This window comes from Schistosoma haematobium, chromosome 4 (genome assembly GCF_000699445.3).
Source record: "Schistosoma haematobium chromosome 4, whole genome shotgun sequence".
In the NCBI taxonomy this organism is placed as follows: Eukaryota; Metazoa; Platyhelminthes; class Trematoda; order Strigeidida; family Schistosomatidae; genus Schistosoma; species Schistosoma haematobium.
Genome location: NC_067199.1, coordinates 5,776,971 through 5,921,149, shown reverse-complemented (window position 1 = coordinate 5,921,149; position 144,179 = coordinate 5,776,971). Strand labels below are relative to the sequence as shown.

The window sequence follows — 144,179 nt, the reverse complement described above, 5'->3', positions numbered from 1 at the left end:
TCTAACTGATTCCGAGCTGTCCATTTTATTCCAGGCTTTCCCTCAAATGTCGAGGTTTTCATAATCCTGTCGGTCACCAGAAGAAACAGAGAGTAGCCAGTCTTTTCTCACTCCAGTCCTCAATGGGAATGAATATGTCGGCTGTCCTACATACATGACTTTTAACTGTAGTCCATCGTATGAATTCGTATGTTGTTGGCGATTTTCTCAGCTACTCACTTTAAAGTGTCGAGAAAGGTTTCATATGGTTCTTCAATACACACTGTCAAACGCCTTCTCATAGTCAATACAGGAGCATTTAATCAACTATGGAGACATCTTTCCAAAGGATTTTTCTTTTTAAAAAAATAATCTACACATTCAAACAAGTTGTAATGAAGGGAAATCGAATCAAAACCTTATGCACTCATTGCTGATGCACTGGCAATCCACTAACTCAATCCCGAATTTCGCGTACTAAAACAATACTTCCAACCACTCATCCTTCCTTGGCTCTAATTACCTTTTGTAGTATATTCCGATGTTGGTGTTTTGTAATTTTAAACTGTGATCAATGATTATTATTGCCCTTAAACAAGTTTAATTGATTATTATTCAGTTTTTATTATCATAACATTTATGTTTGTCGTTTTTCTTCACATTCGCTGAGGAGTCACATACTAGGACGAAACGACCGTCTAGTGCTTCCAGGTTTTTCATAGTGGTCTAGCTTCAATTGACTGATGATCTCAACTATTTAAAATTACTATAATATTCACAAAGACCCCTTCTGATATTATCTATATCTATTGAATAATTTTAATTTAAAATGGTACTTGTGGGAAGATTGAGACATTTATTCATTTGAATCATAAATAAGAACATATGTATCATAAAAAAAATCATCGATGATTACAAAACAGTAAAAGTTGGAGTTAGTTGTATGGATTCGAACAGTAAACTGGGAAGATTGAATAATTTTTCAACTACTTAATACTTCAAGATTATTTTAAGATTTTGATGACGAATATTAAAAGTTAACTTGGTAAGATCCTTTGATCAACAGAACATTCTATTAGAGAAGAAAATAGGTATTATTAGCTTATAGTGGCCGATTCTATATCGAGCCCACATAGCTTATTCTAGCTTCTTAACAAGCCAGTTTATCCATTGTTCTCAAGCTACATTTTGACCTTGTTAATTATTTACATATCGAACCTGACTGTTTTTATATGAGCGTGTGTGCATTTCTTATCTCATTGATCACTTATTTTCGTGTGACTAAAAGTATAGACTAACGCCTGATTGAATCGAGTTGGCTCACATGCCACCGTGCCTCCTTTCGTTTCATTTCGTTCTCTATCTTCTTCCCTTCATTTGCTACGATTCTCGATCAACGAGTGTACAGAATATACATATTCGAACATCCATTCTAGTGTTTGACTTATTTAATTCCATTATTCACTAATGTGAGTTAAGTCGATACTTATATACAAGGATTGATAATCTGTATATTTCATTGTACAAAACAGATATCGAGTCATAAAATGTTGAAGTTATAATTATTCTAATAGGTTTCTCATAAATGTCTATACATAATTATTAACCAGAAAACTTTTCACTTGCATTTTTTGCATGAAAAAAGTAATAAGACAAAAAACTATTATGCAATACATTCTAACTCGTTATGCCCATCATTATGTAACAATCTATTGTGTTCCTTCTATAAAAAAACAGGTATTATCCAGTGTATAACTTGATTAATGTGAAGTTTACTTTTCAAAAATATGAATCTCTTCTTTTTTTCTTAACCATAAAAACTGATTTTATTTAACCGTGAGATATGTACAAGAAACGAATTTAGTAAACGACTAATTTGGCTCTATCTCTGTCTCTCTCTCTCTCTTTCCCTCTCTTTCGCTCTTGCACACTGAACAAACACAATTCCGTACACAATTATCATATAATATGTATTGAATACAAACTATACACATAAATCATGATACCAGACACTACATAGAAACAGTTATGATAGGTCAAATAGACTAAAATAAATGAAATGTCAAATGTATTATATTTCAAGTGTACATTTATTATACAAAATTGAGAACTTTTTATAAAATAGGTTGATTTAAACTGTATATTCACTTCTGAAATAACTAATGTTTTTATACTGTTTTTCTATATTGGTGTTATTTTAGATAATGACAATCGATAACAAAAGTCAGATTATATTATGTTCTAGCATATTTCATTTGATATATAAAAGGATGTAGTCTTGGGTTGGGTAAACTAATTTATTGTTTTAGACAGAATCATACAATGCATTTGTAAAATATGTAAATTTGGGGGACGTTAGATCCCCAGAACTCACTTGGGAAAGGACCTAATTTTGTAATTTCATTTAGAAAATTTGAATTTCTTTGTTTTCGCGCCTAAGGCGCTCTTGTCACCTTCTTGTGGTATTTCCCACCGGGAAATATCTTAAACGCTATTGGTTCGTTTCGTCTTTCAGTATGCTATTTGGTAACTCTACCCAACGACGGTTTTGTACTGTATATATATATGCGTTTTGAGTTGTGTTTGCTGTTATCGCTCGTTTCTGGCTGTTTTGCAGAATATACTTCCCATTCCAAGCTTGGACTTCTCCCTCTAGTTAGCGGGTCTGGGACGCATCAGTAGCTAGCTTACTGGTCTTTGGTCACCGAGTCTTGTTTTTGTTCGCAGATTAAGTGAACTCGTGATAGCTTCAAACCTAGCAGTAAAACAATACATCGAATATATTCCTTGAATTGTTACTTACAAACTCCATGGTTCTTGTATTTCTGTTGCTACCTTGACCGGTTTAATATTTTCTCTTCATTTTCCTAATCTTTCAGTTATAATCTTACTTCTAATTCATGATACATACTACTTATATCTGTCCGTATAAGTAACACATACCATTGGTATACCATTCAGTTTTCGTTAAAGTTTCGTTAATGTATTCATCAGAAATACATCCTTAAAAAACAATTTTTTATGTTCTTAAGTTCTTGTCTATAACGCTTCCTCAACAATCAGTTTGGTTTAATTTTTTTCCAAAAATTTTCAGTAGACTCAGACTTTTCAGATTTAATTTTTTTAATTTGTACTTCTGTTCTGGATAGGAGACATATTGAGGAAAGCACCCAACTGCATCACAAGGCAACCACTCACCTGGAACGCTCAATGCCAAACCAGAAGAGGAAAACCAGTGAACACATTACACTGAGAAATGGATACAGAGATGAGAAGAATAAACAACAATTGGATAAAATTAGAAAGGAAGACCCAGGACAGAGTGGGTTGGAGAATACTGGTCGACAGCCTATGCTCCACTGGGAGTAACAGTCGTAAGTAATAATTCTGTTCTATAGAGAACGGTTTACACTATAATTTCATTAGTTGAAATCACGAGTCAATTGAAGCTAGACCACCATGGAAAACCTGGAAGCACTGGATGGCCGATTCGTCCTATTATGGGACTCCTCAGCAGTGCGCATCCTCGACCCCGCACCTCGCAAAATTCGAACCCAGGACCTACTGGTTTCGCGCGCGAGCACTTAACCATTAGATCACTGAGCCGGAATTTAATGGTGTTAATGGACGAAATGGCCGTCCGATGATTCCAGGTTTCCCATAGTGGTCTAGCTTCAAATGACTCATGATTTCAACAAGTGAAATTTCTAAAATCTCCACAAAACCCCTTCTGACTACACTATAATTGCCAAACTAAATATGAACAATATAATCAAATGACATGAATTAGTTATCATTCTTAAAACATTTTATTATGTCATGTATTAAAATTTTTGTAATATTAAGTGACCGATTCAATTGTAAGCAGTTCTCAAATGCAACTTGATAACAAAGCTATCATAACCAATTCTCAAGTATTGAAGGTAAAATAAAAATGTTTTATGCTTCTAATGGACTTGATAAAGTACTTTCACCGTAGTTTTTTTGGAAGCATAAAATTCATAAATTAGTGAATACTTCATATTGAATGTTGTGTAGTGAACGAGAACACTAAATTACAAAACTTACAATACTTAATTTGCAAATTTTAATCAGACTTCACTTTTCCTACATTTCCACAGTAATCACTCTCTGTTTTCATTCTGTTTTCTTCGATCTTCCCAACCTTCTGCCTCCGGGCACTTCACTTCCGATTGATAATAGATACTACTTATGTCTGTCAACATCACTAGCACACACCACAATTTAATCAGTTAATTGTATTAACTATCCACACAAGAGTTAGTTGCACTTAAACTGTAAACACATATGAACTAACATGAAGGACATGAAATGCTTTTTTTTCTAGAGCTGAATTTTAGACGAGACCGATTAGAAAACAAATAAGTCCAGTTACCCGCAAACGTTCAGCATGTGATTGTAGTTTGTTGTTTGGCGACAGATAGTAACTATCAGTGAACTGTAAATATGGATCTGTGTTAGTTGGGATTCATCAACTTAGGTTATCAGTAGTTATAAAGAAGTGATTATATGTTGACCTATATTGTAATGAAAGATTTTATCAATAAGTTAGTAATGACTTCAACAACGTCCTGTTGCCTTGCTTCTGCGTTTCCCTATGATTATTGATTGACAATGATACTTGCAAGTGTGCAGTTGTTGTGAATGTATATGGCTTATTGTATTAAGAAAGTCAGTTATATCCTAAAAAACTTCGTATTTAAAGAAAAAGTTCATTTTACTGACAAGTCTGAAAAATAAAGATAAGAACAAATGTTGAGCTAGTTCATACCAATGTGTATCTGTTTCCTGATCATCTAATTAAAATAATGGGAGAAATTTATCTCTTCAATAGGTTTATCGATTGCTTAGAGAACTGAATTGTTTGTAGTACTCAAATCCATTCTATTGACTGATAGTGCCTACTGCTGATGAATTATTCCTGGAAATAATTTATTTTTGAATGTTTCTCCTTATGATAATCTATTTCTAACTAAAAGTTATGTTATCAGAATAAAAATTTGTGGAGATTGTTGGGGTTTTAATAGTTGAATTCACGAGTCAATCTGACCAAAGATCCTGGGTTCAAGTCCCGTGTGTGGGAACGCGAATACTCAGTGCTGAAGAGTCCCATACTATAACGAAACAAACCTTCAATACTTCTAGGCTTTCAATGCTGGTCTATCTTAAATCGACTTATGAATTAGATTATTAAAAGTTATACTTTTAATAGCGAGCTACAAACAACAACATTTCATCATGTAATATTTCGATACAAAAATAAGTGTTCTTCAATCTATATTATTTTCTTTTCTGAAAAATGTATCATAAATAGTTGTATTTGTTATTTAATAAATGAATGTCAAATAACATTAAAACTCATAAGTCTGTCAGGGGTTTAGATGTTAACCGTTCTAGCCCAAGGCCGAAGGTACTAGGTTCGAATCCTCCAGGGTAGGATCATGGATACGCACTAATAAAGAGTCACGTACTATAACGAAACGGTTATCCAGTGCTTTTAGGTATTACATAATGGTCTAGCTTCAGTTGGCTCATGATCTCAACCACTGAAATTACTACAATATCCACAAATTTCCTTCTGATATTATTCAACATATGCTCATTAGTGACTGACTTTAAGAGGTAGTGAACAGTCGAGTTCAACATGGTTTGTTGTGAGATAGTTATTAACTGAAGACAATGGTGGATGCGTCGCTTAATTTGGTTTATTAGTTGAAGTTAGACATTAACACCGTTGAATTCCGGCCGGCTCAGTGATTTATTGGTCAAACGTTCTTCAACGAGACTGATAGGTTTCGGGTTTGAATCTCGCAAGACGGGATCCTAACTGCGCATTACTGAAGAGTTCTACAATAGAACGAAATGGCCATCCATTGCATCCAGCTTTTCCATTGTAATCTAACTTCAATTGACTCATGAATTCAACGATCAAATTATCAATGAAAATCTAATTGGAATGTCTTTTTCTTTTAAAAAAGAGGAAACACTATAAAAGTGAATCCTTTATTTAATTCAATGAGTCCATTGTTTTTTTTCTTTTTTCTCTTTTTTTTTTAATATTTCCAACATACAAAACACAACAATATTGTTCACGTTCAATTTTGTTTTCGGTTTTCTTTTTTTTGGTTTTCTTTCTATTAACTGGTCACATCATTTATAATATAAACTAACAAGGTATTGTTAACCTCTTTTTGTTTCCGAATTTGTTTCTAGTGCAATCATCTTGATAAAACAAAACAAAATAGGGGGATGAATGAATTACTTCATTATTTTATTTATTGTCATCTATTTATGTTTATTCAATAGGAAAATTATTAAATAATAATTATTGAATATTGAATAAAATCATTGTTGCGTTACAAAATAATATTTCATTTATATTTACTTCTAATTGTTTGTTTGTTTGTTTGTCTCTTTGTTTGTTTGTTTTGTTCGAATAATATTCATTGTTCATTTTATTGTCATTTTAGTTATATCGAGTTGTTGCTTCTCCTTTTTTTATTCTTTTTTCTTTGAAGGATGTTCTCTGAAGTTATTTTGTTATTTTAATAACACTGTGATGGTGATGATGATAGTGGTGATGTTAAAACCAATGATTTTCCGCTTGACTTCAAAGTCATTGATTATGTCGTAAACACATGCATACATTTATATTGTTTTATTCCATAAAAATTACAATCAACTTGACTAGGTACGTATAGTTGTGCTTGTATTCTATTTGAATAAATCTATTTCCTTTGTTGGTGTAAACACAAATTGGGTGGTTGAATTCTCTAAATGTATAGATAAAAAAAAGTATAAAATAATATTATAAAGTTACAAATTGTTTTTTTTCTGTGCATGTATGTGTATGTGTGAACGAAACCACTGATAGGCATCCTTCATTGATATATATATATATATAATCAGAGAGGGGAATTATGGAGATTGTAGTAATTTAATAATTGAATTCATGAGTCAACTGAAGCTAGATCACTATGGAAAACCTAGAAGCACTGAATGGCCGTTTCGTCCTATTGTGGGACACCCCAACAATGCGCATCCATGAGCCCGCCCCCTCCCGCGACATTACAACCTAGGACCTAACAGGCTCGCGCGCAAATGTTTCACCTCTAAACCACTGAGACGGCCGGCATCGAATGGTGTTAATGTTTAACTTCAACCAATCCACCAATTCGAGCCACATGTCTACCATTGTCTTCAGTGAATTAGTATCTCACAACAAAACATGTTGGACTCTACTGATCACTGCTTCTCACTAGATCTCCAAATAATACCTCTTGAAGTCAGTCACTAGTGAGCATATGATATTTATTAATATCAGAAAGGGGTTTTGTGGATTTTATAATAATTTAATAGTTGATTTCATGAGTCAGTATATATTTGTTTAACACACACACACACACACCTCACATGTATCTCCCACACACAACCAAACCCTATTATTTTCACACTAAGCAAACAAACAAAGTCAAACTCATAAAACATGAATTTCAACAGATAATATGCTAGCTGTGATTATACATTTAACTTGATTTTATTCATTTAAATAAAGACACATTAAAATAAGACACCAAAGAAGAGAATGTAACTGAATGTGAATGTGTAGCTGAGCAATTGAACGAGAAACTGATAAACAAAAATGAAAGTTTTTAACCAACCGATTATAGAGAAAACAGATTTTTGCCTTTGAAGAAAAATGACTATTTATAATACATAAAGTAGATGCTTAATAATGTGAGAAAACAAAATCATTTTATAGGGGTTCACCAAATACGATCAAATTGAGTTATGCATTAAAACTTACTTATACAATCAATAAAAAAAGTTAATTTCACTAGTTTAAACTCTAAAGTAAGCTCTAAACTATTAAAAATGGAACAATCTCATTTAGTACTCCTTTTCTATCGTAGACGCCCAACTTCGAGACCAACAGGCAGGATCCCGTAAGAATCGCAACACTACGGATCATTGTGGAACAATCAATTGAATGGAATCCATCGCTCTACATCAACTTCATTGATTGCGAGAAAGCATTTGATAGCGTGGACAGAACAACACTATGGAAGCTTCTTCGATACTACGGTGTGCCTCAGAGGATAGTCAATGTCATACGGAATTCATATGATGGATTCATTTGCAAAATCGTGCATAGAGGACAGCTGGCATACTTGTTCGAAGTTAAGACCGGTGTCAGGCAAGGTTGTTTACTCTCACCCTTTCTCTTTCTCTTGATGATCGACTGGACAATGAAGACGTCAACATCTGAGGGAAAGCATGGGATACAGAGGACAGCTAAGATGCAGCTAGACGACCTAGACATTACAGATGATCTGGCTCTTCTATCACACACGCAACAACAAATGTAGGAGTAGACGACCAGTGTAGCAGCAGCCTCAGCACCAGTAAATCTCAATATACACAAAGGGAAAATCAAGATTCTCCGATACAACGCAGCATGCAACAATCGAATCATAGTTGACAGAGAAGCTTTGGATGATGTAAAAACCTTTACATATCTGGTCAGCATCACTGATGATGTAGATGTGAAGCGCGAATCGATATAGCAAGAGCAGTATAGCCACAATTGAAACAAATCAGCAACTCAAAATAACTGTCAACCAACAACAAACTCAGAATATTCAAAACAAATGTCAAGACGCTTCTACTGTGTGGAGCGGAAACTTGGAGAATTACGAAAGCCATCATCCACAAGATACAAGTGTTCGTTGGCCAGATACTATCAGCAACAACCTAGTGTGGAAGAGAACTATCCAGATTCCAGTGGAGGAAGAAATCAGGAAGAAACGCTGGAAGTGGATAGGACACACATTGAGGAAAACACTCAACTGTGTCACAAGGCAAGCCCTCACCTGGAATCCTCAATATCAAAGGAGGAGAAGAGGAAGACCAAAGAACACATTACAGTGAGAATTGAAGACAGACATGAAAAGAATGAACAATAAGTGGATAGAGCTAAAAAAGGAAGGTCGAGGACAGAGTGTATTAGACAATGCTGATCGGTGGCCCATGCTCCCCAGCAGTGTGCATCCGCGATCCCGCACCCCGAGGGATTCGAACACAGGACCTATCAGTCTCGCGCTCAAGCGCTTAACCAACTAGACCACTGAGCTGGCCAGCATCCAATGGTGTTAATGTCTAACTTCAACCAATCCACGAAGTTGCGCCACCGTATATCATTATCTTCAGTGAGCTGATATCTCACAACAGACCTGGTTGAACTCCACTGGTAACGACTTCTCACTAGAACTCCAGAAGTATCTCTTGAAGTCAGTCACTAGTGAGCAGATAAATAGTATCATTTAACAAAATATCTATGTTCAATGTTCAAGTTCTTCGAGAATATTTTTTTAAAAAAAAAACAACCAAACAAACATTAATTATGTAAAATTATGTTGAAATATTTAACAAAAACTAAGTAATTTAGTTAGAAACAAATTTTTTAAAAAAATTATTTTATTATTATTGAATTTTTGTTTTAATTTTATTACCGGAAGTTTAATTATTTTCAATCATTCATTTTTATTTTATTTAATTTTTGTTTTAGAGGATGAAAATGTAAAACAAAAAAATTTCCATTTAATCCTCATTTATATTTTACTTGATTGTCGAATATAAGTACAATGTGTATATGATAAATGCTAATCTCCTATCTCCCCCTTTCTTTCTCGGTCTCTCCGCCCCTCTCTCTCTCTCTCTCTTCATGAATATAAATCTTTTTTTTGAAATGTTCATAGTTTAGTGATGAGATTGTTTTTTTTTTGTTGGTTTTTTTTTTCAAATCCCCCACTTTTTTTGTTGTCGTTGAACAAATCAATAAAATACTTACAATTCTATCATATTCATAATGAAATTACCATATAATGTAGGATTTTAATAAAGTACAATTATTCATTTTCATAATAAAGTAGAAAAAAAAATTTGACAACTTACCTCTATTGTCTCTATTCTCTAAAAAAAAAATTGTACATTTTCTACATTTGTAAATGTCATCCTATTCCGATGTTGTTTTGTTTGTTTGTTTCTTTAAAAAAAAAACAACCAACATTCATAGTAAACAGTCTAAAATGACTACTCACTATAGTAGCAGGTGTATTCTTTCAAATTCACATTCGATAGAAACCAATTTGAGGATTCTCTATGTCATTATCATTATTTGTTGTTGACTTTATTATTATTTTTTAATAAAAATCATTAAAATGCATCGTTTTTTTTTCTGTATTAAAAAGAATGTTCACCATTTTTTTTTCTAAAAACAAGAATCAATTTCAATTTGTTGTTGTGCATGAATGTGATAATCAAAATGGTAGAGAAGATTTATAGTTCAAGTGAATGATTGTGATGGAGTTTTGTTGTTTGAGTTTGGATGTTTTAATCGACCAATTCATTTAGCTCAAAGAACAAAACTCCATCAAAATTAATGTGATGATATATATATATATAAATGTAAATAGATAAATTCACATTCCTATACAGACTAACAATCGTTTACTATCGTACCGAACTCAGTATTCATATGCGTAATGTGGTATGTTATTATTTAATGTATTTCTGTATATATGTCTGTGCGTTTATATATATACATATGTGTGTATGTACATAGGTATGTATGTGTGTGTGGGTGTGTGTGACCAAATGTATAAATTCGAATGTGTTCCCTCAACTACAAATTAAAAAATTCTGAATAAAATTAAATTTCAGACGGAAAATCTGTGAAAACGGAAAAAAGATGAAAAACATTTTTTTATTCTGTCAGATTTAACTAAGAGATTCAAATGAATAATGAACAAATAAACAGAATGTGGACTCATTTTTTTTATTATTTCTAAGCAGGGAAAATATGAATGAACAAGGTGAATAAAAAAATAGATTGAAGGGTGGTTTGAGTCTTTACAATATTAACAAATTAAATAAGTTTTTCATAATATAAAATAATACGATAAACAAATTATGGGTATTTCCTGAGGGTAATTGTAAAAGATGATTCAGATTAGAGTAGTTTTTTTTGCGAATAAGACAATTTAATATTAAAATAGTTTTAAACATTTATTTTTTTTAATATTAGAAGGGTTTTGTGGATATTATAGTAATTTTAATAGTTGAATTCATGAGTCGATTGAAGCGAGACAACTACGGAAAACATAGAAGCATTGGACAGCCGTTCCATCCTATTTTGGGACTCCTCAGTAGTGCATATCCATGACCCCACCTTAAGAGATTCAGACCAGTCTCGCGCGCGAGTACTTAACCACTAAACCACTGAGTCAGCTGGTATCCAACGGTTTTAATGTCTAACTTCAACTAATCCACCAAATTGAGCGATACATCCACCATTTTCTTCAGAGAGTTACTATTTCACAACAGACCCTGTTGGACTCTACTGGTCATTGTTTCTCACTAGAATTTCAGGAAATACCTCTTGAAGCCAGTCCCTAGTGAGCATATGTTGATTAATATCACAAAGATTTTTTCGGATATTATAGCAATTTCAATGGTTAAGATCATGAGTTAATTGAAACTAGACAACCGTGGAAAACCTGTTGTGTGAGTCCTCAGCATTGCTAGTTTATAACATATGGATCCTTTTTGATTATATTATGAAAATTAATGGTTTATTACGGGCATACAATAATTCAACTCAACTAAATCCTTAAAAAGCTATTAATTAAGACCTAAGGGACAGATGAAACTTACTGTTCAATATTCTTCTTTTATTATTAACCAACAAATAATCTAAATAATTACTGGTTCACTAGAAGTTATCACATTATTTTAATAAATTTTACAAATACTCACAATTAATAAGATGATATTGACAATTTTAACAGTTGAATTCATGAGTCAATTAAAGCTAGACCACTATGGAATACCTGGAGGTACTGGACGTCCGTTTCGTCTTAGTGTGAGACTCCTCACTAATTTCGTAGGATGGCTGGAGTTAGACACGGTTAGATGTCAGCTCAATGATTTAGAGGTTAGTCGTTTGAGCGTGAAACCGTTAGATCCTGGATTCAAGTCTCACAAGGCGGGATCGTAAATGCGTATTATTGAGGAGTCCCATACTAGAATGAAACGGTTGCCAAGTTCCTCCAGGTTTTCCATAGTGGTCTATCTTCAATTGATTAACGAATCCAACTATTAAAATTACTATAATATCCACAAAATCCCTCTCCGATTATGATATTAATAATTGATCAAAACGCATTCGTTTTGTTTAAATCAATTCAAATGTGAACAACAAATTTTTTTGAAAGTATATTCTGTAATATCTGTTATTCTTCACATTTTTACTTAGTTACTCCTGTTACTCCTCGCGAAGGAGCATAGGCCGCTCACCAGCATTCTCCATGCAACCCTGTTTCAAGCAATCCTTTCCAGATCATTCCAGTTGTTATTCATCCTTTTCATATCTGCTTCTTTTTCCCGACGTAATGTGTTCTTTGGCCTTCCTCTTCTTCGTTTCCCTTCGTGATTCCAAGTTAGCACTTGTCTCGTGATGCAGTTTGATGATTTGCGTAATGTATGTCCTATCCATTTCCATCGTCTTTTCTTAATTTCCTTTTTAGCTGGAAGCTGGTTTATTCTCTCCCATAGCAAGCTGTTGCTGATGATATCCGGCCAATGGATAATGATAACCACAAAAAAAATTAATTCACATTTCTGTTTACAGTTTAAACTATATCCATTTCCAGAGATGATAATAATAATTTCGAATGATTTATAATAAGAATACTAGTTATGAATAATAAAAGTAATTCAACATAAATGCAAATTGTAAAGCAAAATAAAAAAGAGAAACTTTCATCAACAATAAATTTTTGCATGATGCAAATAATTAATTAAACAACTTCATTTTGCTCTCTCCCTCTCTCTCGCTCTCTCTCGCTTGCCCTTACTCGCTCTCTTGCTGCTCCTCAATATTTAACAAAGATAATAATGATTGTGTATATTATTGAATCAAAAAGTGAAGAAGAGTAAGTATAAGTATACAAGAGTAAGGAGAAAGTAAAATGTAAAGATAATCGATTAAATTTTGTTTTCATTGAATAGAACTTAATTTATGCATTGATTTTTATTGATTCTTCTCCTTCGATTTCCCTTAAGGATAAAACGTTATGACTTTTAGTTTCAAGTATTAAACATTTCCGTTAGTATGATTATATTCGATTATATTAGTCTTTAGTGTAATTCATGAAAGAAAAAAACGAAAAAAGAGAACACAAATAGGAAACTAGAAGAATATGGAGGTAATAACAATAACAACAAACAAATGGACAAACGAACGAGTGAGTCAACAAAAACAAGGAGTGATTATTAATAAGAGTTCAAGTGAAATTCTGTTATTTGATTTAGTTATTGTTTTAAGATGATGAATGTCTCATCATCATCATCATCATCATCATCATCATCATCATCATCATCATCATCATCATCATCATCATCATCATCATCATCATCATCATCATCATCATCATCATCATCATCATCATCATCATCATCATCATCATCATCATCATCATCATCATCATCATCATCATCATCATCATCATCATCATCATCATCATCATCATCATCATCATCATCATCATCATCATCATCATCATCATCATCATCATTGTCAATTCTAATTCTCAAGATTGTTTACTCGTGAATAATAGTAAAAATTAAATACATTAGTAATAATGACACTGGAGTACTTAACCTGTTGTATGCCCTGATAGTGTTCTCATAACTTTCGTATTTCGACGGTGGATAACAAAGATAAATTAAGCAATCACAATGGTAGTACGTGATAAACTAAAAAAGGTGTAAAACATCAACTCCATTAATGAATCGCTCCATAGGTCCAAGCAGTTTATCAAATAAGTAATCAAATCAATAATCAGATCAGACCTGTCAGTCACCATAGGTATATAATATCTGAATCTTAAAGTCATTTATGTTTTGAATGAATCTCAGTCACTTACAGTTCTATTTATCAACATTAGGAAAGTACAAGTTTTAAAAAAGAAAATTCATAGTCTCATGCACATCTTGACTCAGAAGCTCAGAGGATAACGCGTTGACGTTTAAAGCGTGTAAATATTAACACTGAGATATAGTCATATTCAGTTGGCCAGTCGCATCTAGGACGAAATCCATGTCCTGAACTCAGACTTAAGTCACTATCCTACTTTACTAAAAATAATCTATAGTTGCTATCATGAAATAGATTTTTTGAGTGTGATATACTGAATTATTTACTACGGTCAAACTCACGATATCCCTTTAATACTAATAATCTTTAAATCCATAAAGGACTGGTTTCAGACTTCATAAAGACTGAAAATTAACCTAACTTATGAATACCAATTTAGTTTCATCACGAAAAGATCATATGACAAAAGTTTTCTTTTTCCTGTTTTTTTCTCTTTTCTTTTTTTTAAAAAAAAGAAAAAAGAGAATTGAGTAAATGATTATTTTCCCTTTCACACAATATTGATTTCTCAATAAATAAATTTAATCTTAAGATTGATAGATAATAACTCATTGTTTTTTTGATTTATAATTGAAATTTAATATAAATATTGGCTAGTAGTGGAATTAAGGATGCACGTTTCGTCCTATTTTGAATTCGTCAGATAGATGTACATGTATTTTAGACTTGGTTTTTCCTATGGAACTCGAAATCACTACCGTTTGCTTCAAAAGCCACCACGATATCCATTTAGATACTAAGTTCTGATAGTCACTTGCTTGTGCAATGGTGTGAAGTATATGGGTGTTTGAAGCGAACGGTACTGGTTTTAAGTTCCAGAGTAAACATCAACTCTGAGATGCAAGTACATCCAGCTGATGAGTCCCAAAGAGGACGAAACGTGCATCCTGGATTCCACTCCTACCCACTATCCATCCTTGTTTTAAAGCTTGTGACATAAGGTAATATCGTGGCAGTCCACACTGGATGCACATATGCCAACAAGAGACTGATCAATTGCAGTTCTAAATAACAGTGGGAAGATACAAATAAAACAACACCAAGTGAATTTAATATTTGATATCTATAACATTTGGACTACTTTACAGAGAGCTTTAGTAACTTGCAAACTTTTTTAATTATATTCATTGAAAATCATATTGAATAATTTTACTAAAATCGATTATACAACTATTAGATGTCGCATATAGTAAACTTTCTTAGGGAGTCACTTCCTGAGCTTCTGAACTGAAGGTCTAATCCACAAGGCAGAGGAGCAACATCAGCAGATGCAGTCCCATGGTAGCCGAAGACCAACAATTGCTTTATACGCCATTTGTTCCCCCAGGATCTTGGAGCCTATGTGCATCATTAGATTGGAATCAGAGTCTTCCAACTCACCTACCTGGACCCACCGTGTTCACCAACCCGGTTAAAGCGCCGGACATTCGCTTTTCGTCCTCGCAATTTCGTAAACAACAACCCCACCGCGAGAATGAAGTGAGTAGGACTTCAGTGGGAGTGGTTCTATATGCGTGGCCATGTGAAAGCATCTCGAGAGGGATCGTGGACTCTCCATACCCTCGGCTGTACCAGGGAATTTGGGGGAAGAGTAGCGGATGTGTCACGTCTTTATGAGAGTGGGCATCAGATGCCCTATCCCACCTTGCGCAAGGGACCGTCATTCACCTCTCCTTTTCTGATGCACTCATTATTAAATTTGAATTGGACATTGAGTGTGTATCGAAGAGGTAATTCCTTCACATAGTGAGTCAGAATACCAATAATGAGTTTATTGTTTTAAATATAATCACACAGTAAGCAGATAATTTAGTGAGAGGTATTATCTAGTTATCTTTCCGGTTAGGTTGACACCTGAGACTGAATCAATAAATTTGAAAAAAATTAGCAGTGGTGTATCTAATGAGTTGATTCACGACTGGTTATAGAATCTAAGTTAACCATTTAGCGATAACATGATATAGTAAGTTATTCAGATCTAGTTTAGGACGTAGAGGAGTATCTTTTCAAAGTACTTTATAGAGTTCGTATATTCGTGGAATAATGGGTCCAGTTAGGCTGAAATTAAATTATCTTCACTAACCAAAATTGAACAAATTAATTTCTAAATTTTCAAAAGTTGAAAAATAAAGCTTTTTGATTAACAGTTATCGAATGATAAGCTTAGGAACATTGAACCATATTAGCTTGATGGATTATTCTCCAAAGTTTAAAGTGTCAGTGCGAACAACAACACAGGAAAGTAGATTCTTTCTCCTAACAAGTTCCAAATTGGAGAAAGTCTCTTTCTAGATTCTATAATTTGGCACCATTCTCAGATTTGCTCCCATTTATAAACGAACGAGGATTAAAAAAACTTATAAGATCAACAAGCTATTTTGCAAAGAAAGGTTTGGTTCATTAGTTAATACAACGACTGAATATGGATTATGAAGCGTTCATAAGGGAAAATATATTGACATTTAATATCTTTTTGACTTTATATTTGTTTTTTATTAAACTAATATAAATATAATTCAAAAGCAGAGAAATACAAAGCAGGACTAAATTCACTTAGTGTTATGGATAACGCCATGGTTTCGAGTCCCCAGAGTGAACATCAACTCTCAGATGTAAGTACATCCAGCTGACGAGTTCCAAATAGGACGAAACATGCGTCTTGGATTCCACTACTAGCCACTATCCATTTTTGCTTAAAAAGCTCACGACTATTAATAATCTTTTGTATTTCTCCATTTTATTCCTCAAATATTTATTTATCTTTCAAAACAAACATTCTTTGCATTGAATGTTGAATATCAGTAAACAAGAAGATAAATAAATGATTAGGAGGGAGTGGAAATAACATAAATCTGTGTTCAGTTTCAAGATGAGAACAAGACCTAAACTTACAGCAAGATTTTTTCAGAAAAAATTTAAGCAAATATTGAATTCTTGTGTAAAATTAATGCAAAAAGTTTTATCCTAAATCGGTTTCACCTATAAACTTTGAGGGGAAAATAGCCTAAATATGAAACTATATTTAGTCAATATTTAGAAGAAATGTCAGCGACTAGCCAATCAGAATCGAGAATGATACTTTTAAGTTTTTGAGTAAAATTCAAGCACTTCATATAACAAGTAGAAGTACATGTATGTACTGTTCAAAGTGTTTCATATGATTGTGAGAAACTACCTTCCGATGGCATAGAGTAGAAATGATAGTGCTTAATGTTCCAAAGCCTCTCTTGTATTTCCGTAAACTGTACATAAGAAGCAAATCGACATTACCTTTACCTTCTAACCATAAACCATTAATCCCGAAACTAATCTTAACGTAGTGAGACTACATTTTAAACATGAACTAATCAGATAGCTTCTTTTTGATTTTGGGGTGAATTTCATTCAGCCATTCGTTTGCGGAGCTTTAATGAATTATATCCGATGTCAGTTTGTGATGAAAACTCTAATATCTAACCCCGACGAACACTCTTCCAGATCTATTTGGACCCTGATGGCGATTCGAAATGAGACGTCTATATCGATAAGGATAGTCTTTAATACCGTCGCTTATTTCGATCTACAAGTAAAATAACCTGAAAAAGATATTGACAGACTCCGTAAATATATAAAATCTCTTCACATCCTGTAATATTGTTTACTTTTCTACTAACGATCCGTTGACAAAGGCTGTTTTTTGACTGCATGACAATTGGCTAAAAATTCATTGGGATTGTTTTAAGTTCGTTCCTGTACTATACCTTATTCCATATATCTGGATAATAATCATATTTTTTGAAGAACAGAGTTTCAGCATGAAATTATAACTGACGGAAATTGCCTTAAGTTTTGAGCGACTGTATGGTTATACTTCGATCATAATTGACAAAGAAAAATTCATACATTTGAAACTACTGATAAACTATACAGAATCTTCATTGACAGCGATACTGACGAATTATTAAAGTGATCTTTATGGAAATAATTATTGTCTCTCGTTATGTTCAGTTAAACACAGACTACAGTATCTAGTTCTAAAATGAATTCGATTTCAAGATAACATTCGGAATGTACAACTGTTTGTTTCTCGTAAAATAAAACCAAAATGGTAAATGAAATATTTACGAATGCGAAGGTTAGAAAAAAATCAACGTTTATATGTTTCATTGCCTCCCAAATGATCTTTGTTTTTACCTTCTCATACTTTATGTACTCATATATAGTATTGATTTGACGGAATTTTCGATGAGAAAAAGCATTTACAGGTAGAATAAAGTGGTCATCATGTACATCTGTCATTTAGTTTCACTAATGACATAGACGGGAATGTTCTTGAAGTGCCCTTGAAGTGACACAACGTTTAGTAAACTTGAACTTTGAGTAAATGATACTTTTTATAGCCAGTATACAGTCAATATGGATAGTGTTTAACTTGTAATCTATATTATGGATTTACTTTATCGATTCAACAGTGGAAAGTCAAGGAATACTGAACAATTGTTCATCCCTAGTATGGGAGTTCTCAGCCCTATGAATTCACTATTTTACAAGCTGTCTGACTGAAAATTCTCTGACCTCAAGGCAAGCACTCTAACAAAAGATCATTCATCTGACATCTAATCATTAGCACTGTTAACCTTAGTTAATTATTTATACTATATAACCATCATTCATTACTACCATTAAAATCAGTCTCACCCTCAAAATTGTTGAAAATTACTCATGACGTCCCCGGGTCTTATTAAATTAATCTTGCTACAGGAGAAATCTAAGAATGTTCAGAAATGCTCGAACTTTCCTGTTACCAAATTAGTTCACACTCTTAAGTTTACTTTAAATTTTCCTTTGCTCTCAAGTTGTACACCTTCACCAAAGTAATAAAATTCCGGTCAGTATTCATAATCTATCTGGTAAATATTGACATTTCTTTTAATATTTCACCTTGTAGTTTTAAATAAAAGGATTTTATAAATGGGTTATTGGATTATGAGGCAAACGAATCCAATCCTAATCAATAAGTGATGTGTAATTATACGAAGTGAGCAAACGATAGATGATAATGAAGCAGAATATTTGACTTGAGTTCTCAGTTTGATAGATATCGAAAGGAAAGACGGCTGCCTAACAAAGCAGCACTTATGTGCAAACTACTGAACATAAGGGTAAACATTAGGAATTGTCATCAGACCTCAAAGGAAATGAATTTTTTTGGTCATTCACTGTCCAACAAACAAAAACTTACCCGATTACATCAGTAGAATAGTTCGATTTACATTTTAAGAGTTGAAATAAGTGTATAAATTTATGTGGACGAGTAATTTTTCAAAATTTTTCAATGATTCCGAGATGTCCCGATGATCTGATTTGATTTTTATCAGATGGGTTTTGTGGATATTATAGTAATTTCAATGGTTAAGATCATGAGGGAATTGAAGCTAGACCACCATGGAAAACTTGAAAGAACTGGATGGCCGTTTCGTCCTCTTGTGGGACTCCTCAGCAGTGCGCATCCACGAACTCAATCTCGTGGATTAGTTGGGGTTAGACATTAACACTGTTGGATACTGTTCGACCCAGTGGTTCAATGGTTAAGTGCTGGCGCGCGAAACCAGTAGGTCCTTGGTTCTAATCTCTTAACGAGAGGTCGTGGATGCACACTGTTGAGGAATCCCACAATAGAACGAAACGGCCGTCCAGTGCTTTCAGGTATTCGATGGTGGTCTAGCTTCAATTGACTCATGATCTTAACCATTGTAATTTGATTTTGTTGATTTTATCATTCGATTATCCATAAAAACAATCTCGTTAAAATTAATATTGGCACTTTAATTCAACAGAAAGTTTAAAATAGATTTCATTCTTACACAAGTGATAAACTAATTTAAAATCAGTTTCTTCATCACGGAGATTGAGTTATATCGATTTCATCTCATTATGGATCATTAGTACTTATTAATTAGAAAAATAAAACACATAATTAATTGACATTTATTGAGATTTTTTAAAAGTCTATCAGACGAAACATAATCAAATAAGTCTATAAACAAACAATCCCAATGAGTTTACTTTATAACCGGAAAAAAACCCAGTTCATTTGTAATTATAAATGGGAGTTCTAGTGAGAAGTGAACAGTGAAGTTCAACATGGTCTGTTGTGAGATGGTAACTCACTGAAGACAATAGAAATTAACATCGTTGGATAGCGGCCGACTCAGTGGTTTAGTGGTTAAGCACTCGTGCACGAGACTGATAGTTCCTGGTTTGGAATCTCTTAAGGCGAGGTCGTGGATGCGCACTACTGAGGAGTCCCACGATAGAAGGAAACAGCCGTCCAGTGCTTTCAGGTATTCGATGGTGGTCTAGCTTCAATTGACTCATGATCTTAACCATAAAAATATTTAATTATTTCACAAGAAAAAAATTCATTGGACGATTTAACATTATGAAACAAAACTCATTTGCACTAATAATTCACGTATCGACAAAAATCTGGTTGTTACCATTAAAAGTTTGAATTTTTATGGATTATAGTATACTAGAAAAAAGCTTGACTTGTGACTGAGATGAAATTATATTAAGGAAACCTACTTTTGTACGTATTTTATACAAAGTACAACTGTGATCATTAAGTGACTAAGTGGCTGGTTGTGAATAGTCCAACAACATAATCATTCATACAATTTAGTTATTCTGACCAATAAACACCGTTAAACAAATTGTGAAGTAGGAATATTTCTATCACACTAAGTAATGACATAAAATGTTGATTACTAATACTACTGCGGATTGCCACGATATTACCTCAAGTCACAAGCACTTTAAGCAAAGATGGATAATGGTTAGCAGTTGAATACAGGACACGCACTTCGTTGTATTTGAGACTCGTCAGCTGGATGTACTTACATCTCAAAGTTGATGTTCACTCCGGGACTCGAAATCAGTACTGTTCGTTTCAAACGTCATCACGTTATCCCACATCAGTGAGGAGATCAAAACAAACAATACAGAAATGAATTAAAACATCACTCATTGCACAAACAAGTGGCTATCAGAACTTAGTAGCTAAGTCGATAACATGATAGCGTTTTATGCAAACGGTGCTGGGTTCGAGTCCCGGGGTGAACATCAACTCTGGAATGCAGGTACATTTATCTGATAAGTCTCAAATAGGACGAAACACGTGTTCTGAATTCCGTTGCTAACCATTATCCATTATCAAACATTCGTGTTACTTAAACTTACTCGATAGAATTCAATCAATCCTAAAAAGTGGGCAAACATTTTAGTTAGTATCGTACAGGAAAATAATTAGAAATTCATTATAGTCAGTTCAATGATTTTATTAATTTTCCAATGAGTAGATCAACTGCAAATCATAAGTTAGAACTGGAAGTTTTTCATCACAATATTTGGTTGAAATTATTATCTATTAATGATTTTAACATTTCAACTATATAAAACCATAATTGAACTTATTGACTGTTATACCTTGTGACTGCCGATTAAGGAGCAGTGAATTATCGATCGGACCAATGACGCGTAAAACCCGTACGAGCAGTCTAGAGTCCTGATTGGTCCTAGCCCAGCCAATTAAGTCCAGAACACAAATCTCAACCTCTTTGATATGAATCATTTGTCTCAAACATACGGAATTTATATACCAATCAAACAGACCACAACGTACCAATAAAATATGAAACAACATTTGTACAAGATTTAGCCAAATGTAGCTGTGAATGTGGGAAGGTAGTGACTAATAGACAGGGAATAATTCAAGAATGGAAAATCGTGTAATAACAGTCCATAGGTTAAAATAAAGCTTATGATAAGAGAGACATGAATATGAATAGTTTAGTTAATTACCAACTATACAATAGAAATATACTCATAGTATTGGTCCACAAATGGATCCCAAAAATTATCATTCATTATGCTTATCGACAGAGTGGGTTGGAGAATTCTGGTTGGCGACCTATTCTCCATTAGGAGTAACAGGAGTAAGTAAGTAAGTATACTTATCGTGACCTAACAATGACTAACTTGAATCTATTTAAAATCCTATAATGAAACTGATCAAGTTTGCTTATTCTTCATTATTATACAAAATAATTAGTAAAAAAATTTTTTTTCCAGAAAATAAAACAATCCAACATAGAAACAATCCAATAAATGAAATTTTGGCGAGACTCTAATTTAGCGACGAGCCAATCAGAAGCATTTGAGCAATTTCAAGGTCACGGAGCCAAGTTCAACACTCGATGTTAACATACGGTCGGTTCACAGCGGATTTTAGAGAGGAGGTGATTAATGGGAGGTTAAAACAGATGGGACGGCGGAACTCTAATTTAGGGACGAGCCAATGAGAAGCGTTTGAGCAATTTCAATTATTAGCCAGTCAGAAGACAGTATAAAGTAAAAATATATTGCAAGAAAGTAATGAATTACAGTGGATATTCTTCTTTTACATGATTTAAAAACTTGTTGAGGTTTGATAAATGCTCAGAAGTTCTGAATTCATAATGCATATTGTATAGAAACTCGTCCATAGGGTTAGGGTTTGGGGTTAAGGTTAGGGTTAAGGGTTCGATTAAGGTTAGGGTTAAGGGTTAGGTTAAGGGTTAGATTAGGGTTTACTGTTAGGTCAAGGTTAGGGTTAAGGTTAGGGTTAGATTAGGGTTTAGGGTTAGGTTAAGGTTAGAGTTTAGGGTTAAGGTTAGGGTTAGATTAGGGTTTAAGGTTAGGGTTTAGAGTTAGGGTTAGGGTTAGGGTTAGTGTGCTAACATGCTATCGGTTTACATCGGATTTTAGAGAAGTGGTGTTTTTTGACAGGCCTCAACCCCACCCTGACCCTAACCATAACCCCAAACCCTCACCCCTAACCCTAACCTCTAAAATCCGTTGTAAACTGATCGCATGTTAGCACCCTAACCCTAGGCTACAACCCTAACTAGTAAACCTATGAACGAGTTTCTATACCATATGCATTAAGAATTAAGAGACTCTGAACCTTTATCAAAGATTAACAAGTTTTTAAATCATGTAAAAGAAGAATATCCACTGTAATTCATTACTTACAATATATTCTCACTTTATATTAACTGTCTTCTGATTGGCTAATAATTGTCAAGGTCATTTAAGATTCGTTCAAAGGTCGTCGCTAAATTAGAGTCTCGCCGAAATTTTACACACCTTTCATTGAAAGAAAAACATTATGTAAGCACTGATTTTCTTTTCATTTACATACTCATAAATTTTATTTTAAAAAAAATCAATATCCTGGTAATGTTTTCTGCTTCCTATATGGTTATGGTATTCATAATCCCATGTTCGAAGTTATATATGTATTGGCTGTACTTCGTAAACCAATCCTCCTCGTAACCGTTATCATATAATCCTCAACGCTGTTCGAAATTAGAAGGCAAAGAGAAGCAGCGACTACAGATTTATTAGCAGGTAAATCAGACCACAAAGCAGTGAGGAAAATGAGTGAGCCAGAGTATCGATAGACTAGAGAGTGTAGGTTTAAATATACATGTATATATATATAGGGAAATGAATGGATCATCGAATCAATTAAGCAGCTAATAGTAAAGCTAATAGAATGAATATATGCGTAGGCGGCAAGCAATGTTCAAGCATACATATTTCATACAAGCACAACGGTCCGCTAACTAAGTTAACAAAAGGGTTTAATTGAGTTAAATGAGAACAAACTCAATTGTTATATATACATGTCTTGGATTATTATTAAATATCATCTGATATTATTCATACAGATAATGTGACGTGTGCTACTGATGTCTGTAGATACAACTAGTATGTATCATCAATCGAAAATGAAATATCTAGAGGTGGAAGGTTAAAATGATCAAAGAAAAGAGAACGAAAACAGAGAATGATTGGTGTGGAAATGAAAGAACAATAAAGTCTGAGACGACTGAATGACATAGCGCAAATTAATTATTAATGGTGTGGTCTTCAGACTTTAATTGATTCTGTAATCTTATGTTCGAATACATTCTGTTGTCTCCATTTGTGTTCTCGTTCACTATAATAGAGCTTAGAATTACTGTAGAAAGAAATGATGAGAGGACTTGAATATTAGCTAGTTATCTACATTTAAATGATTTAAAAAAACATTTTGCAATAGCCAAGCCTTATTTGAAGTGTCCAGTATGATCTGAATGATAGACGTTATAGTGCAGACAACGTTGGTAGTATATGAAATGATTCCATAAATACATACATAATGTCATACATAAAGATTTTCGATTTCCACTTTATTTATATTTGTTATATTTAGAACTTAGATTCTTGATGTGCCGCGTATAACTCGAGCCCTCGAACTCTAGAACCCTCTCAAGTCACAAATGAGAAGATAGAAGACAAATGAAAGGAATGTTATTCCAAACAGTGTCAAATTATAGAACAAAACTATCAGGTATTTATAGTTTTTATTAAAAACGAAATTATCATTATAGTTATTCAAACCGCACATAGGGGGTTAATAGCATTCGTCCAATAGGGAAGCTACATGTAGGAATTCTGGAATATTCTTCCAAAAGATGATTGGAGGAAATATTTTTGGCTCTTTTTAAGTTTTTTTAGAGCTTTCTACAGTTCACCCGTGGACCGTACTCACAATATTGAAAGATAAATATCACTAATATCAGAGAATATTCGAACGATGAACTGTAAGTATATTCAAATGATGAAAAACACATAGAAACGACAAACTATCTTTCATTTAGGTTGACATTAATTGCACTGCCATTGTGATTCTCTACCACCTATTGATTAGAAATTATAGGGTTTGATTAAAAAAATATAGGAATTGATGATTGGTGAACTTGTTTTTAGAATATTAAAGATTCCCATTGTGAAAATTGGAACAACACATGTAAGCGAACAATTGTTTTCAATTAGATCGTCATCAGGCTTTACTCTAACATACATGAATATTTATACGAAAATGTTAAGCCAATCAAGGTAATTAGCAGGATATTCTACACAGCCAATCTTGCGTCGACCTTTTCAAGTCAACCAGCGATGTCTACTCCAACGAAGAATAAATTACCTGGGTTGACCTCCTCAATATGCATTTACAAAATCACCTGCTTCTGTGGAGATAGCTATATGGGGCGTACTACCGGGCAACTTAACCAACGAATGAGTGAACATCTACCAGCTTATTTTATAATGGAACAGATAAAAACAATACGCAGGTCTATCTTGACACATCTTATTGATAGCGGTCATACTGTAGATAAATCGGAAGCATTTCGAGTGGTCTATCCTATACCTCCAACATTTCCCAACAGAGTTCGTTCCCGTCTCCTACATATAGCTGAAGTCATAGGAATTCGTACATTTAACTCCAATTTATGTGTACAGAAGAAATTCGTAACCCCCCTATCCCTTCCACGGTCAGTTATAACTTAACAAACGACTTTTATTTTATTTTGTCATCATTAACCTTATCTTCACATCCCGTATTTGTTTGTAATTTTCCGCCTCTTTCCGTTTGTATTCTTCACTACTGACCGAAATCGCCTTGATTGGTTTAACATTTTCGTATAAATATTTATGTATATAAGAGTAAAGCCTGATGACGATCTAATTGAAAACAATATTGTTCGGTTACATATATTGTTCGAACTTGATTTTGCAAGTGTATGCTCAAGTGATAATGAACAAACACCTCATCAATAGTTGAAATCATGAGTTAATTGAAACTAGACCACCATGGGAAACCTGGAAGCACTGGACGGCAGTTTCGTCCCAGTATGAGACTTCTCAGCAGTGCACATCCACGATCTAAAAAAACTTTACAAAACCCCTTCTTCTAATAATCATCTGCTCACTAGTAACTGACTTCAAGAGGTAGTTCCTGGAGTTCTAGTGAGAAGCCGTGACGAGTGGAGTACAAACAGGTCTGTTGTTAGATACCAGCTCACTGAAGACAATCGTGTACGGTGGCACAACGTCGTGGATTGGTTGGAGTTAGATATTAACTTCTTAAGAAAAATACACAAACTCCATTTTATTACCCTGATATACTTCTGTTGTAGTTAACAAGAACACCAGTGCGGACAATCGAATGTATTTAATACAAAATTACAGAACTTGTTGATAAAATCTAACAATCATAAAATAAATGCTTAATTTGCAAAATATTCATCAATTGTCTCATAATGACTCAGACTTCATTGTTCTTGCATTTTCATACAAATTGTATTCTGTTTCCATTCTCAAATGTTCGATCCTCCTGTCTCTCTGCTGCCAAACCTTCTGTCCAAGACTAACATCATCTACTACTTATGTCAATATAAGTAACACACACCACACTATTAGTGAATGTATATCGAGATGATATCTACTCTTGACACTTTATTTGTTTGTTTTAGTAAAGAAGGAAATAACAAATCTATATACACATCTATACATGCTTTAACATGTTACATTAATGAATATACCGTATTTACAATTCATTCTATAACTTATACTGTTAAAATTAATGATTAAGTATAACAGTATATAAATATCAAATCAGTCTAGACATTAAAATAATGACTCTACTGAACTCTAATAGTTGTTACTAAAGGATCATCATTCATCAACATACATATATATATACAACAATACAGAATATCAATAATCTGTATTCCATTTCATTTATTGATTTTTTTTCTTTTCAGTTGACTAAAAAGTAATTGAAAGACATCATTTGAAATTACATTTTTTTCTTCTTGAAAATGTCATGGTGATTATGAAATAGGTACATTTTATAATCTTTACTTACATTTAGTATTACTACTACTACTAACTAAGTAAGTAAGCCTTTAGACAATTTGTAGTTGTTTTTTTCTTCAGAAAAAAAGAAAAAAATGGAAAAAAAGAAGAGAAGAGAAAGAAAAGGGGAATTTTCTTTTAAAGAAAAAAAGTGATTATGAAGCATTTGATTTTCTTTATCATGAAACTCATTTCTTTTTTACAAATGACAATACAATCGTTTTGTATATGATTTTTAAATGTTTATCATTTTGTGCAAAATATGCATACATACATATATACATGTTGGTATTTGTGAAATACAATTTTAAGAGAAGAATAAAGAAAAAGAAAAAAACAAAAGAAGAAAGAAAAAAGGAAAAAAAGATTCATTTTTAAAAAAATTTAAAAAAATTTTTGTTGTTGTTGTTGAGATTTTCAGAAATTATTATTAATTATATATAAATATAGTTTGTCTTTTAATATCTTCATTTTTGACAAAATTCATTCATGTATACAATATAGAATAGTAGTAGTAACATTTAGTTGATAATGTTCAATGTATGTTACATTGTTTTACAATTTTTTGTTTCTTTATTTTTTAAAAATGAAAATAGCACAATATTGGATATGAAGGGAAAAAAGATTGTAGGATGCTTAAATTATACCTCATTGTGTGTGTGTGTGTGTGGTTCTTTTTTGAAATGTCACACGATATTATCAATAGTAGTGTGAATACATTTTTAATGCTGAAATGAGAGATAATTTTAAATTCACTTGGTATTGTTTATTTGAATCTTCCCATTGACGTTTAGAACTGTGATTGATCATCAGTCTCTTATTACTTACTTACTTACTTACTTACGCCTGTTACTCCTAATGGAGCATAGGCCGCAGACCAGCGTTCTCCGACCCACTCTGTCCTCCGCCTTCTTTTCTAATTCCATCCAATTCTTGTTCATTTTTCTCATGTGTATCTCCATTTCTCGGCGTAATGTGTTCTTTGGTCTTCCTCTTTTCCTTTGACATTGAGGATTCCATGTGAGGTCTTGTCTTGTGACGCAGTCGGGTGCTTTCCTCAATATGTATCCTATCCACTTCCAGCGCTTCTTCCTCCGTTGGGATCTAGTTTGTTCTCTCCCACAGTTGGTTGTTGCTAATAGTGTCCGGCCAACGGATCCGAAGTATTTTGCGTAGACAACTGTTAATAAACACCTGTATCTATCAGTCTCTTATTGGCATATGTGAATTCTGTGCGGATTGCCTTGATATTAACTTAATTCACATGAATTATAATCAAAGATGGATGGTGGCTAGTAGTGCAATCCAGGACGCGCGTTTCATTTTATTTGGGACTCATCAGCTGGATGTACCTTTACCTCAGAGTTGTTGTTCATTCTGGAACTCAAAGCTAACACCGTTTGCTTCAAACGACGTCACATTATCCACATAGCTACTGAGTTCTGATAGCCACATGCTTGAGCAATGGAGTAAAAGATATTGAGCGTTTGAAGCGAACGGTACTGGGTCAACGTTCAACAGTGAAAATCAACTCTGAAATGCAGGTACACCCTGATGACTAGTCTCAAATAGGACGAAACGTGCATCCTGGATTCCACTGCTAGTCACTATCCATCTTTGTTTATAGGGGCATAATTGTTTTAAAACTTTGTTTGGAAAGTTAAAAAAAGGAGTTCTGAAAATACATAATATTTGTTTATGTTTATTCTGCAAGAAAAAACCCAAAGAAACTGACGAAGATATTTTGAGTTCTTATTTTTAATTATATTAGGATCTTAGAAACTAATCAGATGTAACTATGACGCTAGTCTGCATAATAAAAGTGAATTATTCAGATAAAAATCCCATGGTGATTTACTCATTAAGATGTTTTGGAGTACAAAATGAACCATGTTAGTTAGCTATACACCATAGTTTTGCAAAGAATTTATCAATAAAGTTTGTAATCATCTATGAAATTTATAGTTAATAATGATACACTTCGATCATTTTAGGCAGATAGAGTAGTTTTGGTATTTAACAGATTACAATTTAGTTTTCAGCATGTTACATATAAGTCATTGTAATATTTGAAGACTCATAAAATAAAAGAGAATAGTTTGAATAATTGGAGACCTGCTTGAATATCTAAGCTAGCTGTTCCTATCATCTAGACATTTCAACATGTTATATGTTGTTATTTGTGTTGACACACCATTATGTCTATTAGTTGCAGAATCTATTTAGGAGCGTTTATGAAATGTTTACGACCATTCGCTGTACAACTTACAAAAACGTACAATTAGTGACACTATGGTTACTGGCAATATGCAACGAAAAGAATGTACAGTATTTCGACGTCAATTTACTGGACGCTAGAATAAGGAACAGAAATTCCTCATAAAGACGAAATGAAAGGAGTTAAGGATTAATGCTGTTCTATTCTGATTTACAGTATGAAAGTATTCTGTTTGCTTGTTTTTTCACTCCGTCCATTGATCATTTGAATTTTAACAATGCGTTCAACTACTTTACCGTTCCATGAATTGCGTAAATGCGTTTAGTAAACTATTATTTACTTACTTACTTACGCCTGTTACTCCCAATGGAGCATAGGCTGTCGACCAGAATTCTCCAACACATTTTCACCTAGGCCTTCCTTTCTACTTCTATCCAATTGTTGTTTATTTTTCTTATGTCTGCCTTCATTTCTCGGTTTAATGTGTTCCTTGGTCTTCCTCTTCTCCTTTGATCTTCAGGATTTCAAGTGAAAGCTTGCCTTGTGATGCAGTTGAGTGCTTTCCTCAATGTGTATCCTATCCACTTCCACCGCTTCTTCCTGATTTCTTCCTCTACTGGAATCTGGTTTAACCCCTCCCATACTAAGTTGTGAACTATTATTTAATAATGGACAATTTGAGTTTAGTTGTTTTACTTATTACTGAAAGCAATCATTTTGCGTATATTATGATGTTTACAATAGATAAAGAGATTTCCATCAATGTGTTTTCTAGAAACATTCTGACACAATCATATAACATTTAAACATGTTGAGTGACTATTTTGATTAGCATTAATTCGGAAAATAACTAGATTTTATTTTACCAGAATGATTCGAAGTATTCCAATACCTAGAATGCCTATATGAATCTTACCATTCATAATCATTTATTCCACCTTCAGTGTCAGTTAATTGGAATTAGAGTTCTCAACAGATATTAATAATACCATATGACATATATAATGAAATAACAGACACTCTAAGTAAGTTTCTTGATTTTGTCAACAGTTAACCAATTCTATTGATTCTAACAAGGTACTGACTATAAGATTATCTCTTATTTTTAACTGAGGAATATAATACCTGTTTCAGGATGAATATAAATGATTTGGAAATTTCCAATATTCCCATATATAAAATTAGGTAGACATTATGATAGTTTCGTTCGTTATGATATATTTCGTTCTCAAACTTGCGCTTTTTAAAAAACGTATTGTATATTTAGTTCAAATATCTTTATGATGTCATTTTGTCTTATATTACGAAATCTTATTCGTTCATTCATTGTGAAGCTAGATGATAAGGTTCCGAATACCACATGAAGCAAGCGTTCTCTCAAAGTTACAGGTATGCCTTATTGACAGGTGTCAACCAGCTCAAAATCTAGTTTTATGACATCCTGATAACTAATTTCAACGGCCTAACAAAATACGTGGGTTTTTTTATCGATTAGTATTCACAAACTCATTATATATCTTTCAGTAGAAAAAATATGAACAAAAAAAATATTCCATCATATTTTTACAGAGTGCATAATTAGATTGAACAACTTCTAGGTCATCAGAAACTTTTCCAAAAACAATGATTTCAGTTAAAAGTATTGATTTTTGTTTGTAGTGACTGTGCTCCGTTGACTAATCACCCTCATAACCGTTATCATATAATCGTCAACGCTGTTCGAAATTAGAAGGCAAAGAGAAACATCGACTACAGTTTTATTAGCAGATAAATCAGACGATAAAGCAGAGAGGCAAATGAGTGAGCCAGAGTATCGATAGACTAGAGAGTGTAGGTTTAAATATACATGTATATATATATATATAGGGAAATGAATGGATCATCGAATCAATTAAGCAGCTAATAGTAAAGCTAATAGAATGAATATATCCGTAGGCGGTAAACAATGTCCAAGCATACATATTTCATACAAGTACAACAATAATAAAAGTATAATAAGTTGTTATAGTACGGATGACTTTGTCCGCTAAATAAGTTAACAAAAGAGCTTAACCGAATTAAATGAGAACAAACTCAATTACACATGAGGTGCTATATGTTTCTGTGCTTCTCATGTAACCAAATTATGTAACTATGTAAGTGCAGACAAGTAATTGTTAGGTAAAAATGTCAACGAACAAATTTTTAGCTAAATATAAGATAAAAACATTGAAACTTTGATCAGAACTAATTTTAGTAACTGAGTTTTCCGGTTATCCAAACTGTTAACTATAAGGATTTTCAGTGGAAACAAACGTGAACTTATTGAATAAAGTAAGTTTATTTGGGTTTTTTATATAGATAGGGCATAACCATGAGGATTGAACAGTAAACTGATGACAAAATGAAATCATTTCTACTTAGCATTGGTTAGATTCAGTAGACTCAGCTGAAACAATATCAGGATACAATACATATTACTGAAACATCAAGATGTAAATCACCATGATGGCTACAGGTGCTGTTAGAGGTATGAGGGCAGCTATCACTTACCGGTTGCCCACACCGTGAAAGGGTTCTTCTGGAGGTACCTGAAAAGAAAATTGGATTAGAGGTTGTCTTACTGACCTGAAAGCGTGACCGCAGTGCTCAACGGACAACTGCTTGTGGTCGGTCACACACGACCTTTTTATTAGTAATTTTTGTGTTAGCTCCGTACTCGTTGAGACGGATATCCGTGGGATAAGGCGAAGTGTGCATTTTTATGGTCAACCTTTTCTAACCCCACCCCTCCTTGTGGGAAGACAGCATCGCTGTTATGCTGGTTGTCTGAAGGAAACACTTTACGGCTGTCACACCTCTGTACAGTCAACAGTACGACTTCGCCTTTGGACCTTGGGTTTGTTGCTTTTAGTCTTACTGTTCTTCAACCGACCTATATGGCATGGTAGGACCTTGAGGAACGATTGTTCCAGCCGGTATAGCTCGGTTGCTTCATCACGATAGGCAAGCCTGACCACCAAATTAAGGTAGCAACAACGGTCGGCGAAAAAATTGTACTCAAGAGTTTAGCAATTGTTCGTAAAATATATGATTCAAAATTATTAATTCATTTGACTATTTCTTCAAAACTAAAAGCGTAACAATGAACTCATTTAGTATGCGTTAATATCATATTAAATAATGGTTATGGTTTTGTAGCCCAGTATCTGACTCCGGTTTGATAGTATGAAAATGCTATGAACACGAATCTTCCATTTATCTCTGTATATTACCTAGGCTAACCTCGTTTGTGTGACGGCAGTAATAATAAGTCGAATATGGGTTGCGTTGAATGCTTTCAAGCATACGTATATCCAGAGTAAAAAGTGGAAAAGCAAAACGGTGCATGAATCGATATTTATAGCTAGACAAAAATAAGTTACAGACATGTGATGAGTAGGATAAATAATGCACATACATGCTCATATAAAGACAGGGTTAATAAGCGAATAATTAACAGGATCAAAATGTGAACCGAAAACAATAAACAAATCGGAAGCTAGAATAACCCATGTGAACTTGACATAGTACCAGAAAGTACAATGATATTGTAGTAGAAAACTGACTGAAACTGGAAATATACACAATTGGATTCGACTTGAATAGCTTAAAAATTACTGGATATATTGAAAGATATTTGAATTCTTAATTTGATAAATCTTCAATGCAGTCGTTAGTGTATACTATGAAGAAGTCCTAAACACGAATAAAATGACTTTCTAATACTTTCTTGTTATAATTGCTAATAATCACTAATTGAAAATAAGATACTTTTAATTTAACGCTAATAGTAACTCACTGAAGACAATAGTGGATGTATTGCTCAATTTTGTGGATTCGTTAAACTTAGGCATTAACACTTCTGGATACCAGCCAGATCAATGATCTAGAAGTTAAGCTTTTGCGCGCGAGATCGATTGGTCCCAGGTTTGAATCTCGCGAGATAGGATCAAGGATGCGCAATGCTAAGAAGACCCATATTAGGACGAAACGGCCTTCCAGCGCTTCCAGATTTTCGATGATGATCTATCTTTCATTGACTTATGATCTCAACTATAATATTCACAAAACCCCTTTTGATAATACCAGCAATCATAATCGTTAAAATATTCAACATATTGTTGATGACACTAAGTAACATTCAATTGTTTTCATTTCCTTTATTATTATAAAACATTAACCTAATTTATAAATAGTTGATTCTTGTCATTGAATTATTAATTATTCAATTAATTATTCATTTACTATAATTATCTCAATAATCAATCAGTTCATTTTCTTAAGTAGTAAATCATTGTAATGCATTAATTATATCAACATTACAAACTTTCTATTCTCTTATGAATTCAAGATGTGATAGATGATATCATTGGAAATATATAAAAAAAAAGGGATTTAAATAATGATTACACCATTAAGCTAATTGATAGGGAGGATGATAGGTGACATCATTTTTAGATTAGACTTCTCGATTAGATATCTGCATATAAAGGTATTTTCAAAGGTCATTTTCAAGTTTATATATGTATATGATTTGTTTTAATGAAATGGATGATAACATGTTTGATGGTCTTAGAAACTTGATGCAGAATTATGAGCTTAAATGTGTAGTATAAAGAAATTACCCCAGAATATGAATTATTAACCTCTTGGAAAGAATAGATATTTAGAAGATAATACAAGAAGACAAGTAAAGTTATTTGATTGGAATAAAAATGTATCCATTAAGCACTTGGATAAATACATAATATTCAAAAATGAAGAATATTTGAGCGAACATTTGTTTTCCATAACTTCATCATCAGGCTCTACAGTTATAAGTCAACACAGTCAGTAAAAAGACCTTATATCTAAGACTTTAAAGGGGACATAGCGAGTGATATTTTAACACGTCGGCTTAAAAAATCTGTTGCAAGGACGTTTCACGCCGCTAAGCTACGCATAATTTTCTCAACTAAAGCGGTACTCACACAAGTAATCAGGGATAGGTTACCGAAGATGAGCTCCTCCATGTGTGTATACCGATTCAAATGCTCCTGTGGAGCTAGTCGTATAGGCCGTATTCAGAGAGCTTTATCCTAGCATTTCGTGAACATGTACCAGCATGGTTGGGAAAAGCGGTTACCAAATCGATTAACAGCACCATTCTTTCTCACTTGGTAGATAGTGAACATCATATCAAAATAGAAGAAGCTTTCTCTATTTTATATCAAGTTCCAAAATATCTACCTCAAGGAGCTAGATTACGACTGCTTTACATAGCCGAAGCCATCTGGATCAACTCCAGAAGACCAAATTTATGTGTCCAGAAAAAATATATCCAGCCTCTTTGTTGACCTTGGCCTACGACTGGATCACCAAATACCTAGACTGAATATTATAAACCTCTTACCCCCTTTCTTTATTTTTATTTATTTAATTTTTTTCCTGATTATCATTATGTTTGATTGCCTATATCTTAATCTTCACATCCATCACTCCCAACACGTTTATAGTAATTACCTTGATAACACCCTCCTTATTACATATTATATTCACACAATCTTATTATTATCATTATCTCAATTGACAAGATTAAATTCTCCTACTATACACTTTATTCACACAATTTTTTTGCATTTTCAGTTTTGCTATAATACTATTATACTTATTGTGACTGAACACTTTACTCAAAATCATCTTGACCTTTATTGAATGAACTTTCTAATTTGCAAATAATACAGTCACAATTGATTGATCACTGGGTGGTGATTAATCTCATGCTTGTCTAGTCCTTATTAGTGCAGATCGAATGCTATCGACCAAGTTGCAATGTGGCCACCAGTCTTGGTGACTCGACACTGTGGGCACTATATATTGAGATTAGATGGTGGTTAGAGGTAGTCGACAAGAAATCCTGGACCCGTGTTTCGTGCTCGGTTAGCTCAGTGGTAACGTCTCTGACTGTGAAGCTGGGTGACACGGGATCGAATCCGTCAGGGAGCACCAGTTCCCCCAACATTACAAGTACACCTTGCTGACGAGTGCCAAGTAGTACGAAACCCGGGTCCAGGGTTTCCTGTCGACTACCTCCAACCACCATCTAATTGCAAATAATACAGTTTCGGAGTATTTATTTCGTAACAGATGCAAACGTTCACCATTCATAACACATAACATTGTCAAATTCATTATTACTTGCCTTATTTTTGGCCTTTGTAAAATATCATAATGATGGACTTATCACTGTAAAGGCTGATGATGAAGTTACTGAAAACAGTTGTTCGCTCAAATATTCTTCGTTTTTGAATATTCTATGGGGATTCTTCAAACTGCTCAAATACATAATACATCATTATATGAAATTCTGAATTTCAAAATGACAAAAATGAACAATTCGCTACAACGTTTTTATTTAGACTAATTCATGCATCTATAATGTGAATATACGGAAAAAGAAGTTGTTTACTAAGTAAATGTTCATAATAACTATGAAATGACATTTATCTTGAATAGATCAATATTAGACCACCATTGAAAACTTAGAAGTACTGAACAGACGTTCCGTTTTAGTATGGAACTCCTCAACAGTATGCATCCATGATCCTACATGTCGGACTCGAACCCAGAACTATTCATGATATTAATCTAAACTTAACAATCTCTACAACCTTATACCGATATTTTTCTTTTAATTTTTATGAAGAAATATAGATAAATATAATGTCATTCATGAATATAAATTGATAATTGTGAGACGATATAATGCTTAATCCTACTGAATCTTCCTATTGGTGTATAGGACTGTAACTGATCAGTCTCTTATTGGCATATGAACATCTTGCCTTCAGTCACAATCATTATAAGCAGAAATTAATTGAATTTTACATCAGATTTTGAATTTTTAACAAAATATGAATGACTTTTATTTTCCTTTGTTTTGACGAATAATACGCTACTAAATAATAGATACTAGTAGCATCGATGTACCATAATAGTAATAATAACATTAATATATATTGTTAAATCTCTGGAGAGTAGAGTGGTGTACACATTCACTATAGGTACTAAAATGTTAACATTTTCCAACATTTCTGTGCCTTTACATCGGTTGAAGAGTTTTATTGCTCATTCATACTATATTAGCGTTTCATTAAACAAAGTGACTCCATATTTAACTATGTATTTTGTGTAAATATGTTTAATCTAAACAGTATGTAGAATAGTTAATCACATTCCCATTGTATCTTCTATTTCACATGTGTGTGTGTGCACATACTACATAGAGACCGAGTAATCCCAAAATATTTAATAATCATCGATCAGCAAGTTGTACGTAACGTAGAAATTGGTACATTTAAACATCGGCTCATGTTTACGCATGATGTAAGTACATTGAGTTGTAATTTTCAAGATAAATCTCAGAGTAGTACTAATGGTAACTGTATCATGGCAGTAGCAAACTTTGAGCATGAATATCATCATTCTAAAAGAAATAATGAACTTGTGGAATAGAATATGTATAAGATTATCTCGAAATGTAAGATATAAGGTAAGATGAAGCGTAAACCCATCTATACGATTGTGATCGATTCTGATAAATTTCATTTAATGTCTGTAATCATTGCATACGATATTAACTAAACATGCATCTAAATGATTGTAACACTAATAATTCAATTATATGCATGATAAATATTATTCTTTGTCTGTTAATTAGATAAAATAGGTTATGATGATGTTGTTTTTGTATTTTTCCATTGAAATCTAGTGTGAGTAATGTCATTATGATTATTACTACTACTGTGGTGTGTGCTACTTATATTGACATAAGTAGTAGATGATGTTAGTTGTGAACACAATGTCTGGCAGCAGAGAGACAAGTGGATCGAACAGTAAAGAATGGAAGTAGAATGCAATTTGTATAAAAATGCAAGAACAATGAAGTCTGAGTCATTATGAGACAATTGATGGACATTTTACAAATTATGTATTTACTATTCGATTGTCCTGTAATTTAGTGTTAAATACATTCGATTGTCCTCACTCGTGTTCTGTTCACTACACTACTACCCATTTTTCATGATTCTATTAAAATTTGTTTAGTTCAACACCTTTCTGTTTTTTTCATAGGAATCATCTTAACAAGTTAATGTGTGGTCAGGTAATTATTTAAAATTTATAGGATAATCTATAGAACAAATACACAATATAATATCTGGGAAATTTCATTTTCTAAACTATTTGTGGGATCATTATCATATAACTCTTTAACACTTTAGTTTTTTGTGTTGTTGTTGTTGTATAGATGGCCTGTATAGGATTTTCACATTATTGTTTAAAATAAGATTCCTTTTAAAATAATTTCATGCTTTCAAAACTAATATATGTGCATACGTTCTCACTAAGTTATATTATTATCTTAATTAATGAAAGAGGATACACATTGAGGAAAGTATCCAACTGCATCACAAGACAAGCATTCACTTGGAATCCTCAAGGTTAAAGGAGAAGAACAAGATCAAAAAACACATTACGTGGCGAAATGGAGACAGTCATGAGAAGAATGAACAACAATTGGATAAAAGTAAAAAGTAAGGGCCAGGACATAGTGAGTTAGAGAATGCTGGTCGGCGGTAAATGCTCCATTGGGATTAACAGGCGTAAGTAATGAATCATTTCATTTTGTACAAGTTAACGATATAACCAATATGAAATCCATCATTTTGCATATTTCTAACTTAAAATTCACTCATCTTTATGGAATTATCTTCGATATAAGATAGCTGGACAGAATGATAAGTTACATAGTTAGAAAAATTATCGAATAATTACTGAACTGTCTATTTTGCTTCAAAACCAGGTTAGATAAACCATAATAGTCAATTAATCATTCGTTAGTAATAAACTTTATTTAAAATTGATAATATATCGAGGTTTTTAGATAGTTAATAAGATAGATTATTATGGTGTTGTGTCTTTTCAGCTGGATTGTTTGAACATATAGCTTCCACTTTTTCTAGAATATACCGTAAGCACAGATACTATAAATTTAGAAAAGCAATTATTATTTCCCTACAAATGAATAAAAAGTTTTTCTGCCCATATAGAAGTTAACTGATTATTAACAGTGCCAAAATTTTCACACATTTCTGAGTACTACTTCTTATGTGAGCTTAACGCTAATCTCATACTTGATTATCACTTTCACGGATCCACAAGATGCATGTCAATATCTTTGAAGGTCGGTAAGTGACCCCAGTTCTTACGTGCTAAAAAGTTTTGGCTTTCTTTTTGTCAACGTATTTAATATTTCAACTCCTTTCAAAATGAATTCGTGTCTAGAATTGTCTACTTTCATTCATGTGTTACAAGCTTCAAATGTTCAAGAATAGATGAACCATTCAGTCTACAGAATTAATCTTCGCTATCTTAACAGCTAAATACATAGACAATATTGTGGAGTTTCAAACTTTAGAATAAACATTGGCAGCTATGAAAAGCAATAAATTATCGCCAAACTTATTGTATGTACCAATTAGTAATCAGTCAAAATATTGATATTTTGAAAGCTCGAGTATGAATATGAAGTTTAATATTATTACTGGTTGGAATCATGAGTCAATTAAAGCGAGACCACCATGGAAAACATGGAAGCACTGGACGGCCGTTTCGTCCTAGTATGGGGCTCCTCAGCAGTGCGCATCCACGATCCCGCCCTCCTCCGTGAGATTTGAACCCAGGAACTATCAGTCTCGCGTCAGGCGCTTAACCAACTAGACCACTGAGCCGGCTTCCAGGTTTTCCATGGTGGTCTAGCATCAATCGACTCATGATTCCAACCAGTGAAATTTCTAAAATCTCCACAAAACCCATTCATATGTAAATATTTTTAGTCTGTAACCCTTTTATATTAATAATAAATACAATTATTATGTGCACATATTCATAGTCATTAATTTCTGGATTCATCAATTAAAATATCATTGGGAATGTGGGAATCCAAATTTTTATGAACATTTGTAGTTTATAAATGTACTACTCAAAAGTAGTTTATGTTTAAACTAAAAATAAATTAGGAACTGAAATAAACGAGCTTTGATCAGTGGAGTTAAACAGTGTTGGGTGTGAGGCAGTTACCTACTGAAGACATAAGTAGATGGTCGCGAAATATCGTGGATTGGCTGAAGTTACACACTGACACTGTTAGATATCGGCTCAGTGGTCTAGATGTTAGGCGTCTACGCGCGGAACCGAAGGTCCTGGGTTCGAGTTCCACGTTCAGGATCGTGGATGAACACTGCTGAGGAGCCCCATATTAAGACGAACCGAATGTCCAATGCTTCAAGGTTTTCAATGTTGATGTGACATTGATCAGATTATGATCTTAATCAAATCCGGAAAAATTTGCGTAAAAGTACAGTCGATGATCGGTGGATAAATGTGAGTCAGTCATTCACATTTGTATCTTCTACTCTAGTTGATTCTGCAATGATTTCCAGCTAAGAAGAGTTACAGTTATAAATAACTAGTTGGATACAATAGTTATATTTACTTTAGTGTTCGGATGATTTTTATGTATACATACTTATCTAAATTATGCTTCAACTTCAAAAAAGTATTCTCAAAAAAATCTAGGTTAATTGTCTCTTAACGATAATTTGAAAGAAAAAAAAAGAAGAAATAAGACCTCAATTTAACCACAAATTTTTTAATTAAAGATTTTGATAATATCAAGTTTAACATGCACTGATGATCATATTTCTAATATAAATTGTTTAACAATATAGAGTTCATACAAATATTATGTATCTATTAGATAATCAATGTACCTTTTCATCAACTTCAAAATGAACTATTGTTATGATGTAAAATGAACGTGTTCATTTTTTATTAAATAAATATGACCTTAATATTACTGATATTAAACAATAAGGAATGATTAAAACACATAGGATTCATTTTTTCAATAAAATATATAGTACTGAATATGTGTTTTAAGTAGTGTATATTATTCTAACACATTATATGGTAGGACTATATATAGAGTTTCAACTTAGTTTTAAAGTGGTGAGATTATAATTTATGGACGATCTATGAGTGACGCTAAAGTGACCATGAGATCATTCACCTAACAACTAGGACCAAATGAGAGTTATAAACCAGTGTAGGGAATAAGAATTATGAGGTTTTCATCACTAACTGAAATCAGCTATAATGCTAAAACTCTATTTAGCCAAATGGATGAGTGAATTTCGCGCAGAAACCCGAGACCTGTTATCTTATACCTGATTGGTTCATGCAGAAATTGTAGTCTCTGAGAAAAAGTTTGTTATGTCATACTGAACAGGAATTTTTCACAAAGATTATTGTATAAACAGGCTTAATGTTTTTGTCATTACTCTGTATTCACTTATATAAATCATAAATTCTTTAAATTTTCCACCATATTCTTTCTCGAACATTTCACTATGCTGTAGAGAGTGTTAAAGATGATTAAGAAAGTATTCGGTACATCTTTAAATGTTATTATGAATGGTGTTGTGGATAGATGATCAAAATCTTCCAAACTACTAATCATTCATTTCATTTACATCTTTTACGTTATATCTTTTCTGGAAGCAGGTGATGTTGATATATTAGAGTTTATTCACGTAAGCAAAAGTAAAAAATCACTACAATACCGTATCTAGAACATTTACTAATTGTAAGAACATGTCGCTAATTCACAGTCATAGAGATTATTATTTCAGCAGTTGAGATCATCATTCAATTGAAGCTAGACAACCATGGAGAACCTGAAAGCACTGAACAGCCGTTTCGTCCTATTGTGGGTCTCCCTAGCAGTGCGCATCCACGACGCCGCCCCGCGGGATTTGAACCCCGGACCATTCAGATAGACATTAACAGCGTTGGATGTCGGTCGAGTGGTTAAGCGCTCACGTGCGAAATTGATAAGTCATGTGTTCGAGTATCGCGAGGCGGGATGGTGCGTGCACACTGCTGAGGAGTCCCACAATAGGATGAAACGACCGCCCATGCTTACAGGTTTTCCATAGTGGTCTAACTTCAATTAACTCATGATCTCAACTATTGAAATTACTAAAATCTTCACAAAACCCCTTCAGATTATTATTTCTTTTACCGATATTTCATTCCATTCTGAATGAACTATGTACTTGTTTCCAATTTCCACATTATATTTGACTTACTGATTGATGATTATTAAAGTTTTAGAATTACTCGGTCGCAGATATAATTTGTGATTAAAGAAAAATAAGAGTAACTTATTGATATATATTATGCTGAGAATTTCATAATGGTATAAATATATAATAATGAATGAAGCCATTATTATCATTATTACTAATATTCATATATATAATGCTAGAATATCCCCGCAAAATACATTGCTAGGTGTGCTTATAATCTTGCGTTTCTATCAATATCCACAATATACATGACAAAATATTTACATGATATAATCCTATCATAATTAACCTTTCTTATAAACTGATATGAATTCTATAATCATTTTAACAATAAATGAATACCGTTATCCATTTTGTCTTGTTATACATTAGAATGAATTGATTGAAATATTCAGGCATCTACTGTCAATCATATGTGACTTATTTTCTGTTGGCTATACTCAATCAAATGTTCACCTTCGCGAAATTGATGAAAACAATAATGGATTTTATTTCATAGTGGATCTATAATATTTTCCAAGTCATAACAAGACTTTAGCATGGAAAATGGAGAATATTATAAAATCTTGATAGTAGGATCAAACATTAATCTTGATGCAATCATAAGCAAGAGATCATGTGAGAAACGTTTCTTAGTTCAATGAAAGATTTTGCTATAAGATAAATAACAAAAAATACAAATTCATGTGGGTTTATATTAAAACTGTCACGAATGATTCTCACACCTTCCTGTTTCGATCCAAGTATATAAACACTTACATCATTTGAAATGATATCTCTATAAATAAGAATGATAACGTTATTTTGGTACTCAGAATATTCAGCGTGTACTGTGACAGTATGGTACGTGCTACTTATATTGATATAAGTAGTATATGACGCGAGTCAGGAATGTAATGTCTGGCAGCAGAAGATGGCAGAAGATCAAGAAAGCAAGAGTGGGAATAGAATGCAATTTGTATGAAAAGGCAAGGACAATGAAGTCTGAGGCATTTTGGAACAATTGATAGACATTTTGCAAATTAAAGATTTGGCATATGGTTCTCAGGTTTTATTGGGATGCTCTGTAATTTCATACTAGACAATTTTTTTTGCGAGGACATAATTTCACTCTCAGATGGATGCAATGCCATAAATGATGATGTAAGTATGCAGTGGATACATCATATCAGTTACCCAAAATCATCTAAGAAAACAACTTGATTAACTCAACACTTTATAGCTAACTGTTAAAATCTTAAGAGGCTCAACTAGAAATCAGTTACCAGTGTGTTCTCATGAAGATTCTTTTTATTTAAAGAACCAGTAGGATTCAAAATGTCGGTTATCTGTTTCATATGCATAACTGAGTTGCCCATTCAGTAAACACACAATATTCCATATGAAATCGAAACAACTATTCAATGTTTCATAATATATATATTCTATTGAATAAAAGGCAATGCTCTTTGGTTTTCATTGGTTGTTCAGCTATTCTTAATCGTTGATAAACCCAGTCACCAATGTCTTACATACTTAAAAAGTAAAGAAGCCTGAATTAAACATACACACACACACACAAAATAAAATAAACTTTTATTACCTTTTTTTCGAGTAATTAATTAAAACAAAAGATGTTAAACATGTTAATTTACTTTCTTTTTGGTTATGAGAGAAGAAAAGAAAAACATTTTTCATCAAAATCAAAATCTCTACTGGTTTTCTTGGATTGAGTTTTCAATAGGAAGGATATGTCTTGAAAAATCGTCCAATATCCAACCAAATCAAATCTTGTGTTATATATATGTATATAAAGAGGTTGATTAATTAAAGTAATTAGTGGGAAAGAAATTCGATTAGATAATAGAAAGTGTTCGAGGTTATTAACTACCATTCATTAAATGATTAGATCTTTCTTTGCACCAGTAGCTAGAAATAAACGACCTCCTCCATGTGGCCGATTTTTTGTAGTGGTAGTGGTAGTGACTGATGTTGTTTTAATTGTATTGTTTAAACTATTGGTGTATCTAGATGGTTTTAAATCTATAAAATGTTCTTTTGGATACACTAGTGTATATAATGTACTATGAGTTGTTTTCTCTTCAATATATTCTTTCTCTGTAGTGAATGGTGAATCACGGTTGTCTGTAGTATTTTGTTTATTTTCGTGTGGACTTTGTGTTGCTGAACGTGAATGTTGTTTATTATTGGTTAGCACTGGGGAAAAACTTTTCTGAGGATGATTGAGACCAACTTGATTAACTGAAGGTGTTGATTTGGAAAGTTGATTCACATATTTTGTGTATGTTTTATTAGAAGTGTTGATTGGTAAGTCAACAGGAGACCATGATCGTGAAGATGACTTCGTATAATGATAGTTCATACCATGATGATGATGCTTAATTGGAGATCGAGAACGATTTGGTGTAGGTATCGTTCGCATGTTAGTTACTTTAACCAAATTAGCTGTAACTAAACCATCTAAACTATCAACTTCAGTACGATCTCCTAATAGTGAATATGATTGTCTAGCATCATCTAAACTAGTGATTGGTGATTTCCGGCAACTTGATAAATTTACTCTGAATGATTTCACAAACATTTTTTCTGGAGGTGGTCTAGGTGTATCTTTAAGAAGGACAGGCTTTGAGCAAGGTTTTCCGACGTCATTATCTTCTACCACGTCATTAGCATCATTATTACCGTCATTAACTTCCAAGTTATCTTTACAATTCGTATCAACGTATAAATAACTTTTAGTCTCCAATGATTCTCTACTTGAATGAGTAGAACTGTGAAATGATCTATTCTCCACAATCTCAATTTTCTCTACTTGTTTCCAAGAATTAACAGTTTTACGATTTTGTTTTAAATCAACAGCCATTAAACAAGCAAATATTGTCATTATCATTTTATGTTTTAATTCAATTAAATCTTCTGGCATCGCATAAACTGTGGCACCTATTCGTCTAGCTAATGTTATAGCATATTGAGCATTGGTGAGTTGTTCCTGAAATATATATATATGTATATTATTTAAGATATAAGTATCTTATTTAATATCAAATGAATAAACTCTAAAATTGCTAAATAATTCAAAAAGGTTTATATTATTTAACACAAAATAACAGGGGAAAATGTAATAATAGATAAGGTCAGAGTATTGAGTCTATCTCTTCTTGAGGCAACAAACTCACGATATAATATTGTTTTATTTGATTGATACTTATCCCATTTTTATTTTCTATTATCTAACAAGTATTTCACCTTACAGTTACTCCTTTGAAATGAATATCGGATAGCTCAGTGGTAACGTCTCTGACTGTGAAGCGGGGTGACACAGGAACGAATCCACCAGGGAGCACCAGTTCCCTCAACATTACAGGTACAGCTTGCTGATGAGTGCCAAGTAGCACGAAAAACGGGTACAGGATTTCCTGTTGACTACCTCCAGCCACCATCTTATCTCAACATAGTGCACTTAGACTAATGACCATAATACATCTTGGTCGATAGCATTCGATCTGCACTAAGAAGTACTGGACACACACGACATTGATCACCACCCAGTGATCAATTAATTGTGAGTGAATATCTTTTTTCAATTTTTTATTCTTTAAGATATCTGACTGAAAGCTTAAATTGATAAACAACATGACTTACAGTTTTGGAATTTCCTGGAAGTACTAAATTATAATCAACAGTATTTGGTCTTATAGCTTCGATTAAATCAATAACAGCATGTGATGTTTTTAAATTTGGATCAGTAAATCCTGATGAAGTTGAAATTTTTGTAAATTTTCCAGCATTTATTAATTTTTGATTAGCCCATTCAATAATTTTCATTTCTTCTATTGGATAAGATGTACCATGATTAGAATTAGTTAATTTTCCTGAAATAGCAATTTCAGCTTCAGTTAATTGAGTTAATAAAGATAATGTATAAGCACGCATAAGTTGCCATAATAATGCTAATGTCATTATACGTTTACCATCATGTAAATCAGCTCCACCAACTCCAACCAAACTAAATCCAAATTGTCGTCCCAATTTAATAACATAATTACAGTTTTCTGTACATAATGAAATTATATGAAAATAAATAATGGTAGACAATCATTAGTGTAAAACAAAATTTATGTGACATAAAGTTCATTTTTATTGCTTAAAATTAAATCTGAGCACATTCAATGAGCCAATCAAAGTTTATTAATTAATGTGACCGCTAAACTTTATCAATCCTATAATTATTAATAATGTTCAGTCACATTACGAAACGGTTTAATTGAAACAACTCTCTAAGTCTTGACATTTTAAATCCTAAGTACGTTTAAATAATAAGCAAATCATCGCCAGGAGGTTCACTTATCGACTTAGAATACGCAGATGATATAGTCCTGTTTGGTGAAGAAGCTGATCAAATGCAAAGTCTTGTGATAGCACTGAGCAACAATGCCAGAATGTTCGGGATGCGTTTCTCTCCCTCTAAATGCAAGTTGTTGCTCCAGGACTGACCTGAGTCAACACCTGAACTAAGGAGAAGAAGTGAAGTAACTGAACGCATCGCCAACTTCACTTATCTTGGATATCTGATCAGCGCTAATGGGTTGGTGACTGACGAAATCTCAGCACGGATTCGAAAAGCTCGTTTGGCTTTTGCCAACCTACGTTACTTATAGCGAAGGCGAGATATCTGTCTATCAATTAACGGACGAGCACACTGCGCTGCAGTTCGTTCTGTTCTACTTTACGGCTGTGAAGCTTGGCCAGTAAGAGTTGAAGATACTCGTAAGCTACCAGTATTTGACCACAGATGTCTTAGAAATACTGCTCACATCTGTTGGAATCACCGGATAAGTAATAGTGGGGTTAGACGTAGGGTATTAGGGAATGATGGTATGCCTGAACACCGTTTACCATGACGCACACACACACACAATAGGATGAAACGGCCGTCCAGTGCTTCCAGGTTTTCAATGGTGGTCTAACATCAATCGGTTCATGATCTCAATTATAAACTTAATAATCTCCACAACCCCTATACTGATAATATTACAAGCAGTTAGTTGTGAATTTATTTCATCTTAATTAACAATAGTTAATTGTAGACCATTCATGGAAATTTATGCTATAATAATGCTAAGCTCATATGATAACAACAATAAAATTACAATCTGGGAATACAGAATCCCTTCCAGTTTATTGATAACATAAAAACAACAATATGGATAAATCGTATTATTATTTTTATTACCCTATCAGTTGTCAACAAGAAAACTAGAATAATGTGGATAGCTTGGAGACAGTAAATTTTTTTTTGTCAGGACTTGACTAATAAGTAATGTCATTTTTCCGTTAGTTAAGGATAGAATTTATTATTTTGTTAATGATGTCATCATAAAAAATTAGTTCAGCAAGATAAGTTAGTCAGTCAGCTACAATGTAGAGCCAGGCACTTATGTGTATCGGTTCAAGTTGCCATACCTCATCAGCACGACAAGATGAACACCGGATTCATAGAAGTAGTTAGTTCGATGGTGGGAATATATACAAGAAAGATTGTGTATAAGGATATAGTACAGGAGGAAAGAATTAGTTTGTAGAAAGAAAGATATGAAGCAATTTTAATCTCATAGTTTAAGGGAGGAGAGAGTGTGTATACAGCTACGCATTGTGATTGATTCTGAGCCATGTCACCCAGAGTTAACCTTCTTAGCTAGTTCATTTGTGACTACAAGATATAGTTTTATATAGTTTTACTGTCTAGTTCATGTTGACTTACTGTATAGACCTCATAATTTAGCATTTCACCAGTCAAATATTGTAGTGAACAAGAACACCAGTGGGGACAACCGAATATAATTGAACACGAAATTACAGAATATCTCACTAAAATCTTAGGACCATACAGTAAATAGTTATTTTGTAAAATATCAATCCATGGTCTCAAACTTGACTGTTCTTTTTGTAAATATTAGTTCATCGTCTCAGATTTCATTGTTCACGCACTTTCATACCAATTGCTTTCCATTACCGTTCTTTCCCTCTCGATCTTCCATTGAAATACAATCTATGTCTGACCGTCGTTATATACTACTTATGTGGATATAAGTAGCTCACAACACCATTACCATTTCGTTCCTTATCTCAAATAAATATTCATATCAGAAGGGGTTTTGTGGAGATTTTAGTAATTTCAACAGTTGAAGTCATGAGTCAATTGAAGCAAGACCACTATATAGAAAACTTGAAAGTATTGCACAGCCGTTTCGTCCTAGTATGGGACTCCTTAGCAGTGCGCATCCATGACTGATAAGTCCTGGGTTCGAATCTCGCGGGGGGGGGCGGTATAGTGAATTGAAATATCCATATTTGAAATGAATTTGCATTTCATCTTATGTATGTAATGAAACAATTTGGAAAAAAACATATAATATTAGAATTTTTAATTTAACTTACCAAGACATTGAAAATTAGCTTTTGCTGGTGTATCGCATATTGGTTCATGAACTTCTGTCCAATTAACACTATGTGGTTGAATTGAATCAAATAATCTTAATAATATTAAACCATCAACAAGATCATAGAATAAATAATTGACATTATTTGGAAAACCCAATGAATTAATCCAATTTCGATATGCTTTATTTGGAATAGAATATAAAAAAACAAATATGAAATATTATATAAACTGTGTAATCATGTAATTGTTATGTAATCAGTTTGATAGAATTCTGTCAATTTTAATCAAATAAATCAATATAATGAATCTTGAAGTTTCTATCTCAGCAACCATGTTCTACAAAAGGAATGATAAGTATCTTAACATAAGATTATCATGAGTCAGTTGAAGCTAGACCACCATGGAAAACCTGATCTTAACCATTGAAATTATTATAATATCCACAAAACCCATCTGATAAGATTATCAGTTAGATATTGATTTCCATCCAAATACATCATAAAATGAATTCATATTTCAGATGTTTTAATTCTATAGATTTAATGTGCGTACCGTCGTAATATATATTATATATGTGTAAAAATAGATTCTCAAACTAGAGTTCCTCATAACTATTCACGTTAGGGACTTGTTGAGGTGTAGTTAAATAAATAATTAAGAAAAAAACTTGGAAATCAATCTAATGTATGAGTTGGTTTGATATAATCCACATCCAAGTAATTGACTGTAAGATTTAGTTTTATATAAAATACCATCGAAAATCCGGTAGCACTGAATTACTAATTTGCCCTAGTATAGAACTACTCAACAATACATTCCTACAATCAATCACAGACTAAACTTAATCCCTCTAGGTACTGAGACGAATACGATTTTTTTAGACCACTCATTGATGTTCAAGTGATACACTCTATATTCACGTATAATAGGTCTTACTATATTTTGACTGGTCATAGGAAACATAATAAAAATATTTGCAGTTTGTCATGGTCGTGAAAAGTCTAGCGACTCTGTTCTTTAGATAATTCATAATGAATAGTATGTACAGCTCAAAAGACTAGGAATATTATGTAGCATTTTTTGCGATTATTATAGTATTTATTTATTTCAGATTTGAAATTGCTCTGTATTAAACCCATAACTTAATTGAAAACCCTTTTGAATTGTTTCTGCTAATGACTATTGTTCATGGTTCAGCCTAATTATTCATTATCTTCAGTAAAATCTTAGCAAGCTTGACCGTCAAGTCATCAAGATAATAGTGCTCAATAAATCTATAGTTTGAGATCATGAGGCGATTGAAGCTAGACCACCATAGAAAACCTGGAAGCACTGGACGGCCGTTTCGTTCTGTTGTGGGACTCCTCAGCAGTGCGCATCCACGAGAGAAGCAGTGAGCAGTGGAGTTCAACCGGGTCAATTGTGAGACAGTAACTCACTGATGACAATGGTGGGTGTGTCGCTTAATTTCACCGTTGGATGCCGCTCAGTGGTCTAGTTGTTTAAGCGCCTGACGCGAGACTGATAGGTCCTGGGTTCGAATCCCGCGAGGCGGGGTTGTGGATGCGCATTGCTGGGGAGTCACATATTAGGACAAATCGGCCGTCCAGCGTTTCCAGGTTTCCATGGTGGTCTAGCTTCAATTGACTCATGATCTCAAGCTATTTAAATCTATAGTTACTTAATAGATTTCAAATTCCCAACAACTGATTACTTAACCTTTACTACAGTAGCTACAATGAATGTAAATGTAATTTTGTGGAACAAATATAACCACCAAGAATAAATCAGTTAATCTATTTCTAACTAAAGATTTACTAAAACTAGAGGATTTAATGTAGTTTTTCATCCTTTTTTTTCGACTCCTATCTTAGTGTTTAAGAAGAAATTCATGAACTCAGATTCCCATAGAGGACTTCATATTTATAGTTCATTGAATAGGAATCCATAAGCTTACAAACTAAACAATTTTTTCTTCGAGATAACTCATGAATAATCTATTTTATTTGGTGAATAATAGAAAACAACTCAGCAACAAATGCTTTTCTCCACCCCTCTTATTAGTTGACAAGAAAATAATCCAATCATACTAATATCACAAACTTTCCGTGTCTAATATCAAAAATAAAACAAAAGTATACTACTAATATAATTCCTTTTATTAAATATAAATTAATCATATAACAACAATAGAAAATATATTGAAACATTTATGATTTCAATGAAGAAAAATACACTTTGATATGCCTACTTATAAATAGAAATCTAAAAATAACTGTAATAGTTCATTAATCCGATCTTATATACCATTGATATTATTATTATAATATGTACAATGTTGATTATTAGAATGATAATGTTGTTGAGAATGATGACGATATTGTATTCTTGGTTTATTTCGTTTCCATATAATTGATCTTATACAACAGAAATTAAAACACTCACTTTTTTCTTCACGTGTTTCTTCAATTTCAGCAACTTTCACTTCAACTTCTGGTTGTTTCTCTAATGCTGGATAACCATGAAATAAATTAGCTAAAAAAGCCAAATTTAATTTTTGTGATCCACTAACAATATCTTCTGGACGAACAAAAACACGACAATTCAGTTGTTCAGCATTTTGTAATACCATTTCTGCTCGTTGAACTAAATCTACAGCATCTAAAATTGCCTGTCAAAAATAAATAATTTCAATACATGTTTGGATATTGATTTATTGAGCACAAGTTTGTATGCTCAAATTTTAATTACACGTGTGATATGAAAACTTATAGCATTGTCCTTTTGTTTAAACAAAAGTAGTAATGTTTTTCAAGATTGAAATTTAGCCCTAATTGAGCACTTAACTTCCAATCGCTGGATTTTTGAGACCTCAATCTACCTGATTTAGATGTCACTAATATTCATGCATAAGATAGAGCTAAAAATCCAATGCATAAACTTATACCCATTAGTTGAATGATAATAGCTTTCTTTAAGTAATTACTCATGAAACATAGTCTACAACAATTTGACAGTAAGCCAAAGTTGGTTTTCAGTCATCTCTGTGAACGTTTTCTTTCATCGAAGTAATGTTTAGAGGTTGTCAACTGACACTAAAGAATTTAATTCAGCGTTGCCTACGATAAATCTATCCTAACATTTAAATATCTACTATCGGATAGCATACGAATACAAGAGCTCTGACATACTTTCCTATTGTTAAAAACAGCAATGTACAATGTTTAATTGGTATAGGTGTTGTGTATATTACCTATATGTACAGCTATAAATCGTATGTACCGGGGATTGAAAGTAAAATTATTACTGGTTGAAAAGGAAAATGAAAAGAAGGGAGGAGAATGCAGAAAGCAATCAAAATACTATTTGGAATAAAAGAACGATGGAGTTCATAAGAGAATTTAAGAAAGATGAACAAATAATGTATTCACTGTATTGTTTTCATATTTTACAAATACAGCGTATGATTTTTCATAAGACAATAATTCGATTTATACTGCTTAAGTCTTCGTTCATTACATAAGTGCTCTTTAAATTGTGTGATATATTTGCGCTACGTCATCAATCTATCGAAAATGCTCACTCTTAAAAGGGAGTTTCACATTGTCAGTAAACAATAGTAATAATAAATCTTCAAGAGATTTTACAGAAAATGGTAATGGAAGGTTATTTAATGAGATCTAGTCGTGAACATTATCAATCGATTCATAAGAGGTACATTTGTAAACAGAGTGTTTACATCAAAGGAGTACAATGCCTTAGTTTTTATATTAGTATCAATTAGGTATTTAATTAATTCAAATGAGCCTGATAACCTTCATCTTCTCACTGCATTATCGAAATTTATCAAGGCGACTAATTGGTCAACTTCTTTTTAGTATTTTATCTGGACCAGATGGACTAAGATTTATCAATTGACAGTCTTGATTACACCTGATTACACCTGTTGAAATTGTGCAATCTCAGAATTGTCTAGTGGAACAACTGAAGTTAAATTTCTTCCAATAGTATACTTTACGATTCTTCTTACAAAGGTGTTAGAAACCGACATTTCTATTTGCTCCTTCCAAGGCCTCAGAAAGGCAGTCATTTTTTGTAATCTGAAAATAATTGGTCGTCGCTCATAAGTCTTGTGAAAACGAAAATTGTTAATCTTCATTAACTCTGCAGATACGGAACAAATAACTAGAAAAGGATAAGACGTTCTATAAAGATATTTCAGTTGGATCTCCCAAGCTCTTATTAATTTCGCCCATGAAATATGATTAATAAAGAAGAATTATAGTTATATCCAAAACTTTTAAACTATGGTTTATGAGCATTTTCATTTACATATTCAAGCAATATTTTAAATTCATGAACAGATTTTGCCTACTAAAACAATTGTGAGTAGTAAAGAACACAAGGTAGATATTTTAGATTTCGACATTTCTTAACTTACTCGAGCCGAATGCATGTATTGCTTCTTTTCTTGAGGAGCGATTTTTTCCACTAAATAAGCATAAACCTCTGAGTTCTGAAATTAAAAATATCCAGTTTCAATGTCAATAGGCTTGTCAAACATTCCGAAAAATACGTGAAAGAAACGGTACAAGTTGTAAATTACTTTAAATTACATAATTGGAAACAACTTTTTTTGAAGAAAATGTGGACAAAAATCACTGCCTTTCCAAAATTCTTCACATGAAGTTTAGATCTAGTGGCCAGACTTATTCCTGTATTAAAACTTTATCGAAACAAAAGTACATTTTTACTTCTAGAGTGTTCAGCTCATAATTTTCTTAACATTCTATATCAAGTACGGGCCTTAATTATCTAAGTTAATAGGATTTTGAAGTTTAAAATTGGACTGAGAGAGCTACACGAATTGACTAGCAAAGTTCCAGTACAGATGTTTCTTACTTCAGTGAAGTGTCTATTCGATCTTTTGTGTGTTTTAAAAAACCGAAGCTCTAACCTGAGTTAAATTTATTACTCGAACCTTAAGAAAAACCCCAAAATAAAAAAGAATTAATGAATTCTAGACGATTTTATGACTAATATAAGTCATTAGATATCTCTAAAGTGTGATTAAATTAATTCTGATGGAACTTATGTCACTAATCGATGTCACTTCTTTCCAATGGATATTTTTGAACCAAAAACAATACACCTCACATGAAGTTCTTTCTTAACAAATCAGCATAACAGTTAAACAAAATAGTCATTCATTAAAGAAAACTAGAATTGGTATCTTTTCATGAGTGTCTTTTACGGAAGCCAAATAATAAAAGGATGTTATACAATAATCTGCTAGTGAACAATGTTAAGGCTAGGATAATTGCCCATTTGATAGCTGTTAAGAACAGAATAATTAATGATTAATGATCACTATTATCAAAATGGAGGTTTGTAGAGGTTATAGTAACTCCAATAGTTGAATTTATGAGTCGATTTATGCTAGACCATCATTGACCAAAGGTCCATGATTGGAGTCCTGCGTACGCGATCGTGTATGTGTACTACTCAGGAGTCCCACACTAGGACGAAACAACCTTCCATTACATTCAAGTTTTCAATGGTAGTCTAGCTTAAATCGACTCATGAGTTCAATTATTAAAATTATTGATCACTATTAAGTGACTACTTTTTGAAATACTCATGAAAATTTTTACTAAATAATCTTTGAAGTAAGGAATAATTAAAAGTGATTGTTATCAAAGCACAGTCAGATAATAGGAACTAAATGGACAATATCGAACAACTGAAAATGTAATTTTAGTGTAACTCGTGTATAATAATATATTAATAAGTCATCTTAAAATACAAATTTTGTATTATACTTTTTTATCGATTAACTTAATGCGCATCGCTGAGGAGTCTCACAATAGGACGAAACAGCCGTCCAGTGCTTCCAGGTTTCCCATGGTGGTCTAGCTTCAACTGACTCATGATCTTAACCATTGGAATAACAATTTATTAAACTAATTCTTAAGTCTATTTAGTTCATTTTTGTTGAAGGGTTAGTTGTCTTAATTTTACAATATATATATATATATATATATATATATATATATATATAGATAGATAGATAGATAGATTGCTTCAAATCATTGTTACTTTTATTGTGTACTGAATTTGCAATGGATTGATCACTGGGTGTTGATCAATAATATCATGTGTGTCAAGTCCTTCTTAGTACAGATTGAATACTATCGACCAAGTTGCAATCTGGCCACTAGATTAGGTGACTCGACATTACTGAATTAGGTAATTTAGTTCTAAATATTTAGGAAAATTCTAACAATTTTCTTAGTTGCTCTGATATTTAAAAAAAGAGGAAAGAGTAAACACCATGATATTTAAATAAGTACTCATAATAAAACTACAAATTATGTTGATATATAATTGGCTCTTTAATTCTAAATGATAAAACTTCCCTTTTACTAAATAAAGTCTTTTGAATAGTTTATTCAAGGATCAGTTGCATTACATTAATTTTAAAATTATGTTATAGAATATATTTTGTGTAAATGAGAGAAAAGCAATCATCCAACACCTTCTTCTTAGACAATTATTGAAAGATCTTAAGTACTATATTTATTCAACCTTAGTGTTAACCAATTATCTATGCCATCTGAAAAGTGGAAATAGTACACCTTCAAAATTTGTTAAACAAAGAGGAATCTCGATTAAATTTTGTTATCTTCCTTTACAATACACTACGTTTTATATGAATACTGGACAGATGACATTAATTTAGGCTTTTTTTAAAAAAAAATCTAAACCGGAAAAAGATTAATTCACTTTGATATAAAGTTACTATGTGAAGTGTAAAAAAAATACAAAAAAAAAACTCCAAAATCAACACAAAATCACACAATAAAACAATAACTAGATTTCTAGATTTCAAAACCATATAACTGTAGATAGTTTTTCGTTTTGAATATTTTAGTCACCACCGGTAAATCAATATTGTGTCTATTCACATACATCAACTATTAGATAATCCACTATACGAATATAGTGTGAGACTAGTATCAGGGACAGTTAATGTAGACTGGTAGTGTAAAGATATACACTCATATATATATATATATATATATATATATATATATATATATATATATATAGCTTAGTGTTAAAGATATGAATTGTACGATTGATTCATCGTTGACATTGTAATTTCACGATATAATTTGATACAAAATATATAAAAAAAGAACATAATGGAACGAAATTATGCAAATTAGACTATTATATTACGAAGAATTGTTAAGTGAATATGGACAATTTAAGTAAAACACAGCTGGTCATCACCTGATATTTACTATATTGTAGCATACTAAAGGTTATGAAATATATGAATATGTATATATATATTGTGAATAAACATGTTATATAATGAGTACTATTTAGTAGTATATACTTAGAATATAATGATGAAGAGGTTGATAAAGGATATCAGAAAATCTAGATTAATTAATGAGTATAATTGACTAAATGTTTCATACAATCTATAGTTATAATGAACATGTGTATTTCATTTATTCGAAGGCATTAGCATATTGAATTATTATTGAATGCTGTTTGATAATTAAGCATATACAGACTCAGAAAAGTTCGTTTTAACATATTCGATAAATATGTACATACTTGTAAAGTTCAGTTGAAAGCATACATATATAACATAAATTATTTCATTTGATACCCTAAGATCATTTGAATAAATCTTTCAGAATAATTGGATTTGTAATATTGCATATATATTCAGCAAATATAAGTAATAAATAAACACATTTTACAGTTTAACTCCTGATAAAACGTGATAGAATTTAGAATCATTTGAGTTTCCAGTAATTCATTAACTTTGTTTATATGAAATGATATAAAACTGACTTTAAAATATGGAGTGATAGCAGATAAATAAGAATAATTATCAGTATAGGGTTGTGGAGATTTTTAAGTTTTAGTTGAGATCATGAACCGATCAGTGTTAAAGCAATATTGAGAACCTGAGAGCACCCTGCGGCTGATTCATCCTAGTGTGGAACTCCTCAGCAGTGAGCATCCATAATCTCGCACATGGAACTCGAACTTAGGACCTTGGGTGTCGCGTGTAAACGCCAAGCCTCTGAACCACTGAGCCGGTATTCGACAGTAGTAATGTATAACATCAGTCAATCCGCGACGTTACTCCATCATCTTCCGTTGTCTTCAATGGATAACTGCCTCACAAATAACACGGAACTCAGTCTCACGTAGGGGGTCGTGGAAACGTACCGCTGAGGAATCCCACACTAGGATAAAACGACAGTCTAATGCTTCTAGGTTCTCGATGGTTGTTTAACATTGATCGCTTCATGATCTCAATAAAAAAACAAGAATGAGCTTATCCTAGGAGTTTAGATTTAATATATAATCACTCAATAATAAATATAATTTTCTAGTCAAAAATTGCACCATAAGATAGATATTAGAAGAAAGACATTAAAAGAAAAAGCAATGATTAACTAGATACTAAATCATCGTTTCCACTTATTAAGCAAAAATCAAATTAGTATAGAACTAATACGTATTCAGCTTAGATAGTTGATAATTTTTAGATCCTCAAAAATTTGGTTAGTCGATTTCGTGCAGAACTTTATCTAGCTGTTTAAGCGCCTGGCGCGAGACTGAAAGGTCTTGGGTTCGAATCCCGCGAGGCGGGGTCGTGGATGGGCATTGCTGAGGGGTCTCACAATAGGACGAAACGAATGTCCAGTGCTTCCAGGTTTTCCATGGTGGTCTAGCTTCAATTGACTCATGATCTCAACTGTTGAAATTATCTGAATTTGTTTAAATCAGTGTATAATACATTAGAATTTATTTTGAAATATATAATGTTGGTTAATTTTTCATCTACAGGATAAAATTTCTAACAACTGATTGCATTCAATTTAAATTCATTCTAAACTAGTGTTATATTGAGATATAAACATTTTAAAAGCTTTCACTGTAATGATTGACCTTGTGTTGGATTCATAGATTTTTTAAAATTATAAAACAAAACATCAACAAAATGTTATGAAGCGTTTGCATTTTCATAATGAATTAGTTTAAGCTTTCAGGTTAAAATAGCCATTTCTCAACCTGCAGGTTTCCAATTTCTGTCTCACTTCAATGAATTGAGCACTTTCAAGAAATTTTAACTAATAAATGAATTATACTAAACCAATATCATCAGTTCAATAGTTATAAATTGATACGGTTTTCTAGACTATTCATTGCTTACAAATAGCTTGTGAATTAAGGTAATATCGAGGCATACGCACAGTATGCACATATGCCAATAACAGACTGATCGATTGCAGTCTGAAACATCAATGGGAAGATACAAACCAAACAATACCAAGTGTATTCTTTAGTCAATTCTATAATGTAATGTTTATTAAACCTTGAAAAACAAAGTGTTTTATTCAAAAGAGAATTATTTTCATTATTACTGATGATATTACTTAAATAACTATACTGTTAATAATAATTAATATATATAAATACTGTTTGATTAATAATAACTTACTCGAACATCAAAAGAGAAGTTTTCCATACGTGTTCCACTATCAGTTCCTTTTAAATGATAATTTACCCATCGAATTAAAATTTCTTCTGGAGAAAGCTTAGCAAAATCATTAATTGTTTCTTCTCCTTCAAGAAGAGTAGCTAGTTCAGCGTGAGCAACTACATTTATTTGTTTCAAAAGTCCAATCTGTTATTATAATAGTTTTTTTAAATATGAAAGCAACGTTATATCATTGAACTAGATCAAATTTTATTTTTTAAATATAAAAAAACAGAGTATTTATTTAAATAGCTGAAGCTGTAACTCAGTAACTTTTACTTCTAGTAACAAATACGTTATCCACTGATTTGCTGAGTCCAGATAGCGAATAGAGTGTGCGACTCGTATTAATTTAACGTAATTTGTAAGATTTTGAACTCTGTAGTGTAAACACACCTAGCTGATGAGTTTCAAATTAGATGAGGTGCACTTCTAGGATTTTTATGCTAGCCACAATCCACTTATTCAAACTAATGGATGTGAAACCTGAACATCATGAATAGGGGATATTCGTTGATTACTAGTATTGAATCATAGGTTCCTTCAAAGCATCCCCATATTTCAAACCCTCCGACCAAGCAATGGCTGAGTCATGGGTAGGGTATTCGGTAGGGATGAAAAGTCGATTGGTGTAGCAGTAAATTCTCATCGATTGGGATAACTAAGCAGCACATCTCGATGGGGGATGTTGCCTGGTAAAGGAAGAGGCTGGGAGGAAGCTAGCGGCGGCCAAACCGAAATATGACATCAGTTCATAAAGTCATTGATGATTGGACTGCGTCATGTTAATAGGTGTAGACTACCTGGTTGGGATCCTCGTGATTGTCGGAACCGACAGTTAGAGACTCTGAAGGAAACGACTCAAAATCGTCTATATTGACTTAAAAGCATCTACTTTTCGTCTGCCCTTTGGCCTTAATTTTCTGAATTCCTTATAACCTTTATATTTCATTAATTTATATTTTATTGGATAATATCTTCTTTCTGCCGTCACCCATAATGCTACTACCTTTACTACTGTGGGATTCGCTCTAACAATTTCACCTCAACGTGCTAATGGGATATGGGAATTTGAACTGATGTACAGGTGTCAGATCCTACATTGAGTTCAAGTGATCAACTGACTCTTCTGTAACAATATAAATACGTAATTGTGTTGTTGAAAGATTGGAACTATTATCAAACTAATGACAACTCAATTAACTTTATAAGTAAATTTTACTTTACTTAATATCTAAATGAAAGCTTCGAAATCATCTTTTTAAAATAATCATGATAGCAAATCCTAATTCTTCTTAGTGTATTAATTTTCACTTATCTATATGTGACATTACCAAGCTTTGTGAGTCATTTCTATTTATAAATTATATCCACAGGCTACATCATGTATTTCTCTTCAGCAAGACTTGAGATGAAGAACAAGTACCAACAGACTGGAAAGAAGGACACCTGATCATGATACCAAAGAAAGGTGATCTGGTTAGAATCATTGATTAACACGGTAGATCTGATGCAGCTGTAAAGGCGCGAATCAACAAAGCGAGAGCAGCATATTTACAATTGAAGAACATCTGCAACTCAAAACAACCGTCAACCAACATCAAGGTCGGGGATTTCAATACAAATGTCAAAACAGTTCTACTGTATGGGGCGAAAACTTGGAGAACCACTAAAGCCATCATCCACAAGATACAAGTGTTTATTAATAGTTGTCTACACAAAATACTTCAGATCCGTTGGCCAGACGCTATTAGCAACAACCTACCATAAGAGAGAATAAACCAGATCCCAGAGGAAGAAGAAATCAGGAAGAAGCGCTGGAAGTGAACAGGACACATATTGAGGAAAGCACCGAACTGCGTCGCAAGACAAGCCCTCTCATGTAATCCTCAAGGTCAAAGGAAAAGAGGATGACTAAATAACATGAGAAAATTGAACAAAAATTGAACAGAACTGGAAAGGAAGACCCAAGACAGAGTATGTTGGAGAATGCTGGTCGGCGGCCTATGCTCCACTGGGAGTAACAGGTGTAAGTAAGTAAGTAACCAACATCATGTCTTTACATATCTAAATAATGTATAGTTGAATTACTGTAATGACATAAATATTAAAATTAGAATGAAAAGGAATTGTAACGGATTATAATAAAATATATTTATTTACTTTAAATGATTGCTGACATAATTTAATTAAATCGTAATTTACTATTGGTTCTGTACATTAAAAGCACATAGAAAATGATTATGATCAGTTATTGTAGACATTGAATGATATTTCAATGATAGCAATACATTCATTAATAATCACACCCCTAACTATCGAGTTTCCTTATCGTTGAATATTTTAATTCTATGAATTAATTTTATTCTTTTTGAATCATATTCTCTATGAATTCAGTAGTATGTTTACTTAAAGGAAATACTATTTACAAATGCACCTTCTTTGCTGTTTATTTTATCACTTCTAATTCTCAGTGTTGAAATTTATTCTTTAATGAAGGGTTAATGGATGTTGTAATACTTTCTGTTGAGATTAGTTTAAACTTTTTTTATAAATATTTCTCATAATCTAACATGATACACTCAAGGACTAACATGTCCAATTTAATTTTATCTATCGCACTAGTTAAACACTGATAAACATGGAATATGAACTCAATGTGTTTCACAAAAGAACTTTTGAAAGTAAAAAACCTAATTTACTTAGAATTATAGGTTTAATATTTCCTGACGATTATTCATTACTCTTCATATGTGTTGAGTCGGCTTTCTGAGAACTGCAACGGAGCTTCTAGAGGCCCTAAATGAGCCGAAGAGTCCTAGCCAATCAGAGCATGATTGAGCTTTCTAGAATATCAACGTGCCGTGCTACTATTGGTCAGCAGCATAATATGTCTTTTAGAGGATTGATCAAAATATGATGTTGATTTAACAAATGTTAACATTTATAAATACCCGTGTTTTTCTGTACAGAAATGAACCTTGGAGTGAAGTACTTCTCGCATACTTTGCGTCTTGTCTCTCGTTGTTCAGGTCTCTGTATAACTTTAGCTTGGGGGTTACAGAATAGCTTAGGAAACGAATATAGCGTTCAAATTAACAAGACTTATCAGTGGCGATGGGGATGGGATTTGAACCCACGCGGGGAAACCCCAACGGGGTTAAGAAATCATCACTTATATCAGTCTTTGTGTTCTTACTTTCGCGTCGTGGGGATTGCACAGGTCCCTCATTCCGAGTATAAGTGATAAGTGTTTCCGACATAACAGTCAGCGACGACCAGATACAAAAAAGTAGCATTAAAAGAGCCAAGACGATAAGCATTCGAACGACAAGTTATAACAATATGTTATAAAACTTTGTCTCTAACAGCATTAAGTTCATAAAATTTTCATTTAAATTAACTATAACAAGCATAAACATCATTTATTATTCTTGTTTAAAAAAACATTTGCCTACTTTAATAATTTGCCAAAGTAGTCCAAGTAATAAATGTTTAGTACCATTCCATATATCACCTGCTCCAATATTTACAACATTACAACCAATAGCTCTAGCACTATTTAATGCTAATGTAATATTTTCATGCATTTGATATGTAGTTAATGGTAAATGTCTGTTGATTGCACGATGATCAATTGTTTTTGGTATAGAACAATTGATGATTTTACTAAATAAATGAAACAATATATAGAATAGAAAAAAACAAACTAGAATGGATAATAATAAATGTAATTATTTAGATGGGAATAAATTACAATAATATTTTACTGGTAATCTTAAATGCAAAAAAATGAACTAAGTACCCATCAATGAGAATAGAGTAGCTATGTTTCTATGCAAAAAAGAAATACCTTTTATCAGCTTAATAAATTATGCAATTTCAATGGATGTAACATTAGTCTAAATAGATTTTTATAGTCATTTGCTAGTAAAAAACCAAACTAAATTAAGCTTAAGATGATTGATAAACTATAGGAAAAATGACATTACAATTACATATACTTGTTTAACGGTCATTTGTTACAATTAAAATCCTGTATTTAATTCATTTAAAGTACATCACTGATGCAGACATGATGAAAATGTTCGACAGCATTTCCACTGAGAGATTTCAATAACTCACTTATTAACCACAAATGTATACTGGTAATGCCATAAAGTTTACAAAAACTGTAATTAGGATATAAGAAGGAAACCTTTTCACATTTAGAAATTTGAATAGTGGTTAATCAGAGTTCATGGATTCCTAGAGATAATCAATTAATTTTTTTATTATTTTTCTCAAATAATTTATTAAGTGTTATTAAATTTCGATAATGATATTAGAAGACGAAGATTATCAGAACTATGTGATATATTAGCGCAATACATTTCGAAAAATCTGGTCACACATATACTTGTTAAGAGCATTTATATATAAAAATAAAAGGTCAACTAGACAGGAAACGAGGTAAGAGGAGATAAGGATAATGATAAGAGTAATAATAATAATGTGAACACAAAGCGAAACCTAATCACTCTGGCTAATAAGTCAATATTACCAGGGTAGGTTTAAGGTAAGAACAAACTGTTTTTGAACACATAAAGGGGGTTTGAATTTTCGTATGGCTAAGGCTTCAATGCACCTTAGTATACGCCCTTTTGCACTTTTATACAGCACTACAAAAGCTGTGACCAGATTGTTCGAAATGTATTGCGTTAATATATCACATAGTTCTGATAATCTTCGTCTTCTAATATCATTATCGAAATTTATCAAAGGGACTAATTGTTATTAAATTGTTTCCAAGAATTTGAATCATTTAAATTCTGTTATATTATAAAGATTCCATATTTTAGATCATGACACTCAAACTAAAATAGGTGAAACAAGGACCAATTTCGTAATCAACTAGTTGGAAATCGAATGTTTAATCAGTTAAACCACTGTTTAAAAAAAGTGTATCATCATATTCTTGTTCCACTCATACCTGTGGATAACATTGAACGCAGTCACAGTAAAAAAACTTTCGAAAGGCTACATAAGCTATGTTCTAAGCACAAAGTACTTGTAGTGGTAAATAGATCCTTGAAATAAATAATTCTGTAAGTATTGTGAAATAATGCTAGCCATCTTAATTTTACAGGACGCTAACTAGTTGAAAACATTCAGTTAAGTATAATCACCGCATCATACTAGAATCTAACGTCAAATGTTCTACCTACTCTCTTCATCTAGTTTAAAGGTTTCTTGTTAAACTACCTCTCCATTTAATTATACACTTAATTCCTTCTAGCCATCATCACTTTATCTCTTGTTTGTCTTCTAATTATTTCGTCAAAGGATAATTAGGTACCAGTTTCATACGATTCTTTTACATTAAATCAATCTGCAAAATGAAGATACCTTGCATTACCAGGTGAACAATATGCTTGCAAACGGTCACTTAGATTTTTTTTTCAGGATAATATTTTTATTTCTAAGAATAAACTGTAACATGGCAACAGTTTAAGGAATTATTAAAGTATTTTGAGCAAAATAAAATTAATTATGTTTTCCCTGTAGATAACCATTACAGAATTAATCAGTACAGAAAACATATTTTCGAGAGGCTAACTATTTCAAAGTTTTATAATTTGTAACCATTATAATTATGTATAAACGGTTAATTTATGAGTGACATTCAACACTATTTGACGAATCAAACATCCAGCTTCTCGTCAACTGAAGTCTGTAAATCGTACTAGAATTTAAAGTTTAAATAACACAAAAAATTATACACACAACTATATACAATAGTATATATAATGACAATTACCCCGTAACTTTAAGCATGCTTAATTTGAATTACAGAGTATGATACTTTCAAGTAAGCTGAATGCATTCTCTCTGATTTCATTGTAAGCTCATTTGGGACTAATAAAGTACGCGCTAAACTATCCTGACAATAACTAGCTAGTATTCTAAGTTCTGATACTTTTACTTATTACAGAAATACATTACTAAATGTTTGTTTAAACTGTCGCCCTTGACTTTCAATAACGAACTAATAACTAATATTTAGTTAAATTTAATCTAACACATATCAACTTTAAGAAAAAGGGTTGAAGTTGTAAAACGCCATTAAGTTATTTGTTAGAAAGCTCGCCCACGTTCCATCGGTGAAATATTGGACAAGTGTCTTCTTGCTCGTACCCTCTAACTACCATATTGCTTATTTGATACGACTAAAGCTTTAACTAATATCATTGTAAAATTAAAATATATTTCACATATTTGAACCATTTTATGGGTCACGCTTCATGCTGCTTCTGATATTTTACTGAACGTTCACTAATTCAAATAAAAGTATATGAATGCGTGAGATGATATTTTCAGGCACTAACGTCTTCGTGCTGGTGGAATTGTGTATCAAGTCAACAATCAGTATAAAGTACCTTGGAGATTGTAAAGTTTTCATGGTTCGAATTACAGACTTATCCAAGCGTGGCCACCCTTGAAAACCATAAAACATTGGACAGCTGTTTTTTCCTGGTATAGGATCCCTCAGAAAAACATATCCACGTCCATATCATCAAACTGTATGAGAAAATATTATGTTCCGTCATATAACTTACAAACGGAAGTGTTTTTTCGAAGAGTAGTTACTAAGCTAGTGACAGAGCTTTATAAACTTTCCAAAGACAAACGATTAAAAATCTCAAACATTTCTCGTTTATCCTGTGGCAGAACGCGACTAGACATTATATTGGCACTATGCATCTTATATACTGACTTCGGTGTCAACATATACTGTTTTTGCTCCCTCTGAAACTAACGATCTCTGGAGCTATAGCGAACAGGTTTGAAAACAAAAATTTACAAAATTCAAGACAAGACTTTTATTTTTACTAAGTGACAAACTACTGGAACACCCTACCTTAAAAATTTGATTCGACCTCAATGATGAGTGCCATAAATTGGATCCTAATTAAGAAATACACTGAGAAGATCGACGGGTATTTCCCTTGCTGTGCCAATTTTAGTATTTTGATCGTTCATTAGGTGTCAAAATAACTTTTTTTCACTCTAATTGAGTTTATTTCAGTTAAAGCATTTGCTAAGAGTACCGTTTATGTTTCCAAAGTAGTTTATTGTCGAAACTCATGTTTACATGGTTTCTATTGCATTTATTATCTCTTTTGGTACTAACAGTTTACAGTTTTCCACCATTTTTTCTGGCCATCAGTTTATATTACCTCTGGGCATTCTTGTATCTAGTTTTTTTGAAGACCTCTGTTTGATGGCTGAGCAGTGCAAAACAAGTAATTGGCAACGTCCAGACGGCGAGTTGGAAAGATGGTACAACGACGTCTGCACGAATCTAACGCCTTTGGCTTTCAAATGGTTTGGTAAAAATGGTTGCGTGTGGTTTCATCAGCAGTGCTGCTTAAACACAAACAGCTTGCTATCCGTAGCCATTTAAGTAGTAAATGCTGCTAAAAGGAGTGTTAGCACACACACACACACACCAGACAATACTCGCTCAATAGATGCACAAATTGATGTGAAATCACCTCAAATGAGCTCAGTATTGATTGACCTACATGAATCAATGGAGGAAAAACCAACTCTATAGAGTTCTGTCCGAAATAAAAGCTCAAGAAAGGAAGTTCATCCTGTCGCCCGCCAGCAGAAAGCCCCTAAAAACATAATCACAATGCTAGATCTGTTTCTAGCAGGAAAATCAACCTGACCATCAAAGTCCTCGAAAAGTATCCGGAATCCCACAGTGTGTTTGACGCGACTATGGTTGCTACTCCAACTAAAGTTGATGAATGGGTGCAAGTCAAGAATAAGAAACGATATGATATCATTAAAGAAAAGCCAACCTCCCCACAAAAATACGTAGCTGAGAAATTGACGACCGACCGCAGTGGCAGGTCAGTTGTCTTTCATAGGGTCAAGAAGCATGAAAGCTTGGAACTCAGAACTCGTTTTGAGCATGACACTGAGTTGATTAAAAAGCTACTGAATTAACTAATGCTTCAGCATATCTCTGGAGTCACGTTGCTAAGGGTTTATAAACTAGGTAGCCAAATAGACTTGAAGCAGAATCAAACCAGGCTGCTAAACGTAGTATTGTAATCTCCCAACGAAAAGAACTTAACACTGCAGAATGGGCTTAAAATGTACAAGTCAGGAGTTTTTTGTCCGTAAGGTCTTGCCGCCCGCAGACTGTATAAAGTGACAAGGAGCTGAAAGAAAACTAAAACTAAGGTTGGATGCTGGGGACAAGGACCTTAAGATTGTAAATCTTTGGGTGGTAAGACTTCGACGGAGAATGATGCCGAAGCCACTGTGTGTGCAACACAAAATTATTCAAATATTCTTCGGATCCGTTACACAAATACCCGGAGCTTGTTCAACAAGCGGTTGGAGCCAGGTATGCAGATAGACTCCACTAAGCCGGATGTAATCTCTGTCACAGAAACTTGGTTGATGCTGTCTGTAGAAATTAGGAAGCTTGGTGTTGAAAGTTCCACATTAGTAAGAGTCGACAGAACCTCCTCCTTAAGGAGGAGGAGTAGCTCTATTAATTGAAATCCAATCCAATTCACCTCTATTGGTAACACATCTCATGAAAGTGAGACATGTAAAGTTGTTGGTTGTCGCCTGAAATGCAAAGGACAATATCTAATGATTAATTTTGTCTAACATAGTCCAAACTGTTGGATGGATAAGGTCTTCCTAGACGGTTTCAACACCTAGTCATCAATTGTTGGATGTCCAGTCTTAGGAGTCTTGAATGCACCCACGGTAAGCTGGAAAAATCTGAAGACTGAGTTGCTGAAAACTTCCTTCGAAAAGAAACTAATTAATGCAGTTATCACATGTGCCTTAGTGTAACATGTGAAAGAAGCAACTAGGTACGAATCGGACAGCGAATCATCCCTACTAGATCTCATATTGAGCCATGATGAGGGTGATGTCACAAACCCTAAAAGTTTGATCAACTGAGAGAGCGCCATTGTCAGGACTCATGCAGGTCACCTAGCCTCCTGTCATTTCCAAACTGAAACTGATTAAAAATGGTCAGTTTGCCTATTATCCTTGTCACTGAATGCTAAAGATTTTAAATATGAACTTCTGTAAACCGACAGTTTACTTCGAGTTTTTAGTCTGAAACCCACCGACAAAATACCTTTTCCAGAGTGATCAGACGCATCAGGGACAGTTCTCGTCCCAAATTTTAAATGGTTTCTGTGTTTTGAGACTTTGTAGATTGTCAGGAAGATCTAGAGTAGATACATTAGATGTTCATGAAACAGACGATCGGGACGTAAAACGTGCCAAAATAATAAGGTTTTATTGCAAACCAAAGTTTATTGTGGGTGTTCATGAATCAGAAAAAAAAATTGTGGTCAGAAAACAAAAGAAAACAGGCAGATTATACAGAGAAACGAAGGGAAACATATAGTCATAGTATGCTAACAATACAAACCAGAACATACCATAATAAGATGCCATCTGTACATTTATCATATAAGTCACTTCCATCGGATTTGAATGGCAGGTATCGCTTACATTCTGGGTCGTCGAGCAAATTTCTTTTGAGAAATATACAAGTGTTCAAGTTTACCTTTCAATCCAACTCGAAAATCCGACCTGCTCCTCTTCACTAACGCTGTGTAAAGTATCATCATCCACCCTATCTCCATACGTTCCGTAATGATAGAGGTTAGACTTCGAACCGGCATTCCCGATAGCAGAAACCATGGGATCTCCTTTGCAGGCCTCCTGATATATCTGAGAAAATTCGAAATTATTATGGTTAGCATACCCTTTTAAAGTCGTAAAACGAAATTTTTTCAGCGTTTTGATTAACTTCAGCAGCTTTTACTGCTTCTAGTATTTCCGAATCAGTTGATTTACATCCAAGCTTCCGCAGAGCAGGAATAATGTACCTTACAGATAACGAGCCAGCGTTATTGGCATCAAACTAAATTTTCGTTTAAAAAATTTATTTTTTTACCGATGCGAATGCTTCAAGTAGTTCGCTATACCTCGTAATTCTTGCTTCACGATCATTTACAGTTTCAACCATTTTCAAAAATGAGAGTATCTGTAATCGTTTAAGGTCGTTTGATTGATCTGTCCAAACAACTAAGAGTTATGGCAAGGTTGTTCATTAATATAGATCAACTACAGATGATTATGTGTCAAGTCACCCTAAATTGAATGGCTCACTTCATATTTAATAAATCGATGTTTTGAGGTCAGGATTAACTTCGATTTCTCTCAGGCCCTGGAATGTCCTAGTGAGGTACCCCAGGGTTCAGTACTAGGACCTCTTCTTTTCTCGACTTCTGCAAACGATCTTCCATAACTGGTGTTGTCTGACTTATTACTTTTTGCTGGTGATGCGATAAATGTTCGGTTCCATAAAAATATTTGGTATGGTGGAATGCACTGGTAATCTGGAAGGAACTATAAATGCTGTAGACATTCGGGGAACAAGTATACTTTGGAACGGGACGTTAGTTAAAAACATAATATCAACGCGAACCTGGCAGAACTTGCATTCACCACCTAAATCGATTCGTAATACATGTCCTTGAGTCTGCGACAACAACCTTTTACAACCTGGTTTGTAACTGAAGGTACGGAAAGTGTTCTCTGATCAAAGATAATCAAGGCGAAAAATAAAGAAGAAATAATAGACATACTCAATCTGGAGTCCTAGAATCGAATAAGTTTCATAAAGTCAGTGGCACAATAGACTCTTACAGACAAACCATCTTATTAGCTTGACGTTCACATGTATATTATAGTAAGCAGGCTATATTTCCCAAAGTCGTATAGGAACCTAGTTATTCCATATCTTACAGATAGTCATGTCCGACCAGTGGTAAGTACAGCTACCAGTTAACTAATGTAATCGAATATTACTGTAAGGGTGTATATGGTCAGTTGATTATGTACGTATTCAATCTTCATTCTCCAATCTTTAATATTAAAGATAAAAGACCTTTTGACCCGTTTTAATCTTTACGATTTATAAAACTGTGGAGGTCGAATTTCACTTCAAATTTACCCACAAACGATACTGATATTATGTATTGTTGTAAAGGATTCTAGCAAATTACTCGGTGTAATAAATGAAACTCCAGGCATACATGATTGAATCTCGGTTTTTGAACACTCTGAGTGTCTTCTTAGATGACCGGTCCTACATGGGAGGAAAAGACAAAACATTAATACCAGGATCATAGTTCAGTGTAAGGCAAGTCACTCTCGCAGCCTGCACTAAGCTGACGTAAACTGGCTGAGGTGTCTCAATCTGTCTTTATATGATAGGCCAGTGTGACCTTTAACCATCTTAGTCCCTCTTCGCTGGACTCGTTCGAGCACGTCTGCCTCATACCTGGAATAAAAACTCGCTGCTTGAATCCTGTATTCCAAATTTGGTTTCACGAAAGTCGGGTATAATAATCTATACATTCCGTCCAAGTACTGAAAAGATATAAGAATAGCCTATAATGCTCTAAACCCTTTGGCAGCAACAGCCTTACAGTTGCTCGTAGTTTTGAGATCACTGCTTATTATGACTCCTAAATCTATATAGTCCATTAATTTGGGTGACATAAATCCACGTATCTTGTAGTGATACGAATCATCATGGTCATTTAATTGCATCACAACACTTATTGGAATTCATTTCTAGTGACCATCCGTCCACCCACGCCACCGATGAGTTGAGATCATCCTGTAATACTGTTCTGTCTGGCATACTATGTATAGATCACAACTGATTGATCACTTGTAGGTGATCAATATCATGTGTGTCAAGTCCTTCTTAGTACAGATCAAATGCTATCGACCAAGTTGCTTTGTGGTCACCAGTGTAGGTGACTCAACGTTGCGTGTACTATGTTGAGATAAGATGGTGGTTGGAGGTAGTCAACGGGATACCCTGAGCCCGGGTTTCGTGCTACTTGGCACTCATCCGCAAGCTGTACCTGTAATGTTGAGGGAACCAGCGCTCCCTGACGGATTCGATCACGTGTCACCCTTCTTAGTGTGAAGCGAATGCTATCGACCGAGTTGCAGTGGCCACGACCCACCTTCTGTCGCGGCCCGGATAGCTCAGTGGCAACACCTTTGACTGGGGAGCTGAATGACACGGGATCGAATCCATCAGGGAGCACCATTTTCCGCAAGATTACAGGTACACCTTGCTGACGAGTGCCGAGGTTAAGGGTTTCCTGTTGACCACCTCTAACAACCATCTTATACTATGTATAGGTCTCCAAATTTTGTGGACTTTGGCGGTGTATTACGCGACGCGGAATGTGAGTCTACCAAAGACTTAACAACCAAGCACGTGCTAATATCTAGTTGCATTTCACCTTTTGTTCGTTCCGAAGAAGATTTTCCTTTCCCATGATTTGCGATCGGGTATTTCGCTCGTCCCGTAACGGCACATACTAAACTGACAGGGCCTTCGCTGTCAGTACTCGTGTAACCAGCACAGTCACCATCAACGTTTTTTCAAGCCATAGCTAGAAGGTCCATAGTTTCCTGGAGCGGTAATGTTTCGCTTAAACAGCAAAACATACGAAGCTAATGGAAGTCATGATTCTAATACCATTTGCATGTGGTGAGACCCAAACGCGTATACATCTTGTGCAACTGCTTTTTGCACTCATCATATTGCATTCTATCCTCCACAGGGAAAAACAACGTGGCTGTCCACATTTATAAGTATAGCCAACCACTGTGAAAGGATTAGAAGAGCATGGCAACATCAACAAAAATATACAATATAATCTTTAATGTGAGTGTGGCGGTAAAAAGGTCTCCAAAATAAATAGCTCTGTAAGTTTTCGACATTGGATGCTGATCACATTAGTTTCAGTGAACTAACCTAGCTGAAAGCGCTCGGTCATGCATCCACTCCAGATCACGAGGGTACGGGCACCGGGGTAAACCAGAGGTTTTTGCGCACATGTTAAATATTGTCGTGGATTTTTTGTGTCGTTATTTATCAGCTGTCAACAGCTTTTTTTCCATCACACGTCAATTTTCGTGATGTTTGTGCTTGTTACATAGTTTTCATTCCAGTTTATCAGCAGTTTGACGTATTTGTTGCTCACCGCCTAAGTGAATCTTTGGTAAGCCTAATATAGTTATTTGTAACAATACAAACTCAAGCAAGTAAAATTCACCATTTTTCAAGTCAAAAAATAGATCAAAAATTGAGTTTTCAGGAAAATAAGCTTTAAAACCTATTACATCTTGTTCACCTCCTTGATTATGTTGATGATGAACATGAATGTTGGTAGTTGTTTATAAAATGTAGGTTGAAGACAATCAGCGTTAGACTACTTATGAATATTATATAACTTGCTAATATATAGCCATAAACAGTTATATCCATTACAAGTATCATCGTTTTATACTGAAGTGACATATTATTATATAACGTATCTGAGAAGAATTATGTGAGTAACAATTGACGTTGATAGTCTTTTCCATCGGCTTTCTGAACGTATACAGGAACAGTGTATAACACCACTAGAAGTGCCACATCAAGTATTCACAAATTCTTCATAAGAAAAACGATGCGTGTTTCTTTTGAGCATGGTGATAAAGCCATATCGTAGTTAATACTGATTTATAATGTGTCTGTTATAGGGTTCACGAATAAGTTTCTGTAAACAGAATCCGTAGTTACTGACCAAATTATGAACAAAGTTATAATGCATATTGTCGAGTAATATTTAAATGGTTTTTACCTTTTTTTGTTAATGCCAAATGTCTAGGTGAAATACCAGAAGGGTTAGAAAATGAGCAATATAAGCTGTGGAGCCATTAACATTTAATTTAAATCATAAACTTGGTATAAACAAATGTCATAAGACTGTGAAGCGTTCACAGTTATATGATGAGGATTTGAAGCTCCCAGTCCTTGATACGACACAACCCTAGAATTAAGTTGTGTGATAATTCTAGAGATAATGAATGAATCATTGAATTAAAAACTAACAAGGTAATTGGATACAATTTGAAGAGTTCACGTAATTTAAGAGGATAAAGTTAGCAACCAAGTGTGAGTGAAAAGGTGCTTTAAGGATTACGTAACCTGTCTTATCAGGGAACTAACTGGATGAAATTGTCTGGTTCTGTACTAATACTAATTTGACAATAGACGTATTCCGACAACGAAAAACATGTCAGGCGGTTGCCTTATCTGTAGGGTTTTACCTGAAAGTCGCACTGCTGTTCTAAGAGACTCATCGATTCGTCACAATTAACAATGGTATAAAGCTAATTTCTAACGAGACTTCGAAACTAATGCAGAATTACGAGTTCTTAATTCTCACACACAGTTATTCATGAAACTATTGGTATATCTCCCCATGAAAGTATGAAGTAGACGAAAATCAATATTCGGAAAAAGTTTACTGATTTGTCATGACTACTAAAGTAGAAAAATAAGTTTACAAGTTGTATTTATAGCGAAGCCAAAAATAAAACCACGAAAAACCTTTTGTCGTGAACGTGCTGTCTAGTTGTTGATAATTCTTAAGTAAAAATTGTGGACTTTTCTCTCAACGTGTTTCCCAAATTGTTCACCATATTTCTCAATAACTTGTTGCTTGCACATTCTTTGGAGCCTTGTCTGTCTCTTTGGTTAAATATCCTGAAACAGTGAATTGATCTCCTGAATAAATACGTTTTAAAAAAATACCTTCCGACAGTTTCTGCGGTTACCAATCGGCTTAGGTACGTTCTCAATATTTTGTTGTGTCTAAAGGCAACTTCATGTTAATGAAGATTGATGTACGTTTTCGCGGAAAGCACGACATACGTGGAAGGCGCACAAAATAATGTTTGCATTGGCGAGTGTGATACAGACAGCTATGCTTTCAGCTCGTGCGCAATCCATAACAAAGGTCTAGGCTTTTGATGTATTTCACATAACCTCTTTGAAGTTTTCTAGAATCCACGTAACATCTGCGCGCATTTCATTTTTCGTCCAACCAAACATTACAGGCCGCCCAAGACCAAAATTATATGTTATGATCAACTGGTATAAGGAATATCTAAAAAGTGTAGTGTAACAAAGAGTGCAATCACTTTTTATTATTGGTATTATAAGTCGAATCAATACACAAGACTTCGGGATATTGAATGTAAAACCGTATCTGGTCACAACTGCTGAAGCATATTCTCATAATTGATCCTCAATAACTTCACCGTTTTGTCGCAGCATATGCATTACCTGCTTTCGGGTACAACCTGAAATATATTTCTATAAACTTACCAGTATAGAGTTTAGCTTTCATAGTTTTGACATCAGCCGCGGTAACCTGCTTACTAGTTCTCTCCTTAATACGTTCTTTAACTTCATCTGTTGACTGAGAGTGCAATATTACTGGCTTCAAGTTTTCTTCTTCTTCGGACGACAATCTTCTACTCCACGGATAACAAACCATCCATGAACTACTACACGGATGGTTTTGAGACATATTGTAAGATTTTATGACGTATTCTTGACCTTCCAATCTTATAAGAAACCTAGATTGGCAGTTTAGAAACTTAGACCTTAAATGTCACACATTAGTTAAAGTCCTCACAGTTTTTTATTCACTGACTGACCTTCGGATTTACGTTTACGACCAAACGTGCAATGAAACACCACAAATAAGTATTTAAACCTCATATCCTTCAACAATTTACTTTCTGTGTGAACATAGTGAGTATGGGTAATCTGAGAAAACAGAATTATTCTTGCATACTTTATGGAAATCCTTTATCGCACTATCAAATTCAATCCAGCTTCCGAATCGCTTGTTCAGTATAATACGTTGAAACGCCTCGCTTACGTCCACTGAAATTTCACTTGAGCATGAAGCACAACAGACAGCACGCATTAATTATTACAAAAAGCTATTCCTTTAAAAAAATACTGACTGAAAGAAGTACAACAAATATTTAGGACTTACCGTTGAGTTGACATTGTGCATTAACTTTTTTGTTTAACAGCAATTCACAAAAAACTTTGCATATCTATAACTTTTAAGGTCATCTTGCCTTTCTTACGTTGTTTTCTGGGCCTAATCAACAAATTACATAAAGGTGTTGACGTTTACTACAGCAGTTAGGATCACAGATCAAGTTACGAAGCAACAACAGAGCTAACGTTCACACTACAAAACAGAGAGTGCTAAATTAATGCTCTTGGGAGTTATTTTGTGCTATTTCATGCAGCAAAAGTTGACTTAAATATGAAAAAACTTATTACTCATACGACCCAACACACCAATGGCAACTGAAATACAGAATGTGTAAGATCCATTTTGAATGTTTTGTGTGTTGGTGAAAATCCCTCCATGTATATACTTGTACTTTGTTCCTATTGATCACCTTAGTTGTACATTGTTGTCTTCTGATTACATTTGAATTGTTAATACTTGTATTTTTTTATTATGCTTTTTGCTTATCTTACGCATTCACTAAGTTTGTGTTTCTTCCCGAACTGCATCTGTGTTGTTTTACTTGACACTTGTCCTTGGCGGCAGCCATATTGATTTGCTCCTCCTTTTGTGTGTGTGTGTTCTATCCAGTCAGGATAGGATAACGTTCATTTGTTGCGACTGATTTTATTGATTGATCAATTGTTGGTTGAATAGCCGGGTGGTAATAATTGTTTAGAACCGCTATTTACCCGATTACTTGTTTTGATTTCGACGGGCAAGGGAGCGTGTCTAGCGTACCTGGACGGCTATTCATCTATCGAAACCGTGTTTTGGATTCTACAGAATGACTGCCTCCAGTCGGGTCGTTCGAGGTCGTTGAAACGAAGCGGCGGGCAGATTTGGAGGAGTCTACCATTTTTCCCGTGCCGATCACGAGTGGAAACACCGTGCTCAACAATTCCTTCAATCGCTAGCCAGATTACATCAGACGATCCTCGATATATTGATAGCCTATCAAATATATCTTCGAATCTCCTCGCTTCTGTCTTTTGATCTCACTTGGTGAGTACACTTCATATTAGAAGGTTAAAGCGTTGTCAAACCTCGAATAACTATGGCATCTTTCATTTGTGAGCCCGACGTGATCTGGTACATCAAATTGTAAACTGTGAGTCTGTACCTTTTTGGAATTCCGTATATTAGTTTCTTGTATTAATTTATTTATACTGTGATATTTTTCCTCGTGTTTTTGATACATTTTTTTCACTCATTCTTGTGCTTGATATCGTACTGTGACGGAACAGAAACCCAAGGTGCTTAAGTTAAAGACTATGTCCCCACCTTCGTTCAAACTGATGCCTTTCTGGCAAGACAACATTGAAGCCTGGTTCTGCTACGCAGAAGTCGACTTCTACGAGCACGGCGTGAACGAAACACGTGCACAATTCCTCGCAGTAGTCAAGGCACTACCGCGCGACTTCAACAGGTACGCAACACCTAGCATGTTTACCAATGGTGTTCGGAACCCTACGAAACACTTAAACGATCTATCCTTAAACGCGGGGGCCTAACTGATCGACAAAGGTAAGACCGACTCTTCTATAACAACGACCCGCAACAAGATTTTGCGACAGACATGTTGCAAAGAATGAAAGAGGTTATCGGCCAAAGAACCTTCGATGACGGCCTATTCAAACAACTTTTCTCTTACCCAAACTTCTTCAACAAGTGCAAGCTGTGCTGGTCTTGTCTCAAAACAACGCTTTAGACGAGCTGGCTGCATCTGCCGGCCGCATTTTAGAAATCACGAAACCTTCTAATGCCGAGGTGTTTTCAGTCAACGAAAACCTCCAAACGACCCAGAATGGCATTATGGAGTTATGTCATACAATTACACGTTATCTTAAGTTTCGTAACGACCGTAAGCGATCACACACCCCGCGACGAAGCACTTCACGTATGCAATCTGTCTCTAGAACACGAGGGACTGATAACCATGATTGGTGCTGGTATCGTAATCAGTATGGAAAGTCTTCCGGAAATTGCAGAAAACCCTGCAATTTTCTCAACTCCAAACCGACCGACACACAAAACAACTCCGGAAACTTCCAAGCCGGCGCGCGTTAACGGCAACCGTAGTCGATGAACATAGCCGTCTGTTATACGTCGTAGACGTGACAACGAGAGTTCGCTACCTCGTCGATACTGGGTCAGACGTCAGCGTTTTTCCTTCGAATTCCAACGAACGGCTTCGTGAATCAGTTTTAAACTTAAAGGAAAGCTTATCGCTACGTATGGCAAAAGGTACGTTTACCTTAACGTGGGTTTACGCAAACCCATACACTGGATCTTCGTTGTTGCAGATGTTTCCATACCAATCATTGGTATAGACCTCCTACAACACCATAATCTACTCATCGGTACACGCTAATGGAAACTAGTAGACGGAAATACTATTTCATCTGTTTGCGTGACTTCTTTTTTCGGTTGCAGATTATCTCTAGTCACAATTAAACACACGATAGACCCATTCTACCAACCACCGCTTGAAAAGTATTCCGTGATATACCAAACGCAACCGAAATTGCCGTGTGTAACCAGCAACGTTACGCATCGCATCACGACTACAGGACCACCTGTATTCTCTAAAGCACGCCCACTAGCCCCCGAAAAGCTAAGGTTGGAGAAAAACGAGTTCGACCACATGGTAGACTTAAGTATCATATGACCGTCAAACAGCCCGTGGGCATCTCCGTTGCACATGGTCCCTAAAAAGGACAGCAACGATTGGCATCCAACCAGTGCCCATCGTCGATTGAATGCAAACACCATTCCCCATCGTTACCCTTTGCCTCACTTTCATGATTTGACAGCTAACTTGAAAGGTACAACTGTCTTTTCGAAAATCGACTTGGTTAAAGCTTATAACCAAATTCCCATGGCTACTGACGACATTCCAAAAACGGCCATCATAACTCCTTTCGGACTTTACGAATTTTTGCGAATGCCCTCCAGTCTAAGAAACGCTGCACAAACCATTCCAAAGGTTTATAGACGACGTTTTTCGAGGTCTCAACTTCGTACGTACGTATGTTGATAACCGTCTAATGGCAAGTCCGGACAGAGAATCGCATCTCAAACATCTGGATCTTGTTTTTGATCGACTACAAAAGCATGGCATTGCTGTAAACATTCAGAAATGCCAAGTCGGAACTGACTCATTAGACCTCCTAGGACACACTATAGGTGCACACGGCATTCGATCCCTTAGAACCAAAGTGGCGGCCATTCTGGATTACCCAGAACCGACCACGATCAAGCAATTAGGAACGTTCAACAGCTTCGTAAGTTTCAATAGACGATTCATACTTAAATGCGCGCTACTCATGAAACCTCTCACCGACCAACTTCGTGGAAATGAGAAATCCATCAATTTGGACGACACCGCGCGTAAAGCATTCTCCACAGTTAGGGAACTTATCGCTCAGGCAACAATGCTTGCTCATCAGAACACTAAAGCACCCATTAGCATAGCAGTAGACGCATCCGACTCAGCAATTGGAGGAGTCTTACAACAATGGGTTAACCACTCCTCGCAATCTTTGGCATTTTTTCTCTAGACGGTTGCTAGTGTTATGACCTTGAATCGCTTTTACCCCGTCGATACTTTGTTATGACTTGACCTTGATCTGTCTTGTCTAGATTATGACCTTGACGCGATGGGCTGAGTGGCTTAACCTTGAGTCTAGTACGCGTGAGTTCGCGATGGGGTAGAGAGAGAACTATTCTAGAACCTGATTGGTTGGCGAGCACGCAAGTGACAGAGGACAAGACAGTTGGAACACTGAATTCTGAATTCTCTGAATTCGGATTAGTGCAAAAATCTACATGAATAAATAAGTGAATATCCTGACCACAACGTACGATAACTTGGAAAAATACAATTATGCCCGAAACTAGGAATTAGGGTAGAAAATAAGGTGCAAAATATTACGTTTAAATTACAATATTTTCGGAACAAAAAAGGGTATGGCAGTGAATGTTACATAGAACGAAAGCTAATGTTATGTAGAATAAAATAGGGACAAAAATAAATATAAGTGTTTTACAAGGTTTGAATGAAATGAAATAACGTCCCAAGAAAATAGCCTTCGTAGTTGTCTGAGCTTCTTATTTTCCCGTTCACAACAGCCAGACACCGAATCGAGGTACAGCACATTCGGTAGGGAACTCCTAGCTATGTATTGTGTTGTACGGCATTTTCGACAATATATCGTAGGCCACGAATTTGTAGTGGCAAGTAAAAATGAAGTTTTCTGAAATCACAAGGTCATTTTAGATGGCTCCTTCAATGGCAACCACACAATTATCTGGATTCATTCAGTTGTTCTGATCAGAGCGAGTGGCAAAAACGTCAACAGCATCAAGCACCTTGGAATTAATTGCCATACTTCATATTTTATTCTGGATGCTGTTGGATCATTACTACTCACGAATGGCGTTACATATGTCGTCCCTTGAATAATCTAAATGTCAAAGATAATCCGGGCGAGTTCAACTATTTTACTTAATGATTTTTTGTACTTAACGTGTATATATTTTCCAGTTGCTTTCGCCACATATTTGTAAGTGTCCCTAGGCTAAATGCAGTCACTTCTTATGGAATGTTTATAACGCGTCATATTCCTGCCTGAAGTTTCACAAGCAGTCTTAACTTTAAAATTATTTTTCTGGTGATGTTCAATATTTTTAAATTATCATATACGTCAACAACCCGCATGTTAACCTGGCCCGTATATACGTTGCACTATATCTTCATGTCTTCCAAATTTAGAAATCATCTGAATCGCCTTTAACATTTATCAATAAACCCATCATAGTCGTTGTTGCTAATCGTATTTAGTTTATGGATTGGTTTATCATACTAGCAGCCTAAAATGCGAACATAGTTTAGATAATAAGATTAAAAATTTAGGGGCTATCACCTAGACTAGTGAAATATTTAAATTCTCAGGTAGTTGTTAGCTAAACAAACGTTTAAAATCAAAACTACGTAGCCCACTAGAATTAACACTAAACGAATATTCCTTAATTGAAATTTATAATATAAATAGGCGTCTCAGATTCTTTACCGTTACAAATTTCTGATAATTTCGAATCACCTAAAGCAACAATACCTATTTTTCCACTGACTAATCTTCAATCAACACCATAACTAGTTAAACGTAATAATTTCAGGATATCGTCATAAAGCATTGTCGTGACTTGACAATCACGCAATATGATTGATAAAATTAGTGAAACTATTAACAAAATCGGTCAGCAAATTGACTTATAATTATCATTAAAGTTTTTTCTCGATATCTTCATTCACTACAGATGATTACAGTATGTTTCTCTGTCAGTTGCTCATTCAGTAAATATCTCAAAACCTTGTCAGTCTAATTGATGGTTTGGCGACATAATCATCCATGCAAATAATCAGTATAAGCAGTCGAGCAAATCTCCTGCAAACTGGAAACATCAATGTCGAATTTATCCCAACACTGACTAAGGTTCAAGCCATTATCATAGACATGAGTTGGGAGTGTACTCCCCTTGGTTGCAGCCTATGTTCTCCCTGATAATCACATGAGCATCACTCACTATTAATCATCTTGTAAAAATTTATTTAGCCAAATAAATCTTGCAGCACCACATCACTTAGTAATATGACACATAGGCTTAACTGATTTCAATAACTTATAACCACTATATCTCAATTAAATCGTATTCCGCCTTATGATAAACTGCATACTTGCAACTAACTTGTGTGCCCAGTCAGCCGGCAAGTATAAATATAAATAAAGTCTGCCGCGGACCATAACATTGAGTCTAGAGCATGTCTCTTACGAATACACTCATGTTTAACGATTTGTTTCTAGCTATCTGTCCAAAATTCACATAATTATCACTCACATATTTACATTTTGTCTTGATAACCATTCATGAGTATTAGTAGTATTGCTAAATTCTATCACGGTCAAGTAAAAATGAAGTTGAAAAAACCTCCCCGTAACTAAATAAACCATATCAAACTAACTGGAACACTAGTTGGAATTATTCTTCACGGTATACTTTTGTTCTTTCAGTTAGCCTACTAGTACAGATGCAATTAGAAATCACATATGGATAGGTTACCGGCATAATTGTAAATTGGTTTCATAATTTAAACCAAAACTAATACCAATATTAACATTTCTACAATATTCATTACTTTAATATTTCTAAACACAAAATACTTACTACCTATACGTCGAGTTATTAACCAACGGCTATTAACACGCATTGTTTTATTATTATTACTGTAATCCCATTTTTTATAGCTCAAATAATCTTCACCCAAATTGTCATTTTAAGCGTGTCAAGCATGAAGGCAGATTTTTTTAAAAATTATTACATGTATTTCCCGACCAGATGCTGCCGCCTTCTTTTTGATTTATCTTTCAGCTTATCATCACATACCGGAGGATTCTTATTATCCTTGGTAACCTCCGGCGCACGACGATCCCATCCAATTTGGTATCGAACCAACATCATGTTGATTCTGGTGGGAGAGTAGTCTAGTGGCATTGGACAATAACCACACAATCCACAAAGCTGAATATGAGATTGCTCGGGGCATAGATATTCAATATTTAACGCGGAGAAATACCTAACGATGGAGAAGGCGCGAACAAGGGATTGAATGACTGGAGTTGATCGAATGGCATGACTCGGCCATGCAGGCGTGGTCTCTGCTGAATGTTACCTTATATCTTTTGTTCATATTAAATACATTGTTCTTTCTCTAGCCTAACCTTGTTCTACATCGAGTATTGGTAATTGATACGATACAGTGAGTTGGTGTAGTCGATGGTGTGACTTCCACGTAAGATCTTATAGATTAGGCAGTTATATCATGACAAATCCACAAATTTAGGATTAGGTATATTATTATAACAGTACTAATATCATAGTAGACCATAATTCTACAAATTCATCCTTTTTATTGACCATAAACCTCTTACATTCTCTTTCAGCTCCTCTTCAGACAAGTACTCACCACGTGGGTCTCAACAACTGGACTACATTTCGCAGTTTACTTAGGACATTCAACACATTTCTGGAGCAAGCAATATGGTCGCAGACGCCTTGTCTCGAATAACTACCTTGAACGGTTTCCAAGGAATCGACCCTCTTAAACTCGCCCAGCTTCAAAAAGAAGAAATTGATCTTCAGCACGGGTTATCGTCTACAACCCTCAAACTGCGCATCAAACAGATGGGAACGGGTAAGGGAGCCTCACTTTGTGACATCTACTGGTAGGGATCGCCCAATCGTGCCGAAACATTATCGACACGACATCTTCAATACGTTGCACAAACGTTCTCATCCAGGTGTTCGTGCAACCATCAAGCTTATAGCAAAACGGTTTTGCTGGCCTGGTATGAGTAAAGACGTGAGGGAGTAGGCACGCTCCAGCGTGATCTGCCAGAAATTTAAGTTTATTAGACACAACAAATGTCCATTAGGCTCATTCAAAACTGCGGACGCTCGTTTCGACCATGTTCATTTGGATTTGGTGGGACCTTTACCAGATTCAAATGGATACTCTTATCTCTTAACCTTAGTAGACGGTTTCACTCGATGGGCAGAAGCAGTACCTGTCAAGGACACCACTGCTCAAACGGTGGCCTGCGCCTTCGTTGAACGGTGGGTAGTAAACTCCGGCTGTCCTTCAACCATGACTACAGATCGTGGACGCCAGTTCGAATCTGAACTTTTCCGTTGTCTAAGCGCACTATTAGGGATCACTCAATTCAGAACGACCGCCTACCATCCACGAGCAAATGGGTTAGCAGAACGCTTTCACCTACAGCCTAATGCTTCACGATCAGCTGAAAACATTTCTCAGTGGACTGATGTTCTTCCACTCGCAATTCGTGGATCCTTCATCTTCTTCAATGAACATGGATCTAACCTTCTACATGAACAGGCTTTAAAATGCAATGCGTTCAGTTAAACCTGTTTCCACTCAACTGCAATCAACTGATGTTTTCGTTCAACCTGAATTACAATATAGTACACACGTCTTTGTTCGTCGAGACCCACATCGACGACCTCTCGAATCGGCATACGAAGGACCTTTCAAAGGTCTTCAACGCGAACCTAAGTACTATATGGTCGACAAAAACAGAACCAACGATGGCATCAGCATCGATCGCCTCAAGGCAGCGTATTTAGAAGGAACTCCTATTCATGTCGATTTTCTTTCAGTACAATCACACGACACGATCCCCGCATTGATAATACCTCAACCGACAGCCAACACACACGATGATACCTCGGCAGTATCAGGAAATAGACAACGCGTTCTTGAAGAAGAGCGAGATTTCCAGAACATTTGAACCATTACTTTACATAAGATACGAGTTAACATTTTATATCGTCTCGATTTTCCATTGTACTATATATAATTTTTAAAAAACAACTTTAATATGCTTACATATTTTTATTTTTATTTCAAAAAACAAAACAAAAACACATCATAAAGTCCTTCATGGTCCCTTATAGTATGGGAAGACGACCAGACGCTGCTAAACCTAGCAAGCTGACAGAAGAGTGTTTACCGACGACGAACTCGTTGGGTTTAAACTTCTTACTGGTCACGTGTTAGTGTCATCAATACCCCACTAGGGGGGAATGATCTGTTGAGGTAAATAACTCCCCAAAATAAATAGCTCTGTAAGTTTTCGACATTGGATGCTGACAACATTAGTTTTAATGGACTCACCTAGACGAAGGCGCTAGGTCATGCATCCGCTCCAGATCACAAGTGGGAACGCCGTGCTAAACAACCCCTGCAGTCGCTAGCCAGATTAGACCAGACGATCCTCGATATATTGATAGCCTATCAAATATATCTTCGAATCTCCTCGCTTCTGTCTTTTGATTTCACTTGGTGGGTACGCCTCATATAGGTGCTACTGGTTAAGGCGTTGTCAAACTCCGAATACCTGTGGCATCTTTCACGAGAATCAACTGGAAAGAAGTGTCACAAAATGGATTTAAGGAAACTTTCAAAAGTTAAATGAGACAATTGAAGTTAAAGTAGACCAAGTTTATTTTTCATATAGTAAGCACACAAAATGAAGGTTAATTCCCCACGAATAACGAAATCACTTCCCTTTTTTTGAAGCGTGCTGGTTTGTATGTGAACGAGGACTTAGGAGAATGGTGGTTTCAGTTTATGTGGAGGCAATACGTTTGCACACAAAAATCTCACTCATATACGGTGTTCGTCGACTTGAAGTTGCGCAGACATGGGACGAAACTGTAGATAACGCGTTTAGTCAGGATAAGTGATAGATTCACGAACCTGAGTACATTCGGTGATTTGTATATGCCCTTAGCCATTCTTGTGCCCAACCAAACATAGGTTAATATGATTGTTATGACTGCTTTAAATTATTTTTTGACTGGTAGGTATGTAGTGGCATGGGTCACTAGTCGTACAATCCTCAAAGCTAAACACGAAACAACTGGGACAATAGGCACTGAACATTTAACGCGGAGAAAAACCCAACGACGGATAAGGTGGGAAGAATGAATTGAAATAGTTCGAATTGATCGGATGGCATGGTTCGGCCTTGATGGCGTGGTCTTACTCATGTAACATTATTTTAATTCATATTAAATGTATTGTTCTATCTCGAGCCTAACTGTGTTCTTCATGATGTACTGATGATTGTTACAACGCAATGAATCAGGGTAGACATTGGTGTGACTTCCAAGCACTTAAATCATAGGAAATTTACAATTTTAGGATTGGGTCTATTATTAGAGCAGTACTGATATAGAAGTAGACCATGATTCTGGAGATGTATTCTCAACACGCGTAAAGGAAAGATTGAACTACGGGTTATCCAAGGATCGAAATAACTGCAATTATTATAATTAGAAAAAGAATCGTGCATCAAAGTGTCCTAAAAAAAGCAACGAGATGAATAGCATTAACCGGTGATTGGCCGTTCAACGTATGAATAACACAAGTATTTATAGTTGTGTAATATAGCTATTTTATATGTTATTTTTTACAAGATAAATGGTTTGGAGTATTAACCAGTAGAGCAAAAACTAAATCACAATATGTCGCTTTTTTAACTGTCAAAAATGTCAGGAGTGATGATTTAATAAAAACAACTCATTTAGTAAGTCAAAGAAATTTACAACATACGAAAATGAGGACCTTGACACGTTAGATGTAACTAATATGCATGAAATGAAATGCAAAAAATTATTACTTTATGCTATAACTTTTTCGTAATGGAACTTGGAATTAAAACTCTGTAAAACACGCTTTTCTTTCATTAAGCCTTATTATAACGGTCCAAAACCACTTTGGATGAACTTGTAGTGACTCACATTTATCACGAGAACACGACTGGTTTAATAAAAACAATTATTATTATAACCAACTGTACCAGTGCTCGTTTCAATGTGCTTTTGTTTGATTGTGCTAATGACAGCTATTTTGTGCTTCCATTCTTATACTTACACTTCGATTGTAACTTCGCGCGAATTCGGTTACCTTCTGTAACCAAGGTTGTATCCTGGCACGATCTCGGTATCCTTTCGATGCCACGAGATCGCCAGCAAATATAACTCGACTTGGTCCATTAATTGCCTTCTGGTATTTGGCTTCTCGGGGATTTTATGGAGTCATTTGGAACGAGCTTCTTACGCCTTCTGATCTATTTGGCACGTGTTTCTTGGTAGCGGTGTTCATAGTTAATCTCAACTCGACGCCACGCTACAATTGGTGATCCCAAAGTTTGGGACACGCTACAAACTTTTAGAGTAGAATGTATTAGGCTCGTTTAAGTATAGAATAGGATCTGACGACGTTGGCTGCACTTCATTCTTTTTGCGTGGAGTTTGATTTAACTTCAAAACAGTTTCACTGAAAGCTAATGTTGATTAGGAAATCGTTGGGCCACTGATACATAAGGCTCACTCATAAATGCTGGATGACAGTCATGTGATTCACCCATACTTATACATGCGGATCACCGTATTTGAAGCTTAACGACCTCTTTAAGGTTTTTCGCTTGTCGTGGGGCTTTTAATAACAAAGAATCTATAACTCAACCAGATTACATTCCCTTCATGTGTAGCGGTAAGCCCTACAAGATTACTTGAAAAGATCCTGAGTGTCTTATCTCAAAATGCTTTGCCCTTATATGGTCGTCTCAGTTTTGTCACTTGCTCAAGTGTGTACAAAATTCTCAGAAATCTTTTGTTTTTGGAGTTCAGCTGGGAGTCCTGCTAAGATTTGATGGACACTTTGTCTATCCCAAGAGCAGTAACCTTACCAAACTCCAGTAAAATTAACATAAGATCATCTACTTTATCGAGGTTGATGTTGTTAATAATTAAAACCCAGGCTCATCCAAGCAAATAAAGAACTGAAATAAAAGATTACAGATTCGTAAAACTCATTTGATGCACCGTATACACCAGATGAATCAAAACGAAAGATTAAGGCCAAGTAGTTGGGATTATCACTTGTCAGCACTTATTGAGTCTCCAGCAATGTATTTTATTATTGATGTACTGCACATAAGATCATCATCTTAAGGATCTAGATCACTGTGGTATTTGTATGAACTATTGATTTTCTTGTAACTGATTGCCCACTGATTACGAATTCCAATCATAATACGCTCATTTGTGTTCATCTAGTTCCAATTATAGTAAATTGTACTATTTCGAAAATTCCTCGTCAGTACAACAACTCGAATAATCCTAATCATTATAATCAGTTGATCACTAAATTTTAATATTTATTACGAAAAACAAGATTTCAAGGTTGAAAGTCATAATTTCTTACCAGTAAACTGCAGCGTGGTGTCGAATCGAGATTTGAATATGAACACCGCTACAAAGGAACGCGTGCCTGGATATCCATAAAATCCCCCGGAAGTCAAATATCAGAAGGCAGTTAATGGACCGATTCGAGATATATTTGCTGGCGATCTCGTGGTATCGAAAGAATACTGAGATCGTGCCAGGATACAAGCTTGGTTACAGAGCGTAACCGAATTCGCGCGAGGTCACAATCAAAGTGTGAGAATAATGGATGTTTTTTTAGCACAGTTAAACAAAAGCACATTAAAACAGTCACTGGTACAATTGGTTATAATAATAATTGTTTTCAATAAACCAATCGTGTTCTCGTGATAAAAGTGAGTCGCTACAGAACAGCGACCTAATGAGTTCGAATGAAAATGCAAACGGTCATGTTTCACACAATAAGGTTTAAGAGCAGTGTTTTAGAACATATCTTAAATAGTCGTCTATGTGCAGCATTTACATCTATATAGATGTATATACATAGCTTTCGAAATTGATACTTAATTTTGATCTCTCAAACTGGGTTACTTAGAATGGTGAAATCCAGATAGTTTACATTTTAATAATTGGATGGTGAAAATAAGTCTACATTGACTACATAATTCCTCATCAGATTCCAGGCAGACATGAATATTCAAGCTTAAATTATGGCTAGATTCATTTTCCCTTGATTCGTATTCTGTATAGTTCATTTGATGACACACTTAAACCTAAAATTATGATGTCATGATTTGTAGCTCAAGTGGATGATTTGGTCGTGGAGCTTTCGTCGTTCTTTTGAACGACATCATCAGCACAAATTTATCCACATATGTCACAGCCTGTCCTGTAGACGTCGATGTTCATTGGGTCTTGTCGATCTTAATCCTATCATTGTTTACTTCTTTGCGAGATACAACCAAAATAAAGTAAGCGGTAACAGGTTAACCGTAACCAATCAATGTCGAGGTCCACAGGACAAATTAAGGGTCATATATGGATAAATTCGAACACTTCACGTCCACTTGAATTTTGCTGTTATTTGATTTTAGCTTTCGGAAAAATAGTTCGGATCTAACGTCAGATCATTCCAAAAGTACTTTCAAACCATAATCTCAGCATGATCTTGCTATTAATCCCGTAAAGTTTGTTAGGAAAATTTACTGGCCACACAAACAGATAGTCCGCAAGGTGTATTGCATTGAAAGTAGAATTTATGAGATGATATATCCCATGTAATTCGTTCATTAAATAATAACGATTCCAAGGTTGCATAAATTTCTATTACCACTTGATAACAAGTATGTCGAAACTACCAGTAATTCTATTCAAGGGATAAATTATACTAAGTGACTTCAGCTTCTAATGATATTCGAGAAGCTAATTACATAACTAGTTCTAAAGCATGACATGTACGTCACAATGTTGACTTTGCCTTAGGAATCATGACTAATATAACATATGTATCACCAAATGTGTTTAGGAAATGACGGTTAAGTTGACAGTACGAGTTCGCTCTTTAGCGTTTACTGAATTACTAGTACAAAGACCACTATTATTAATACCACCCTTTTACTGAATCTTTAAAATTACGGAATCAAGGAAGCCAAATAACACTTCCTGACAAAATTATTATCTAAAGGAAAGGCAGACGTGAAAGAGAAAACGTACTATTCATTCGACATATATTCAGGATCTACAACACATTTAGCAATCCAATCAGTTTGATTTTTATTAAGATGTTTGTTAAGGTTCACCCATCCAACTTTGCTAGTCTTTTTTTAAATGAGTCGTTTGACTAAATCTTACCCTATCGAATAACTTATTTTAAATCCAAGTTACACGTACTGCATATAAATACTAAATGAATGAACAAAGTGAACATATTTAATTAGGTTTAGTAGATTTTTTAATTGCCTTCAAATGATTATTACAAGCCACCCATCGTTGACTAACTTTCTAATAACAAGGTGAGAACTAAATAATGAATCAATAAGAAAGTGGTACAAACAGAGTACATTTTAGAACACACATGTATAATTAACAGATCAGCCAAAATGGAAAACATGTGTTTAAAAGGAATCGAAAAAACCTAGTCCAAAGAAAAATATACAACAGAATATTGATCTTAGAGTATACAAAGGATTAATAGGGCAACAAGAGTAAAACAAAACTAAATCACAGTTCAGGCTTAGTGCATACGCTTTACAAGCAATTATTTACAAAAGTCGATTATAAACAAAAGAACCAAACATATATGAACACCGACACACACCATAAACAACTCCAGCAACTAAAGAAATCAAAACTCCTCGCAACGACCACTTAAATATGCGCCAGGAAAGAGGAGGTTCAAGTAGTCTACAAAAAAGAATAAATGAACGTAATACATGTTAAAACTTTTCATTAACAAACGAAATTCATCATAAATAGCGCTAAAAACAACTTGAACTGACAGACGATAAATTTTGAAAATGTTTTAAAGCTTTCATAATCGTAAGTTGATGTAAAGTAAAGAATAACTGACAGTTCAGAAGTACCGTATATATATATATGGAGCAAAGATTTAAAGGGAAATAAACAGTGGATGCATCTACATTACTACGTTCGATTCCGAGCTACGTCACTACACTTTTTCAACCTCTGGTTGCAATTATTACTCAAACCCAAACGGGTCGTCTTCATCTATCGGTATAGGACAGACCAACGCACTGGTCATCCGCTTAAGTATGCCCGCCCTTGGCTATCGTACAACTTACTCTTAGGTTAGCCACAATTGAAGTTCAAGATATATATGGTGGTGGTTCGGGATATTAACACTTTTCAACCACCTCAGTCTATGTAGATTCACCTCTTCATCAACTGATTTTCCAGCTTTGCTTAGTATACTGCGTCTGGCTTCAACATAGCTTACTCGGTCGTTCCACGATGCAACAGCAATAATTCAAAGACACTTATCGTCATAAACCTGCGGCTTACAAGTCTTTCATAGAGCATGGTTCACAGATTTATGGTAACATGTAATGTATTGCTAGGCAGTATACGTTTTCTACTGGGATCTCACCAAATACCAAACTAAAAGGGCTAATAGGGCTTCTATGATAAGTGGGTGGTTAATGTAGAGTAATCTAGACAATGACGTACAGCAGTCCAGCGGTAATGTTTTTGATTCAGATCCCGAAGGGGATGAAATCAGTCCAAATATTTTTGCATTGTTACTCGGTAGGTAAACTAATGAAGGGTGAAAAGTTGGTCGATATAATCATGCTCACTTCTGAAAAGTCTCATTCTCCTAGGCTCCAGGTAAGCGTAGGATGGTTAGTGAAGATATCTTATACACTATTAGTCGAACTGATTCCTGTGGTTATTAATGAAAGATTTTAAGGGCTCTTCAGAAATGTACAGGCATAAAAACCAACAATAAAAAAGGTGTGCAATGCGAGTTATTTTAGTGGCAAGCCGCAAAACAAAGAAAATCAAGTTGGGAGAGGAGTAAATGCTCGCCAATTGCATTGAATGGTGACCCAACTATGTTGCAAACTAATTGAAGCTGTAGACTGTTGATTTTGTCTTTGAATAGCGGTGTTTATCGCGGGAACAATCAGTTTTAGATGTGATCTTGGAAGCTTTAAACTTAAAAAAAAACAGCTGTCTAATGTCGCCAGTTTCAAGAAGATCGGCTGTGATAACCTGTTTTGAAAATTACATTAGTAAAAGTGGTAGGCTTTGATAATAAAAATACATCTATCTAAGCGCAGCTACAAGCAAATGGAGCACAATTAGGCTTCATCAACCATATGTATAAAGTTGAGACATATTTATGAAATACTTTAGAAAACGATGGTGAGAAATAAAACATGAGGTTGCTGGACAATTTAATTGAAAAGTCAATAGTTGAAAACTAAAAATGCAATGTGATTTCATTGTAAGAAATTTATGAACATTCATTACTCTGTTAAATATTGGGTACACAATTTTCACTTACACGCATAATTCGTGTTTTTTAATTGTGTTAACTGTTGACCAGACTTTGCGGATTCCAGCTACATGACCTATCCCAACAACAGCGACAACAACTCTTGGCAATATACTGGTCGGTGGCCAGTGTGAACAACAACTCAGGTGCGGAGGAGAGGGATCATTAAGGAAATTATCTCGTTCAGAACTGTGAGCAATTCCATCTAGTGAATAGTCATTAGACTGATCAATATTTTTACGGTGTTGCACAACAGACTCTTCAATATTTGAAGGATTGTGTATCTCAGAAGTAGAATTCGGCCTTAGTGCTTGTGCTTTTAAATATTCTTCCATTCCGGTAGCCTCCCAGATGGAACGAGCTAGATATTGATCTCGTTCATCTAACAATATCCTTGTTAGTTCTGGGTGTTCACCAGCCATAGAAACTAACAGTTTTTCCAGAAAATCTGTTTTTTTCATCTCCTCAATTTGTTCTTTCCTAATGGGAAAGAAATTACAGTATCAGAAATTTTACTGTAATGGAAAGCTGTGGAACACTAATAAAATTAGATGTATCACACAAACAAAAATCAACAGACTAAAAAATAAATTAACAAAAAAAGAGCAACCAAAATGCTTCTCAAATGAACCGGATGGTTCTGACTAACTGAGCTACAAGTCATTGACCCTATCAGTGGAGTGCTAGAATGGCTAGAAACTTGGGGAACCGTTACATTTTAATAGAAACGTTTGTGTTCAGTGACTAGAATAGGAAACAAAAGTTTGGAAAACACTGCTTACAGAGCAACTACACCTAACGAGAGAAAGTACAGTAACTTATGATATGTAAACTAACTTCAGTATCCAAACAAAAACTCAGTGTTGAAGTTACTCACTGACAAAATTATACAGCACAGTAAATTTATAAGCAGTTACTTACGTAATGGGTTGGAAACTGAATAGAAGAGCAACAAAAAACTTGAGCTTAGTCCACGGACCCAACGCCTCCAAAGCTCTATAAAGTGTAATGTTTACAGGACGGTCTCCTAGAACAACGTGACAGTGAGGCTGCTTCATCGCCTATACGGTACATCCAAACAAATGTACAAAAAGTATCGCATAAAACACAAAAAATATTTCCTAGTAAATAAATATCACTAAACGTGTATCATGACAAAAAGTCAGTATAAATAAACACATTAGAATGATTGATTATTACTAGACAGACAACTTCACAGTAACAAACATTTTACTGAAGCATGTCAATGTTAAATACTAAGAGGTAGGGAGTTTAATGTATGACAATAATTTGTCACAAGCCTACACGTCTAACTTACCTCTTTGGCGGCGGCTCTGAACTCTCCACCAGGTGCCATTCCAAGAGTGTCAACTAAATAACCACTTAGTCGAAGCAAGAGATAGTGTAAAACGCCTGAACTGACACCGTGCTGGGTAAAAATAAAACAAGTTTAAATAATACATAAACAAACGTCACAACAGTGTAGGAAACGCTGAGAAAATCATAAATGTAGACGGAGGACCTAACAAGAATTTATCGGATTATGTATTCTTGCTTTACGCTGAAGTAAATAATGCAAACGATATGATGAAGTTAAAAGGTTGAAAATCAAACAGAAATGACGAATAAGTTCGGGGAATAAAAGGTACGGACTGATACTATATTCAAAACTGGGAATATAAAGAGTGATATTTCAAATTAAGCCACTTGAAGTTGTTACTGTAAGTATTGAATAATTGCTTACTTTTCAAATTTAGACCTACATTTCGTCTTATAGTCGCGATGAATTAATTCTGATATTTTTATCAACTTGAAAAGGTGTACAGTTTATTGTAAAGCATCTTGAAGGCATTTATAGGCTCGTGGTCAATATTTGATCCGTTTTGTTAAGTTACTTTGTTAGTTGCTAGGTTTCATTTTAGGCAGCAAAATTTTATGGGTACGAAGATTTGGTATACACAAGGTTAACCTCTTCATTCTTTATTTGCTAGTAACGCGAAATCAATAAGAACAATGCTTATCTGAAGGGGCAGAAGTCTGACGATTTAACTACTCAACTGTTAACAATTGGGTTTCACATTCGAATTTCCATGTTTGCTTTCTGTGACGTGTGGTTTTAGACAGATAACATACGATGTAGTGGACACTATGACTACTGAGTTGCATAGAAGTTGTGGTAGATACAACCGAGAGCACTGATCTCAGCGATTAAATTCTTTCTCAATGATTATTTAGCCAAAGAGAGACATTTACTGTGGGTCTGATACAGGTTGGTAAATTCAAACTAACTGGTCCTGATCACTGATTGGGAATACCGGTATCCTTTCATGCACACCTATTCCCGTTGACTTTCCGAATCATATTCGCGATGTTTAATTCTTCTTGTTATCGTTTCTAATACGTTACTTGTGATAAAGAAACGTGGGTCTAGGCACATCTGTGACAAATTCTATGTTGATATGCCTGTCTCAGTAAGCCACAAAGTAGAACCTGGTACGTATGTACATCGGTCCAAGTTGCCATACCCCATTAGCACGGCGAGATGAAATTGTTGAGGCGAATTCCACAGTAGTAGCAGTATAAGTCGTAATAGGAAAGATTAGGCATAGATATTATTCAATAAAATGTAGGTTAATGAAATATAAAGATTATGAGGGATTTCGAGAATTAGGATCATAAGGCAAAGAAAAAGTGGACGCTCCTGCGTCATTGTAGGCGATTTTGAGCTGTTCCATTCAAAGTCTTCAACCATTGGTTAAGATAATCGCAAGGAACACAAACGGATAGTCTACACCTATTAACATGGCACAGCCCAAATGTTAATGACTTTAAGAACTGATGTCATATTTCAGTTTGGCTGCCACCAGCCTTTCCTCGACCTAATTCTTCACCAGAGAACACCACCTGCCGAGGTGTGCCATGGTTGGGCATTCGTAACACATGTTTAGTTATCCTAATCGATAAGGATTTAATACCTTACCAATCGACCTTTCATCTCTACTCAGTACCCTATCCCTAGCCCAGGTATTGCTCGGTCGGCGGCTTCGAAATACGGGGACGATGCCTTGAAGGAACCTATGATTGAGTATTAGTAACCTATGAATATCCTTTATTCTTAATGTCCGTGTCTGCCTATGAGTTACGACCAAATATTTACCATAAGAATGGATTAATCCAATAATTATTGGTTGACCGAGCTATACAGTGGTTAGCAATGTATATAACAGCTTGACTGAAAGCAATGAAATCTGAAAAATAGATCAAGCCTGAATATATAGTATCGGGTGGCGGATTAAGCTATGTGTAACATAAAAACTTACAAAATGTTCAAACGTTTTTGGTTTCGGCATTGACCATTACCTACCTTTCGAATGATGGACGTAATATTAATGTCCTTAAGTTGCTTTTTGATATTTTCTTCGTCCATTGTCAAAGTATGACTTCGATTAGCACAGAGTTCCAGCATAACGATATCAGGATGTACATGTTCCATAACCTAACAAATAATGATCGAAGAAATTAATACCTTTTTGACGTCAGCAATACTTTCCTCACTGAAATGTGCAGTTCCGATTAGATACACCTTGCACTGATTCTCACATTCAATAACATTGACAGTTTCAGGCAATTCAAAATGTTTTTTCCTTTGATTTTGTACCCATTCGATATGACTCACGAAAAATTCATTCGAGTCAATACACTCACCGACTGATACACTATCTGTTTCACTCTCATATTCAACGTCGTTTACAACTTGCTCATCATCCATACGCGTGGATTCACGTAACTCTACTGTTGTATACCCCGGGAACGTGCCGAGTTATCAATTGCATGAACAGAAAGATAATCGACCGGAAAAATCTTCAATCGAGCAATGATTCGATGATACATTTAAACCTAAGATTTCACTACACAGGTTAACGAAATTTACGCGCACCATTTAAAATTACCAGTAGTATTCTTTTATGGTTCCGTTAATTTTATATTTTTCACCACTTAATACATGTCAAGATAACTGTTTTCACTTAAATTGAATTTATTTCAGTTAAAGCATTTGCTAAGAGTACCGTTTATGTTTCCGAAGTAGTTTATTGTCGAAACTCATGTTTACATGGTTTCTATTGCATTTATTATCTCTTTTGGTACTAACAGTTTACAGTTTTCCACCATTTTTTCTGGCCATCAGTTTATATTACCTCAGGGCATTCTTGTATCTAGTTTTTTTGAAGACCTCTGTTTGATGGCTGAGCAATGCAAAACAAGTAATTGGCGACGTCCAGACGACGAGTTGGAAAGATGGTACAACGACGTCTGCACGAATCTAACGCCTTTGGCTTTCAAATGGTTTGGTAAAAATGGTTGCGTGTGGTTTCATCAGCAGTGCTGCTTAAACACAAACAGCTTGCTATCCGTAGCCATTTAAGTAGTAAATGCTGCTAAAAGGAGTGTTAGCACACACACACACACACCAGACAATACTCGCTCAATAGATGCACAAATTGATGTGAAATCACCTCAAATGAGCTCAGTATTGATTGACCTACATGAATCAATGGAGGAAAAACCAACTCTATAGAGTTCTGTCCGAAATAAAAGCTCAAGAAAGGAAGTTCATCCTGTCGCCCGCCAGCAGAAAGCCCCTAAAAACATAATCACAATGCTAGATCTGTTTCTAGCAGGAAAATCAACCTGACCATCAAAGTCCTCGAAAAGTATCCGGAATCCCACAGTGTGTTTGACGCGACTATGGTTGCTACTCCAACTAAAGTTGATGAATGGGTGCAAGTCAAGAATAAGAAACGATATGATATCATTAAAGAAAAGCCAACCTCCCCACAAAAATACGTAGCTGAGAAATTGACGACCGACCGCAGTGGCAGGTCAGTTGTCTTTCATAGGGTCAAGAAGCATGAAAGCTTGGAACTCAGAACTCGTTTTGAGCATGACACTGAGGATTAAAAAGCTACTGAATTAACTAATGCTTCAGCATATCTCTGGAGTCACGTTGCTAAGGGTTTATAAACTAGGTAGCCAAATAGACTTGAAGCAGAATCAAACCAGGCTGCTAAACGTAGTATTGTAATCTCCCAACGAAAAGAACTTAACACTGCAGAATGGGCTTAAAATGTACAAGTCAGGAGTTTTTTGTCCGTAAGGTCTTGCCGCCCGCAGACTGTATAAAGTGACAAGGAGCTGAAAGAAAACTAAAACTAAGGTTGGATGCTGGGGACAAGGACCTTAAGATTGTAAATCTTTGGGTGGTAAGACTTCGACGGAGAATGATGCCGAAGCCACTGTGTGTGCAACACAAAATTATTCAAATATTCTTCGGATCCGTTACACAAATACCCGGAGCTTGTTCAACAAGCGGTTGGAGCCAGGTATGCAGATAGACTCCACTAAGCCGGATGTAATCTCTGTCACAGAAACTTGGTTGATGCTGTCTGTAGAAATTAGGAAGCTTGGTGTTGAAAGTTCCACATTAGTAAGAGTCGACAGAACCTCCTCCTTAAGGAGGAGGAGTAGCTCTATTAATTGAAATCCAATCCAATTCACCTCTATTGGTAACACATCCCATGAAAGTGAGACGTGTAAAGTTGTTGGTTGTCACCTGAAATGCAAAGGACAATATCTAATGGTTAATTTTGTCTAACACAGTCCAAACTGTTGGATGGATAAGGTCTTCCTAGACGGTTTCAACACCTAGTCATCAATTGTTGGATGTCCAGTCTTAGGAGTCTTGAATGCACCCACGGTAAGCTGGAAAAATCTGAAGACTGAGTTGCTGAAAACTTCCTTCGAAAAGAAACTAATTAATGCAGTTATCACATGTGCCTTAGTGTAACATGTGAAAGAAGCAACTAGGTACGAATCGGACAGCGAATCATCCTTACTAGATCTCATATTGAGCCATCATGGTGATGGCACCTCGAACTTCAGTTGCATTCTATTCTTTGATAGATGTGATGATGCAGTTTCAATCGTTGACTTCCATAGGGTTGTCGAGAACGTGAACGCGTCCGTCGGTCTGAGCACAATCGTCTGCAAAGCAAATATACATCATGTTGCACACGCGGCACTCACGGTAGATTGGATAATAAATCCAGAATGCCTAATTGAAACTACTTGGGATATCTGTCGAAATTTGTACTTAAAATTCACTGAGCCTCACGTCTATTGGACTACACCAAAGGGTCCATGGAACTTATAGCAACTCAAGTGCAATTGAATTTACTCACATTTTATTCACATTTAATTAGCAACAACGTACTGTGGGAGAGAACAAACCAGATCCCAGCGGATGAAGAAATCAGGAAGAAGCGCTGGAAGTGGATGGGACACACATTGAGGAAAGCACCCAACTGCGTCACAAGACAAGCCCTCACTTGGAATCCTCAAGGCCAAAGGAAAAGAGGAAGGCCAAAGAACACATTACGCCGAGAAATGGAAATAGACATGAGAGGAATGAACAAGAATTGGATGGAACTAGAAAAGAAGGCCCAGGACAGAGTGGGTTGGAGAATGCTGGTCGGCGGCCTATGCTCCGTTGAGAGTAACAGGCGTAAGTAGGTAAGTAATTTGATGAAGTCATTTTGTCAACTAATTAACGAACTGAGTCATCCTTACGACATCAACTTGTCTGTATCATTGTATCTTTATTATTGTTGCGAATGTATGAACATGTATGCTTGAGCATTGCTTACTGCCTACGCATTTGTCCACACTGCTAGCCTTACTATTAACCGCCTCATTGATTCAATGATTCATTCATTTCACTATATATATTTATTTCCATGCTATTCATGTTCATTGCTCTCTCGCTTATTTGTACTCGCTTACTCGTACTCATATTCGCTGACTCGCTCGCTTGCCTGCTTGCTTTTCAGCACAGCTCTTTCATGCTTGCTTAACGCACCTGTAATTTGGGATATTCGTGTGTGGTCCCATAATAAACGTAACCAACACTTTGTATTCGTCTTCTGATTAATGTACCGTTGGGGCGTTATCTACTGACGGTTGCCAAGACGAACTGTATGGTTTACCAAGAGTTCACAAACATGACGTTCCTCTTAGACCTATCCTATCAATGATTAACTCACCATATCATAAAGTCGCACGCTGGTTAGCAGAAAAACTAGAACCTGTTCGTCGTAGATTAGCAACATATACGTTAAGAGATTCACTCCAGTTTGCTGATAGACTAAATCATACGAATGTTAACGACAAGTTCATGGTCTCTTTTGATGTGACATCCTTGTTCACCAATATACCACTCTTTGAAACTATTGATATAATTTGTAAGAATGATGATCTCCTACCTTTAACAGCCTCAGAATTAAAAAAACTACTACTAATATGTACAACGGATGTTCAGTTCCAATTTAACAACACCATATATCGCCAAGTCGATGGCGTAGCAATGGGTAGTCCACTCGGTCCAATTATGGCAGATATTTTTATGGGGTATCTTGAAAACACGATACTTAAACAGGCAATTAATGAAACAACCGAATACTCCAGATATGTGGACGATACATTTATTATCTGTAATAATAAACAACATGCAATCCGCCTGCTCAAACTCTTCAATAACGCTCATACTAACATACATTTTACTATGGAGCACGAACAGAACGACATGTTCCACTTTCTTGATGTTGCCATAAAACGCAGGAGAGACGGGACAGTTCAACGCTCAATTTATAGAAAAAGTAATTGGAATGGCCTCCACCTAAATTTCAATAGTTTTTGTCCAATTAGTTACAAGAAGGCGCTAGTTAAAACACTATTTTACAGGGCAGAAAAGATATGTACCACAGACAAACTGAAAGAAGAATTGATGAGCGTAGAAGAATGTCTAAAAGAAAACTTTTATCCACAAAAGTTTATTGACAAATATAAAAGGCCCAAAGAAAAGAAGACGGAAATAAATATGGTCAATAAAAAACCAGTATATATAAATCTTAACTTTAAAGGTGATGACGTCGCACAAATTATCAACAAGAGACTGAATACAGCGATAACCAGAACTTATCCGGCTGCTAAACTTTTAATCCTCTATAAAACAACATGTTCAATAACTCAATCAAAGATCGACAAGCAACCCTTTCAGGTTACCGCCAACTGTATTTATAAATTTACGTGTACCTGCCAAAGCAGCTACATCGGCCGAACTGAAAGGAGAGCATATCTTAGATTCTTTGAACATGTTCCAAAAAGTCTTAGAACAAGAGAAAGGAAGACTCTGAACAGTGCAATCACCAAACATCTCCTTGATACAGGACATCAGGTAGATACCTTACAATCCTTTATGGTGATTAGTAAGCAGCCAAACTCCAGTCTTCTGAAGTTTGCTGAAGCCATTGCCATCAGGCGTCAAAAACCTGACCTATGTATTCAAAAGGAGACGGTGGTTAATCTTTCCTTGCCCTGGTGACAAATATTCCTTCACTACACCATAAAATCTCATTTTATTTTTTTCCTCTTTTGCATTTATTACATCATTGACTCCATTTTATTTTTTTTTCAACCATCTTTCAAATTAATAATCTTTCAACTGAACTCTACTCACTACATTCCTTCAATGTTATTCATTATGTAATCGATTGTTTCTAACCCACTTTTGAACTGTTGTCACAATTAATGTTGTAGAATATTCTTTCACATTAGGTATATATTTACAATATTCAGTAAGCAATTTAAACCCATTGTGTAATTATGATTTTTAAGTATCACAGGTTGTAAGCAGCTGACGAGAACCTACGAAATAAAATGAATTCATGCTATTCTGCTAGAATCTTTGTTCTTGCTCTTTTCAAAATGATAAAGGGAACTATGTGTATGTATACAAGGTTTAATGATCATATTGAATACCAACCACCACACACTCCTCAACATGACTCATTTCGGAGGTTCGTCCCATCCTTCGTAAGGGGAGAATGTGAGAAAATTAAGTTACTGGGTACTGATGAGACAAAATTTCATCACCGAAAAGCTCTACATATTTGTGCCTCGACTCTCCACAAGTCTAAAAGGTTATACGACAAAAAAATTGTTAAGAAATCCATAGAATGTTCAAAAGGCTTGTATTCATGCACAACTCAAAGGACTTAACTAAGGTGAAACATCCCAGAATTGTGGACTGTTGTATTTCACCATTAGTGAAGGACGTTTTTGGTAGGGCTCACCTACCCTGAAATTACTTTAGCAATGTCTACACCGTAGATCTTACCTCTCCTTCAGTTCATATAAACCTCACACACACACTGGACACTAGGTTCATTAAAGAACTCGATGTCTTTGGTACGCTAAATAAGCTTGACGTAGGCAAATCCATAGAACCCGGTGAAATGCATTCTACGTTGCTAGTGGGACTAGCGAATTTCGTTGCCAATCCCTTAAGTGTATGATTTAGTCTATCCGTAACCCAGGGTCAATTACCAGAAGACTGGGAGAATGTTATAATAAGCTCTAACTTCAAAGCAGTTTCGAGGCATAAACCTGAGAACTATTGACCCGTAGGTCAGACTAGTGTGGCTGCTAAAATTTTAGAGAAGATTATTCGGAAGAAGTTGTTTAGGTATCATAACGAAAACCGGATTCTTTCTAAAAAGCAGTATGGCTTTGGAACAGGTTATCAAGTGTCTAACTAACTTGTTAGTAGCTCGTGAGAGTTGGTGAGCTCCTAAAAATTAAAATTTACCTATAGATGTAGCCTACATTGACTCCAGAAAGGCTTTTGACAAAGTTCCTCACAACAACGTCGTAAGATCCATTTTGAATGTTCTGTGTGTGAAAATACCTCCATGTATACACTTGCAGTTTGTTCATATTGATTCCTTTAGTTGTACATTGTTAGTCTTTTTGATTCCATTTGATTTGTTAATATTTGTAATTTATTATAGTTTTTATCTTTCTAACGCCTCCATTAAGTTTCCGTGTTGCTTCCTGAACTGCATTTATGTTGTTTTAGTTGATACTAAGTCTTGGCAGCAGCCATATTGGTTTGTTCTTCCTTTTGTTAACGTTGCCTGTATTGACTGGAATTGTGCATTTTTGATTGCAAATTGAGGCATTATGTGTTGTGAAGCAACCAAATATTATCTTTTGAACGAATCTGTGCGTGGTCTATCTAGACAGGATAATTACTTACGCCTGTTACTCCCAATGGAGCATAGGCCATCCAATTCTTGTTCATTCTTCTCATGTCTATTTCCATTTCTCGGCGTACTGTGTTCTTTGGTCTTCCTCTTCTCCTTTGACTTTGAGGATTCCAAGTGAGGGCTTGTCTTGTGACGCAGTTGGGTGCTTTCCTCAATGTGTGTCCCATCCACTTCCAGCGCTTCTTCCTGATTTCTTCATCCGCTGGGATCTGGTTTGTTCTTTCAAACAGTTGGTTGTTGCTACTAGTGTCCGGCCAACGGATCTGAAGTATTTTGCGTAATCAACTGTTAATAAATACTTATATCTTCTGGATGATGGCTTTCGTAGTTCTCCATGTTTCCGAGCCATACAGTAGAACTGTGTTGACATTTGTATTGGAAATTGTGACTTTGGTGATGGTTGACAATTGTTTTGAGTTCCAGATGTTCTTCAGTTTTGAATATGCTGCTCTTGCTTCGCCGATCCGCGCCTTCACATCTACATCAGATCCACCCTGTTCATCAATGATGCTGCCCAAATACGTAAAGGTTTTTACATCTTCCAAATCTTCTCCGTCAATTGTGATTGGATTGGTGCATTCTGTGTTGTATCGGAGAATCTTGCTTTTCCCTTTGTGTATATTGGGACCTACTGCTGCTGAGACTGCTGCTGCCACACTGTTCGTCTTCTCCTGCATTTGTTGTTGCGTTTGGGATAGAAGGGCCAGATCATTTGCAAAGTCTAGATCGTCCAGCTGCATCCTAGATGTCCACTGTATCCCGCGATTCCCTTTAGATGTTGACGTCTTCATAATCCAGTCGATCATCAAGAGAAAGAGAAAGGGTGAGAGTAAACAACCTTGCCTGACACTGGTCCTAACTTCGAACAAGTCTGCCAGCTGTCCTATATGCACGATTTTGCAGTTGAATCCATCATAGGAATTCCGCATGATATTGACTATCTTCTGAGGCACGCCGTAGTGTCGAAGAAGTTTCCATAGTGTTGTTATGTCCACGCTATCAAATGCCTTTTTGTAGTCAATGAAGTTGATGTAGAGTGATGAATTCCATTCAATTGATTGTTCCACAATGATCCGTAGAGTTGCGATTTGGTCTGTACACGATCTGTCCTTACGGAATCCTGCCTGTTAGTCACGAAGTTGGGCGTCTACGCAGTCCTTCATCCTGTTTAACAATATCCTGTTGAAGACTTTTCCCGGTATTGAGAGAAGAGTGATGCACCTGTAGTTATCACAGTTTCTGAGATCGCCTTTCTTCGGTATTTTGATCAGGAGTCCTTCTTTCCAGTCTTTTGGCACTTGTTCCTCATCCCAAATCTTATTGAAGAGAATGTGGAGTATCCTTGCAGTTGCCGCTACGTCTGCTTTTAGTGCCTCTGCTGGGATGTTGTCCGGTCCTGCTGCTTTGCCACTCTTGATTTGTCTGATGGCCATGCTGATTTCTTCAATTGTTGGTGGACCAACATTGACTGAGAGGTCCGTGGGTGCTGCTTCGATGTTGAGTGGGTTCAGTGGAGCTGGTTGATTCAAGAGTTCTTTGAAGTGCTCTACCCACCTGTTTTGTTGCTCTTCAGTGTTGGTGATTGCCTCGCCTTCCTGCTTTTCACTGGTCGTTCTGGTTTGCGGCGATTTCCAGAGAGTTTCTTTGTCGTGTCATACAATTGTCTCATGTTTCCTTCTCTTGCAGCCTTTTCCGCCGTCGTTGCTAAATCTTCCACATATTTACGTTTGTCGGTTCTGATGTTCATCTTCACTTGTTTGTTTACTTCTGTGTATTCAGCTTGTGCCTTGGCTTTTTCTGCTCTTGTTCGATTGGTATTGATTGCTGCCTTCTTGTTCCTCCTTTCTTGAATCTTATCCAGTGTATCAACAGTGATCCATTCCTTGTGATGGTGCTTCTTGTGACCTAGGACCTCATGACATGTTGAAGTGATTGCCTCTTTGATCCCCTTCCAGTTGCTCTCCACAGTAGTTCCTTCTCCATAGAGTAGATCATGAAAGGCCTGGAACTTATTACTGAGGACTGTCTTGAATTCGTTGAGTTTGTTAGTATCCTGAAGAAAGGCCGTATTGAACTTTTGTTATATTGTCCGCCACATTGTCCAGTGCTTCTTGAGTTTTAATTTCATCTTGGCGACCAGCAAGTGATGATCTGATGCTATATCAGCTCCTCTCTTGGTTCTCACGTCCTCCATCGTCCTCCTGAACGTTTTGTTGATGCGAATATGGTCGATTTGGTTTTGTGTAGTGTGATCCGGTGAAGTCCATGTGGTTTTGTGTATGCGTTTATGTGGGAATATGGTGCCGCCTATGACCAGTTTATTGAAGGCACATAGGTTTGCAAATCTCTCACCATTTTCGTTCCTTTCTCCCAGTCCGTGTCGTTCCATGATGCCTTCATATCCAGTGTTGTCCGTTCCAACCTTGGCGTTGAAATCCCCCATCAGAATGGTCAGGTCCTTTGTTAGGCACTTCTCGACGATTGACTGCAGCCTATTGTAGAATTGATCTTTAGCGTCTTCATTGTAGTCGTTGCTAGGCGCATAGCATTGGATGATGTTCATTGAAATACCCTCTTTCTTTGTTTTGAACGAGGCTTTGATAATCCTTGGTCCATGAGATTCCCATCCTATAAGCGCATTTTGCGCTTGTTTGGACAGCATCTGTGCAACTCCTTGTGTATGTGAGGCATTTTCTTCTTCATGGTCGGAGTATAACAGGAGCTCTCCTGTAGTTAGTCGTTGTTGTCCAACTTGTGTCCAATGTGTTTCACTGATTCCAAGTACCTCTAGGTTGTATCTTCTCATTTCTGCAGCAATTTGGAAGGCTCTCCCATTGTCCCACATTGTACGAACATTCCATGTACCTAAATAAATGGTCGCTCTGGTTGTCAGAAGGGGCATCGGCCTCGTAACTTCCGAAAGAATTCGGCTTTCATTATGAGGCGTCATAGTTCTTCTAAATGAAGACCTTCTGACTCCCAGGGCAGAGTTTAAAAGGTTTGAATAATTTTTTCTGGTTGGCGTTTTTTGGTGAGTTAGTTTTCTACGGGATGGGGACGCTAACCCCATGCCCAACACTCCTCCTTTATCCGGGCTTGGGACCGGCAGTAGCCCCCGGAGGGACTCCAGGCCGAGTTTTCTAGACAGGATAGAATAACATTTATTTGTTGCGATTGGTAATTTTCTCGCATCCTTTATCAACTCCCTCATTTATTGTGATTCAAATTTGATTAGTTGAACAACTATTGGTTGAATAGCTGAGTGGTCATACTTGTTTGGGTAACAATGTACATTTAAATTTATAACGAATTGCAGAACCGTCATTTTGCCCAGTCACTTTGTTTTGGTTTCAACCCGGCAAGGGCGCGTATCTAACCCACATAGACAGCTATTCTTCGGTCCAAAACTTAGTTTGAATCTTACACACGTGTTATATAATTTAAGTTATATTGGGATTGGAGGCAGTTTGTTTATGTTGATAAAGTACTTGTTGGTTAGGCGTCAACAATGAGTACGGGTGAACTGGAAGTTATCTAGATGGCGGACTGAGTTTTGTGGAGTTCTTCAGGATACAGTTTTGAGGCCAGTGTTGTTCCTTTTGTATGTAATCAACCTTTCTGTTCCCTTGTCATCATGAACCTTTTTATATTCTGACGATGTCGAGATATGGAGAGCGTTACAATGTAAATGTGATGGTTTAGAGCTACAAATGACCACTAGAAATTATCTGAATGGTCTAGAGTACGGCCGTTGCTAATAAATGCTTCCAAGTGCACTGTGATGGATACTGGTCACCAAGGTACAGATACATGCGTGGCAAATAACACTGAGGTTTCGTGCCGGTGGGCACCCCTCTTTCCATAGATATAAGAAACCGGACTAGTGGTGGGTAGGTCCTTATTTTTATAATGGAACAGAACAGTTGAAGCGCGAGGTAATCTTTTTCCAACGCACAAAGTTTTTCACCATTCACTATAAAAGTATACAAAACATAATTCCTATGCGAAATAAATAAGTGAATGAATACGTGATCTCTAATTTTTCGACGCTACTAACAAGTTTGCCGCCAACTCTTAACGAATCAACTAAAATAACTATGAAGCTACCTGTTGTCTAGACATACAATGACTTGTGAGTCATGAAAACTGCTACACACCATCGTGCAATAGCTGCCAAAGGTTTTAGAACACTGTGGTCAATACGTAGAGCCTTAAATCATGTCGACGTTGAAATCTTTTTGACTTTGTAAACAGCATTTGTGCGTTCTTAACTCGAGTACTGCAAACAAGCAGCTAGCCCTTGCCTAAAAAGAGACAGTGAGCTGTTGAGAGAAGTCCAAAGAACAGCTAATATGCCAATTTGTGGAATAGCAAAAGCATCCGTAGGATGCTAGATTTGCTAAACTAAAATTATTGCCATTCTCATGGAGGAGAACCAGGAGGCTTAATTACAGTCTTCAAATTACTTAGCGGTCAATTTTCAGCTGATATGCCCTCATTTTTCTTGTCTTCCAAAACAGAATTTACAAGGACATTCAAAGCCCGAGACAATTTACTTGCCAGCTGACTATCAGCTTTCCCATCGATTCATCAACGAACGGAATTCATCACCTCAACACGTGATTGCAGCTTCATCTATCGGTTTATGCAAAGGAAAGTTTGATCATCTAGTAAACCACCATTGTCAGGATGCACACAAGCCACCTAACCTCCTGTCCTTCCCAAAATGAAGCTTATCTCTAGTACGCAATCGTGTAATCTTCAGTACCGAAGACTGTTGGTCGATTGACGGGTGTTATTATCAACGTTATTTTATGCAGTGAAGACCCATCGCCCTCGTAATAATGTTTGGTACTGATACCGCTCGTTTGTGTAGAATGATCCAGTCGTTAGCCACTCAGCGGAAACAACGGAAACCTACAACATGTAAACGTTTCTGAGGTTTTTAGATTCATACGTGATGACCATTTAGATGATTGATTGGTTACGGAAATGGAAAAATGATTAAACATACTGGCGCTTAAATAGTTACTCATGATACGGAATGTTAACATAAGATTCTCTTTCATCGTACGGTAAATTAGGGAAAATATGCTTATTCGTTTCAGCTGCTTCTCATATGTCCGATCAGAAATTCGTGTTAGAATTTATGTACCTATCCGTTTGAGGACCTCCAGGCAACTTATATTACGACGTTAGCCGCTTGAATACGTCAGTCACGATGTCTTGCGAACATATTCAATGCGCCCGATACCATAGGAAAATGCTTCCTGACCTATAACAGCGTACTACCACCTTATGACCAGTAAATTTGCCAAATCTGACCTGGGTGTTTTCTTGTAAGAATCGGAACAAAATTCATTTATAAATAAGGACTTTCGTCTAAATTTGAACGAATAGTTTCACAATATTTTGGCGCCGAGTTAATGTGAGACATCAAAAAGAAGAATATATTTGTAAAATCTCAGCGAATGAATTTTAAGTAAATCCAACGTTTATTCAGTATACAGTAAACCGAAGAACCTTGTACCTATTTATATTCGATAATTTTGTTGTTTGATTATATTTTCCTTGAAAAAGCTTGGACCAGATTGCCAGGCGAAACATTGGATTTACTTAAAATTCATTCGCTGAGATTTTATAAATATATTCTTCTCTTTAAAATTCATTTCTGTTATAAACCATGTCTCAGTAACAGCAATTTAATCTGTCCTTACTGTCCCACCAAATAGCTGGCCCGACTGTAAATTACAGAAGTAAATCCGGAAATACAGGTTGTCCTGTAGACCATGAGTATGTCTTTCAGGGGATACAATACAGTCTTATACTTTTCATTGTCCATACCAAGTGACGCAGTGAACTTCGAATCATCGATACTGGTTTTCACTCTATCATTAGTTGAGTGAACACAGCGTTCAATGGCTCGTGTTCCAATCTCATTACGAGGTGAGAGAAGTGTTATTAACACTTGTGGCACTATTTTAACACTAAAACTGAAGTACCATTCTATTTCTACTTTAACAATCATAAGTTAAAGGTATGTAGTGGATTATCTTCTAGATAGTTCCTAAGGCTTTGTATATCACACGTTCTGATAACCGCTACTAGATAACTAACAACGGTATGTAAATTTCAGAAGACAATACACAGCATTTATTGCGGCTTTGTATCAAAAAGCTCAGATCATTAGGTTACAAGCACACAAAGCGACTTCGAACACAAATACGAACGAGCGAATTAAGAGGGAATAAAGGGGTGTATCAAAAGTCGAGTAAAACGTCAAATGGATTGATACGATTCAAGCACATATATATAAAAACAAAACTTCTAGTCGGGCGCTGTAAGCAACCAACACTTAAGCTAGCAAGAATGATATGTTTGTAGGCTGTAACACGTGATCATGCATAAATGTTCATATAGAAATGATGATAATAACAATATAAAGATGTAAGCAAAATGTTACTGTTCGAATAAACTGTCTGTTAAATAAGTTAATTGAAGGACTCAGCAAAACTAAGCACAAACAAACTTAGGTGTAGGTGAGATTCATTCGGTTGTTGTGACTGGCTTGTATATGAACCATAGATTTGTCAACAACTTTTAGAAGACTTTTCGTAGATTGTGGAAAATCCGTTCTTGGATGAAGATCCATTGTTTAAACATTTTCACCGTTTCTTTTGTGTAGAACTTGATAATACTGCACTAAAAGACTTTACGTACTCTCCTCTCCTGGACTTTGAGTTTTTCAGCAGTAAAAGAATTGGTGTTTGTTTTCAAGGTCTTGAAATTTTTGCTCGCTCATGAAAATGAGAGTGCTTCAGAGTCAGGCCTAATTCTTCGCATTTCGATTCCGTAGTTAACAGGTTATCAAGGACTTATAAAGAACCAACTTCAGTGCCCGTAAGGATAGCTGTCACTGAAACATTCGTAAATTTTCTAAACCCAGGATAGATTATCCAAAACAGTGATGAGGAATTCACAATTTAGGATTGAAGGTTTGTCGTTTCTAATCAGCAAATAACAACACCCAAGAATAGGAAGTTTATGACCTATAATACCCGAAATATAATTGAAGCATCAGGATTTAATGATGGGCTTGATACTAACAGAGTCAACAATAAAGTCGTGAAAATCACCACTAGACAAATATAGTAATTTTTTAATATAATGTGAATAAATGAAAGTTGTGAATAGCAATAGTGTATGATCATTAGAATCAACCAAATTATGAGGATTAGTATTACTTGTGGCGAAATGAGCAAAAGATTTACAAACCGACTGAATGTGTCCGATTTTACAACATTTAAAGCAATTAGCATGATGAGAAACACATGAATTGAGTGAGTGAAATTTTGTGGTGTCTGAATTAAATAATAATTATTTTGTACTTGTTGAATGCTTGATTTCGAATTCTAAATACAGTACATTCGTTCGTGCTTATCTAGTACTTCTTGATCCGACTACGTTATTTCCGGGATTCCTAGTTCATACTATAATTCAAATAATTCGAAACTTTTTATTGACGCCGCGATGGAGCCTGCGATGGAACAGTTAGAAATTCATTCAACTTCTGAAGATTTGGAGGATTATTTTGAAGGGTTCGAAATCTGGGCTATGACCAAGGAAGATGCTGAGGATGTTAATATTGTGGCACATTTCCTCACATTCATTGGAAAAGAAGCATATAACTTATTAAGAACTCTGGCTATGCCGGAAAAGCCTATCTCGCTTCCTTATGCAACTCTCAAGGAACTACTACTAGACTATGTCAAGTATACAAATCTCGAACGCAATAAAGGAAGATTTTGTAAAATGATTCATGAGGATATAAAAAATTCCACTACATTACTAGGTCACCCCGACCCAGTGCATACTCATGGCTATACAGATAATTCATTGAGGGGTTGCAATACATTTCACGAAGATGGGCACAAGTTTGGTCAATGTTTGTCCTGTGGCAAGTTCCACTCTTTTAATTCATGTAAATTTCATAATTCTAAGTGCTTTAAATGTGGTGATATCGGACATATTCAGTCAGTCTGTAATACTAATGTTCATCTTATTGTAACTAATATTAAGTCTTGTAATTCTGATTCTGCTAAGTCGAGTATTCATAATGATAATTTATCTTTATCAACGATTTTAACAGACAGTGCAGAGTCATATAACAGTTCAGAGTTAAATGAAACTCAGAATTCTTGTGAGACAACGGTTTCTAATCAATCAATTAGTCAGAATTCTCATGTTATTGTACCAAATATGGCTTTTCCTAATAATTCACATATTTCTGGTGAAATTCCTTGCAAATCTGAAGAAAATATGTTGAGTGAACATAATTATGATCGAAAACCTGATGTAGTTTTGATGGGTGCTGATTTTTCTAATGATCCTTTACTCTGCAATGACATTCTTAATGAATTCGAGTAAACTATTTCAGAAGAGTCAAATCTTGATGTCATACCAAATATTATTTGTCCTCATAGTTCATTTAGTTCTTGTGGGAAACTTGTTCAGTCCGAAGCACAAGTACTAAATGAGCTATATTTTTTTATTACAATCTATGAAACCTATGCTCACCTTTGCAACCTGCTTTGCAATTGTTAAATGAATTGTTATCCATGTATTCATGAGAACGAGGATTATCATTCATTAAACACATACTCACATGACCTTCAGTACTCATCGGATCAGGAAAACCAAATAGTGTAGTGGAGTTAACGTAGCAGAGTTAATATGTTAATTAAGTATTCCCGTAATAATGCTATTTACTGTAAGTAGGACTAGATGAGCACAAATGGACGTATTATATTTACACTGTCTGTTAAAATCGTTGATAAAGATAAATTATCATTATGAATACTCGACTTAGCAGAATCAGAATTACAAGACTTAATATTAGTTACAATAAGATGAACATTAGTATTACAGACTGACTGAATATGTCCGATATCACCACATTTAAAGCACTTAGAATTATGAAATTTACATGAATTAAAAGAGTGGAACTTGCCACAGGACAAACATTGACCAAACTTGTGCCCATCTTCGTGAAATGTATTGCAACCCCTCAATGAATTATCTGTATAGCCATGAGTATGCACTGGGTCGGGGTGACCTAGTAATGTAGTGGAATTTTTTATATCCTCATGAATCATTTTACAAAATCTTCCTTTATTGCGTTCGAGATTTGTATACTTGACATAGTCTAGTAGTAGTTCCTTGAGAGTTGCATAAGGAAGCGAGATAGGCTTTTCCGGCATAGCCAGAGTTCTTAATAAGTTATATGCTTCTTTTCCAATGAATGTGAGGAAATGTGCCACAATATTAACATCCTCAGCATCTTCCTTGGTCATAGCCCAGATTTCGAACCCTTCAAAATAATCCTCCAAATCTTCAGAAGTTGAATGAATTTCTAACTGTTCCATCGCAGGCTCCATCGCGGCGTCAATAAAAAGTTTCGAATTATTTGAATTATAGTATGAACTAGGAATCCCGGAAATAACGTAGTCGGATCAAGAAGTACTAGATAAGCACGAACGAATGTACTGTATTTAGAATTCGAAATCAAGCATTCAACAAGTACAAAATAATTATTATTTAATTCAAACACCACACAACTCCAGTTTAAACCTTTTCAAATTTTGCAAACCAAATATTGACGGTCCTGTTTCACGAACTAAAAAATTCTTAAGACATATATGAAAAATTATCATCTCCAATTAGCAATTTGCAGCATCCTCGTATGGGTAGTTTTTGTCCCTAATTCTGAAACTTCACTAGTAGTAAAACGAACGGTAGCTCTACAGACCGACTTTATGTGTTCCATTTTACCACATTCATAGGGTTTAGCATGACGAAAGACAAGTGAATTACCTAAATGAAATTTACTACATGGTAAGGATTTACTATACCTGTGCTCACCTCTGTTAACTGTTTTGCAACTCGTTGTTGGATCATTTTCTATATTTCCACGGAAATAGAAACCACTATTAAACGAACACGAACTTGAGCGACCTCGAGAGTGTAGTTCATCCCTCCGACTATGTAAAGTATTAGAAATTTTCACTAATTGAAAATCAAGTTCATTTACTGATTCATAGTTGATACGTGCTGTTTTAGTTTCTTGGAATGAACTTTTAGGTTTCTGCATTGATTCTCTCGTTAAATTCACGAAGTTGAATTCCAAATTGGTCTCCGAAATTGCACTTTGTGGTCTGTTTCTGTAGTTTAATTATAAAGTCTTAGATTTTATAATCATTTTATCGCATCAATTTATGAAAATTCGATCGCTCTCTGAATTCAAAGCTAATACACTGCAAATGCGTAAGAGTAATTAACAAAATCTTAGGTAAAGGAAACCAGTTTATTACGTAATTCAAAATCATATAGTGGTTTAGTAAATATGAAAATCATACATTAAATACATCATTTGCACGTCTTTGCGTTGTCCTTTACATACTTCTTTATTCCTTTAATTCTGTTTTTATTTCGATTGCTCTCCAATTTCCTTCCTGTTTTCCGCATTTCTATCTTCTGCTGCCACGCGTTCCACTTCCGTCAGGCTCCACAAACTACTTTTATCTGTCAGCATAAGTAGTATACACTACATAGTTAGTAATTCCTTGAGAAATTCATATGAGATTGAAATCGGTTTCTGTGGAAAAGCCAGATTCTTTAGCAGCTTCTTTGCAGCTGAACGTCAGGAAATAAGCTGCGAATTTGTCACTGATATCTTTTCTAGTCATTCGCCAGATTTCGAACCGCTCCACGTAGTCTTCGAAGTCATCCCCACTTGAATTATTGTCCATCTGTTCAAGAATTGACTTAATTTGAATTGATGTACAAACTAGGAATTCCCTAAATAATGAAATTTACTGCAAGTAGAATAAGATAAGCAAAATGAATGTATTATATTTGGATTTCTTAATCAGCGCTCAATTAAGTACAAAGAAATCATCAGTTAGTACAAATAACACAGCTATTCAGTTAGCTACTGAGTTCAGATAGACAGTGTCTTTTCTAAAAGAGTGAAACTTAATTAATTTGCATTGATTGTTTGAATCTTCCTACTCTACTTACTATGCTTATTAAGTAACTGCAATATTGAGGAAATTTATACAGATTATATATATATATATTCTGAAAACAATAATTACAGAGTTCACGCCAGTTTACAGGCATGATCAGCTTAATATAATTAGTAACATTAGATGTACAGAACAAACATGTGATAGAAGAAAGTTTTAAGTATACTAGTTCAGTAATTGCTTAGTTAGCACATGTATTACAGCGATCCAATGCATCAGTCGGGAACTTTTAATTTTTCTTAAATGGATAGCCTGTTGATTTATGATTGTTGTATTTAAGGTCATTTCCTGTGCCAGAACGAATTAATGATAATTATCTACAACTAGAGAAATTCAAACGAAAACAAAGAGCACGGAACAACAAACCAGTAATTACCAGAATATGTCAATCAGGTCTACCAAAATGCGTGTTTCATGTGACACAGTGATATACTATTGATGTTAGATATTATTCAAATTAAAGTTGATATGGACGGTATTCACATAAAGTGACAGCAAATAGGTGGTTTTACTTAGGAAATTCACTAATAAAAATAGCTAAACATTTAAAGTTCCTATAATATCACTTGCGAAATGAGATACACTTACAAGTGCTAGAACATTCAATGCATTTTCAGAGGAGCAGTATGCATCAATGCATCGAACAAATGGATACATTTTAGTTCTAAATATCAATGACAGGATTCAAACAACCAATACAAATGAGTTTTTGATTACGTTATCCGAAAGTGACTGGAATCAAGGGTAATATTGGTTAATTTTTCACAAAATTCATCCAGATTTTGTATTATCTTGTAAATCTTTGATTTTTATCAAAATCTTGTTAACGACTTCCATTTCTCAGACAGTATAATGATTATCAGTCTAGGGGTTGTGGAGATTGTTAGGTTTTTGATTGAGATCATGAACCGATTGATGGTCGCGCACCTTCGTGGATTGATTGAGGTTAGACATTAACACCGGATCAGTGGTCTGAAGGTTAAGCGTTCGCGCACGAGACTGATAGGTCTTCTCTTCGAATCTCGCGAGGCAGGATGGTGGATGCGTACTGCTGAGAAGTCCCATACTAGGACGAAACGGCCGTCCAGTGCTTCCAGGTATTCCATGGTGATCTAGCTTCAATTGACTCATGATTTCAACCAGTGAAACATTTGATCAATTGTTATGTTTGTTTGTTTGTTTTTTCTTCTTTTTTCACTCACTTATTTACAAGGTGTTTTCTGTTTTCATTATGAATAATGAATTTTCTTTTTTTTCTGTCAACTCTATTTAACAAACAAACGAAAAAAACAAAACCAAACTACTTAAGTGGTAAAAACCAAACAAAAATAAACAAACAATTAAATTTTCAACACAAATAACATGTCATTCACAGGAATTGTTTCAATCTAACTTTATTGTATTCAATGATGTATATAGGTATATATGGGTATGTATAGGTATATATGGGTATATATATTCTGCTTTTGATAGTTGTATCCATGATGAAGTAGGTAATAGATAATGTTTGATACCCATTTCAAAATTTATAATTCATTGACAAAAAATAATCAAGTAATTAATGCCTTGAGGGGTATAAAATAAAACACACAATTATTTGTAAATAACAATTAACTTGATATTTTTTTTCATAAGAATGAGCAACACACATGTGAAGAATGAGATGATAGTTAAGGTGATTTGTTTTTTTTATATTTATTTACTTTATTTATTTGAAGTTTGTACATTATCATCATATTTATCAAATGAAGATAGTTTCTTCTTGTTAATGAAAGGTTGAATATTATTTCAAGAGTTTATAGTGGATTGGTTTCGAGGTAAAATCTTTAGGATTTGATTATCAATTACCTTGAAATCTACTTACTTACGCATGTTACCCCCCCCCACGGAGCGAAGGTCTCCAACTAGTATTCTCCAATATATTCTGTCCTATGAATTCCTTTACAGTTCTATCTAAATGTTGTTCATTCTTCTCATGTCTGTCTCCATTTCTCGGTGAAATCTGTTCTTTGATCTTCCACTTCTCGTTCGACCTTGAGGATTTCAAGTGAGGGCGTACCTTGTAACGCAGTTCGGTGCTTTCCTCAATGTATGTCCTATCCACTAAAAGCACTTCTTCCTCATTTCCTTCTCCACTGGAATCTGGTTTGTTCTCTCCTACAGTAGGTTGTTGTTGTTGATAGCTTCTGGCCAACAGATCCGGAGTGTTTTGTGTAGACAACTGTTGATAAACACTAGCGTTTTCTCTAAGTTTTCACCCCATACAGTAGAACTGTCTCGACATTTGTATTGAAAATTCTGACTTTGTGGTTGGTCGACAGTTGTTTAGAGTTACAGATGTTCTTCAGTTGTAGATATGCTGCTCTTGCTTTGCCGATCCACGCATTCACATTTCTATCAGATCTACTGTGTTCATCAATGATGCTGACCAGATATGTAAAGGTTTTTACATCGTTCAAAGCTTCTCCGTCAATTATGATTCGATTGATGCATGTTGTGTTGTATCGGAAAATCTTGTTTTTCCCTTTGTGTATGTTGAGACCTACTGCTACTGAGGCTGTTGCTACACTGGTCTTCTTCTCCTACATTTGTTGTTGTGTGTGCGAAAGAAGGGCCAAATCATTTGCGAAATCTAGATCGTCAAGCTGCATTTTAGCTATCCGCTGTATCTCATACTTCCCCCCTCCAGATGTTCACATCTTCTTTATCCAGCCGATCATTAGGAGAAAGAGAAAGGGTGAGAGTAAGCAACCTTACCTGACACCGGTGTTTACTTCGAACGAGTGTGTGAGCTGTCCTCCATGCACGCTTTTGCAGTTTAATCCATCATAAGAATTTCTTATGATATTGACTGTCTTATCAGGCACGCCGTTATTAAATAAGTTCTAACGGTGTATGAATTTAGAAGGCAACATGAAGTGGTGACTGCAAGTTATTATTAGTTAGGGCAGACAACAAATTTGTGACAATACCAAAAGTATTTGAGAAGAAGGGCAAATGCGCGCGAACAAACGAGTACATGGGTGAATTCAGAGTTAAATCGAATTGAAGCGAAGCAATTATTAAGATTCAAGCACATATATATGGGAAAGCGAATGATTCATCAAGCGATATTCAAGCGACTAACATTTAAGCTAGAGCCAGATATGTGCACAGGTTGCCACATGTGACCAATTATACATGGTCATATATACATGATTTTAATAATAATAGTACAAAGAAATAAAGAATACACTGTCTTTTAAATAAGTTAATTAAACAGCTTGACAAAATTAGGCATAAACAAACTTCATTGTACGAAATGAGCTATAAATTATTCAATACAACACATTAGCATGAGTTATTTTGTAGAAGTTAGTAAACTTTATTACGCTAGCTATTTTCATCATATTTATCAAATAAAAGTAGTCTATTTAAGCAAAGATGGTTAGTGGCTAGCAGTGGAATCGAGGACGCGCGTTTCATCTTATTTGGGACTCGTCAGCTGGATGTACCTTGCATCCCAGTGTTAATGTTCACTCCGGGACTATTAAATAAGCTTTCAATTAAACCGGTGGAATATTGTACATAATAAAAACGTAACAGTGACAATTCAAAAAATTATAAGGATAAATGACAGTTCAAATGAATTTTCCTTCAATGAACAATACTAACCTTGGATAATTTATATTCTAGATAATGATTTTAATCAGATTTTGTACTACATCAAGTTTTAATCAGCAGCAGTTTATATAAATTCATTATGATAACCATAGCAGTTAGATTGATTTAATAGAGATATGGCAGTTCCTAATTTTCTATTTTAACCCACCCTCCCTCGCAATTCATTATTTTTTTCTAATTTTAGATATGAGCTGACTATTCTAATCTAAATCATTTAGTAAAAATTGCCACATAGAAACTAATATTATCTTTCGTCTTTACTAATTTAGGTATTTTCCGAATTTCAGTGCACTTATTTAGTTTGCTATTTGATTATTGATTTCCACTACACTACTATGATGACTTCATGTTGATTTTATGAAACTAATTGAGGGACCAATGGACCTAAACGGACCTTGAATGGCTTTTTGTTCTATTTTAGAGCTTTTAAGTAGTACACTCTCATGAAACAACCAGGAATAAACCCAGAAGCTTCAAATCTAAAAATAAACACAGCAACATTATAGGAATGCATTGGAATTTTGCTTGCATCACTTACAACCTCAATGAATTTGTGTTATTGCACACTAAACATCTAATCCACTTACTGATAACTGTCCCAGTCACAACAGTGTGGAACTCAACCAAACCTAACTTCTTAATTGAACTTCAGGAACTCTTCTAAAATCGTGTCATTAAGTCGCTTACGATTATTTATCGGTTAAATCATTTATGAAATGAACATTGTCGATTGATTTTTAAAAAAGTTTGTGAAATTCTAAGCTTTTTTTAAAATCAATTATTTGTCTGATTTATAAACAGTTGTCTACGTACGATACTCAATATCCATTGGCCGGAAACCATCTACAACAGCCTATTGTGGAAGAAGACAAACCAGCTTCCAGCTGAAGAGGAAGTTAGGAAAAGACGTTGGAAGTGGATAGAACATACATCGAGGAAATCATCAAACTGCATCACGAGGTAAGCTCTAACTTGGAATTCTGAAGGGAAGAGGAAAAGAGGAAGTCAAAAGAACACATTACGTCGGGAAATGTAAGCAGATTTGAAAATGATGAATAACAACTGGAAAGAGCTGGAAAAGATTGTCGAGGACATGGTTGGATGGACAGTGCTCGTGGGCAGCCCATGCTCCTCCACGAGGAGTAACAGGCGTAAGCAAGTAATTCATATGTCTGATTAAAGATATTTCATTGTAAACATTACAAATAGTTGACAAAACACTTCATTAATTTTCTTTTTCTTCTAAATGATTTGCCTTTAATTAATCTTTACATACATTATCATTGATGCTCAAAAAATAAACAATCAGTGCTTGCTTTATTGAAAGTACTTCGAATAATATACTTTAAATGTCCATAAAATCTTCAAAACTCTCAATTCTTCCATTATCCTATTGAAAAACCGATTAATATTTAATTTATGATTTTCTAAATACGTCAAACATTCTTTTTAAAGACTTAATTATTGTATATAACCCTTAGAGATTCAATTTAATCATTGTTAACATCAATTGATTAACTGGTTTTCAAAAATGAATCAAGTTACTACATAAAGGACATATAAATAAATGGGAAAATATTGAGATAAAATTTTCGTCAACAAAATTCGTTGTTGTTGTTGTTGGTGGTGGTGGTGGTGGTGGTGTGGTTGTTGTTGTTGTTGTTCAAGTAACTAGAAACAAATACTATCTCAACTAAGAAACATTAATCATTTGATGATTGGAATGATTTTTAAAATTAATAATTTCTATGCTTCTTTCGATAATGTAATAAGAAGACGATGATTATCAGAACTATGTGATTCCTTCGTTCGTTCGTTCGTTCGTTCCTTCCTTCCTTCGTTCCTTCGTTCGTTCGTTCGTTCGTTCGTTCCTTCCTTCCTTCCTTCCTTCCTTCCTTCCTTACTTACTTACTTACTTACTTACTTACTTACTTACTTACTTACTTACTTACGCCTGTTACTCCTCGTGAAAGTACGTAGGCCGCTCACCAGCATTCTCCATCCAACCCTGTCCTGGGCAATCCTTTCTAGCTCCGTCCAGTTGTAATTCATCGCTTTCATATCTGCTTCTATTATCCGACGTAATGTGTTCTTTGGCCTTCCTCTTTTCCGCTTCCCTTCAGGATTCCAAGTTAGGGCTTGCCTCGTGATGCAGTTCGACGATTTGCGTAATGTATGTCCTATCCATTTCCATCGTCTTTTCCTAATTTCTTCTTCAGCTGGAAGTTGGTTTGTTCTCTCCCACAGAAGGCTATTGCTGGTGGTATCCGGTCAATGGATGTTGAGTATCTTGCGTAGACAACGATTTATAAATACTTGTACTTTCCTGATTGTGGTTATTGTAGTTCTCCAAGTTTCAGCTCCATACAGTAGAACTGCCTTGACGTTCGTATTGAAGATTCTGACTTTGATATTGGTTGGCAGTTGTTTTGAGTCCCATATGCTCTTCAGTTGCAGGAATGCGACCCTTGCTTTGCCGATCCTCGCCTTTACGTCTGCATCTGAACCTCCTTGTTCATCGATGATGCTTCTCAGGTATGTGAAGGACTCTACATCTTCCAGAGTTTCGCCATCAAGAGTGATTGGATTGCTGTTCTCCGCTTTGAATTTGAGGACTTTGGTTTCTCCCTTGTGTATGCTGAGGCCTATTGATGCAGAGACTGCTGCTACACTAGCTGTCTTCATCTGCATTTATTCGCGTGTATTGGATACGAGGGCTAGGTCATCTGCGAAGTCCAAATCGTCTAATTGGTTCTGAGCTGTCCATTGTATTCCGTGTTTTCCCTCAGACGTTGAGGTCTTCATAATCCATTAGACCACCAGAAGAAAGATGAAAGGAGAGGGTAGACAGCCTTGTCTGACTCCGGTCCTTACTTGGAATGCATCTGTCAGCTGTCCTCCATGCTCGACCTTGCACTGTAGTCCGTCATATGAGTTCCGGATAATATTGACAATTTTCTCAGGAACTCCGTAGTGTCGATGTGATGTATTAGCGTAAAACATTTCGAACATGTACCAAAATGGTTGCAGAAACAAATACATTCAAGTGACCCAATAAGAGCAGAGGATAAACATCCATCATCCTCTATTGCTAAACATATAATCAAAACAGGCCATAAGATTGACCTTAACTCGGCTTTTGTGGTGTTGTATAAAGTGTAAAATGGGCGTATACTAAGGTTTATTGAAGCCTTAGCCATACGAAAATTCAAACCCCTTTTGTGTATTCAAAAACAGTTTGTTCTCACCTTAAACCTACTCTGGTAATATTGACTTATTATCCAGAGTGATGAAGTTTCAAATTGTGTTCACATTATTATTATTACTCTTATCATTACCCTTATCTCCTCTTACCCCGTTTACACTCTAGTTGACCTTTTATTTTTATATATAAATCCTCTTAACAAGTATACGTGTGATCAGATTGTTCGAAATGTATTGAGCTAATATATCACATAGTTCTGATAATCTTCCTCTTCTTATTACATTATCGAAATTTATCAAAGAGACTAATTGCTTTAAATTCCTATGCTTCTCTTTTTAATTCTTTGAGTTAGTTGTTTGACATTAGATTTTTTTAAGATATTTCAGTATCTTTGGAGTAAGATTGAAATATAACTTTTAGGTAAATATATTTCATTCCGATGATTTGAAGATTTGTAGACTATTGATGAATGATACATTCATTTCTATGTGTATATCACTGAGATGTTTATCATAGACAATTATTGAAAACTAGTAAGCATTGAACGACTATTTTGTCTTCATTTGTAACGCTTTAGTGATATAACATCACTATTGATCAAACTATGGCATTGATTTTAGCGCACTGAGTTTACATCCCCTAGTTTCTATTTCTAATGTCAATTAATTTAATTGCGTATTCAATCAATGCCATTTATAAAGGTAATTTTTATTTTATTCTTGTTTAGTACGGTGTAACTGATTGATGCAGTTTGAAATACTTCAATACTTTCTCTGTGAATAACATTCATTAATTTAATTAAACTTATTTACTAAGTACGAATCAGATAGTTGGCTTCAAGCCTCATTTAAAATTTTAGGGTTAGTAAAATCAAACATTCGGTCAAAGGTATATTGAAAAAATGAACAAGTGATTGAAAAGGGCTATTCAACGACCACTGAACCATAGCTTCACATGAATAAAGACCCTATCAACTAGTATAAATAATTTGTTTGTGAATATGAAGTCTAAATGGAAGACTGATTTATTCAGAGTATGAAACGGAGAAACAATTATTGGTAAATTTGTGAAAGTATTTATGCCTATATATGTATATACTACTGACTTATTAACGTAATATAAACCATGTTAGTACACATTCTCTTCGAACTATCTACATTTTATGTTTTCAGATATTTTTAAATATTAATGTTGCTCAACATTATTTACAGTGTGATCGGAATAATTCTTTGATTTAGTATGATCTTAAAGTGTACTTATAAGCAGTTTGAACTAGTTTTATTTTTTAAAACACAGGAGAATGAATTTACTAACTGTGAAAGAAATTTCATCAAGTGCAGGAGAAGACGACCAGTGTAGCAATGGCCTCAGTAGCAGTTGGTCTCAACATACACAAAGGGAAAAACAAGATTTTCCGATACAACACAACATGCATCAATCGAATCATAATTGACGGAGAAGCTTTGAACGATGTAAAAACCTTTACATATCTGGTCAGCATCATTGATGAACACAGTAGATCTGATAGAAATGTGAATGCGTGGATCGGCAAAGCAAGAGCAGCATATCTACAACTGAAGAACATCTGTAACTCTAAACAACTGTCGACCAACCACAAAGTCAGAATTTTCAATACAAATGTCGAGACAGTTCTACTGTATAGGGCGAAAACGTGGACAACTGCGAAAGCCATCATCCAGATGATAAAAATGCTTATTAACAGTTGTCTACACAAAACACTCCGGATCTGTTGGCCAGAAGCTATCGACAACAACAACCTACTGTAGGAGAGAACAAACCAGATTCCAGTGGAGAAGGAAATGAGGAAGAAGTGCTTTTAGTGGATAGGACATACATTGAGGAAAGCACCGAACTGCGTTACAAGGTACGCCCTCACTTGAAATCCTCAAGGTCGAACGAGAAGTGGAAGATCAAAGAACAGATTTCACCGAGAAATGGAGACAGACATGAGAAGAATGAACAACAATTAGATAGAACTGTAAAGGGATTCGCAGAACGGAATGTGTTGGAGAATACTGGTCGGCGACCTATGCTCCATAGGCGGGTGTGGAGAGAGTCACAAGCGTAATTAAGTAAGAAATTGCAGTTATTAATCATAAATCTAAAAAAATCTAGAATTTGTTCCCTTTCACCATTGGTTAAGTACATCCTGAAGAGTAGAATCTTTCTTCTGTCTAGTCAGTGTGAAACGGTGAATAGGAGTTTATTTTGAATTATGTCATAATATTATATCATGGTAACGTATAAATTGCACTAAATTATATAAAATAAATTTTTTAAAAAATGCATTATCTTCATGTTCTTTTTTAAAAAATGTTTTGAAGTTAGTTAAATTTGAATTCAGAATAGTTTAGTTCCAAGTTCAAGGATTTTATACTTAAGTACCTTCAAGATCTCATTAAAACGATGTAAAGCAAAGCGTTGGTTTTTTATACTTCCCCATCTAACTTATCGTTCATATAATATATCAACAACCCTTTCACGACAATCATTACTTGTCACCTCTGGGTTTAATCTACTTTTAGACAGCATAACTTTATTTTGTTTAGTTTCCTCATTATTAGTTTGATCAGAAATTCACAAGATATTTCGTCATAAAAGGTAATGAAACTTTCATTATCGATATTAGACAATCGTTGTACTATATTGTGAATAAACTGAAGTTGAATATGTAGACAAATAGAATTTATGATCTTATAGTACTTCACTTGCTAAGAAACCTGAGACTTATTTGTTTCTGCCGTTTTAAGTTACATGTCCACATCAATGAGGAACAACAAAAGTGAATTAAATTCCTAGCTATTGGATATATTTTTGTATTGGTTGTTTGGATTTTCCTATTGATGTTTAGGATTACAGTTGATCAATCTCTTATTAGCAATATGTGCATCCTATGCGGATTGCTTTGATATTGCCTTAAGTAACAAACATTATAATCGAAGATGAATTGTAGCTAGCAGTGGAATTCAGGATGTAAGTTTTGTCCAATTTGGGACTCGTTAGATGAATGTACCTGCTATGACGTTTGAAGCGAACAGCATTGGCTTCGAGTCTCAGAGTGAACATCAACTCTGAGATGCAGGTACACCGGGCTGACGAGTGCCAAATAGGACGAAACTTGCGTTCTGGATTCCACTGCTATCTATTACACATCTTTGCTTATAGCCGTGATATGAATTATTTTCATTAATATAAACACAGAATGTGTTTCAGGCAACTTTATAATTCCATTTATTTTCAAATGCTAGACATTGTAATATATTTAGTTATTGCTCATAATGATTATAGTTGCTCAAGGCTATTTACAGTTAAAGAAAAGTTATGAAAAACATTGTTTTTATTCTGTCTAAAATTATCAAGGGAACAAAATGATTGAAATAAGTAATATGTGTGATACGTAAAACAAGATTAAGTATTCACTAGTAAACGTGGATTCTGATGAATTAATCAAAATATGCGGTATGTAAACACACTGGATGTAAACATACATCTGTATTTGGGATTGCTTATATGAGTATCATTTCATGGAGAGTATTGAATGAAGCATACTGAATATTCGAACAATAATATAAAAGACTGGTTTTGCATTATGATGTACGATATAAGTAATTTAAAACATAAGGCACAACAGTGACATAATTTAAGGATTAAACAACTAACCTGCATTCACGTCAAACAATATCAATAATACATTAAGCAGTGTAGCAGTGAAAATGTTCAACTTTCAAGTAACAGGTCCTTTTTTCAAGTCTAGATCAATTTGCTTCAATATGAACAGCTATGTTGTATCAATAATTTTCACTAATCTCCCCCGAAGTAGTGTACATAGACTAGGGTGTGGTAAATGAATTACATTTTTATAGTGACACTGATTGATAGTTACATTGTTTTGAGAAAATAAAATTATTCAATTCCTTTTAAATTTGACCAGTATATAGAAAGGATTGCTCAGAACAGAGTTGGATGGAGAATGCAGGTGGGCGTCCTATGTTCCTTCACGAGGAGTAACAGGCGTAAGTATATAGAAATCAAATTCAATATTCCATAGAAAATTTGTTCGATTTGATGGTAATAAATTGTTCATGTTGTAAGATATAATATGGTTAACATAGATGGTATTCCAGGATGAATGTTGTATGCTGATACCTACTTACTGACATAGGATGCATGTAATTAGCCTTCGTCTTAAGTTGTGTCAAAATGTTCAGACAGAAGCTGAAGGAAGTTGCATTATAACCATTAATGATTTCGACTTTTTAAATAATAATAATAACGTTCTATACAACGCTTTACAGAGTTGGTATTTAGTAGTTGGTAATATCTGTATGTTAGTAATTTTAATTGTTTAAATTTGTCCGATGAAATAACGGCAAAATGTGTTATTTTATTATAATGAAGTCATAGTTACGGTAATTTATTTTATCAATTCTGTGTACTATGGACCTTGAATCTTATATGTGAAAGCTCAGCCTCTAATCCAGTAAGCTAGCATCCAACTGTGTACATGTCTAATTTCAATCATAAACGAAGGTTCTGGTTCTAATCTCTGTTTGGATTGTGGGTGCGCATGGCTGATGAATCCTATATAAAAACAAAATAGCTTTCTAGTGACACCCGGTTTTCACTGTTGGTCTATCGAAGATTAGTTTAAGGTTTATGTTATAAAAATGTTGTAATCTCTGTAGTTAGCTGTGGAATTCAAGATGTAAGTTTTATCCAATTCGGGACTCGTTAGATGAATGTACCTGCTACGACGTTTGAAGCGAACAGCATTGGCTTCAAGTCCCAAAGTGAGATGCAGGTACATCGGGCTGACGAGTACTAAACAAAACGAAATTCGCGTTCTGGATTCCACTGCTAGCCACTATCCATTTCTGCTTATTTACTTGAATAGTTTTGAGATGATTATCATGTTACTTGGTGTATTTTTCACTTTAATAATTAATTTACTATTAGTTTGTGGTAGTTCAATCTACTTTTGAATTGATTGTTCGGATGGTGGTGTTGGATACACCTCTGCTTATAGTGCTTATGACTTGAGGTTATGTCAAAGCATGATCCAGTCGATCATTAGGAGAAAGAGAAAGGGTGAGAGTAAGCAACCTTACCTGACACCGGTCTTCATTTCGAACGACTCTGCCAGCTGTCCTCCATGCACACTTTTGCAATTTAATCCATCATAGGAATTTTTAATGGTATTGACTATCTTCTCAGGCACGCTAACCAGAAAATTTAATTCTGAAAATCCAACTTTGTAAAAATTCACTTTGATATTTTTTACTGTGATAATGTTTACATTGCAAATTCTACTCACTAATTATTTGATCAACATTGATTTATGCATCAAAACAGTATTCTGAATCCACTTGATGTTGCTTTACTTGTATCTTCCTATAGTTATTTAGAACTGCAATTAATCAGTCTCATGTTGGCATATGTGCATCCTGTGCAGATTGCCTTGATATAGCCTTACGTCAAAAGCTCTTTAAGTAAAGATGGTTAGTGGCTAGCAGTGGAATCCACTGATGCCCGTTTCGTGAAGAACGCGATGACGTTTGAAGTGAACAGTACTGGCTTCGAGTCCCTGAGTGAATATCAACTATAGAATGCAGATAAATCCAAATGACGAGTCCCAAATAGAACGACACACGCGTCAAACAGGACTCCACTGCTACTCACTATCCATCTTTGCTTGAAAAACTATTCTGTTTTGTTTGTTTATTTTGTTTTTTAATCTTCAAACAATTAATTGTTATCTTTCATACATATATGTTAATTATCAAAAAAAATTTTTTTATTTATAGCCTTATTTACTGATTTTCTTTTTCTCTTTGCAGTAGGTTGTTGTTATTAGTTACTACGCTTGTCAAAATTCTACCTGTTATTATAATAGTATAGTCTTTATTAAAGACGTACATAAGCGCATGTATATGTACGTAATACTGACACTTACACTCACACACACACATACATAAATACATACATGTACATGAATATATATATTGTACGTTCGTGTATATATATATATATATATATAGAGAGAGAGAGAGAGAGAGAGAGAGGGAGAAATTGTAATCTATTACGCAAGTCTTTAATAAACTATTAATATTGAACTTGTAAACAAGAGGGGTTAAAAGCAATGAATTTTTATTTCCCTTTTTATTCTGCTAATTATTGATGTTTAACGGAAATAAATAATAAAAAAAATGATATTCTGAAATCAAGGTTAATTGATTTGGGAATTTCGGTAATTAAGGTTTGTGTTTTATGATTATAAACAATTGGTTAAATAATAATTGAAAATAAGTTAGATGAAACTGATCTATCAGAATAGGTTAAGCGTTCTCACGCGAGACTGTTAGGTCCGGCGTTCGAATCTCGCGAGGCGGGTCGTGGATGTGCACTGCTGAGGAGTTCCACAATAGGACGAAACAGCCATCCAGTGCTTCTAGGTTTTCTATGATGGTCTAGCTTCAATTGACTCATGATCTCAACTATTGAAGTTATTGATCATTCGTTTAAATAAACTATTTGGTTGGTTATTTATATTTTTTAATTCTCGCTTCTAAATATATGTTTAGTGTTCTTATTTGTAATAGTATAGATTTTCCGGGTTGTTTTATCGTCAAACTAGAATTACATACAATCTGTCTATATTAGTATATAGCCTCGTTGACTGAAGGCTCTAAAATTGCTTGCAGATACAATTCGATTGCTCCGAGGGGAAGTAGCTAATATTGGAATTCAGAGTGAGCGTTTCACTCTATTTTGAGACTCATCAACTGACTCAGTTTACATCTAAATGTTAATGTCCAAATAGAGAATAGAACCCACTAGTTATAATTTATAATGTAAGAATAATATTAAGTTATGTTCTTGGTGTAAACGTCAATATTTAATTAAAAATGAAACCAAGTGATGATACCCTAAATTGACATTATGAACAGTCTGAATTCAACTGCCAATTATTAGACTATTCTTAATTTTTATTTTTTAATTTGACAGTTACGTTCATCAATATTAAACAAACTAATTTAGTTGACAAGTATAAGCTAATGCACCCGACTATGAGTCATACTTTCATGTATAAGGAATCATAACATTTGACAATCGTGAGACTATAAGTAAGGAGAGCGGGATTCGAGAGTGAAACATGATGTTTGAAATTAGATTGCGTTATTCATCCAGCAAGAATTTACCAGATGTATATTGAATACTTCATAAGTCCTCATCGTCAAAATAATTATGGTGTCACTAGTGGCGAAATTCGATATGGATTTTCTTAGTTAAAGTGTGTAAGTGTAATCTTTAAGGCCTAAACATGTGAAAATCGATATCATATCACTGGATTTATTGGATTGGTGCGAGTTCACTGGTGTTCCAAATTTAAACGAATGGATTCTGTTCTAGCAGTCAAAGTATATCTCATTCATTCTGGGAAATTTTTGAGTTGAATCAGGGGTGAGAGTATACTTTATGGACGACTTTTGAGTGACGCTAAAGTGATCTTAATAGTGTCCACCTAATAAGTAGGACCAAATGGGGGTTATAAACCAATGCGAGGAATTAGAATTATGATTTACAGTTGATGGTTTGGCTTAGGAATTATATTTAGGGTTTTCATCACGAACTGATATCAGCTTTAATGTCAAAATGATTTAGTCGAATGAATGAGTGAATTTTGTGCCAAAATCCGATACCTGTTATCTTATACCTGATTGGTTCATCCATAAATTATAGTCTCGCCAAAACAGGCACTGTCAATGGAATTGGATAGTCACTGCATCTTATTATGAACTACCTAAAATCAAAAAACGTATATCAATGGGTGTTGATCCAATGATCTAACTGCCGACCTCATGTAACCGTCTTAAATCATGCTGTTTAAGTGTAGGTTAAATGCTAGGCGGAGTTATAAGTGTACACTTTAGGGGCGAACATTGTTCACTAATTTTCAATGGTAGCCCAAATGTTCTGAGTTCGTGCCGAATATCATCTAAAAACGAAAATAACCCCTTGAAAAACTTAGTACACCAGCCAAAATCTATATATTCTACTGTCTCATAACTGAACAAGTTTTCAGATACTTTTTATTATCTGTTTATTGGGTTCAACAGAATGTTTCTTTAAGGTGACAGAAATTTGATTGGAAATTCACTCATCCTTTTAATTCATATATGATGTAATTCAAATATTTATCAATCAGACAAATTATAGACTACAATGCCTCACTTACATTATGATTTGTTGAAAAAAGCCATGAGTATTATAATGTGAATCATACATAATAGAAATGATAAAAGTATAAAGAAGGAAATTCCTAGGCAATACGCAACGGAGAAGCCGAATTTAGAAACTCACGAAATTCAAACGAAATGCAGACCAAATCAAGGATTAAGTTCATTGTATTGAAACATTAAGATATTATCTAATGACTCAGGATTACCACCGACTCCCTCGACAGTAGCTGTTTTTTACAATGCAACTGATAAAAGTGTATAACTATTAGATCAATTCAAAGTTCAGTATTTCTTTAAGAGTTCAACAGATTACATTTGATTGAAATCGTTTATTTCACTAGTTGAGAATGTTGTGGTGATCCAGAAAACTTCTCGCAAAAGCCAAGAAAGGCTCAAGAAACACTAAGAAGCATTTTATCTAATAAGCGTGCACTTGAAGTTTAGCCAGAAACATCAAGAAAGTGAAAAGTCACATGTAGAGTTTCTGATTGGCTGATTACTATACTGCTACTATGTTTATTAGCATTCCAGGATATCCGGAAAACCCAAGGACATCTAAAATACTTTAAAAACCCTATATTTTCTGTACTAAAACGAACCTTTGGAGTAAAGTGCTTCTCGCATATTTTGCGCCTTTTCTCCCGTGTTCTGGTTGTTGTGTATTTCTAGCTTGGAGGTTATGAGAATAGCTTAGAAACCGATTCAATTAGCGAGACTTATCAGAGAACATGAGTCAATCGAAACTAGACCATCATGGAAAACCTGAAAGCATTGGACGGCCGTTTTGTCTGATTATGGGACTCCTCAGTAGTGCCCATCCACGACCCCGCCTTGCGGGGTTTAGTATCTTTTTCAACGTACAATATCGTCAAGTTAAAAAGTCTATAGACAACATGGTAAAGAAGAACTTCATGAGTTACTTAATTTGTTTCAATGAAATATTTTAAGTCGAACAAAAACTACTGACCATTATTTATTTCAGTTTATATGGATTGACTTGTCTACAGATAGAACTTAACAAATTTAAAAAGTCAAGTTATTTTAATCGAAATAAATGAATAAAAGAGTTTGGACTATTATATTATTTCTCTAGATTATTCTTGTACGTCTTCTGTAACAGTGATTTACCGAATTACATTTGAATCTTTATTATTTTACTTCATGGAGTATCTAAACTGTAATGACCTTGACAAATTGTAACTAAATTGTTTACTAATATATTTATTTTACACAAAAGCCATACAATGAAGCTATAACTTCACATTATGACCTAATTAACTATTGGAGCTTTTGACATTTTAATTTTCGGTTTGTAGAAACAAATGATGTATGTTTACTCTAACAGGTCGTATGGTCTGGGTTACTTATATCCATATAAGTAGTATATAACAGTTGTGAGGCATAGAATATATTTCAATAGAAGATCGGGAAGGAAAGAACGGGTACGGAACGCAATTGGTATGAAAATGTATGAACAATGAAATCTGAGTCAACGGACTGGTATTGACAAAAGGAACAGTCAAGTTGGGGAAGATGGATTGATATTTTACAAACTAACTATTTACTATATGGTTCTCAGATTTTATTATGATGCTCTGTAATTTTTTGCTCAAATACATTCGATTGTTCCCACTCGAGTTCTTGTTCAGTGCAGTAGTATCACAAAAAGACAGTCTTCTAAGCTAACTAAACAGAAGATGGACTTTCTCCATTTTTATTGAAAAAACCTGTATATTTACTTAGTCGGGGACAAGGCAGTTGCCTAACAATAATATTTGATTAGGAATACGGTATACACCAAATGGATTTCAGCTAGAGGACCTAAATTGATAGCTTCCAAGACGGTGGAGCAATAGCTTTGATTATTCTATAGAACTAAAGTACCTCACTTTCATATCTTATTGGAAATTGAGTTTATATTACCAGATAATGTTAAACTTGGATAGAGCGGATTTGTAGTGTCAAAATTTACAGTTGTGTTCTTCCTGATATCAGTTCAAGATAAAAGTTTATATCAAAATTATTAGCTTTTAATGATTATAAACAAGCTTACCAAAAATATCCCGTGGATTAATATTTTGATAAATTACTGACTGAATTACTCTGATAAAATACTTACTTACTCTAGTTACCCCTTACCACCCACCAGCATTCTCTTGTGAAATCCTTTCAGGTTGTTTCCAAAGCGAATAGAGTGAAGAAATTACTTTTTAGTTAGTTTTTCATCATGGCTGTATATATATGCCGGTTAGCGTGTTTTTATCTAGGTTATTTTCTACGGGATGGGGCTGCCAACCCTCCTACTTTACCCAAGCTTGTGCTTGGGACCGACAGTAACCCTAGAAGTGTTACAGGTAGAGTTTTGATGAAATACTCAATATTAAAGTATGCAATTTGTGAAAACTTACTCTTTTCGACAGATTACACTTCGAAGTAAGTGTTTCTCATTATCAACTTATCCCAATGAAGTTGAATAATCTCACGCAACATAAATTATCAAATTTCGGCGGTCAAAAGTTATTATTTTTCATGAACCTGATTAATTGTAGCACGCCAAAAATTACTTAGGCTTTTTGAAGAGCGAAATGAATTTGAGTGAATAAATCCTTTTATTAGTAGATATAAAACATAGTTTCAGGGTTTTGTGTATCGGAACCGACAATAGAAATGAATAATCTTTTAATACAGATAGGATTAGCCTTTAATTATAATTGGATTAATGTCAAGTGTGCAATCATGGAAAACGAATGAACACTGAATGGTTCTTTCAAGTTAATATGATACACCTCAACAGTTAACATCCAAAACTCCACCGAGGATCACTTGACATTGAATAGTAATGATATCCCGAAGTTTGTTTTTAATGACTTAATGGAACCGAATGAAATCTCTTTTCTGTTATCACATATTAAATTTTCATTAAAAACAGAATGATTGATCAGCTTTTTATCTACGTTACATATGTTTATATTATCTTCTTAGCGTTGCTTTAGATAACTTTAGAGACATTAAGAAACGAAAGATTTATGTTTCCTATAGAGGAGAGTGAGGATCATGACACCCTAAATCAAGATTTGTGTTAAATATTACTCTTAAGCAAAGCGACACTACAATCTTGAACAGACAAACAATCTCTGTGAAAGTACAGTCTGAGTTAATCAATGTTGCGGTCAAAGATTTTATCGCCTATCATTTAGTATGGTTACTGTTGTTTGATTAATAAGTAAAGTAAAATGACATGTTCGTTTATCCTTTTAGATTTGTTCAAATTATTTTAATCAACTGGTAATGTGTCCACTGATTTGTGTAACTTAACATCATACTCGCTATAACGCGATGTTATGTGCTTGGAGGTGGCTTGCAAGAGACTCTGGACAAGGTTTATGAATTTTGTCTTGTACTCGATTACGTCATGTTGTCTCTCACTTATTTTGTTCATTTATAACTTGAAGTTGTATAAATATGGAAAGAGGCTATAATTATTGTTCATTCATGAACGAAATAGCTTTAGTTTATATCTTCATTCATCAAAACTTAAACAAGTACTGTAACAGCATTTAAACTAATATGTATGATTATATTAATGTTAGTTTATTCTTTTCATTACAGGGTGGCAAATGGTGAAAAGGAACAAGCTTTGAACTTACGAGATGATATATGAAAATATACTTTGTAATGACTTTTTATTTTATACCATGCGACCGAGTTATTTAATTTTTAAAAATAAAAACTCGCTATGTTGCCCCTACTTGTTACCCTATCTCGAGTATTCACTAGTTGCTGATTATGTGGCATTGTTTAATATCCTTCCCGTACTATAGTGAATTGGGCTATTAAGTATTAAGATATTTTGATAGGATAGAAAAAATATGATGAAATCATGTCCGAATAACTCCAACCTTTGAATTTTAAATAATCCCAACGTTTCACCCAGGAAATTGATCCGATTTTCTTGAGGAAAGTAACTAAAACGAAAGTTATCAAAGATAAATGAAGTTTATAAACCACAATTTACTAGAAACTTGTGCAATCATGCCTGTATGTTGAAACGTGTTTGCAATGTGAGATGTGAATTAGGGTGTGTATGTGTGTCATTGTTATTTGGAAACTCAATTAATAAATGAATATGATTCTGCTATCAGGGACTCATGATCATTTTCATTGATTACAGGTCGAAAAGTACTTATGAATAAAGCTTAGGTAGGGTTTTCTGGAAGTTATAGAATTTTCGTATTTTAAATAGGGAACCACACCACTTATGGAATCCAGGGAATCGTTTCATCGCAATATAACCCTACCCACCAATGCATATCGACAACACGACCGGGGGATCAGATCCACGACCTATAGACCACCGAGCAGGTATCCATGATGTTCATTTCAAACTTCAATCAATTCACAATATTGTGCGACGCTTATCCATCGCCCGTGATAAACGAGCGTTTCAAACACTGTATGGTCGACCTGCACTGTTAATGGAGAGATTAAAACCGATCAGATTTAGGATAACAGGTTTTAGATTTCAGTGCGAAATTCATTCATCCGTTTGGCTAAATAGCGTCTTGGCATTTCAACTGATGTCATTTCATGATAAAAACCCTAAATCTAATTCCTCACCCAAACCATCAACTGTAAATCATAATTCTAATTCCTCATACTAGTTTCTAATCATCATTTCGTCCTAGTTAGTAGGTAGACATTCTCAAGTTTATTTTAGCACCTCTTAACGGTCGTTCATAAATTCTAGTTTTATCAGAATCTCCTTAAATATTCATTTCATCTTATCATTTTGTTAATGTAGTAGAACAGATCAATAGACCGACTAACTAATGAATATGTGCGCACCCACGACCCCGCGAGATCCGAACCCAGGACCTATCAGTCTCGCGCCAAGCGCTTAACCATCTAGACCACTGAGCCGGCATCCAATGGTATTAATGTCTAACTTCAACCAATCCACGAAGTTGCACTACCGTATACTATTGTCTTCAGTCAGCTGATATCTCACAACAGACCTGGTTGAACTCCACTGATAACGGCTTCTCACTAGGAGTTAGACATTAACACCACTGTATGCCGGCTCAGTGGTCTAGTTGGTTAAGCGCTTGGCGCGGGACTGACAGGTCCTGGGTTCGAATCCCGCGGGGTATGGAATCGTGGATGCACACTGCTGAAGAGTCCCATGCTAGGACGAAACAGCCGTTAAGTGCTTCCAGGTTTCCCATGGTGGTCTAGGTTCAATCGACTCATGATTTCAATCTGTGAAATTTCTAAAATCTCCACAAACCTCTTCTGATAATGAACATGTATTTAAAGAAATAATAACTAAACTCGATCATGTTACTATTCTACTCAATATTGACATTAAAATCAGACTTTTTCGGATAACATTATCAGGTCAATTTTATTTAAAGAAACAGAAATAAAAAAAATTGCCTTTTATCTTTAGAATAATCAAATTAACTATTGGATGAGATAACAGTAGTATATATATATGGATGTGTATCCGAGAAAGGAAAGCTTCTTTTATTAACATCAAATGACCTCTTTTTACAAATGAAATTGGTAAACATTAGTCTTAAGTAGATACTATTTGAAACTTTGATTCGAAAACGAAACTATTATCGATTTGTAAATAAACTACTTTATTGATTATTTTGGTTTCATTTGTCTTATAATTCCATAATGAAATGGAATCATTTTATGGAGGGGGGGGGTGGCAGGAAATAAATTGAGAAGCTATTGTATGGAATTATCTATATTATAATGAACTCTCAAACTATTTAAATAAGATGAATCTTTAGTTTCAACTAGGATCATATTGTAATATAGACATATTGTCCAATCTAAATGTCACTATTACTATTATACAGTATGAGTGGGAAATATTAGCAAGAATACAATCTATAACAAGTATATGATTATCAATTTCAAAACTCGCTGACAAATGTTTGTAGCATTGGTTAAAACAATTGAGTTATGACTAACAAGGGAATACAAGGTATGTAATTGGTCTAATGTGGGACTTGTCAAATAGATTTACTAGAATCCTAGTTTAAGTAGGCACTTCGGAACTTAGTCTTTAACGCATCAAACCTACTTACATACTTATTTACGCCTGTGACCCCCCCCTATGGAGTATAGGCTGCTGACCAGCATTCTCCAACACACTCTGTCCTGAGCCTTCCTTTCTAGTTCTATCCAATTTTTATTCATTTTTCTCATGTCTGTCTCCATTTCTCGGTGTAATGTGTTCTTTGATCTTCCTCTTCTTTGATTTTGAGGATTCAGAGCGAGGGTTTGTCTTGTAACACAGTAAGGTGCTTTGTTCAATGTGTGTCCTATCCACTTGTAGCACTTCTTCCTGTTTTTTTCCTCCGCCTGTAGTCTCTCTGGGATTAATGCCGTTTCCAAGCCTGAATAAAGGGGATGGGTTGTGCATGGAGTTAGAGACACCATGCCGTAGGAAATTAACTCGCTACAACCAAAAACTCCGTTAAGCTAATGAATTTGGATAGTCAGTAAAAAACAATATTGAAGAAGGTGCAGAAGATTTGTAACTCAGGTGGATGATTTGGGTGGAGTTTTGTTCTCTGAGCTGGATAGTTTGGTCGTAGAGCTTTCATCGTTGTTCTGATGACATCATCAGCACAAACTTCAAATAGAAGTGAAGTGTTCGAATTTCTCCATGTGTGTTTCACAGCTTGTTCTGTGCACCTCGATGTTGATTGGTTCTTATTGACCTTAAATTTGTCATTGTTTACTTCTTTGTTTTGGTTGTGTCTCCTATTGGTTTGATTTTTGTTCCAATATTTGTGCATGATTTTCCTGATTGGTCGGTGAATTGGATTGATTTCAATATGCTTGTTGATTCCCGATTGACTTGAGTGCCAGGCTTCTAAAAATTCTCTGGTGTTTTTGGAGTTTCCCTTGTCTAAGATTTCCACATTTTTTCAGTCGAATCAGTATCCGCGGTTGTCCACGTGTACTGATATTAGTGAGGAGATATCATGGCGTCTGACTGCTAATTGATGTTCGTGTAGGCGAAGGTGAAGTGGGCGTCCGCTTTGTCCGAGGTAGTGTTTTTCGCAGTTGGCACAATTTATCTTGTAGATGATGTTTGATTTGTTTTCCTTTGTTATTTCATTCTTTGGGTTGCATAGGATTGATTGTAGTGATTTTGTCGGTTTGTGTGCCACACCTATCCCGAAGGTTTTCAGCAGTTTCGTTGAAGAAATTAGCTCAGGATCCAAATAGTCTAGCAAACATTGATTAATTTTAGTTGTGAATGATAACATAGAGGAAGTTTAAGCCCTTACTAATAACTTCCTAAAGTAATTTAAACTTCCTAATCATGGATTTTATAGTATACTCGTTAGGACGAAAACATACAATAGAATAAAAGGTGAATCATTGTGTTCTGATTTTTCCTTAATTACTGGAATAAAATCTGGAAGTCGATACTTTTGTTTTTAATCCGAAGATAAGGGTAGGAAAAGAGGTTAGTTCTATCCATTAACATGAACATTGGTTGAAAAACATATAATAATGTAGTATAATTGAGAATATATTTTACATACAGGAATAAATGAACTATATCATAATTATTTAATTTTTATGGATTCCATCTCGGTACACATTCCAGTTGTAACTTATTTGGAATGAGCATAGATTGATATCATGAATGGAACAATGTTAGATCACCACTGAAAACCTGGAGGCACTGAACGACCGTTTCGTCTTAGTATGAGACTCCTCAGCAGTGCGCATCCATAATGAGAAGACGTGACCAGTGAAGTTCAACTGTTTCTGTTGTGAGGCAGTGACTCGCCGAAGACAACGTGGACGGTCACGTAATATCATGGATTGGTCGGGGTTAGACGCTAACACCGTTGAATACCAGCTCAATGGTCTAGATGATAATCGTTCGCACGCGATACCGAAGGTCGTGAGTTCGAGTACCGTGTGCTGGATCGTGGGTGCGCACCGCTGAGGAGTACTATGCTAGGACGAAACGGTCGTCCAGTGCTTCCGGGTTTTAATGGCGGTCTAACATTGATTGTTTCATGATCTTGGGTAAGGTATCACCCAATGAATCGAAATTCAATCATGATTTCAGCAAACTATTTGAAATTCATTCTAAAATACCGTTCAAAATGATTAAGATTAAAACAGATCTAAATAATTAACAGATTAATAATATGCTCATAATAAATGGTAGGATATTTTGTTTTCAATGTGATGTCGAACAAGAAGTAAGTAGCGTTTTTATTTAGGATGGTATTTACATTAACTAGCAATATGTCTAAAATATATTTGATATATGTCTGACAATGGAATTCAGGGACCCATCAGTTAGGTGTACCAGGATTCCAGTGCTGATATTCACAGTAGAACTTAAACTCAGTACTTTTGATTTGAAAATTTTACTAATGACGATTTATTTTTTATTGTAAAACGTTTTTTTCAATCAAAACTGTCGTCTGTATTATGTAGCGATTCTCACTTTGATATTTTTCATTAAATTACCTATTACTTTACACTTAAATTCGGTTCTTTGAAATAATCCTTCATGTTTGTTGCGACTCAATAATATCAAATTTTAAATTCTACAAAAGAATCCGACGATGGGTTGAAACTCCCTTGATTCATATCTCAATTCTGAGGTCTTTGTACTTGGTGGTAGTTTCAAATGATTGCAGCATTATAAGATAACGGGCCATCGCTTCGAATAGTTCGTATGCTGTTTTTAGGTTTTACGAAAGATGATACAACATGGTTTATGAATTTTCACTACATATCATGATGTTTTCCATGTTCTTTGTTCCAAGAAGTGTACAGTCTAAAGTTGGTCTAGTTGTAATGGGATGTTTGAAAATGGTTTGCTTATTTTGATTTAAACTTTCTACATGAGAATAAAGAACTTGACAATAAATAACCACTGAAGTTAACTAATCAAAGCACAAAGGATTTGATATGTGATTGTGTTGCTTTTTAATACTTGTTTAAAATTACTATGCGAACTTTATTCACGATGAAATGAGCAAGTAAAAAGACTGAAAGAATAGATTGGTAAAATGAGTATAATTTTCTCTAGGCAATATTATGATTGAAGTGTACATATGATGATGTTTTAAAATGGTGTCCAGCAATGAAATCATTTGTATCATAACTGGGCGCTATCTGTCTAGTCAACGTTTGAATAGTTAATGCTGAATGCATAGTGAAACTATGAAATTACTCTCAAGGCAGTTGAAGAACCTTGTATCTATTCAGTTCCATGGATCTTGTGAATAATAAAGGTGAAGATATGAAAAAGGAATCGCCACAACCGTAAAGTGTCTTGGAGTAGATAACATTGGGATACTTTATGTTTGGTAAAATAATGACGTTTATAGCTTTTGGGAGAAGATTGACTATCAACAGTAATGACATTAACTAAAATGGTCCACTTGTGATGTATGCTACTTATATCGACAGAAATAAGTAGCATGTAACCACAATCAGAACTAGAATACCTGACAGCAGGAATTTGAGAAGATTAAATTGAAGAGAACAGGAATGTATGCATAAAGCAATCATACTAACAACTGGGATGAAGGAACGATGAAGTTTGTAAGAGACAATTGGTGGAAGATGTGCGAATGACGTATTTTATGTATGGTTTTCGTATTTTGTGAAGATATTTTGTAATTTCGTATTAAACAATAAGTCGGTCCTCCCAACTTGACTTCTTCGTTATCTACACAACCAATAGAGCTATACGATGGGAATGATCTAATTAGCATCCTCAATTTTACTTGCAGCCATCATTCTCAATCAATACTGTACTGGTTTTACCGTTCATAACCTTAAAGTCTGAAAATGATTGACACTAATAACACATGATTCGACAAAATATAGGACTCCTATAATGATAATAATAATGATTAATAAGGACTATTTTAGTGGCCCCTGATCTGACTCCAATTAGATCGTATGTTTGTTTGCTGTCAAAATATATATGTCACTTATCCTCTTACATTTCATTGACTTAAATCGCGTTAGTCAATAACGGAATTAAATGAGACCGATACGAGAGTGAATTTCGAATACGTATATTTCATACAATCGTTGATCCAGACAAAATATCGGAGAAGTGAAGCGAAATGACGAGCGGTAGAGAAGGCGTGTAATCCAACTCAATTTAACCAAGCGTTAATCGATACTTATAGTCACACATAGCTACAGACATGTTATGAACAAGATAAGAAGGGCACACACATATGTGTTCATATGAAAACAGTCAATATGTCCACCAGTCTAGGCGACTAGACACTGAGTGCACTATGTTGAGATTAGATGGTGGTTGGAGGTAGTTGACAGAAAACCCTGGGCCCGGTTTTCGTGCTATTTGGCAATCGTCAGGAAGGTGTACTTGTAATCTCGGTCGATAGCATTCAATCTGCACTAAGAAGGACATGACAAACATGACATTGATCACCACCCAGTGATCAAACGATTGTGATTACATCTCAGTCCTACAGGAGGTCATTGGTGGTCAGGATAGCTCAGTGGTACCATCTCTGATTGTGAAGCTGGGTGACACGTGGTGGAATCCGTCAAGGAGCATCAGTTCCCCCAAGATTACAGGTACACCTTGCTGACGAGTGCCAAGTAGCACGAAACCCGGGTCCAGGGTTTCCTGTCAACTACCCCCAACCACCATCTAAAGAATAGTGAATTATCCAACACACAAATGATACATAAAACACGTACGACCAGTCTAAAGTCATTATCGGTCCGGCTTTCTGCCTAGCCTTGCCTCTTAGAGTCCAGAACATCAGTCTCAGCCACTGTGATATGAATCACTTATTTCAAACAAACTGAGTTTATATACAAAGCAAACAAACCACATCGTACCATAAAATCGAAAATGGCATTTGTACAAGATTTAGTTAAATGTGGCTGTGAATATGGGAGACTGTAATTAGTAGACTGGACGGTATTCAAGAAGGATAAATCGTATAATAGTAGCCTATGGGTCAAAATAAATCTTAAAGTAAGAGGAACATGAATGTACAAATAGTTTATCTACTTAATGATTATACAATAAAATTAAATGCATCGTATTGGTCCGTAAACAGTTCCGAAAAGTTACCTTTCATAATTCTCGTCGGGATATAACAGAAATATTATTACTTATTTAAATTACCACTTTTTATACATACTTTTATGCAAAATAAAATTACAATGAAAAATGATGGAATAATTTGTCAAGAAATAGTATATACTGACCAATGTCATTAATAAGATCATACTACAATTTGAATCAGGATCTGAAGTAAATATTCCTTTACTTCACCGAATTGTAACCTAAAATATTGATCTTTTTTTCTCCCAATTAGCCATAATAAATTACACATTTAAGGGAAAACCAAATGAAAATCACGTATAGGATCATGATCCAATTATGTAACATTTACTTTTCATGTATTAAATATAAATATAATCGAAATAAATATGATATGCGAGAGAGGCGGTGTAGTTTAACTGATGTGTATTGGATATTAAAGACAAAGAGTGATAAGTCCTGGGTTCGAATCCAGCGAGGCGGGATTGTGGATGCGCACTGCTGAAGAGTCCCACAATAGGACCAAACGGCCGTCCAGTGCTTCTAGGTTTTCCATAGTGGTCTAGCTTCAATTGACTCATGATCTCAATCCTTGAAATTACAATATGTCCAGTTCAAAATTTACAGATGAAACCCTTAACTTTCATTAATTACAATCACTGACATTTTATTTTCTGTTCATTGTATGGGAACATCTTTATTTATTTTAAAATCAATAAATCAGTGATTTATATAATCTATGAATTTATTACAAGGTTTAAATGTTATCTTGCTGACTACTTTTTCATTCCTCATTTTCATCCTTGTATTTTGTATCTAGGCCTTTATTGATTCGTTAATTGTTAAACTACTAGCTGATAAACAGTTTTAATCAATATCTGATAAGAGAACTTGGTAAATCATAATCTATATGTAATGTTATCATGAAAACTTAATTCATTATTGATTGTTATTACTATCAGGATTGATTAAAATTCAGATGTGTTAAAAAAGCTGGTGGAAATAAGAAGAAACATTTTATGTTATTCTGGATATTTAGATAGAAATGGATGTTGGCTGGTAGTGGAATTCAGAATATGCGTTTGGTCTTATTTAGGACTCGTCAGCTGGGTTCATCTACATTCCAGAGTTGATGTTCACTTCAATACACCAACATTCACTTCGAAAGTCATTGCTTTATCAAATTAGCTACTGATTTCAGATATCCATTAGTATATACAATCGACTGAAGTTGAATTCTTTTTTGTATTGGTTGTTTGAATATTCCTATTGATGTTTAGGACTAGTTGATCATTCTCTGATCGTCAGATATTCTGTTGTTTTTATCATGTGTTTACTATACATCCTCTAATGTTTAAACTTAAATATTGTGTGACTTCATTAGCTGAGTTATAGATGTTAGTTGATCATATCATCACAGTGATGATGTATTTGTTAAAGTCATTTCATCTCCCAATGTCCAAATAAAAAATATAAGCTTATAAGTCAATGTAAGTAATAACAATAAATGATTGTTTATGTGCAAATTAGAAGTCATGTAAGATAAGTTACTGCTATTGAATATTAGTTCCAGCTCTGTGACAAGAAAGTTTCTTTTAATAGCTATCAATAGCCGATTTTCATGTACATCAGAAAATTGATCACCTTTGAATTCCAGCTTCATAGTTTTATTATTTACAATATGAAATCTAGTACCATAAACGTTCTATTAGATCATCATTTTGATCAACTGTTCATATTTCATCACAGAATTAGTACTTGAAACCTCATTTATATGTACAATTCTGCACCTTGATTATAAATTCGTTGAAAAGAGATCCTTTCTTTGAACCTCTTGTTTTTAGTGTTTAAATAGATAGTGTATTTCCATTTAAAGTGTTTTTTTTAAAATTTAGATTCACGAATCTAACTCAGTCGAACGTGATCAATATCAAAGAGAATGGTTACTGATAATTAAAGTATTTCAGTGCTATCAGAGTTGAATAGCAGCTTGAATAGTTCTATGACAAAATCATTGATCATCCCAGTATGTGTAACGTGTATCGATCTTATAAAGTTAGCATAATTTATCTGCAGAACAAACAAACCTTTTAGTAGTTATTGGTAACTTGCACGATGTCTAATTTCATAGCTTCCTTTCAACTGCCAACAAACACCTGACACTATCTGAAATACAAGTAGGTTTAAATGAGTTATTCAAAGACTATCTCCAGTTTTTCTAACAAACAAAATTTCCTGATTGAGATTATGGATCGTTTGATGTTACACCACCGCTGAAAACATGGAAGCACTGGACAGCCGTTTCGTCCTATTATGGGCCTCCTCAGCAGTGCACATTCGTGATCCCACTCACTGGATTCGAACGCAGAGCCGTCGGTCTCGCGCGTGAACTCTTCACCTCCAGACCACTGAGTCTGCATCCAACGGTGAAGGAATTCTTGGAGTTCTGGTGAGAAGCCGTGACCAGTGGAGCTAATCCATGTCAGATAGAGACAAGTATCTACCTCAGTACTACGGAAGATATATATATATATATAATAGCTTCTAAATTTATCCGACTGAGATAATGTACGCCAGTTTTATCATAAATCATCTTACCTAACCCAGTTATTGCTAAATTCAACACTTACGCCTGGTACTCCGAATGGGAAATAGGCTGCCGACCAGCACTCCCCAACACACTCTGTCATGGGCCTTCCTTTCTAGTTCTATCCAATTGTTATTCATTTTTCTCATGTCTGTCTCAATTTCTCGACGTAGTGTGTTCTTTGATCTTCCTCTTCTCCTTTGACTTTGAGGACTCCAAGTGAGGGCCTGCCTTGTGATGCAGTTGGGTGCTTTGCTCAATATGTGTCCTATCCACTTGTAGCGCTTCTTCTTCATTTCTTCCTCCGTTGGGATCTGGTTTATTAAATTCAATACAAAATGTTTCATTGTTTGAATTAGAATAACACATTGACAATTAAGTTTTTTTTCATTTGAATCTTCACAAGTAATTATTATATGCATAAATTAAAAGAACATCGAAACAATCAGTTTATGAATTAATGGTAATAACTTGGTAGATTACGTAACTAGACATAACAAGTAAAAAATATGCTAATTGGTAGTGTGACGATAGGTTTACTAAGAGTGATGAGAATAATAAACGCTTGAGTTAATATTTCACAATAGGAAGTAGGTCAAAGACTTGAAAATACGGACACTAGAATAATCATCGCTAAGAATTATCAGTGTTATATAATGGGAAGTGTTCAGGTAATTCGATAATGAAGAAAAGCAAGGGAATGACTGACATAGAAAATCGTGATAATAATAATGGTATTTATAATAATTATTGGTAAAGTCGGTTCTAAGCCTTATACTTCCAAAGAAATGACAGGCCCTGTTACAAATATTTTCTAAATACATAGATTAAAATGACAGATTGTCTCCGGAAATTAAATTTTTACGGGTGTGACATTGTATATCCGTATATCATTGTTTCCCTTACAGATAAACTAATCAAAAATGTAGTTCTCACCGTTAAGTGAAGAGCCAGGTTACATATGAACAAAAGCTATCAACTTTCAAGAAGCAGCATTTTACAAATTTTATAACCATAGTTACGTCTTTTCATATGTCTATATCGAACAGCGAAGTTGAGGATATGGTTCGAGAATCAAGGTTTCTGTAATTTTATCATATGGAGTAGCCATCGCAAAGTTAGCGATTTTTTCTATTAAATATTTATACAGAATGAAAGAGAATCGTCAGCCGCCGACAATATAATGAGAACGAAGGTAGGTTTCTCCAAATATCCTGTATACAATAAATTAGGCTGTAGATGTTGGTCGTTTGCCCATGTTCTTATGGTAGATGGATTCTTCACCGTAACCAGGTGGTCAGTGACTCGCAACCATGATTTACTGAGGATTGTTCACGAGTGAAGCACATAGTCCCGTCGTTTGACAGAAAACTAAATGAAGATCATTCTCCCTTTACTGTTGTCGGGAGCTGCGGCCTTTGTAGTAATCAGTTTTACTTACTAAACGCACAGAAAGCAAATCACTGCACATGATATCTGCAAAATCCGACGCTGTGTGTTGAGATGATCAAAAGCTCCATGTTAGTTTAATATTCTTCATAATGTTGAAGTAATAGGTAGTTTGTAACTTTTACAGCTCACATCATCCAGCTGGTAGGTGAGGCACAGATTCAGCATGACATAGACATTCAGCTGCAGTGCTGTTTGTTTCGTATACGGAATCAGAAAAATATAGCTCACTGGTTTACGTACGTTATAGGAATTGACAGAACCTATAAATGTAATAAAGAAGATTTGGTGGCCCTTTATTTTGATGCCAAATAGATCGAACGATGTTGTCGAAGAGCTCATTACCTTGGTGGTGCCGACTGACCTGACTTCAATTTAGATGAACGTATGAATATGCTATTAATATAAATCTTTCAGTTAACTTCGTATATTACCTAGGCTAACCCCGCTTGTATGATGGCGATAATAAGAAACCAAATATGGGTGGCTTTGGAGGAATTTATTTCATGCATTTCTTTATCCAGACAGAGATTCAGAATAAGAAACCGTAAAGCGAAGAAGAGAGAGAGAAACGAGACGAAATGACGAGCAGTGGGGAAGTATAGTGAGTCAACTTGTTTTGACGAAGCGTGACTCAGTATTTATGGTCAGACAAAAATAAATTTCAGACACGTAATGAATCGGATATGCAATACTCGTAGACACATAAAATGCCAGGGTTATTCATTTGACATTAATTGTAACATAATGGTATCGGCGTGGCTGAGTTGTGAACGCCTTTATCTTGTAGATCACTGACGTAGGTGATCTATGTCGAATGCTTCAGGGCCTGCTCAAGTTAAAGGGGAATGGTGTAACCATAAGCTAACTTCAAAGTCACCCTTCTTCGTCAGCACCTAACGTGGATCAACCCTTCGATGTATCAATGTACTATGGCTCCTTTGAAAACCGTATGAAACAAAGGACGTTATTACGGAAATATATTAGTAATAACGAGCACACAGAAGATTTTTAGACCACCACCGCATGGGCCAGTCCATGACATACGGTTAGCTGATGGGCGTTGGTCGTGCTCGATCTTGACAGGGATCGATGATCTGTTCGGTATTCAATGACCCAACTGCCGGATCATTTGACTAGAGCTCAGTGACATTTCACTGGATCTACAATCTCTTACGACTGTAGAAAATAACAATAATCATAACAGTCATAATAGTACTAATGATAATAATATTTATGTCAACTTAACTATCAAGAAGGATGAGCTTAAGACTAACCATTGTTTATGAAGTTTGTCTTGTTAATAGTGTAAAATAGATAAATTTTGATCCATATGGTGATTTATATAGAATTCATCGTAGTCAATTTTACACAAAGTATTTATTCAATTATATTCACTTATAAGTTGACATATTTCAGATTGTTATCAACAAAATCATTACCATCGTTTCACCTTAACAGTCCACTACAGTTTGTTAAGATTTTTGGAACATTTGGTTAAATGCAGTTGTAATATATTCTTATTAGTAAGTTAAAGTTATTTTACATTAGGGTCTCTTTAAACCATACTAATAATGTATGTAACATGAATTCATTATAAATTCACTTGGTGTTGTTTTACTTGTATCTTCCCATTATTATTTAGAACTACAAATGATCAATCTCTTATTGATATATGTGCATCCTGTGCAGATTGCTTCGATATAGCCTTAAGTTACAAAATTTTTAAGCAAAAATGGATAACTAAGTAGATAACTCAATGGTGTTTGAAGCGAATGGTACTGAGTTCGAATCCCGAAGTGAACATCAGCTTCAAGATGTAGGTACATCCAGCTGACAAGTCCCAAATAGAACGAAACACACATCAAATTGGATTCCACTACTAGCCACTATCCATCTATGCTTAAAATGAAATCATTATCTTCATTTAATATATTCATAAAGTATATGGCATACCTCTTAAAATGTGTATTTACACTTAAGTGATTCTTACATGTAATAAACTACAAATCATCCTTAACAAGAATGCCAATACAAAAAAAAAAACCCTGAATCTTTAATATAAAACATTCATACAAGATAGTAATTAAGTCATGATTAATTCTAGCTGAAAACTATTTGGTGTATTCATGTAGAGAGATATGTTATTATTTGATGCATAAATAAGTCATTAACTGTTTATCACTATTTCTTTTTCATTTTGTATCCAGTAACCAAATTAAATTAATTTAGGCTCCATAGATTATTGATTTCTGCCATAATAAAAATAAAACTCTTCGATTACATTTTATATTTACATAGATGAACAAGTAGAATTCAGTGAACTAATTCAATGATAATTTACTTATTATTATTATTATTATTATTATTAAATACCATATGATAAATAATTAGTATTTTAATATACAGAAGATGTGTTTCATCACTATCGATATTACAATATTTTCTTATTGATAGATAGATAGATAGATAGATAGATAGATAGATAGATAGATAGATAGATAGATAGATAGATAGATAGATAGATAGATAGATAGATAGATAGATAGATAGATAGATAGATAGATAGATAGATAGATAGATAGATAGATAGATAGATAGATAGATAGATAGATAGATAGATAGATAGATAGATAGATAGATAGATAGATAGATAGATAGATAGATAGATATCAAAATTTATCACCAAACTAGCGTTTTTGTTATGTATGACTTAAGGACTCCTATATAATGGTTCATTTTGATTATACTTACGTTTCGTTGGAAACCTTCTTAGAATGATATGTTAAAGGTTATCAATACCCAATCAAGATCAATGTCAACAGAACAAGATGGCAGTTTTAATATGGAGAGATTCGAACACTTTTCTTCTACCTAAAGTATGTCAGTCAGTCAGCTACAACTTAGGACCAGGCGCGTATATGCATCGGCCCAGGTTGCCATACCGCATTAGCACAGCAAGATGAACACCGGATTCATAGGAGTGGTTAGGTCAAAGATGGCAATATATAGGAGAAAGATTGCATATAAGGATATAGTATAGGAAGAAAGAATTAGTTAGTAGAGTGAAAAATATGAAGCGATTTTAATCTCTTAGTTTAAGGGAAGACAGAAAGTGTATACACCTACGCCATTGTGATCGATTCTGAGCCATGTCACCAAGAGTCTCCAACCGTTGGTTACGATAGTCACGCGGACTCCAATCAAGTAGTCTGCATCTACCAACATGGCTCAGACTAGAGGTTAAAATTTTCAAGCACTGATGCCACGTTTTAGTTTGGCTGCCCCTAATTTTCTTCCAACCATCTCCAACACTCCTAAAGTATGTGCTGGTAGTATAATTCAGAAGAATGATGAAACCTTCGCAATCAAACTATCTATCTTACATAACAAAACTCCACCTAAAATTATTAAAATTTAACAATTTTGACACCAGAAAAGCCCCCTTCCCTTGGAAAACTAGCTTATCATCTACATTTAATTGAAAATGTTGCTGACATAATTGAACACGGGAATAATTTCTTGAATATATCCCACTGCGTTGTCTATCTGAATACGAATAATATCTAATGTAGTTAATTCATTTT

General features: G+C 34.8%; 2 protein-coding genes across 3 annotated transcripts; both read right to left on the bottom strand.

Moving 5' to 3' along the window:
* Nucleotides 1–41,931: 41,931 nt before the first annotated feature.
* On the bottom strand, nucleotides 41,932–67,300 carry PLS1_1 (phospholipid scramblase 1). Its single transcript, XM_051215521.1, has 10 exons — nucleotides 67,220–67,300; nucleotides 67,028–67,186; nucleotides 66,699–66,993; nucleotides 60,681–60,891; nucleotides 57,184–57,369; nucleotides 52,084–52,158; nucleotides 50,088–50,313; nucleotides 47,639–47,821; nucleotides 44,843–45,252; nucleotides 41,932–44,189 (listed from the first exon to the last, which is right to left on the bottom strand). Exons 4-10 carry the CDS (start codon nucleotides 60,810–60,812, stop codon nucleotides 43,077–43,079), a joined length of 2,325 nt encoding a protein of 774 aa, XP_051066043.1. The 5' UTR covers nucleotides 60,813–60,891; nucleotides 66,699–66,993; nucleotides 67,028–67,186; nucleotides 67,220–67,300; the 3' UTR covers nucleotides 41,932–43,076.
* Nucleotides 67,301–86,060: 18,760 nt separating this feature from the next.
* On the bottom strand, nucleotides 86,061–93,027 carry MS3_00007259 (uncharacterized protein). Of its 2 annotated transcripts, XM_035730999.2 has the most exons (7): nucleotides 93,002–93,027; nucleotides 92,591–92,972; nucleotides 92,429–92,560; nucleotides 90,383–90,493; nucleotides 89,986–90,125; nucleotides 89,074–89,544; nucleotides 86,061–87,449 (listed from the first exon to the last, which is right to left on the bottom strand). In XM_035730999.2, the coding sequence occupies exons 2-7, from the start codon at nucleotides 92,831–92,833 to the stop codon at nucleotides 87,308–87,310; spliced, it is 1,239 nt and encodes a 412-aa protein (XP_035588722.1). In that variant the 5' UTR covers nucleotides 92,834–92,972; nucleotides 93,002–93,027; the 3' UTR covers nucleotides 86,061–87,307. The 2 variants fall into 2 exon arrangements, with proteins under 2 accessions (XP_035588722.1, XP_051066042.1); XM_051215520.1 differs by having other exon boundaries at nucleotides 86,061–92,560; nucleotides 92,591–93,027.
* Between the last annotated feature and the right edge of the window lie 51,152 nt (nucleotides 93,028–144,179).

Bases quoted from the DNA above. Each gene is read 5' to 3' on its own strand.
- PLS1_1 (XM_051215521.1), bottom strand. From the start codon at position 60,812: ATGCATGAAAATATTACATTAGCATTAAATAGTGCTAGAGCTATTGGT. The intron at 47,822-50,087 runs GTGAGTGTTTTA...TTCCAAATAAAG, and splicing joins AGAAACACGTGAAGAAAAAA to CATATCGAAATTGGATTAAT. The intron at 44,190-44,842 runs GTAAGTCATGTT...TATATATTTCAG, and splicing joins TTCCAGGAAATTCCAAAACT to GAACAACTCACCAATGCTCA.
- MS3_00007259 (XM_035730999.2), bottom strand. From the start codon at position 92,833: ATGGATGATGAGCAAGTTGTAAACGACGTTGAATATGAGAGTGAAACA. The intron at 92,561-92,590 runs GTATTAATTTCT...ATTATTTGTTAG, and splicing joins GTATTGCTGACGTCAAAAAG to GTTATGGAACATGTACATCC. The intron at 87,450-89,073 runs GTAAGTGAAAAT...TCTTTTTTGTAG, and splicing joins AAAAAACACGAATTATGCGT to ACTACTTGAACCTCCTCTTT.